At 49.8% G+C, this 109,809-nt stretch overlaps 1 protein-coding gene across 2 annotated transcripts; it reads right to left on the bottom strand.

Moving 5' to 3' along the window:
- Positions 1 to 11,946: 11,946 nt before the first annotated feature.
- Positions 11,947 to 108,249, bottom strand: IDH3B (isocitrate dehydrogenase (NAD(+)) 3 non-catalytic subunit beta). Of its 2 annotated transcripts, none has more exons than XM_063925453.1 (12): positions 108,142 to 108,248; positions 106,092 to 106,151; positions 105,614 to 105,712; positions 105,264 to 105,384; positions 105,039 to 105,099; positions 94,782 to 94,914; positions 94,565 to 94,698; positions 91,434 to 91,536; positions 90,214 to 90,360; positions 79,738 to 79,832; positions 79,306 to 79,366; positions 11,947 to 12,189 (listed from the first exon to the last, which is right to left on the bottom strand). In XM_063925453.1, the coding sequence occupies exons 1-12, from the start codon at positions 108,175 to 108,177 to the stop codon at positions 12,112 to 12,114; spliced, it is 1,128 nt and encodes a 375-aa protein (XP_063781523.1). In that variant the 5' UTR covers positions 108,178 to 108,248; the 3' UTR covers positions 11,947 to 12,111. The 2 variants fall into 2 exon arrangements, with proteins under 2 accessions (XP_063781523.1, XP_063781515.1); XM_063925445.1 differs by lacking the exon at positions 11,947 to 12,189 and adding an exon at positions 77,155 to 77,551 and having other exon boundaries at positions 108,142 to 108,249.
- Positions 108,250 to 109,809: the final 1,560 nt, after the last annotated feature.

The following is a 109,809-nucleotide window of genomic DNA, read 5'->3' as shown; positions in this document are numbered from 1 at the left end:
TAGATCCCTTTCCTCCTCAGTAGTTTCCAGTATAGTGCCATTAATACTATATTTATCCTTTGTCACCTGAGATAGTGACTCCTAGATCCCTTTCCTTCTCAGTAGTTTCCAGTATAGTGCCATTATTACTATATTTATCCTTTATGTCACCTGAGATAGTGACTCCTAGATCCCTTTCCTTCTCAGTAGTTTCCAGTATAGCGCCATTAATACTATATTTATCCTTTATGTCACCTGAAATAGTGATTCCTAGATCCCTTTCCTCCTCAGTAGTTTCCAGTATAGTGCCATTAATACTATATTTATCCTTTGTCACCTGAGATAGTGACTCCTAGATCCCTTTCCTTCTCAGTAGTTTCCAGTATAGTGCCATTATTACTATATTTATCCTTTATGTCACCTGAGATAGTGACTCCTAGATCCCTTTCCTTCTCAGTAGTTTCCAGTATAGCGCCATTAATACTATATTTATCCTTTATGTCACCTGAAATAGTGATTCCTAGATCCCTTTCCTCCTCAGTAGTTTCCAGTATATCGCCATTAATACTATATTTATCCTTTATGTCACCTGAAATAGTGACTCCTAGATCCCTTTCCTCCACAGTAGTTCCCAGTATAATTCCATTAATACTATACTTATCCTTTATGTCACCTGAAATAGTGACTCCTAGATCCCTTTCCTCCTCAGTAGTTTCCAGTATAGTGCCATTAATACTATATTTATCCTTTATGTCACATGAAATAGTGACTCCTAGATCCCTTTCCTCCTCAGTAGTTTCCAGTATAGTGCCATTAATACTATATTTATCCTTTATGTCACCTGAAATAGTGACTCCTAGATCCCTTTCCTCCTCAGTAGTTCCCAGTATAGCGCCATTAATACTATATTTATCCTTTGTCACCTGAAATAGTGACTCCTAGATCCCTTTCCTCCTCAGTAGTTTCCAGTATAGTGCCATTAATACTATATTTATCCTTTATGTCACATGAAATAGTGACTCCTATATCCCTTTCCTCCTCAGTAGTTTCCAGTACAGTGCCATTAATACTATATTTATCCTTTATGTCACCTGAGATAGTGACTCCTAGATCCCTTTCCTCCTCAGTAGTTTCCAGTACAGTGCCATTAATACTATATTTATCCTTTATGTCACCTGAGATAGTGACTCCTAGATCCCTTTCCTTCTCAGTAGTTTCCAGTATAGTGCCATTTTATACTATCTCAAGATTGTTGTGGCTGAACCACTGGGCCAACCGGTCTACTTCCCGTCTATAGGCCAATTCGTCCCCGTCCTTGATGAGGCCGATGACTGTGGTGTCATCGGTGAATTTGATGATCTTTACTGATTGCGCCTCTGAGGTGCAGTCATTTGTGTACAGAGAGAAGCGCAGGGGTGAGAGGACACAGCCCTGACGGGCCCCTCTACTAATGGACTGCGCTTGAGAGATGAAGTCCCCCGCTTTCACCACCTGTGTCCTGTCTGTCAGGAAGTCTACTATCCAGTAACAGGTAGGTTCTGGGACCCCTAGGCGAAGTAATTTGAGGTGGAGGATGCTGGGGACACAGTCGTCACCATATTCCTGCCTCTAAGAGTCACACTGAACCATCTTATGATATTCACATAGATAACATGGCCCATTATCATACATTCCCCAAAAAGGATTGAAAATAACCTGATTTCATAATAATTCAGCCGCTAAATTATTCCCAATAGGGTATTTAAACTGTAACAACAGTATAGAGAATTCTAGCAGAAATAAGAGACAGACTGGAATTGGGTACACAGTTGAGTTTTTAATACACGAAAATAGTTTTTCTTTTCACTCACCTTATTTGTTTTTAACCAATATTTTGCTGCTTAGAAACATGATACAATTAAATCATTTTATACTGAATTAATAAAAGGTACATTTTAAATAGACCTCCTACTTAGAGCGCCAGAATCGGACATCTTTTGCTTTCCTCTGGTTTTCCATGTATACTCAGCAGATCTAATTCGGATTGGTATGTTTTAGGGCACATTTTTTGGGGGAGTAATCCCCCCTTAGTCCTGATTAGATGTGATTGCTTAAATGTATTTTTGTTACTTGCTGTATATGCGACATGTATTTTTATTCTTTTTTGCATGTATTGCTGGAACGGTTGTCATGGATCGTGATTCCCTCCCTGCATTTCCTTTCTGTACCCCTTTCCTTTTTCCGTGGTTAACGGAATAAAACCTTAACAAACATTAGTGATGACAAAAAAAAGCACTGGCCAAAGTACAGATCCCTGGGGTACTCCACTGGTAACATTTCCCTCCTGTGAATGCACTCCATTTACTACAACTCTCTGTTTCCTATCCTGCAACCAAGATCTTTTCCATTCAACCATCTTGAGATATTCAACAACTTGTTTTAATAGTGTTTCTATCAATTTCCCTACTACTGATGTAAGGCTCACTGGTCTGTAGTTACTTGCATCTTCCTTGCTTCCACTTTTGTGCAGTGGGACTACGTTTGCTCTTTTCCAGCCCTCTGGAATTACTCCTGTAGCTAGTGACTGGTTGAAAAATTTGGTTAATGGTGCTACCAGCACCCCTTTAAGCTCTTTTAGTGTCTGTGGATGTATCCCATCTGGCCCCATTGATTTCTCCAGTTTTGAGAGTTGTGGTAGGACTATCTCCTCTGTAAATGTACTTTCATTTACCTTATTTTTATGAATGTCCTTGCAATTTAATTGTGGCCCCTTCTCTTCTCATTCTACAGTGAATACCGAGCAAAAATAATTATTTAGATTTGCTATTACATTGTCCCCCTCCACCAAATTCTCACTCTGTCTCTAGCTTTATTCCCCCTCCGTTTTATTTTCTCCTTTCACTTGTATAGTTAAAAAAAGTTTTGCCCATTTTACCCACTGACTGGGTCATTTTCTCCTCAGCTTGTGCCTTTGCACACCTGATTATCTTCTTAGGGGTAAATTTACTAAGATGGAAGTTCTGTTTAAGATGGGATGTTGCCCATAGCAACCAATCAAATTCCAGGTATTATATTCTTGAAGGTGCTAGGTAAATGACAAGTAGAATCTGAGTGGTTGCTATGGGCAACATCCCATCTTAAATAGAACTCCCATCTTAGTAAATTTACTCCAGTCTCCTTCCTTTGGATACACCTCTTTGTCCTCATTATTTTGAGTTGGTTTATATTTCCTAAAGGCCATCTTTTTTGTTTTCACACTAGTTGATACCACTTTAGTGAACCACACTGGCTTCCATTTCCTTGTGCTTTTCCTAACCCTTCTGATACGTAGGCCTGTTGCCTTTAGTACTGCACTTTTTATTTTTTCCCACCTCTCCTGCACTCCTTCCAAGTTCCTCTACTAGGGCAATTAATTACTAACATGTCTCACCATCTCTGCAAAGTCAGCCTTCCTGAAATCCAACACCTTTGTTTTTGTAGTGCTGGGGTGTGGGGTGATGTCTGTAGCACAGGGAGGGGCTCTATGTGCACTATATAGACAAAAGTATTTTGCCACACCTTCTGAATTATTGAATTCAGGAATTTCAGTCAGACCCGTTAACACCAAGCGCCTAGCCACGCCGTCTCCATTTGCAACTAATTGTGATACAAAACAGGTCGTTCTGAAGAGCTCAGTGACTTCCAGCATGGTTCTGTGATAGGACGCCACCTGTGCAATAAGAAGGTTCCTGATATTCATCCCTGCTGGATATTCCACGTTCACCTGTAAGTGATATTATTATACGGGGGAAGCGTTTAGGAACAACAGCAACTCAGCCACGAAGCGGAAGATCACGTAAAATCACAGAGCGGGGTCAGCGACTGCTAAGGTGCATGGTGCATAAAAGTCACCAACGCTCTGCTGATTCCACAGCTGTAGAACTTCCACCGGCATTAATGTAATCACAAACGCTGTGCGGCGGGAGCTTAATGGAATGAGTTTCCATGGCCGAGCAGCTGCATGCAAGCCTCACATCACCAATGCCAAGCGTTGGATGGAGTGGTGTAAAGCACACCGGCACTGGACTGTGGAGCAGTGGACACGTGGTCTGTGGAGTGGTGTAAAGCACACAGACACTGGACTGTGGAGCAGTGGATACGTGTTCTGTGGAGTGGTGTAAAGCACACCGACACTGGACTGTGGAGCAGTGGACACGTGTTCTGTGGAGTGGTGTAAAGCACACAGACACTGGACTGTGGAGCAGTGGACACGTGTTCTGTGGAGTGGTGTAAAGCACACCGACACTGGACTGTGGAGCAGTAGACACGTGTTCTGTAGAGTGGTGTAGAGCACACAGACACTGGACTGTGGAGCAGTGGACACGTGTTCTGTAGAGTGGTGTAAAGCACACCGGCACTGGACTGTGGAGCAGTGGACACGTGTTCTGTGGAGTGGTGTAAAGCACACAGACACTGGACTGTGGAGCAGTGGACACGTGTTCTGTGGAGTGGTGTAAAGCACACCGGCACTGGACTGTGGAGCAGTGGACACGTGTTCTGTGGAGTGGTGTAAAGCACACAGACACTGGACTGTGGAGCAGTGGACACGTGTTCTGTGGAGTGGTGTAAAGCACACAGACACTGGACTGTGGAGCAGTGGACACGTGTTCTGTGGAGTGGTGTAAAGCACACCGGCACTGGACTGTGGAGCAGTGGACACGTGTTCTGTGGAGTGGTGTAAAGCACACAGACACTGGACTGTGGAGCAGTGGACACGTGTTCTGTGGAGTGGTGTAAAGCACACAGACACTGGACTGTGGAGCAGTGGACACGTGTTCTGTGGAGTGGTGTAAAGCACACCGGCACTGGACTGTGGAGCAGTGGACACGTGTTCTGTGGAGTGGTGTAAAGCACACAGACTCTGGACTGTGGAGCAGTGGACACGTGGTCTGTGGAGTGGTGTAAAGCACACAGACTCTGGACTGTGGAGCAGTGGACACGTGTTCTGTGGAGTGGTGTAAAGCACACAGACTCTGGACTGTGGAGCAGTGGACACGTGTTCTGTGGAGTGGTGTAAAGCACACCGGCACTGGACTGTGGAGCAGTGGACACGTGTTCTGTGGAGTGGTGTAAAGCACACAGACTCTGGACTGTGGAGCAGTGGACACGTGTTCTGTGGAGTGGTGTAAAGCACACAGACTCTGGACTGTGGAGCAGTGGACACGTTTTCTGTGGAGCGGTGTAATGCACACCAGCACTGGACTGTGGAGCAGTGGACACGTGGTCTGTGGAGTGGTGTAAAGCACGCCGGCACTGGACTGTGGAGCAGTGGACACGTGTTCTGTGGAGTGGTGTAAAGCACGCCGGCACTGGACTGTGGAGCAGTGGACACGTGTTCTGTGGAGTGATGTAAAGCACACAGACACTGGACTGTGGAGCAGTGGACATGTGTTCTGTGGAGTGATGTAAAGCACACAGACACTGGACTGTGGAGCAGTGGACACGTGTTCTGTGGAGTGGTGTAAAGCACGCCGGCACTGGACTGTGGAGCAGTGGACACGTGTTCTGTGGAGTGATGTAAAGCACACAGACACTGGACTGTGGAGCAGTGGACACGTGTTCTGTGGAGTGATGTAAAGCACACAGACACTGGACTGTGGAGCAGTGGACACGTGTTCTGTGGAGTGGTGTAAAGCACGCCGACACTGGACTGTGGAGCAGTGGACACGTGTTCTGTGGAGTGGTGTAATGTACACCAGCACTGGACTGTGGAGCAGTGGACACGTGTTCTGTGGAGTGATGTAAAGCACACAGACACTGGACTGTGGAGCAGTGGACACGTGTTCTGTGGAGTGATGTAAAGCACACAGACACTGGACTGTGGAGCAGTGGACACGTGTTCTGTGGAGTGGTGTAAAGCACGCCGACACTGGACTGTGGAGCAGTGGACACGTGTTCTGTGGAGTGGTGTAATGTACACCAGCACTGGACTGTGGAGCAGTGGACACGTGTTCTGTGGAGTGATGTAAAGCACACAGACACTGGACTGTGGAGCGGTGGACACGTGTTCTGTGGAGTGGTGTAAAGCACGCCGACACTGGACTGTGGAGCAGTGGACACGTGTTCTGTGGAGTGGTGTAATGTACACCAGCACTGGACTGTGGAGCAGTGGACACATGTTCTGTGGGGTGGTGTAAAGCACACAGACTCTGGACTGTGGAGCAGTGGACATGTGTTCTGTGGAGTGGTGTAAAGCACACAGACTCTGGACTGTGGAGCAGTGGACACGTGTTCTGTGGAGCGGTGTAATGCACACCAGCACTGGACTGTGGAGCAGTGGACACGTGGGGGTAAATTTACTAAGCTCCCGATTTTGACCGAGATGCCGTTTTTTCATCAAAGTGTCATCTCGGTAATTTACTAAGCACTAATCACGGCAGTGATGAGGGCATTCGTAATTTTTTGCAAGTTCAGGTAAAAAATTACGAATGAATACACCATCGGTCAAAACGCGGCTGTTTAAGTATGAATCTCGGTCATTTACTAAGAAGTGCAAAGCAAAAAAAGAACAAACACTGCCGTGAAAAATTACAACTCGTAAAAAAGTGCTAAAAAAAAACAGACCTTTTTTTTTTTATTCGTGATTGGATAGGCATGCACGGATCCATGAGATCCGTGCATGTATATCAGTGGGAAGGGGTGGGAAAGTGCTTATTTTTACAAAAAAAATTGCGTGGGGTCCCCCCTCCTAAGCATAACCAGCCTCGGGCTCTTTGAGCCGATCCTGGTTGCAGAAATATGGGAAAAAAAATGACAGGGGTTCCCCCATATTTAAGCAACCAGCATCGGGCTCTGCGCCTGGTCCTGGTCCCAAAAATACGGGGGACAAAAAGAGTAGGGGTCCCCCGTATTTTTAAAACCAGCACCGGGCTCCACTAGCTGGACAGATAATGCCACAGCCGGGGGTCACTTTTATATAGTGCCCTGCGGCCGTGGCATCAAAAATCCAACTAGTCACCCCTGGCCGGGGTACCCTGGGGGAGTGGGGACCCCTTCAATCAAGGGGTCCCCCCCCCCAGCCACCCAAGGGCCAGGGGTGAAGCCCGAGGCTGCCCCCCCCCCATCCAATGGGCTGCGGATGGGAGGGCTGATAGCCTTTGTTGTAAAAGAAAAGATATTGTTTTTAGTAGCAGTACTACAAGGCCCAGCAAGCCTCCCCCGCATGCTGGTACTTGGAGAACCACAAGTACCAGCATGCGACGGGAAAACGGGCCCGCTGGTACCTGTAGTACTACTACTAAAAAAATACCCAAAAAAAGACAAGACACACACACCGTGAAAGTATAATTTTATTACATACATACACACATACATACATACTTACCTTAAGTTCCCACGCAGGTCGGTCCTCTTGTCCAGTAGAATCCAAGGGGTACCTGTTGAATAAATTATACTCACGAGATCCAGGGGTCCAGGCTCCTCGGGAAATCCAGGGTTAATCCACGTACTTGTTAAAAATAAAAAAACGGTATCCCGACCACGAACTGAAAGGGGACCCATGTTTGCACATGGGTCACCTTCCCACGAATGCCAGAAACCCACTTTGACTTCTGTCTAAGTGGGTTTCTTCAGCCAATCAGGGAGTGCCACGTTGTAGCACTCTCCTGATCAGCTGTGTGGTCTTGTCCTCACTGACAGGCAGCACACGGCAGTGTTACAATGTAGCGCCTATGCGCTACATTGTAACCAATGCTGGGAACTTTCTGCTCAGCGGTGACGTCACTTTAGGTCAACCGCAGGGCAGAAAGTTCCCATCATTGGTTACAATGTAGCGCATAGGCGCTACATTGTAACACTGCCGTGTGCCACCTGTCAGTGAGGACAGCAGCACACAGCTGATCAGGAGAGTGCTACAACGTGGCGCTCCCTGATTGGCTGAAGAAACCCACTTAGACATCAGTCAGAGTGGGTTTCTGGCATTCGTGGAAAGGAGTCCCATGTGCAAACATGGGTCCCCTTTCAGTTCGTGGTCCGGATACCGTTTTTTTATTTTTAACAAGTACGTGGATTAACCCTGGATTTGCCGAGGAGCCTGGACCCCTGGATCTCGTGAGTATAATTTATTCAACAGGTACCCTTGGATTCTACTGGACAAGAGGACCGACCTGCGTGGGGCCATAGGTAAGTATGTATGTATGTGTGTATGTATGTAATAAAATTATACTTTCACGGTGTGTGTGTCTTGTCTTTTTTTGGGTATTTTTTTAGTAGTAGTACTACAGGTACCAGCGGGCCCGTTTTTCCGCCGCATGCTGGTACTTGTGGTTCTCCAAGTACCAGCATGCGGGGGAGGCTTGCTGGGACTTGTAGTACTGCTACTAAAAACAATATCTTTTATTTTACAACAAAGGCTATCAGCCCTCCCATCCGCAGCCCATTGGATGGGGGGGGACAGCCTCGGGCTTCACCCCTGGCCCTTGGGTGGCTGGGGGGGGGGACCCCTTGATTGAAGGGGTCCCCACTCCCCCAGGGTACCCCGGCCAGGGGTGACTAGTTGGATTTTTGATGCCACGGCCGCAGGGCACTATATAAAAGTGACCCCCGGCTGTGGCATTATCTGTCCAGCTAGTGGAGCCCGGTGCTGGTTTTAAAAATACGGGGGACCCCTACTCTTTTTGTCCCCCGTATTTTTGGGACCAGGACCAGGCGCAGAGCCCGATGCTGGTTGCTTAAATATGGGGGAACCCCTGTCATTTTTTCCCCCATATTTTTGCAACCAGGATCGGCTCAAAGAGCCCGAGGCTGGTTATGCTTAGGAGGGGGGACCCCACGCATTTTTATTTTTTATTTTACATTGTTTAATTAAATTAAAAAAAAATAAGAACCCCAGCACGGATCACACAGATCCGGCCGAGATTGATTGTAAAAAAAAACGGCAGGGTTTTGCTAATCACTGCCGTAAAATTAGGTAAAAAAACACGAATGACATCGACATCGGAAGAAAAGAAAAACCCGAATACGACAGCTTAGTAAATCCATCGTAATCAATTCAAAAAGTTGCAGTTTTACACTGTCGATGTCATTCGTGATTGAACTTTGACCTTTTTTCGGAAATTACGAATCTTAGTAAATTTACCCCGTGGTCTGTGGAGTGGTGTAAAGCACGCCGGCACTGGACTGTGGAGCAGTGGACACGTGTTCTGTGGAGTGGTGTAAAGCACGCCGGCACTGGACTGTGGAGCAGTGGACACGTGTTCTGTGGAGTGATGTAAAGCACACAGACACTGGACTGTGGAGCAGTGGACACGTGTTCTGTGGAGCGGTGTAAAGCACACAGACACTGGACTGTGGAGCAGTGGGCACGTGTTCTGTGGAGCGGTGTAAAGCACACCAGCACTGGACTGTGGAGCAGTGGACACGTGTTCTGTGGAGTGATGTAAAGCACACAGACACTGGACTGTGGAGCAGTGGACACGTGTTCTGTGGAGTGGTGTAAAGCACGCTGACACTGGACTGTGGAGCAGTGGACACGTGTTCTGTGGAGTGGTGTAATGTACACCAGCACTGGACTGTGGAGCAGTGGACACGTGTTCTGTGGAGTGATGTAAAGCACACAGACACTGGACTGTGGAGCGGTGGACACGTGTTCTGTGGAGTGGTGTAAAGCACGCCGACACTGGACTGTGGAGCAGTGGACACGTGTTCTGTGGAGTGGTGTAATGTACACCAGCACTGGACTGTGGAGCAGTGGACACGTGTTCTGTGGAGTGGTGTAATGTACACCAGCACTGGACTGTGGAGCAGTGGACACGTGTCTGTGGAGTGGTGTAATGAACACCAGCACTGGACTGTGGAGCAGAGGACACGTGTTCTGTGGAGTGGTGTAAAGCACACAGACACTGGACTGTGGAGTAGTGGTCACGTGTTCTGTGGAGTGGTGTAAAGCACACAGACACTGGACTGTGGAGCAGTGGACACGTGTTCTGTGGAGTGGTGTAATGCACACAGACACTGGACTGTGGAGCAGTGGACACGTGTTCTGTGGAGTGGTGTAAAGCACACCGACACTGGACTGTGGAGTAGTGGTCACGTGTTCTGTGGAGTGGTGTAAAGCACACAGACACTGGACTGTGGAGTAGTGGTCACGTGTTCTGTGGAGTGGTGTAAAGCACACAGACACTGGACTGTGGAGCAGTGGACACGTGTTCTGTGGAGTGGTGTAATGCACACAGACACTGGACTGTGGAGCAGTGGACACGTGTTCTGTGGAGTGGTGTAAAGTACACAGACACTGGACTGTGGAGCAGTGGACACGTGTTCTGTGGAGTGGTGTAATGTACACAGACACTGGACTGTGGAGCAGTGGACACGTGTTCTGTGGAGTGGTGTAAAGCACGCCGACACTGGACTGTGGAGCAGTGGACACGTGTTCTGTGGAGTGGTGTAATGTACACCAGCACTGGACTGTGGAGCAGTGGACACGTGTTCTGTGGAGTGGTGTAATGAACACCAGCACTGGACTGTGGAGCAGAGGACACGTGTTCTGTGGAGTGGTGTAATGTACACCAGCACTGGACTGTGGAGCAGTGGACACGTGTTCTGTGGAGTGGTGTAATGTACACCAGCACTGGACTGTGGAGCAGAGGACACGTGTTCTGTGGAGTGGTGTAATGTACACCAGCACTGGACTGTGGAGCAGAGGACACGTGTTCTGTGGAGTGGTGTAATGTACACCAGCACTGGACTGAGGAGCAGTGGACACGTGTTCTGTGGAGTGGTGTAAAGCACACCGACACTAGACTGTGGAGCAGTGGACACGTGTTCTGTGGAGTGGTGTAAAGCACGCCGACACTGGACTGTGGAGCAGTGGACACGTGTTCTGTGGAGTGGTGTAATGAACACCAGCACTGGACTGTGGAGCAGAGGACACGTGTTCTGTGGAGTGGTGTAATGTACACCAGCACTGGACTGTGGAGCAGTGGACACGTGTTCTGTGGAGTGGTGTAATGTACACCAGCACTGGACTGAGGAGCAGTGGACACGTGTTCTGTGGAGTGGTGTAAAGCACACTGACACTGGACTGTGGAGCAGTGGACACGTGTTCTGTGGAGCGGTGTAAAGCACGCCGACACTGGACTGTGGACACGTGTTCTGTGGAGTGATGTAAAGCACACCGACACTGGACTGTGGAGCAGTGGACACGTGTTCTGTGGAGCGGTGTAAAGCACGCCGACACTGGACTGTGGACACGTGTTCTGTGGAGTGATGTAAAGCACACCGACACTGGACTGTGGAGCAGTGGATACGTGGTCTGTGGAGTGGTGTAAAGCACACAGATACTGGACTGTGGAGCAGTGGACACGTGTTCTGTGGAGCGGTATAAAGCACGCCGACACTGGACTGTGGACACGTGTTCTGTGGAGTGATGTAAAGCACACCGACACTGGACTGTGGAGCAGTGGATACGTGGTCTGTGGAGTGGTGTAAAGCACACAGATACTGGACTGTGGAACAGTGGAAACATGTCCTGTGGAGTGATGAATCACGCTTCTCTGTTTGGCAGTCAGATGGGCGGGTCTGGGTTTGGCGGATGCCGGGAGAACGTTACCTGCCTGACTACATTATGCCAGCTGTGAAGTTTGGTGGAGGAGGGATAATGGTATGAGGCTGTGTCTTTCAGGGTTTGGCTTAGGCCCCTTATCTCCAGGGAAGGACAATCTTAATGCTTCAGCAAACCAAGACATTTTGGACAATGCTAAGCTTCCAACTTTGTGGCAACAGTTTGGGGAAGACCCTTTTCTATTCCAACATGACTGCGCCCCAGTGCACAAAGCAAGGACTATACAGACACGGTTTGAGGAGTTCGGTGTGGAAGAACTGGACTGGATTACACAGAGCCCTAACCTCAACCCCATCGAGCACCTTTGGGATGACCTGGGACGGAGATCGCAATCCAGGCCTACTCGTCCTCGCGCTGGATAGTGAGATATACAATTAGCAGTGACACCATTACTGTTTCTGTCCATGCATCTGGTACATTTATTCGGCATAAATAACACACTGATATATCAGCCCACTAGCTGGGAATACATAGCCTGCATTAGCCACGGTGGGTACAAGTGGGGATATAGCCGGCACTAGGCGGTGTCGCACAGCTGGTAAGGAAGGTGATTGCTAGGAACTGAGGTTGGAGATAACAGCCTGCGTGTAATCCAGAGACGTGGCGTAACCTCCCATATCCGTTGTACGAACCTGCGGGATACAAGAAACCATCAGCCCCTGGCCTAATAATTACAGGAGGAAACTCAATACGGTAGCCCAACATCGCCGATTTATCTGCGCACCGGTACAGCATGCAAGGCAGAATCAGCAATGCCAGAGGCTGCGCTGCAGCGGAACGCACACCGCGCTTAGCTGACTTCCCTCCATAGTGTTCTAGAGCCCAGTACCTTGTATAATACAATGGGGGAACCCGGTCCCATCTCACTATCAGATCTGACCGAGCCCAGTACGTTGTATAATAAAGTGTGGGAACCCGGTCCCATCTCACTATCAGATCTGACTTCCCTCCATAGTGTTCTAGAGCCCAGTACCTTCTATAATACAATGGGGGAACCAGGTCCCATCTCACTATCACATCTGACTTTCCTCCATAGTGTTCTAGAGCCCAGTACCTTCTATTATACAGTGGGGGAACCCGGTCCCATCTCACTATCACATCTGACTTCCCTCCATAGTGTTCTAGAGCCCAGTACCTTCTACAATACAATGGGGGAACCAGGTCCCATCTCACCATCACATCTGACTTCCCTCCATAGTGTTCTAGAGCCCAGTACCTTCTATTATACAGTGGGGGAACCCGGTCCCATCTCACTATCACATCTGACTTCCCTCCATAGTGTTCTAGAGCCTAGTACCTTGTATAATACAGTGGGGGAACCCGGTCCCATCTCACTATCAGATCTGACTTCCCTCCATAGTGTACTAGAGCCCAGTACCTTCTATAATACAATGGGGGAACCCGGTCCCATCTCACTATCACATCTGACTTCCCTCCATAGTGTTCTAGAGCCCAGTACCTTCTATTATACAGTGGGGGAACTCGGTTCCATCTCACTATCACATCTGACTTCCCTCCATAGTGTTCTAGAGCCCAGTACCTTCTATTATACAGTGGGGGAACCCGGTCCCATCTCACTATCACATCTGACTTCCCTCCATAGTGTTCTAGAGCCCAGTACCTTCTATTATACAGTGGGGGAACCCAGTCCCATCTCCCTATCAGATCTGACTTCCCTCCATAGTGTTCTAGAGCCCAGTACCTTCTATAATACAATGGGGGAACCCGGTCCCATCTCACTATCAGATCTGACTTCCCTCCATAGTGTTCTATACAGTGGGGGAACCCGGTCCCATCTCACTATCAGATCTGACTTCCCTCCATAGTGTACTAGAGCCCAGTACCTTCTATAATACAATGGGGGAACCCGGTCCCATCTCACTATCAGACCTGACTTCCCTCCATAGTGTTCTAGAGCCCAGTACCTTTTATTATACAGTGGGGGAACCCGGTCCCATCTCACTATCAGATCTGACTTCCCTCCATAGTGTACTAGAGCCCAGTACCTTCTATTATACAGTGGGGGAACCCGGTCCCATCTCACTATCAGATCTGACTTCCCTCCATAGTGTTCTAGAGCCCAGTACCTTCTATTATACAATGGGGGAACCCGGTCCCATCTCACTATCAGATCTGACTTCCCTCCATAGTGTTCTAGAGCCCAGTACCTTCTATTATACAGTGGGGGAACCCGGTCCCATCTCACTATCAGATCTGACTTCCCTCCATAGTGTTCTATACAGTGGGGGAACCCGGTCCCATCTCACTACCAGATCTGACTTCCCTGCATAGTGTACTAGAGCCCAGTACCTTCTATAATACAATGGGGGAACCCGGTCCCATCTCACTATCAGATCTGACTTCCCTCCATAGTGTTCTATACAGTGGGGGAACCCGGTCCCATCTCACTATCACATCTGACTTCCCTCCATAGTGTTCTAGAGCCCAGTACCTTCTATTATACAGTGGGGGAACCCAGTCCCATCTCACTATCAGATCTGACTTCCCTCCATAGTGTTCTATACAGTGGGGGAACCCGGTCCCATCTCACTATCACATCTGACTTCCCTCCATAGTGTTCTAGAGCCCAGTACCTTCTATAATACAATGGGGGAACCCGGTCCCATCTCACTATCGCATCTGACTTCCCTCCATAGTGTTCTATACAGTGGGGGAACCCGGTCCCATCTCACTAACAGATCTGACTTCCCTCCATAGTGTTCTAGAGCCCAGTACCTTCTATTATACAGTGGGGGAACCCGGTCCCATCTCACTATCAGATCTGACTTCCCTCCATAGTGTACTAGAGCCCAGTACCTTCTATAATACAATGGGGGAACCCGGTCCCATCTCACTATCAGATCTGACTTCCCTCCATAGTGTTCTATACAGTGGGGGAACCCGGTCCCATCTCACTATCACATCTGACTTCCCTCCATAGTGTTCTAGAGCCCAGTACCTTCTATTATACAGTGGGGGAACCCAGTCCCATCTCACTATCACATCTGACTTCCCTCCATAGTGTTTTATACAGTGGGGGAACCCGGTCCCATCTCACTATCACATCTGACTTCCCTCCATAGTGTTCTAGAGCCCAGTACCTTCTATTATACAGTGGGGGAACCCGGCCCCATCTCACTATCAGATCTGCCTTCCCTCCATAGTGTTCTATGCAGTGGGGGAACCCGGTCCCATCTCACTAACAGATCTGACTTCCCTCCATAGTGTACTAGAGCCCAGTACCTTCTATAACACAATGGGGGAACCCGGTCCCATCTCACTATCAGATCTGACTTCCCTCCATAGTGTTCTAGAGCCCAGTACCTTCTATAAAACAATGGGGGAACCCGGTCCCATCTCACTATCAGATCTGACTTCCCTCCATAGTGTACTAGAGCCAGTACCTCCTATAATACAATGGGGGAACCCGGTCCCATCTCACTATCAGATCTGACTTCCCTCCATAGTGTACTAGAGCCCAGTACCTTCTATAATACAATGGGGGAACCCGGTCCCATCTCACTATCAGATCTGACTTCCCTCCATAGTGTTCTATACAGTGGGGGAACCCGGTCCCATCTCACTATCACATCTGACTTCCCTCCATAGTGTTCTAGAGCCCAGTACCTTCTATTATACAGTGGGGGAACCCAGTCCCATCTCACTATCAGATCTGACTTCCCTCCATAGTGTTTTATACAGTGGGGGAACCCGGTCCCATCTCACTATCACATCTGACTTCCCTCCATAGTGTTCTAGAGCCCAGTACCTTCTATAATACAATGGGGGAACCCGGTCCCATCTCACTATCGCATCTGACTTCCCTCCATAGTGTTCTATACAGTGGGGGAACCCGGTCCCATCTCACTAACAGATCTGACTTCCCTCCATAGAGTACTAGAGCCCAGTACCTTCTATAATACAATGGGGGAACCCGGTCCCATCTCACTATCAGATCTGACTTCCCTCCATAGTGTTCTAGAGCCCAGTACCTTTTATTATACAGTGGGGGAACCCGGTCCCATCTCACTATCAGATCTGACTTCCCTCCATAGTCTACTAGAGCCCAGTACCTTCTATTATACAGTGGGGGAACCCGGTCCCATCTCACTATCAGATCTGACTTCCCTCCATAGTGTTCTAGAGCCCAGTACCTTCTATTATACAATGGGGGAACCCGGTCCCATCTCACTATCAGATCTGACTTCCCTCCATAGTGTTCTAGAGCCCAGTACCGTCTATTATACAGTGGGGGAACCCGGTCCCATCTCACTATCAGATCTGACTTCCCTCCATAGTGTTCTATACAGTGGGGAACCCGGTCCCATCTCACTATCAGATCTGACTTCCCTGCATAGTGTACTAGAGCCCAGTACCTTCTATAATACAATGGGGGAACCCGGTCCCATCTCACTATCAGATCTGACTTCCCTCCATAGTGTTCTATACAGTGGGGGAACCCGGTCCCATCTCACTATCACATCTGACTTCCCTCCATAGTGTTCTAGAGCCCAGTACCTTCTATTATACAATGGGGGAACCCAGTCCCATCTCACTATCAGATCTGACTTCCCTCCATAGTGTTCTATACAGTGGGGGAACCCGGTCCCATCTCACTATCACATCTGACTTCCCTCCATAGTGTTCTAGAGCCCAGTACCTTCTATAATACAATGGGGGAACCCGGTCCCATCTCACTATCACATCTGACTTCCCTCCATAGTGTTCTATACAGTGGGGGAACCCGGTCCCATCTCATTAACAGATCTGACTTCCCTCCATAGTGTACTAGAGCCCAGTACCTTCTATTATACAGTGGGGGAACCCGGTCCCATCTCACTATCAGATCTGACTTCCCTCCATAGTGTTCTATACAGTGGGGGAACCCGGTCCCATCTCACTATCAGATCTGACTTCCCTGCATAGTGTACTAGAGCCCAGTACCTTCTATAATACAATGGGGAACCCGGTCCCATCTCACTATCAGATCTGACTTCCCTCCATAGTGTTCTATACAGTGGGGGAACCCGGTCCCATCTCACTATCACATCTGACTTCCCTCCATAGTGTTCTGGAGCCCAGTACCTTCTATTATACAGTGGGGGAACCCGGCCCCATCTCACTATCAGATCTGCCTTCCCTCCATAGTGTTCTAGAACCCAGTACCTTCTATAAAACAATGGGGGAACCCGGTCCCATCTCACTATCAGATCTGACTTCCCTCCATAGTGTACTAGAGCCCAGTACCTTCTATAATACAATGGGGGAACCCGGTCCCATCTCACTATCAGATCTGACTTCCCTCCATAGTGTTCTATACAGTGGGGGAACCCGGTCCCATCTCACTATCACATCTGACTTCCCTCCATAGTGTTCTAGAGCCCAGTACCTTCTATAATACAATGGGGGAACCCGGTCCCATCTCACTAACAGATCTGACTTCCCTCCATAGTGTACTAGAGCCCAGTACCTTCTATAATACAATGGGGGAACCCGGTCCCATCTCACTATCACATCTGACTTCCCTCCATAGTGTTCTAGAGCCCAGTACCTTCTATTATACAGTGGGGGAACCCGGCCCCATCTCACTATCAGATCTGCCTTCCCTCCATAGTGTTCTAGAACCCAGTACCTTCTATAATACAATGGGGGAACCCGGTCCCATCTCACTTTCGCATCTGACTTCCCTCCATAGTATTCTATACAGTGGGGGAACCCGGTCCCATCTCACTATCAGATCTGACTTCCCTCCATAGTGTACTAGAGCCCAGTACCTTCTGTAATACAATGGGGGTACCCGGTCCCATCTCACTATCAGATCTGACTTCCCTCCATAGTGTTCTATACAGTGGGGGAACCCGGTCCCATCTCACTATCACATCTGACTTCCCTCCATAGTGTTCTAGAGCCCAGTACCTTCTATAATACAATGGGGAAACCCGGTCCCATCTCACTATCACATCTGACTTCCCTCCATAGTGTTCTAGAGCCCAGTACCTTCTATTATACAGTGGGGGAACCCGGTCCCATCTCACTATCAGATCTGACTTCCCTCCATAGTGTACTAGAGCCCAGTACCTTCTATAATACAATGGGGGAACCCGGTCCCATCGATCTGACTTCCCTCCATAGTGTTCTAGAGCCCAGTACCTTCTATAATACAATGGGGGAACCCGGTCCCATCTCACTATCAGATCTGACTTCCCTCCATAGTGTACAAGAGCCCAGTACCTTCTATAATACAATGGGGGAACCCGGTCCCATCTCACTATCGCATCTGACTTCCCTCCATAGTGTTCTATACAGTGGGGGAACCCGGTCCCATCTCACTAACAGATCTGACTTCCCTCCATAGTGTACTAGAGCCCAGTACCTTCTATAATACAATGGGGGAACCAGGTCCCATCTCACTATCAGATCTGACTTCCCTCCATAGTGTTCTAGAGCCCAGTACCTTCTATAATACAATGGGGAAACCCGGTCCCATCTCACTATCACATCTGACTTCCCTCCATAGTGTTCTAGAGCCCAGTACCTTCTATTATACAGTGGGGGAACCCGGTCCCATCTCACTATCAGATCTGACTTCCCTCCATAGTGTTCTAGAGCCCAGTACCTTCTATAATACAATGGGGGAACCCGGTCCCATCTCACTATCACATCTGACTTCCCTCCATAGTGTTCTAGAGCCCAGTACCTTCTATTATACAGTGGGGGAACCCGGTCCCATCTGACTTCCCTCCATAGTGTTCTAGAGCCCAGTACCTTCTATTATACAGTGGGGGAACCCGGCCCCATCTCACTATCAGATCTGACTTCCCTCCATAGTGTTCTAGAGCCCAGTACCTTCTATTATACAGTGGGGGAACCCGTTCCCATCTCACTATCACATCTGACTTCCCTCCATAGTGTTCTAGAGCCCAGTACCTTCTATTATACAGTGGGGGAACCCGGCCTAATCTCACTATCAGATCTGCCTTCCCTCCATAGTGTTCTAGAACCCAGTATCTTCTATAATACAATGGGGGAACCCGATCCCATCTCACTATCGCATCTGACTTCCCTCCATAGTATTCTATACAGTGGGGGAACCCGGTCCCATCTCACTATCAGATCTGACTTCCCTCCATAGTGTACTAGAGCCCAGTACCTTCTATAATACAATGGGGGAACCCGGTCCCATCTCACTATCAGATCTGACTTCCCTCCATAGTGTTCTAGAGCCCAGTACCTTCTATTATACAGTGGGGGAACCCGGTCCCATCTCACTATCAGATCTGACTTCCCTCCATAGTGTACTAGAGCCCAGTACCTTCTATAATATAATGGGGGAACCTGGTCCCATCTCACTATCAGATCTGACTTCCCTCCATAGTGTTCTAGAGCCCAGTACCTTCTATTATACAGTGGGGGAACCCGGCCCCATCTCACTATCAGATCTGCCTTCCCTCCATAGTGTTCTAGAACCCAGTACCTTCTATAAAACAATGGGGGAACCCGGTCCCATCTCACTATCAGATCTGACTTCCCTCCATAGTGTACTAGAGCCCAGTACCTTCTATAATACAATGGGGGAACCCAGTCCCATCTCACTAACAGATCTGACTTCCCTCCATAGTGTACTAGAGCCCAGTACCTTCTATAATACAATGGGGGAACCCGGTCCCATCTCACTATCAGATCTGACTTCCCTCCATAGTGTTCTATACAGTGGGGGAACCCGGTCCCATCTCACTATCACATCTGACTTCCCTCCATAGTGTTCTAGAGCCCAGTACCTTCTATTATACAGTGGGGGAACCCAGTCCCATCTCACTATCAGATCTGACTTCCCTCCATAGTGTTTTATACAGTGGGGGAACCCGGTCCCATCTCACTATCACATCTGACTTCCCTCCATAGTGTTCTAGAGCCCAGTACCTTCTATAATACAATGGGGGAACCCGGTCCCATCTCACTATCAGATCTGACTTCCCTCCATAGTGTTCTAGAGCCCAGTACCTTCTATTATACAGTGGGGGAACCCGGTCCCATCTCACTATCAGATCTGACTTCCCTCCATAGTGTACTAGAGCCCAGTACCTTCTATAATATAATGGGGGAACCCGGTCCCATCTCACTATCAGATCTGACTTCCCTCCATAGTGTTCTAGAGCCCAGTACCTTCTATAATACAATGGGGGAACCCGGTCCCATCTCACTATCGCATCTGACTTCCCTCCATAGTGTTCTATACAGTGGGGGAACCCGGTCCCATCTCACTAACAGATCTGACTTCCCTCCATAGTGTACTAGAGCCCAGTACCTTCTATAACACAATGGGGGAACCCGGTCCCATCTCACTATCACATCTGACTTCCCTCCATAGTGTTCTAGAGCCCAGTACCTTCTATTATACAGTGGGGGAACCCGGTCCCATCTCACTAACAGATCTGACTTCCCTCCATAGTGTACTAGAGCCCAGTACCTTCTATAATACAATGGGGGAACCCGGTCCCATCTCACTATCAGATCTGACTTCCCTCCATAGTGTTCTAGAGCCCAGTACCTTTTATTATACAGTGGGGGAACCCGGTCCCATCTCACTATCAGATCTGACTTCCCTCCATAGTGTACAAGAGCCCAGTACCTTCTATTATACAGTGGGGGAACCCGGTCCCATCTCACTATCAGATCTGACTTCCCTCCATAGTGTTCTAGAGCCCAGTACCTTCTATTATACAATGGGGGAACCCGGTCCCATCTCACTATCAGATCTGACTTCCCTCCATAGTGTTCTAGAGCCCAGTACCTTCTATTATACAGTGGGGGAACCCGGTCCCATCTCACTATCAGATCTGACTTCCCTCCATAGTGTTCTATACAGTGGGGGAACCCGGTCCCATCTCACTATCAGATCTGACTTCCCTGCATAGTGTACTAGAGCCCAGTACCTTCTATAATACAATGGGGGAACCCGGTCCCATCTCACTATCAGATCTGACTTCCCTCCATAGTGTTCTATACAGTGGGGGAACCCGGTCCCATCTCACTATCACATCTGACTTCCCTCCATAGTGTTCTAGAGCCCAGTACCTTCTATTATACAGTGGGGGAACCCAGTCCCATCTCACTATCAGATCTGACTTCCCTCCATAGTGTTCTATACAGTGGGGGAACCCGGTCCCATCTCACTATCACATCTGACTTCCCTCCATAGTGTTCTAGAGCCCAGTACCTTCTATAATATAATGGGGGAACCCGGTCCCATCTCACTATCACATCTGACTTCCCTCCATAGTGTTCTATACAGTGGGGGAACCCGGTCCCATCTCACTAACAGATCGGACTTCCCTCCATAGTGTACTAGAGCCCAGTACCTTCTATTATACAGTGGGGGAACCCGGTCCCATCTCACTATCAGATCTGACTTCCCTCCATAGTGTTCTATACAGTGGGGGAACCCGGTCCCATCTCACTATCAGATCTGACTTCCCTGCATAGTGTACTAGAGCCCAGTACCTTCTATAATACAATGGGGAACCCGGTCCCATCTCACTATCAGATCTGACTTCCCTCCATAGTGTTCTATACAGTGGGGGAACCCGGTCCCATCTCACTATCACATCTGACTTCCCTCCATAGTGTTCTGGAGCCCAGTACCTTCTATTATACAGTGGGGGAACCCGGCCCCATCTCACTATCAGATCTGCCTTCCCTCCATAGTGTTCTAGAACCCAGTACCTTCTATAAAACAATGGGGGAACCCGGTCCCATCTCACTATCAGATCTGACTTCCCTCCATAGTGTACTAGAGCCCAGTACCTTCTATAATACAATGGGGGAACCCGGTCCCATCTCACTATCAGATCTGACTTCCCTCCATAGTGTTCTATACAGTGGGGGAACCCGGTCCCATCTCACTATCACATCTGACTTCCCTCCATAGTGTTCTAGAGCCCAGTACCTTCTATTATACAGTGGGGGAACCCGGTCCCATCTCACTATCAGATCTGACTTCCCTCCATAGTGTTCTATACAGTGGGGGAACCCGGTCCCATATCACATCTGACTTCCCTCCATAGTGTTCTAGAGCCCAGTACCTTCTATAATACAATGGGGGAACCCGGTCCCATCTCACTAACAGATCTGACTTCCCTCCATAGTGTACTAGAGCCCAGTACCTTCTATAATACAATGGGGGAACCCGGTCCCATCTCACTATCACATCTGACTTCCCTCCATAGTGTTCTAGAGCCCAGTACCTTCTATTATACAGTGGGGGAACCCGGCCCCATCTCACTATCAGATCTGCCTTCCCTCCATAGTGTTCTAGAACCCAGTACCTTCTATAATACAATGGGGGAACCCGGTCCCATCTCACTTTCGCATCTGACTTCCCTCCATAGTATTCTATACAGTGGGGGAACCCGGTCCCATCTCACTATCAGATCTGACTTCCCTCCATAGTGTACTAGAGCCCAGTACCTTCTATAATATATTGGGGGAACCCGGTTCCATCTCACTATCAGATCTGACTTCCCTCCATAGTGTTCTAGAGCCCAGTACCTTCTATAATACAATGGGGAAACCCGGTCCCATCTCACTATCACATCTGACTTCCCTCCATAGTGTTCTAGAGCCCAGTACCTTCTATTATACAGTGGGGGAACCCGGTCCCATCTCACTATCAGATCTGACTTCCCTCCATAGTGTACTAGAGCCCAGTACCTTCTATAATACAATGGGGGAACCCGGTCCCATCGATCTGACTTCCCTCCATAGTGTTCTAGAGCCCAGTACCTTCTATAATACAATGGGGGAACCCGGTCCCATCTCACTAACAGATCTGACTTCCCTCCATAGTGTACTAGAGCCCAGTACCTTCTATAATACAATGGGGGAACCCGGTCCCATCTCACTATCAGATCTGACTTCCCTCCATAGTGTTCTAGAGCCCAGTACCTTCTATAATACAATGGGGGAACCCGGTCCCATCTCACTATCAGATCTGACTTCCCTCCATAGTGTACTAGAGCCCAGTACCTTCTATAATACAATGGGGGAACCCGGTCCCATCGATCTGACTTCCCTCCATAGTGTTCTAGAGCCCAGTACCTTCTATAATACAATGGGGGAACCCGGTCCCATCTCACTATCAGATCTGACTTCCCTCCATAGTGTACAAGAGCCCAGTACCTTCTATAATACAATGGGGGAACCCGGTCCCATCTCACTATCGCATCTGACTTCCCTCCATAGTGTTCTATACAGTGGGGGAACCCGGTCCCATCTCACTAACAGATCTGACTTCCCTCCATAGTGTTCTAGAGCCCAGTACCTTCTATTATACAGTGGGGGAACCCGGTCCCATCTCACTATCAGATCTGACTTCCCTCCATAGTGTTCTAGAGCCCAGTACCTTCTATAATACAATGGGGGAACCCGGTCCCATCTCACTATCACATCTGACTTCCCTCCATAGTGTTCTAGAGCCCAGTACCTTCTATTATACAGTGGGGGAACCCGGTCCCATCTGACTTCCCTCCATAGTGTTCTAGAGCCCAGTACCTTCTATTATACAGTGGGGGAACCCGGCCCCATCTCACTATCAGATCTGACTTCCCTCCATAGTGTTCTAGAGCCCAGTACCTTCTATTATACAGTGGGGGAACCCGTTCCCATCTCACTATCACATCTGACTTCCCTCCATAGTGTTCTAGAGCCCAGTACCTTCTATTATACAGTGGGGGAACCCGGCCTAATCTCACTATCAGATCTGCCTTCCCTCCATAGTGTTCTAGAACCCAGTACCTTCTATAATACAATGGGGGAACCCGATCCCATCTCACTATCGCATCTGACTTCCCTCCATAGTATTCTATACAGTGGGGGAACCCGGTCCCATCTCACTATCAGATCTGACTTCCCTCCATAGTGTACTAGAGCCCAGTACCTTCTATAATACAATGGGGGAACCCGGTCCCATCTCACTATCAGATCTGACTTCCCTCCATAGTGTTCTAGAGCCCAGTACCTTCTATTATACAGTGGGGGAACCCGGTCCCATCTCACTATCAGATCTGACTTCCCTCCATAGTGTACTAGAGCCCAGTACCTTCTATAATATAATGGGGGAACCCGGTCCCATCTCACTATCAGATCTGACTTCCCTCCATAGTGTTCTAGAGCCCAGTACCTTCTATTATACAGTGGGGGAACCCGGCACCATCTCACTATCAGATCTGCCTTCCCTCCATAGTGTTCTAGAACCCAGTACCTTCTATAAAACAATGGGGGAACCCGGTCCCATCTCACTATCAGATCTGACTTCCCTCCATAGTGTACTAGAGCCCAGTACCTTCTATAATACAATGGGGGAACCCAGTCCCATCTCACTAACAGATCTGACTTCCCTCCATAGTGTACTAGAGCCCAGTACCTTCTATAACACAATGGGGGAACCCGGTCCCATCTCACTATCAGATCTGACTTCCCTCCATAGTGTTCTAGAGCCCAGTACCTTCTATTATACAGTGGGGGAACCCGGTCCCATCTCACTATCACATCTGACTTCCCTCCATAGTGTTCTAGAGCCCAGTACCTTCTATTATACAGTGGGGGAACCTGGCCCCATCTCACTATCAGATCTGCCTTCCCTCCATAGTGTTCTAGTACCCAGTACCTTCTATAAAACAATGGGGGAACCCGGTCCCATCTCACTATCAGATCTGACTTCCCTCCATAGTGTACTAGAGCCCAGTACCTTCTATAATACAATGGGGGAACCCGGTCCCATCTCACTATCAGATCTGACTTCCCTCCATAGTGTTCTATACAGTGGGGGAACCCGGTCCCATCTCACTATCACATCTGACTTCCCTCCATAGTGTTCTAGAGCCCAGTACCTTCTATTATACAGTGGGGGAACCCAGTCCCATCTCACTATCAGATCTGACTTCCCTCCATAGTGTTTTATACAGTGGGGGAACCCGGTCCCATCTCACTATCACATCTGACTTCCCTCCATAGTGTTCTAGAGCCCAGTACCTTCTATAATACAATGGGGGAACCCGGTCCCATCTCACTATCGCATCTGACTTCCCTCCATAGTGTTCTATACAGTGGGGGAACCCGGTCCCATCTCACTATCACATCTGACTTCCCTCCATAGTGTTCTAGAGCCCAGTACCTTCTATTATACAGTGGGGGAACCCGGTCCCATCTCACTATCAGATCTGACTTCCCTCCATAGTGTTCTAGAGCCCAGTACCTTCTATAATACAATGGGGGAACCCGGTCCCATCTCACTATCACATCTGACTTCCCTCCATAGTGTTCTAGAGCCCAGTACCTTCTATTATACAGTGGGGGAACCCGGTCCCATCTCACTTCCCTCCATAGTGTTCTAGAGCCCAGTACCTTCTATTATACAGTGGGGGAACCCGGCCCCATCTCACTATCAGATCTGACTTCCCTCCATAGTGTTCTAGAGCCCAGTACCTTCTATTATACAGTGGGGGAACCCGTTCCCATCTCACTATCACATCTGACTTCCCTCCATAGTGTTGTAGAGCACAGTACCTTCTATTATACAGTGGGGGAACCCGGCCTAATCTCACTATCAGATCTGCCTTCCCTCCATAGTGTTCTAGAACCCAGTACCTTCTATAATACAATGGGGGAACCCGATCCCATCTCACTATCGCATCTGACTTCCCTCCATAGTATTCTATACAGTGGGAGAACCCGGTCCCATCTCACTATCAGATCTGACTTCCCTCCATAGTGTACTAGAGCCCAGTACCTTCTATAATACAATGGGGGAACCCGGTCCCATCTCACTATCAGATCTGACTTCCCTCCATAGTGTTCTAGAGCCCAGTACCTTCTATTATACAGTGGGGGAACCCGGTCCCATCTCACTATCAGATCTGACTTCCCTCCATAGTGTACTAGAGCCCAGTACCTTCTATAATATAATGGGGGAACCCGGTCCCATCTCACTATCAGATCTGACTTCCCTCCATAGTGTTCTAGAGCCCAGTACCTTCTATAATACAATGGGGGAACCCGGTCCCATCTCACTATCGCATCTGACTTCCCTCCATAGTGTTCTATACAGTGGGGGAACCCGGTCCCATCTCACTAACAGATCTGACTTCCCTCCATAGTGTACTAGAGCCCAGTACCTTCTATAACACAATGGGGGAACCCGGTCCCATCTCACTATCACATCTGACTTCCCTCCATAGTGTTCTAGAGCCCAGTACCTTCTATTATACAGTGGGGGAACCCGGTCCCATCTCACTAACAGATCTGACTTCCCTCCATAGTGTACTAGAGCCCAGTACCTTCTATAATACAATGGGGGAACCCGGTCCCATCTCACTAACAGATCTGACTTCCCTCCATAGTGTTCTAGAGCCCAGTACCTTCTATTATACAGTGGGGGAACCCGGTCCCATCTCACTATCAGATCTGACTTCCCTCCATAGTGTACTAGAGCCCAGTACCTTCTATAATACAATGGGGGAACCCGGTCCCATCTCACTATCAGATCTGACTTCCCTCCATAGTGTTCTATACAGTGGGGGAACCCGGTCCCATCTCACTATCACATCTGACTTCCCTCCATAGTGTTCTAGAGCCCAGTACCTTCTATTATACAGTGGGGGAACCCAGTCCCATCTCACTATCACATCTGACTTCCCTCCATAGTGTTTTATACAGTGGGGGAACCCGGTCCCATCTCACTATCACATCTGACTTCCCTCCATAGTGTTCTAGAGCCCAGTACCTTCTATTATACAGTGGGGGAACCCGGCCCCATCTCACTATCAGATCTGCCTTCCCTCCATAGTGTTCTATGCAGTGGGGGAACCCGGTCCCATCTCACTAACAGATCTGACTTCCCTCCATAGTGTACTAGAGCCCAGTACCTTCTATAACACAATGGGGGAACCCGGTCCCATCTCACTATCAGATCTGACTTCCCTCCATAGTGTTCTAGAGCCCAGTACCTTCTATAAAACAATGGGGGAACCCGGTCCCATCTCACTATCAGATCTGACTTCCCTCCATAGTGTACTAGAGCCAGTACCTCCTATAATACAATGGGGGAACCCGGTCCCATCTCACTATCAGATCTGACTTCCCTCCATAGTGTACTAGAGCCCAGTACCTTCTATAATACAATGGGGGAACCCGGTCCCATCTCACTATCAGATCTGACTTCCCTCCATAGTGTTCTATACAGTGGGGGAACCCGGTCCCATCTCACTATCACATCTGACTTCCCTCCATAGTGTTCTAGAGCCCAGTACCTTCTATTATACAGTGGGGGAACCCAGTCCCATCTCACTATCAGATCTGACTTCCCTCCATAGTGTTTTATACAGTGGGGGAACCCGGTCCCATCTCACTATCACATCTGACTTCCCTCCATAGTGTTCTAGAGCCCAGTACCTTCTATAATACAATGGGGGAACCCGGTCCCATCTCACTATCGCATCTGACTTCCCTCCATAGTGTTCTATACAGTGGGGGAACCCGGTCCCATCTCACTAACAGATCTGACTTCCCTCCATAGAGTACTAGAGCCCAGTACCTTCTATAATACAATGGGGGAACCCGGTCCCATCTCACTATCAGATCTGACTTCCCTCCATAGTGTTCTAGAGCCCAGTACCTTTTATTATACAGTGGGGGAACCCGGTCCCATCTCACTATCAGATCTGACTTCCCTCCATAGTCTACTAGAGCCCAGTACCTTCTATTATACAGTGGGGGAACCCGGTCCCATCTCACTATCAGATCTGACTTCCCTCCATAGTGTTCTAGAGCCCAGTACCTTCTATTATACAATGGGGGAACCCGGTCCCATCTCACTATCAGATCTGACTTCCCTCCATAGTGTTCTAGAGCCCAGTACCGTCTATTATACAGTGGGGGAACCCGGTCCCATCTCACTATCAGATCTGACTTCCCTCCATAGTGTTCTATACAGTGGGGAACCCGGTCCCATCTCACTATCAGATCTGACTTCCCTGCATAGTGTACTAGAGCCCAGTACCTTCTATAATACAATGGGGGAACCCGGTCCCATCTCACTATCAGATCTGACTTCCCTCCATAGTGTTCTATACAGTGGGGGAACCCGGTCCCATCTCACTATCACATCTGACTTCCCTCCATAGTGTTCTAGAGCCCAGTACCTTCTATTATACAATGGGGGAACCCAGTCCCATCTCACTATCAGATCTGACTTCCCTCCATAGTGTTCTATACAGTGGGGGAACCCGGTCCCATCTCACTATCACATCTGACTTCCCTCCATAGTGTTCTAGAGCCCAGTACCTTCTATAATACAATGGGGGAACCCGGTCCCATCTCACTATCACATCTGACTTCCCTCCATAGTGTTCTATACAGTGGGGGAACCCGGTCCCATCTCATTAACAGATCTGACTTCCCTCCATAGTGTACTAGAGCCCAGTACCTTCTATTATACAGTGGGGGAACCCGGTCCCATCTCACTATCAGATCTGACTTCCCTCCATAGTGTTCTATACAGTGGGGGAACCCGGTCCCATCTCACTATCAGATCTGACTTCCCTGCATAGTGTACTAGAGCCCAGTACCTTCTATAATACAATGGGGAACCCGGTCCCATCTCACTATCAGATCTGACTTCCCTCCATAGTGTTCTATACAGTGGGGGAACCCGGTCCCATCTCACTATCACATCTGACTTCCCTCCATAGTGTTCTGGAGCCCAGTACCTTCTATTATACAGTGGGGGAACCCGGCCCCATCTCACTATCAGATCTGCCTTCCCTCCATAGTGTTCTAGAACCCAGTACCTTCTATAAAACAATGGGGGAACCCGGTCCCATCTCACTATCAGATCTGACTTCCCTCCATAGTGTACTAGAGCCCAGTACCTTCTATAATACAATGGGGGAACCCGGTCCCATCTCACTATCAGATCTGACTTCCCTCCATAGTGTTCTATACAGTGGGGGAACCCGGTCCCATCTCACTATCACATCTGACTTCCCTCCATAGTGTTCTAGAGCCCAGTACCTTCTATAATACAATGGGGGAACCCGGTCCCATCTCACTAACAGATCTGACTTCCCTCCATAGTGTACTAGAGCCCAGTACCTTCTATAATACAATGGGGGAACCCGGTCCCATCTCACTATCACATCTGACTTCCCTCCATAGTGTTCTAGAGCCCAGTACCTTCTATTATACAGTGGGGGAACCCGGCCCCATCTCACTATCAGATCTGCCTTCCCTCCATAGTGTTCTAGAACCCAGTACCTTCTATAATACAATGGGGGAACCCGGTCCCATCTCACTTTCGCATCTGACTTCCCTCCATAGTATTCTATACAGTGGGGGAACCCGGTCCCATCTCACTATCAGATCTGACTTCCCTCCATAGTGTACTAGAGCCCAGTACCTTCTGTAATACAATGGGGGTACCCGGTCCCATCTCACTATCAGATCTGACTTCCCTCCATAGTGTTCTATACAGTGGGGGAACCCGGTCCCATCTCACTATCACATCTGACTTCCCTCCATAGTGTTCTAGAGCCCAGTACCTTCTATAATACAATGGGGAAACCCGGTCCCATCTCACTATCACATCTGACTTCCCTCCATAGTGTTCTAGAGCCCAGTACCTTCTATTATACAGTGGGGGAACCCGGTCCCATCTCACTATCAGATCTGACTTCCCTCCATAGTGTACTAGAGCCCAGTACCTTCTATAATACAATGGGGGAACCCGGTCCCATCGATCTGACTTCCCTCCATAGTGTTCTAGAGCCCAGTACCTTCTATAATACAATGGGGGAACCCGGTCCCATCTCACTATCAGATCTGACTTCCCTCCATAGTGTACAAGAGCCCAGTACCTTCTATAATACAATGGGGGAACCCGGTCCCATCTCACTATCGCATCTGACTTCCCTCCATAGTGTTCTATACAGTGGGGGAACCCGGTCCCATCTCACTAACAGATCTGACTTCCCTCCATAGTGTACTAGAGCCCAGTACCTTCTATAATACAATGGGGGAACCAGGTCCCATCTCACTATCAGATCTGACTTCCCTCCATAGTGTTCTAGAGCCCAGTACCTTCTATAATACAATGGGGAAACCCGGTCCCATCTCACTATCACATCTGACTTCCCTCCATAGTGTTCTAGAGCCCAGTACCTTCTATTATACAGTGGGGGAACCCGGTCCCATCTCACTATCAGATCTGACTTCCCTCCATAGTGTTCTAGAGCCCAGTACCTTCTATAATACAATGGGGGAACCCGGTCCCATCTCACTATCACATCTGACTTCCCTCCATAGTGTTCTAGAGCCCAGTACCTTCTATTATACAGTGGGGGAACCCGGTCCCATCTGACTTCCCTCCATAGTGTTCTAGAGCCCAGTACCTTCTATTATACAGTGGGGGAACCCGGCCCCATCTCACTATCAGATCTGACTTCCCTCCATAGTGTTCTAGAGCCCAGTACCTTCTATTATACAGTGGGGGAACCCGTTCCCATCTCACTATCACATCTGACTTCCCTCCATAGTGTTCTAGAGCCCAGTACCTTCTATTATACAGTGGGGGAACCCGGCCTAATCTCACTATCAGATCTGCCTTCCCTCCATAGTGTTCTAGAACCCAGTATCTTCTATAATACAATGGGGGAACCCGATCCCATCTCACTATCGCATCTGACTTCCCTCCATAGTATTCTATACAGTGGGGGAACCCGGTCCCATCTCACTATCAGATCTGACTTCCCTCCATAGTGTACTAGAGCCCAGTACCTTCTATAATACAATGGGGGAACCCGGTCCCATCTCACTATCAGATCTGACTTCCCTCCATAGTGTTCTAGAGCCCAGTACCTTCTATTATACAGTGGGGGAACCCGGTCCCATCTCACTATCAGATCTGACTTCCCTCCATAGTGTACTAGAGCCCAGTACCTTCTATAATATAATGGGGGAACCTGGTCCCATCTCACTATCAGATCTGACTTCCCTCCATAGTGTTCTAGAGCCCAGTACCTTCTATTATACAGTGGGGGAACCCGGCCCCATCTCACTATCAGATCTGCCTTCCCTCCATAGTGTTCTAGAACCCAGTACCTTCTATAAAACAATGGGGGAACCCGGTCCCATCTCACTATCAGATCTGACTTCCCTCCATAGTGTACTAGAGCCCAGTACCTTCTATAATACAATGGGGGAACCCAGTCCCATCTCACTAACAGATCTGACTTCCCTCCATAGTGTACTAGAGCCCAGTACCTTCTATAATACAATGGGGGAACCCGGTCCCATCTCACTATCAGATCTGACTTCCCTCCATAGTGTTCTATACAGTGGGGGAACCCGGTCCCATCTCACTATCACATCTGACTTCCCTCCATAGTGTTCTAGAGCCCAGTACCTTCTATTATACAGTGGGGGAACCCAGTCCCATCTCACTATCAGATCTGACTTCCCTCCATAGTGTTTTATACAGTGGGGGAACCCGGTCCCATCTCACTATCACATCTGACTTCCCTCCATAGTGTTCTAGAGCCCAGTACCTTCTATAATACAATGGGGGAACCCGGTCCCATCTCACTATCAGATCTGACTTCCCTCCATAGTGTTCTAGAGCCCAGTACCTTCTATTATACAGTGGGGGAACCCGGTCCCATCTCACTATCAGATCTGACTTCCCTCCATAGTGTACTAGAGCCCAGTACCTTCTATAATATAATGGGGGAACCCGGTCCCATCTCACTATCAGATCTGACTTCCCTCCATAGTGTTCTAGAGCCCAGTACCTTCTATAATACAATGGGGGAACCCGGTCCCATCTCACTATCGCATCTGACTTCCCTCCATAGTGTTCTATACAGTGGGGGAACCCGGTCCCATCTCACTAACAGATCTGACTTCCCTCCATAGTGTACTAGAGCCCAGTACCTTCTATAACACAATGGGGGAACCCGGTCCCATCTCACTATCACATCTGACTTCCCTCCATAGTGTTCTAGAGCCCAGTACCTTCTATTATACAGTGGGGGAACCCGGTCCCATCTCACTAACAGATCTGACTTCCCTCCATAGTGTACTAGAGCCCAGTACCTTCTATAATACAATGGGGGAACCCGGTCCCATCTCACTATCAGATCTGACTTCCCTCCATAGTGTTCTAGAGCCCAGTACCTTTTATTATACAGTGGGGGAACCCGGTCCCATCTCACTATCAGATCTGACTTCCCTCCATAGTGTACAAGAGCCCAGTACCTTCTATTATACAGTGGGGGAACCCGGTCCCATCTCACTATCAGATCTGACTTCCCTCCATAGTGTTCTAGAGCCCAGTACCTTCTATTATACAATGGGGGAACCCGGTCCCATCTCACTATCAGATCTGACTTCCCTCCATAGTGTTCTAGAGCCCAGTACCTTCTATTATACAGTGGGGGAACCCGGTCCCATCTCACTATCAGATCTGACTTCCCTCCATAGTGTTCTATACAGTGGGGGAACCCGGTCCCATCTCACTATCAGATCTGACTTCCCTGCATAGTGTACTAGAGCCCAGTACCTTCTATAATACAATGGGGGAACCCGGTCCCATCTCACTATCAGATCTGACTTCCCTCCATAGTGTTCTATACAGTGGGGGAACCCGGTCCCATCTCACTATCACATCTGACTTCCCTCCATAGTGTTCTAGAGCCCAGTACCTTCTATTATACAGTGGGGGAACCCAGTCCCATCTCACTATCAGATCTGACTTCCCTCCATAGTGTTCTATACAGTGGGGGAACCCGGTCCCATCTCACTATCACATCTGACTTCCCTCCATAGTGTTCTAGAGCCCAGTACCTTCTATAATATAATGGGGGAACCCGGTCCCATCTCACTATCACATCTGACTTCCCTCCATAGTGTTCTATACAGTGGGGGAACCCGGTCCCATCTCACTAACAGATCGGACTTCCCTCCATAGTGTACTAGAGCCCAGTACCTTCTATTATACAGTGGGGGAACCCGGTCCCATCTCACTATCAGATCTGACTTCCCTCCATAGTGTTCTATACAGTGGGGGAACCCGGTCCCATCTCACTATCAGATCTGACTTCCCTGCATAGTGTACTAGAGCCCAGTACCTTCTATAATACAATGGGGAACCCGGTCCCATCTCACTATCAGATCTGACTTCCCTCCATAGTGTTCTATACAGTGGGGGAACCCGGTCCCATCTCACTATCACATCTGACTTCCCTCCATAGTGTTCTGGAGCCCAGTACCTTCTATTATACAGTGGGGGAACCCGGCCCCATCTCACTATCAGATCTGCCTTCCCTCCATAGTGTTCTAGAACCCAGTACCTTCTATAAAACAATGGGGGAACCCGGTCCCATCTCACTATCAGATCTGACTTCCCTCCATAGTGTACTAGAGCCCAGTACCTTCTATAATACAATGGGGGAACCCGGTCCCATCTCACTATCAGATCTGACTTCCCTCCATAGTGTTCTATACAGTGGGGGAACCCGGTCCCATCTCACTATCACATCTGACTTCCCTCCATAGTGTTCTAGAGCCCAGTACCTTCTATTATACAGTGGGGGAACCCGGTCCCATCTCACTATCAGATCTGACTTCCCTCCATAGTGTTCTATACAGTGAGGGAACCCGGTCCCATATCACATCTGACTTCCCTCCATAGTGTTCTAGAGCCCAGTACCTTCTATAATACAATGGGGGAACCCGGTCCCATCTCACTAACAGATCTGACTTCCCTCCATAGTGTACTAGAGCCCAGTACCTTCTATAATACAATGGGGGAACCCGGTCCCATCTCACTATCACATCTGACTTCCCTCCATAGTGTTCTAGAGCCCAGTACCTTCTATTATACAGTGGGGGAACCCGGCCCCATCTCACTATCAGATCTGCCTTCCCTCCATAGTGTTCTAGAACCCAGTACCTTCTATAATACAATGGGGGAACCCGGTCCCATCTCACTTTCGCATCTGACTTCCCTCCATAGTATTCTATACAGTGGGGGAACCCGGTCCCATCTCACTATCAGATCTGACTTCCCTCCATAGTGTACTAGAGCCCAGTACCTTCTATAATATATTGGGGGAACCCGGTTCCATCTCACTATCAGATCTGACTTCCCTCCATAGTGTTCTAGAGCCCAGTACCTTCTATAATACAATGGGGAAACCCGGTCCCATCTCACTATCACATCTGACTTCCCTCCATAGTGTTCTAGAGCCCAGTACCTTCTATTATACAGTGGGGGAACCCGGTCCCATCTCACTATCAGATCTGACTTCCCTCCATAGTGTACTAGAGCCCAGTACCTTCTATAATACAATGGGGGAACCCGGTCCCATCGATCTGACTTCCCTCCATAGTGTTCTAGAGCCCAGTACCTTCTATAATACAATGGGGGAACCCGGTCCCATCTCACTATCAGATCTGACTTCCCTCCATAGTGTACAAGAGCCCAGTACCTTCTATAATACAATGGGGGAACCCGGTCCCATCTCACTATCGCATCTGACTTCCCTCCATAGTGTTCTATACAGTGGGGGAACCCGGTCCCATCTCACTATCAGATCTGACTTCCCTCCATAGTGTACTAGAGCCCAGTACCTTCTATAATACAATGGGGGAACCCGGTCCCATCGATCTGACTTCCCTCCATAGTGTTCTAGAGCCCAGTACCTTCTATAATACAATGGGGGAACCCGGTCCCATCTCACTATCAGATCTGACTTCCCTCCATAGTGTACAAGAGCCCAGTACCTTCTATAATACAATGGGGGAACCCGGTCCCATCTCACTATCGCATCTGACTTCCCTCCATAGTGTTCTATACAGTGGGGGAACCCGGTCCCATCTCACTAACAGATCTGACTTCCCTCCATAGTGTTCTAGAGCCCAGTACCTTCTATTATACAGTGGGGGAACCCGGTCCCATCTCACTATCAGATCTGACTTCCCTCCATAGTGTTCTAGAGCCCAGTACCTTCTATAATACAATGGGGGAACCCGGTCCCATCTCACTATCACATCTGACTTCCCTCCATAGTGTTCTAGAGCCCAGTACCTTCTATTATACAGTGGGGGAACCCGGTCCCATCTGACTTCCCTCCATAGTGTTCTAGAGCCCAGTACCTTCTATTATACAGTGGGGGAACCCGGCCCCATCTCACTATCAGATCTGACTTCCCTCCATAGTGTTCTAGAGCCCAGTACCTTCTATTATACAGTGGGGGAACCCGTTCCCATCTCACTATCACATCTGACTTCCCTCCATAGTGTTCTAGAGCCCAGTACCTTCTATTATACAGTGGGGGAACCCGGCCTAATCTCACTATCAGATCTGCCTTCCCTCCATAGTGTTCTAGAACCCAGTACCTTCTATAATACAATGGGGGAACCCGATCCCATCTCACTATCGCATCTGACTTCCCTCCATAGTATTCTATACAGTGGGGGAACCCGGTCCCATCTCACTATCAGATCTGACTTCCCTCCATAGTGTACTAGAGCCCAGTACCTTCTATAATACAATGGGGGAACCCGGTCCCATCTCACTATCAGATCTGACTTCCCTCCATAGTGTTCTAGAGCCCAGTACCTTCTATTATACAGTGGGGGAACCCGGTCCCATCTCACTATCAGATCTGACTTCCCTCCATAGTGTACTAGAGCCCAGTACCTTCTATAATATAATGGGGGAACCCGGTCCCATCTCACTATCAGATCTGACTTCCCTCCATAGTGTTCTAGAGCCCAGTACCTTCTATTATACAGTGGGGGAACCCGGCACCATCTCACTATCAGATCTGCCTTCCCTCCATAGTGTTCTAGAACCCAGTACCTTCTATAAAACAATGGGGGAACCCGGTCCCATCTCACTATCAGATCTGACTTCCCTCCATAGTGTACTAGAGCCCAGTACCTTCTATAATACAATGGGGGAACCCAGTCCCATCTCACTAACAGATCTGACTTCCCTCCATAGTGTACTAGAGCCCAGTACCTTCTATAACACAATGGGGGAACCCGGTCCCATCTCACTATCAGATCTGACTTCCCTCCATAGTGTTCTAGAGCCCAGTACCTTCTATTATACAGTGGGGGAACCCGGTCCCATCTCACTATCACATCTGACTTCCCTCCATAGTGTTCTAGAGCCCAGTACCTTCTATTATACAGTGGGGGAACCTGGCCCCATCTCACTATCAGATCTGCCTTCCCTCCATAGTGTTCTAGTACCCAGTACCTTCTATAAAACAATGGGGGAACCCGGTCCCATCTCACTATCAGATCTGACTTCCCTCCATAGTGTACTAGAGCCCAGTACCTTCTATAATACAATGGGGGAACCCGGTCCCATCTCACTATCAGATCTGACTTCCCTCCATAGTGTTCTATACAGTGGGGGAACCCGGTCCCATCTCACTATCACATCTGACTTCCCTCCATAGTGTTCTAGAGCCCAGTACCTTCTATTATACAGTGGGGGAACCCAGTCCCATCTCACTATCAGATCTGACTTCCCTCCATAGTGTTTTATACAGTGGGGGAACCCGGTCCCATCTCACTATCACATCTGACTTCCCTCCATAGTGTTCTAGAGCCCAGTACCTTCTATAATACAATGGAGGAACCCGGTCCCATCTCACTATCGCATCTGACTTCCCTCCATAGTGTTCTATACAGTGGGGGAACCCGGTCCCATCTCACTATCACATCTGACTTCCCTCCATAGTGTTCTAGAGCCCAGTACCTTCTATTATACAGTGGGGGAACCCGGTCCCATCTCACTATCAGATCTGACTTCCCTCCATAGTGTTCTAGAGCCCAGTACCTTCTATAATACAATGGGGGAACCCGGTCCCATCTCACTATCACATCTGACTTCCCTCCATAGTGTTCTAGAGCCCAGTACCTTCTATTATACAGTGGGGGAACCCGGTCCCATCTCACTTCCCTCCATAGTGTTCTAGAGCCCAGTACCTTCTATTATACAGTGGGGGAACCCGGCCCCATCTCACTATCAGATCTGACTTCCCTCCATAGTGTTCTAGAGCCCAGTACCTTCTATTATACAGTGGGGGAACCCGTTCCCATCTCACTATCACATCTGACTTCCCTCCATAGTGTTGTAGAGCACAGTACCTTCTATTATACAGTGGGGGAACCCGGCCTAATCTCACTATCAGATCTGCCTTCCCTCCATAGTGTTCTAGAACCCAGTACCTTCTATAATACAATGGGGGAACCCGATCCCATCTCACTATCGCATCTGACTTCCCTCCATAGTATTCTATACAGTGGGAGAACCCGGTCCCATCTCACTATCAGATCTGACTTCCCTCCATAGTGTACTAGAGCCCAGTACCTTCTATAATACAATGGGGGAACCCGGTCCCATCTCACTATCAGATCTGACTTCCCTCCATAGTGTTCTAGAGCCCAGTACCTTCTATTATACAGTGGGGGAACCCGGTCCCATCTCACTATCAGATCTGACTTCCCTCCATAGTGTACTAGAGCCCAGTACCTTCTATAATATAATGGGGGAACCCGGTCCCATCTCACTATCAGATCTGACTTCCCTCCATAGTGTTCTAGAGCCCAGTACCTTCTATAATACAATGGGGGAACCCGGTCCCATCTCACTATCGCATCTGACTTCCCTCCATAGTGTTCTATACAGTGGGGGAACCCGGTCCCATCTCACTAACAGATCTGACTTCCCTCCATAGTGTACTAGAGCCCAGTACCTTCTATAACACAATGGGGGAACCCGGTCCCATCTCACTATCACATCTGACTTCCCTCCATAGTGTTCTAGAGCCCAGTACCTTCTATTATACAGTGGGGGAACCCGGTCCCATCTCACTAACAGATCTGACTTCCCTCCATAGTGTACTAGAGCCCAGTACCTTCTATAATACAATGGGGGAACCCGGTCCCATCTCACTATCAGATCTGACTTCCCTCCATAGTGTTCTAGAGCCCAGTACCTTTTATTATACAGTGGGGGAACCCGGTCCCATCTCACTTCCCTCCATAGTGTTCTAGAGCCCAGTACTTTCTATTATACAGTGGGGGAACCCGGTCCCATCTCACTATCAGATCTGACTTCCCTCCATAGTGTTTTATACAGTGGGGGAACCCGGTCCCATCTCACTATCACATCTGACTTCCCTCCATAGTGTTCTAGAGCCCAGTACCTTCTATAATACAATGGGGGAACCCGGTCCCATCTCACTATCGCATCTGACTTCCCTCCATAGTGTTCTATACAGTGGGGGAACCCGGTCCCATCTCACTATCACATCTGACTTCCCTCCATAGTGTTCTAGAGCCCAGTACCTTCTATTATACAGTGGGGGAACCCGGTCCCATCTCACTATCAGATCTGACTTCCCTCCATAGTGTTCTAGAGCCCAGTACCTTCTATAATACAATGGGGGAACCCGGTCCCATCTCACTATCACATCTGACTTCCCTCCATAGTGTTCTAGAGCCCAGTACCTTCTATTATACAGTGGGGGAACCCGGTCCCATCTCACTTCCCTCCATAGTGTTCTAGAGCCCAGTACCTTCTATTATACAGTGGGGGAACCCGGCCCCATCTCACTATCAGATCTGACTTCCCTCCATAGTGTTCTAGAGCCCAGTACCTTCTATTATACAGTGGGGGAACCCGTTCCCATCTCACTATCACATCTGACTTCCCTCCATAGTGTTGTAGAGCACAGTACCTTCTATTATACAGTGGGGGAACCCGGCCTAATCTCACTATCAGATCTGCCTTCCCTCCATAGTGTTCTAGAACCCAGTACCTTCTATAATACAATGGGGGAACCCGATCCCATCTCACTATCGCATCTGACTTCCCTCCATAGTATTCTATACAGTGGGAGAACCCGGTCCCATCTCACTATCAGATCTGACTTCCCTCCATAGTGTACTAGAGCCCAGTACCTTCTATAATACAATGGGGGAACCCGGTCCCATCTCACTATCAGATCTGACTTCCCTCCATAGTGTTCTAGAGCCCAGTACCTTCTATTATACAGTGGGGGAACCCGGTCCCATCTCACTATCAGATCTGACTTCCCTCCATAGTGTACTAGAGCCCAGTACCTTCTATAATATAATGGGGGAACCCGGTCCCATCTCACTATCAGATCTGACTTCCCTCCATAGTGTTCTATACAGTGGGGGAACCCGGTCCCATCTCACTATCAGATCTGACTTCCCTGCATAGTGTACTAGAGCCCAGTACCTTCTATAATACAATGGGGAACCCGGTCCCATCTCACTATCAGATCTGACTTCCCTCCATAGTGTTCTATACAGTGGGGGAACCCGGTCCCATCTCACTATCACATCTGACTTCCCTCCATAGTGTTCTGGAGCCCAGTACCTTCTATTATACAGTGGGGGAACCCGGCCCCATCTCACTATCAGATCTGCCTTCCCTCCATAGTGTTCTAGAACCCAGTACCTTCTATAAAACAATGGGGGAACCCGGTCCCATCTCACTATCAGATCTGACTTCCCTCCATAGTGTACTAGAGCCCAGTACCTTCTATAATACAATGGGGGAACCCGGTCCCATCTCACTATCAGATCTGACTTCCCTCCATAGTGTTCTATACAGTGGGGGAACCCGGTCCCATCTCACTATCACATCTGACTTCCCTCCATAGTGTTCTAGAGCCCAGTACCTTCTATTATACAGTGGGGGAACCCGGTCCCATCTCACTATCAGATCTGACTTCCCTCCATAGTGTTCTATACAGTGAGGGAACCCGGTCCCATATCACATCTGACTTCCCTCCATAGTGTTCTAGAGCCCAGTACCTTCTATAATACAATGGGGGAACCCGGTCCCATCTCACTAACAGATCTGACTTCCCTCCATAGTGTACTAGAGCCCAGTACCTTCTATAATACAATGGGGGAACCCGGTCCCATCTCACTATCACATCTGACTTCCCTCCATAGTGTTCTAGAGCCCAGTACCTTCTATTATACAGTGGGGGAACCCGGCCCCATCTCACTATCAGATCTGCCTTCCCTCCATAGTGTTCTAGAACCCAGTACCTTCTATAATACAATGGGGGAACCCGGTCCCATCTCACTTTCGCATCTGACTTCCCTCCATAGTATTCTATACAGTGGGGGAACCCGGTCCCATCTCACTATCAGATCTGACTTCCCTCCATAGTGTACTAGAGCCCAGTACCTTCTATAATATATTGGGGGAACCCGGTTCCATCTCACTATCAGATCTGACTTCCCTCCATAGTGTTCTAGAGCCCAGTACCTTCTATAATACAATGGGGAAACCCGGTCCCATCTCACTATCACATCTGACTTCCCTCCATAGTGTTCTAGAGCCCAGTACCTTCTATTATACAGTGGGGGAACCCGGTCCCATCTCACTATCAGATCTGACTTCCCTCCATAGTGTACTAGAGCCCAGTACCTTCTATAATACAATGGGGGAACCCGGTCCCATCGATCTGACTTCCCTCCATAGTGTTCTAGAGCCCAGTACCTTCTATAATACAATGGGGGAACCCGGTCCCATCTCACTATCAGATCTGACTTCCCTCCATAGTGTACAAGAGCCCAGTACCTTCTATAATACAATGGGGGAACCCGGTCCCATCTCACTATCGCATCTGACTTCCCTCCATAGTGTTCTATACAGTGGGGGAACCCGGTCCCATCTCACTATCAGATCTGACTTCCCTCCATAGTGTACTAGAGCCCAGTACCTTCTATAATACAATGGGGGAACCCGGTCCCATCGATCTGACTTCCCTCCATAGTGTTCTAGAGCCCAGTACCTTCTATAATACAATGGGGGAACCCGGTCCCATCTCACTATCAGATCTGACTTCCCTCCATAGTGTACAAGAGCCCAGTACCTTCTATAATACAATGGGGGAACCCGGTCCCATCTCACTATCGCATCTGACTTCCCTCCATAGTGTTCTATACAGTGGGGGAACCCGGTCCCATCTCACTAACAGATCTGACTTCCCTCCATAGTGTTCTAGAGCCCAGTACCTTCTATTATACAGTGGGGGAACCCGGTCCCATCTCACTATCAGATCTGACTTCCCTCCATAGTGTTCTAGAGCCCAGTACCTTCTATAATACAATGGGGGAACCCGGTCCCATCTCACTATCACATCTGACTTCCCTCCATAGTGTTCTAGAGCCCAGTACCTTCTATTATACAGTGGGGGAACCCGGTCCCATCTGACTTCCCTCCATAGTGTTCTAGAGCCCAGTACCTTCTATTATACAGTGGGGGAACCCGGCCCCATCTCACTATCAGATCTGACTTCCCTCCATAGTGTTCTAGAGCCCAGTACCTTCTATTATACAGTGGGGGAACCCGTTCCCATCTCACTATCACATCTGACTTCCCTCCATAGTGTTCTAGAGCCCAGTACCTTCTATTATACAGTGGGGGAACCCGGCCTAATCTCACTATCAGATCTGCCTTCCCTCCATAGTGTTCTAGAACCCAGTACCTTCTATAATACAATGGGGGAACCCGATCCCATCTCACTATCGCATCTGACTTCCCTCCATAGTATTCTATACAGTGGGGGAACCCGGTCCCATCTCACTATCAGATCTGACTTCCCTCCATAGTGTACTAGAGCCCAGTACCTTCTATAATACAATGGGGGAACCCGGTCCCATCTCACTATCAGATCTGACTTCCCTCCATAGTGTTCTAGAGCCCAGTACCTTCTATTATACAGTGGGGGAACCCGGTCCCATCTCACTATCAGATCTGACTTCCCTCCATAGTGTACTAGAGCCCAGTACCTTCTATAATATAATGGGGGAACCCGGTCCCATCTCACTATCAGATCTGACTTCCCTCCATAGTGTTCTAGAGCCCAGTACCTTCTATTATACAGTGGGGGAACCCGGCACCATCTCACTATCAGATCTGCCTTCCCTCCATAGTGTTCTAGAACCCAGTACCTTCTATAAAACAATGGGGGAACCCGGTCCCATCTCACTATCAGATCTGACTTCCCTCCATAGTGTACTAGAGCCCAGTACCTTCTATAATACAATGGGGGAACCCAGTCCCATCTCACTAACAGATCTGACTTCCCTCCATAGTGTACTAGAGCCCAGTACCTTCTATAACACAATGGGGGAACCCGGTCCCATCTCACTATCAGATCTGACTTCCCTCCATAGTGTTCTAGAGCCCAGTACCTTCTATTATACAGTGGGGGAACCCGGTCCCATCTCACTATCACATCTGACTTCCCTCCATAGTGTTCTAGAGCCCAGTACCTTCTATTATACAGTGGGGGAACCTGGCCCCATCTCACTATCAGATCTGCCTTCCCTCCATAGTGTTCTAGTACCCAGTACCTTCTATAAAACAATGGGGGAACCCGGTCCCATCTCACTATCAGATCTGACTTCCCTCCATAGTGTACTAGAGCCCAGTACCTTCTATAATACAATGGGGGAACCCGGTCCCATCTCACTATCAGATCTGACTTCCCTCCATAGTGTTCTATACAGTGGGGGAACCCGGTCCCATCTCACTATCACATCTGACTTCCCTCCATAGTGTTCTAGAGCCCAGTACCTTCTATTATACAGTGGGGGAACCCAGTCCCATCTCACTATCAGATCTGACTTCCCTCCATAGTGTTTTATACAGTGGGGGAACCCGGTCCCATCTCACTATCACATCTGACTTCCCTCCATAGTGTTCTAGAGCCCAGTACCTTCTATAATACAATGGGGGAACCCGGTCCCATCTCACTATCGCATCTGACTTCCCTCCATAGTGTTCTATACAGTGGGGGAACCCGGTCCCATCTCACTATCACATCTGACTTCCCTCCATAGTGTTCTAGAGCCCAGTACCTTCTATTATACAGTGGGGGAACCCGGTCCCATCTCACTATCAGATCTGACTTCCCTCCATAGTGTTCTAGAGCCCAGTACCTTCTATAATACAATGGGGGAACCCGGTCCCATCTCACTATCACATCTGACTTCCCTCCATAGTGTTCTAGAGCCCAGTACCTTCTATTATACAGTGGGGGAACCCGGTCCCATCTCACTTCCCTCCATAGTGTTCTAGAGCCCAGTACCTTCTATTATACAGTGGGGGAACCCGGCCCCATCTCACTATCAGATCTGACTTCCCTCCATAGTGTTCTAGAGCCCAGTACCTTCTATTATACAGTGGGGGAACCCGTTCCCATCTCACTATCACATCTGACTTCCCTCCATAGTGTTGTAGAGCACAGTACCTTCTATTATACAGTGGGGGAACCCGGCCTAATCTCACTATCAGATCTGCCTTCCCTCCATAGTGTTCTAGAACCCAGTACCTTCTATAATACAATGGGGGAACCCGATCCCATCTCACTATCGCATCTGACTTCCCTCCATAGTATTCTATACAGTGGGAGAACCCGGTCCCATCTCACTATCAGATCTGACTTCCCTCCATAGTGTACTAGAGCCCAGTACCTTCTATAATACAATGGGGGAACCCGGTCCCATCTCACTATCAGATCTGACTTCCCTCCATAGTGTTCTAGAGCCCAGTACCTTCTATTATACAGTGGGGGAACCCGGTCCCATCTCACTATCAGATCTGACTTCCCTCCATAGTGTACTAGAGCCCAGTACCTTCTATAATATAATGGGGGAACCCGGTCCCATCTCACTATCAGATCTGACTTCCCTCCATAGTGTTCTAGAGCCCAGTACCTTCTATAATACAATGGGGGAACCCGGTCCCATCTCACTATCGCATCTGACTTCCCTCCATAGTGTTCTATACAGTGGGGGAACCCGGTCCCATCTCACTAACAGATCTGACTTCCCTCCATAGTGTACTAGAGCCCAGTACCTTCTATAACACAATGGGGGAACCCGGTCCCATCTCACTATCACATCTGACTTCCCTCCATAGTGTTCTAGAGCCCAGTACCTTCTATTATACAGTGGGGGAACCCGGTCCCATCTCACTAACAGATCTGACTTCCCTCCATAGTGTACTAGAGCCCAGTACCTTCTATAATACAATGGGGGAACCCGGTCCCATCTCACTATCAGATCTGACTTCCCTCCATAGTGTTCTAGAGCCCAGTACCTTTTATTATACAGTGGGGGAACCCGGTCCCATCTCACTTCCCTCCATAGTGTTCTAGAGCCCAGTACTTTCTATTATACAGTGGGGGAACCCGGTCCCATCTCACTATCAGATCTGACTTCCCTCCATAGTGTTTTATACAGTGGGGGAACCCGGTCCCATCTCACTATCACATCTGACTTCCCTCCATAGTGTTCTAGAGCCCAGTACCTTCTATAATACAATGGGGGAACCCGGTCCCATCTCACTATCGCATCTGACTTCCCTCCATAGTGTTCTATACAGTGGGGGAACCCGGTCCCATCTCACTATCACATCTGACTTCCCTCCATAGTGTTCTAGAGCCCAGTACCTTCTATTATACAGTGGGGGAACCCGGTCCCATCTCACTATCAGATCTGACTTCCCTCCATAGTGTTCTAGAGCCCAGTACCTTCTATAATACAATGGGGGAACCCGGTCCCATCTCACTATCACATCTGACTTCCCTCCATAGTGTTCTAGAGCCCAGTACCTTCTATTATACAGTGGGGGAACCCGGTCCCATCTCACTTCCCTCCATAGTGTTCTAGAGCCCAGTACCTTCTATTATACAGTGGGGGAACCCGGCCCCATCTCACTATCAGATCTGACTTCCCTCCATAGTGTTCTAGAGCCCAGTACCTTCTATTATACAGTGGGGGAACCCGTTCCCATCTCACTATCACATCTGACTTCCCTCCATAGTGTTGTAGAGCACAGTACCTTCTATTATACAGTGGGGGAACCCGGCCTAATCTCACTATCAGATCTGCCTTCCCTCCATAGTGTTCTAGAACCCAGTACCTTCTATAATACAATGGGGGAACCCGATCCCATCTCACTATCGCATCTGACTTCCCTCCATAGTATTCTATACAGTGGGAGAACCCGGTCCCATCTCACTATCAGATCTGACTTCCCTCCATAGTGTACTAGAGCCCAGTACCTTCTATAATACAATGGGGGAACCCGGTCCCATCTCACTATCAGATCTGACTTCCCTCCATAGTGTTCTAGAGCCCAGTACCTTCTATTATACAGTGGGGGAACCCGGTCCCATCTCACTATCAGATCTGACTTCCCTCCATAGTGTACTAGAGCCCAGTACCTTCTATAATATAATGGGGGAACCCGGTCCCATCTCACTATCAGATCTGACTTCCCTCCATAGTGTTCTAGAGCCCAGTACCTTCTATAATACAATGGGGGAACCCGGTCCCATCTCACTATCGCATCTGACTTCCCTCCATAGTGTTCTATACAGTGGGGGAACCCGGTCCCATCTCACTAACAGATCTGACTTCCCTCCATAGTGTACTAGAGCCCAGTACCTTCTATAACACAATGGGGGAACCCGGTCCCATCTCACTATCACATCTGACTTCCCTCCATAGTGTTCTAGAGCCCAGTACCTTCTATTATACAGTGGGGGAACCCGGTCCCATCTCACTAACAGATCTGACTTCCCTCCATAGTGTACTAGAGCCCAGTACCTTCTATAATACAATGGGGGAACCCGGTCCCATCTCACTATCAGATCTGACTTCCCTCCATAGTGTTCTAGAGCCCAGTACCTTTTATTATACAGTGGGGGAACCCGGTCCCATCTCACTTCCCTCCATAGTGTTCTAGAGCCCAGTACTTTCTATTATACAGTGGGGGAACCCGGTCCCATCTCACTATCAGATCTGACTTCCCTCCATAGTGTTCTATACAGTGGGGGAACCCGGTCCCATCTCACTATCACATCTGACTTCCCTCCATAGTGTTCTAGAGCCCAGTACCTTCTATTATACAGTGGGGGAACCCAGTCCCATCTCACTATCGCATCTGACTTCCCTCCATAGTGTTCTATACAGTGGGGGAACCCGGTCCCATCTCACTATCACATCTGACTTCCCTCCATAGTGTTCTAGAGCCCAGTACCTTCTATAATACAATGGGGGAACCCGGTCCCATCTCACTATCACATCTGACTTCCCTCCATAGTGTTCTATACAGTGGGGGAACCCGGTCCCATCTCACTATCAGATCTGACTTCCCTGCATAGTGTACTAGAGCCCAGTACCTTCTATAATACAATGGGGAACCCGGTCCCATCTCACTATCAGATCTGACTTCCCTCCATAGTGTTCTATACAGTGGGGGAACCCGGTCCCATCTCACTATCACATCTGACTTCCCTCCATAGTGTTCTGGAGCCCAGTACCTTCTATTATACAGTGGGGGAACCCGGCCCCATCTCACTATCAGATCTGCCTTCCCTCCATAGTGTTCTAGAACCCAGTACCTTCTATAAAACAATGGGGGAACCCGGTCCCATCTCACTATCAGATCTGACTTCCCTCCATAGTGTACTAGAGCCCAGTACCTTCTATAATACAATGGGGGAACCCGGTCCCATCTCACTATCAGATCTGACTTCCCTCCATAGTGTTCTATACAGTGGGGGAACCCGGTCCCATCTCACTATCACATCTGACTTCCCTCCATAGTGTTCTAGAGCCCAGTACCTTCTATTATACAGTGGGGGAACCCGGTCCCATCTCACTATCAGATCTGACTTCCCTCCATAGTGTTCTATACAGTGGGGGAACCCGGTCCCATATCACATCTGACTTCCCTCCATAGTGTTCTAGAGCCCAGTACCTTCTATAATACAATGGGGGAACCCGGTCCCATCTCACTAACAGATCTGACTTCCCTCCATAGTGTACTAGAGCCCAGTACCTTCTATAATACAATGGGGGAACCCGGTCCCATCTCACTATCACATCTGACTTCCCTCCATAGTGTTCTAGAGCCCAGTACCTTCTATTATACAGTGGGGGAACCCGGCCCCATCTCACTATCAGATCTGCCTTCCCTCCATAGTGTTCTAGAACCCAGTACCTTCTATAATACAATGGGGGAACCCGGTCCCATCTCACTTTCGCATCTGACTTCCCTCCATAGTATTCTATACAGTGGGGGAACCCGGTCCCATCTCACTATCAGATCTGACTTCCCTCCATAGTGTACTAGAGCCCAGTACCTTCTATAATACAATGGGGGTACCCGGTCCCATCTCACTATCAGATCTGACTTCCCTCCATAGTGTTCTATACAGTGGGGGAACCCGGTCCCATCTCACTATCACATCTGACTTCCCTCCATAGTGTACTAGAGCCCAGTACCTTCTATAATATATTGGGGGAACCCGGTTCCATCTCACTATCAGATCTGACTTCCCTCCATAGTGTTCTAGAGCCCAGTACCTTCTATAATACAATGGGGAAACCCGGTCCCATCTCACTATCACATCTGACTTCCCTCCATAGTGTTCTAGAGCCCAGTACCTTCTATTATACAGTGGGGGTACCCGGTCCCATCTCACTATCAGATCTGACTTCCCTCCATAGTGTACTAGAGCCCAGTACCTTCTATAATATAATGGGGGAACCCGGTCCCATCTCACTATCAGATCTGACTTCCCTCCATAGTGTTCTAGAGCCCAGTACCTTCTATTATACAGTGGGGGAACCCGGCCCCATCTCACTATCAGATCTGCCTTCCCTCCATAGTGTTCTAGAACCCAGTACCTTCTATAAAACAATGGGGGAACCCGGTCCCATCTCACTATCACATCTGACTTCCCTCTATAGTGTTCTAGAGCCCAGTACCTTCTATTATACAGTGGGGGAACCCGGTCCCATCTCACTAACAGATCTGACTTCCCTCCATAGTGTACTAGAGCCCAGTACCTTCTATAATACAATGGGGGAACCCGGTCCCATCTCACTATCAGATCTGACTTCCCTCCATAGTGTTCTAGAGCCCAGTACCTTTTATTATACAGTGGGGGAACCCGGTCCCATCTCACTATCAGATCTGACTTCCCTCCATAGTGTTCTAGAGCCCAGTACCTTCTATTATACAATGGGGGAACCCGGTCCCATCTCACTATCAGATCTGACTTCCCTCCATAGTGTTCTAGAGCCCAGTACCTTCTATTATACAGTGGGGGAACCCGGTCCCATCTCACTATCAGATCTGACTTCCCTCCATAGTGTTCTATACAGTGGGGGAACCCGGTCCCATCTCACTATCAGATCTGACTTCCCTGCATAGTGTACTAGAGCCCAGTACCTTCTATAATACAATGGGGGAACCCGGTCCCATCTCACTATCAGATCTGACTTCCCTCCATAGTGTTCTATACAGTGGGGGAACCCGGTCCCATCTCACTATCACATCTGACTTCCCTCCATAGTGTTCTAGAGCCCAGTACCTTCTATTATACAGTGGGGGAACCCAGTCCCATCTCACTATCAGATCTGACTTCCCTCCATAGTGTTCTATACAGTGGGGGAACCCGGTCCCATCTCACTATCACATCTGACTTCCCTCCATAGTGTTCTAGAGCCCAGTACCTTCTATAATACAATGGGGGAACCCGGTCCCATCTCACTATCACATCTGACTTCCCTCCATAGTGTTCTATACAGTGGGGGAACCCGGTCCCATCTCACTAACAGATCTGACTTCCCTCCATAGTGTACTAGAGCCCAGTACCTTCTATTATACAGTGGGGGAACCCGGTCCCATCTCACTATCAGATCTGACTTCCCTCCATAGTGTTCTATACAGTGGGGGAACCCGGTCCCATCTCACTATCAGATCTGACTTCCCTGCATAGTGTACTAGAGCCCAGTACCTTCTATAATACAATGGGGAACCCGGTCCCATCTCACTATCAGATCTGACTTCCCTCCATAGTGTTCTATACAGTGGGGGAACCCGGTCCCATCTCACTATCACATCTGACTTCCCTCCATAGTGTTCTGGAGCCCAGTACCTTCTATTATACAGTGGGGGAACCCGGCCCCATCTCACTATCAGATCTGCCTTCCCTCCATAGTGTTCTAGAACCCAGTACCTTCTATAAAACAATGGGGGAACCCGGTCCCATCTCACTATCAGATCTGACTTCCCTCCATAGTGTACTAGAGCCCAGTACCTTCTATAATACAATGGGGGAACCCGGTCCCATCTCACTATCAGATCTGACTTCCCTCCATAGTGTTCTATACAGTGGGGGAACCCGGTCCCATCTCACTATCACATCTGACTTCCCTCCATAGTGTTCTAGAGCCCAGTACCTTCTATTATACAGTGGGGGAACCCGGTCCCATCTCACTATCAGATCTGACTTCCCTCCATAGTGTTCTATACAGTGGGGGAACCCGGTCCCATCTCACTATCAGATCTGACTTCCCTCCAAAGTGTTCTATACAGTGGGGGAACCCGGTCCCATATCACATCTGACTTCCCTCCATAGTGTTCTAGAGCCCAGTACCTTCTATAATACAATGGGGGAACCCGGTCCCATCTCACTAACAGATCTGACTTCCCTCCATAGTGTACTAGAGCCCAGTACCTTCTATAATACAATGGGGGAACCCGGTCCCATCTCACTATCACATCTGACTTCCCTCCATAGTGTTCTAGAGCCCAGTACCTTCTATTATACAGTGGGGGAACCCGGCCCCATCTCACTATCAGATCTGCCTTCCCTCCATAGTGTTCTAGAACCCAGTACCTTCTATAATACAATGGGGGAACCCGGTCCCATCTCACTTTCGCATCTGACTTCCCTCCATAGTATTCTATACAGTGGGGGAACCCGGTCCCATCTCACTATCAGATCTGACTTCCCTCCATAGTGTACTAGAGCCCAGTACCTTCTATAATACAATGGGGGTACCCGGTCCCATCTCACTATCAGATCTGACTTCCCTCCATAGTGTTCTATACAGTGGGGGAACCCGGTCCCATCTCACTATCAGATCTGACTTCCCTCCATAGTGTACTAGAGCCCAGTACCTTCTATAATACAATGGGGGAACCCGGTCCTATCGATCTGACTTCCCTCCATAGTGTTCTAGAGCCCAGTACCTTCTATAATACAATGGGGGAACCCGGTCCCATCTCACTATCACATCTGACTTCCCTCCATAGTGTTCTAGAGCCCAGTACCTTCTATAATATAATGGGGGAACCCGGTCCCATCTCACTATCAGATCTGACTTCCCTCCATAGTGTACTAGAGCCCAGTACCTTCTATAATACAATGGGGGAACCCGGTCCCATCTCACTATCGCATCTGACTTCCCTCCATAGTGTTCTATACAGTGGGGGAACCCGGTCCCATCTCACTAACAGATCTGACTTCCCTCCATAGTGTACTAGAGCCCAGTACCTTCTATTATACAGTGGGGGAACCCGGTCCCATCTGACTTCCCTCCATAGTGTTCTAGAGCCCAGTACCTTCTATTATACAGTGGGGGAACCCGGCCCCATCTCACTATCAGATCTGACTTCCCTCCATAGTGTTCTAGAGCCCAGTACCTTCTATTATACAGTGTGGGAACCCGTTCCCATCTCACTATCACATCTGACTTCCCTCCATAGTGTTCTAGAGCCCAGTACCTTCTATTATACAGTGGGGGAACCCGGCCTAATCTCACTATCAGATCTGCCTTCCCTCCATAGTGTTCTAGAGCCCAGTACCTTCTATTATACAATGGGGGAACCCGGTCCCATCTCACTATCAGATCTGACTTCCCTCCATAGTGTTCTAGAGCCCAGTACCTTCTATTATACAGTGGGGGAACCCGGTCCCATCTCACTATCAGATCTGACTTCCCTCCATAGTGTTCTATACAGTGGGGGAACCCGGTCCCATCTCACTATCAGATCTGACTTCCCTGCATAGTGTACTAGAGCCCAGTACCTTCTATAATACAATGGGGGAACCCGGTCCCATCTCACTATCAGATCTGACTTCCCTCCATAGTGTTCTATACAGTGGGGGAACCCGGTCCCATCTCACTATCACATCTGACTTCCCTCCATAGTGTTCTAGAGCCCAGTACCTTCTATTATACAGTGGGGGAACCCAGTCCCATCTCACTATCAGATCTGACTTCCCTCCATAGTGTTCTATACAGTGGGGGAACCCGGTCCCATCTCACTATCACATCTGACTTCCCTCCATAGTGTTCTAGAGCCCAGTACCTTCTATTATACAGTGGGGGAACCCGGTCCCATCTCACTATCAGATCTGACTTCCCTCCATAGTGTTCTAGAGCCCAGTACCTTCTATTATACAGTGTGGGAACCCGTTCCCATCTCACTATCACATCTGACTTCCCTCCATAGTGTTCTAGAGCCCAGTACCTTCTATTATACAGTGGGGGAACCCGGCCTAATCTCACTATCAGATCTGCCTTCCCTCCATAGTGTTCTAGAGCCCAGTACCTTCTATTATACAATGGGGGAACCCGGTCCCATCTCACTATCAGATCTGACTTCCCTCCATAGTGTTCTAGAGCCCAGTACCTTCTATTATACAGTGGGGGAACCCGGTCCCATCTCACTATCAGATCTGACTTCCCTCCATAGTGTTCTATACAGTGGGGGAACCCGGTCCCATCTCACTATCAGATCTGACTTCCCTGCATAGTGTACTAGAGCCCAGTACCTTCTATAATACAATGGGGGAACCCGGTCCCATCTCACTATCAGATCTGACTTCCCTCCATAGTGTTCTATACAGTGGGGGAACCCGGTCCCATCTCACTATCACATCTGACTTCCCTCCATAGTGTTCTAGAGCCCAGTACCTTCTATTATACAGTGGGGGAACCCAGTCCCATCTCACTATCAGATCTGACTTCCCTCCATAGTGTTCTATACAGTGGGGGAACCCGGTCCCATCTCACTATCACATCTGACTTCCCTCCATAGTGTTCTAGAGCCCAGTACCTTCTATAATACAATGGGGGAACCCGGTCCCATCTCACTATCACATCTGACTTCCCTCCATAGTGTTCTATACAGTGGGGGAACCCGGTCCCATCTCACTAACAGATCTGACTTCCCTCCATAGTGTACTAGAGCCCAGTACCTTCTATTATACAGTGGGGGAACCCGGTCCCATCTCACTATCAGATCTGACTTCCCTCCATAGTGTTCTATACAGTGGGGGAACCCGGTCCCATCTCACTATCAGATCTGACTTCCCTGCATAGTGTACTAGAGCCCAGTACCTTCTATAATACAATGGGGAACCCGGTCCCATCTCACTATCAGATCTGACTTCCCTCCATAGTGTTCTATACAGTGGGGGAACCCGGTCCCATCTCACTATCACATCTGACTTCCCTCCATAGTGTTCTGGAGCCCAGTACCTTCTATTATACAGTGGGGGAACCCGGCCCCATCTCACTATCAGATCTGCCTTCCCTCCATAGTGTTCTAGAACCCAGTACCTTCTATAAAACAATGGGGGAACCCGGTCCCATCTCACTATCAGATCTGACTTCCCTCCATAGTGTACTAGAGCCCAGTACCTTCTATAATACAATGGGGGAACCCGGTCCCATCTCACTATCAGATCTGACTTCCCTCCATAGTGTTCTATACAGTGGGGGAACCCGGTCCCATCTCACTATCACATCTGACTTCCCTCCATAGTGTTCTAGAGCCCAGTACCTTCTATTATACAGTGGGGGAACCCGGTCCCATCTCACTATCAGATCTGACTTCCCTCCATAGTGTTCTATACAGTGGGGGAACCCGGTCCCATATCACATCTGACTTCCCTCCATAGTGTTCTAGAGCCCAGTACCTTCTATAATACAATGGGGGAACCCGGTCCCATCTCACTAACAGATCTGACTTCCCTCCATAGTGTACTAGAGCCCAGTACCTTCTATAATACAATGGGGGAACCCGGTCCCATCTCACTATCACATCTGACTTCCCTCCATAGTGTTCTAGAGCCCAGTACCTTCTATTATACAGTGGGGGAACCCGGCCCCATCTCACTATCAGATCTGCCTTCCCTCCATAGTGTTCTAGAACCCAGTACCTTCTATAATACAATGGGGGAACCCGGTCCCATCTCACTTTCGCATCTGACTTCCCTCCATAGTATTCTATACAGTGGGGGAACCCGGTCCCATCTCACTATCAGATCTGACTTCCCTCCATAGTGTTCTATACAGTGGGGGAACCCGGTCCCATCTCACTATCACATCTGACTTCCCTCCATAGTGTACTAGAGCCCAGTACCTTCTATAATATATTGGGGGAACCCGGTTCCATCTCACTATCAGATCTGACTTCCCTCCATAGTGTTCTAGAGCCCAGTACCTTCTATAATACAATGGGGAAACCCGGTCCCATCTCACTATCACATCTGACTTCCCTCCATAGTGTTCTAGAGCCCAGTACCTTCTATTATACAGTGGGGGAACCCGGTCCCATCTCACTATCAGATCTGACTTCCCTCCATAGTGTACTAGAGCCCAGTACCTTCTATAATACAATGGGGGAACCCGGTCCTATCGATCTGACTTCCCTCCATAGTGTTCTAGAGCCCAGTACCTTCTATAATACAATGGGGGAACCCGGTCCCATCTCACTATCACATCTGACTTCCCTCCATAGTGTTCTAGAGCCCAGTACCTTCTATAATATAATGGGGGAACCCGGTCCCATCTCACTATCAGATCTGACTTCCCTCCATAGTGTACTAGAGCCCAGTACCTTCTATAATACAATGGGGGAACCCGGTCCCATCTCACTATCGCATCTGACTTCCCTCCATAGTGTTCTATACAGTGGGGGAACCCGGTCCCATCTCACTAACAGATCTGACTTCCCTCCATAGTGTACTAGAGCCCAGTACCTTCTATTATACAGTGGGGGAACCCGGTCCCATCTGACTTCCCTCCATAGTGTTCTAGAGCCCAGTACCTTCTATTATACAGTGGGGGAACCCAGCCCCATCTCACTATCAGATCTGACTTCCCTCCATAGTGTTCTAGAGCCCAGTACCTTCTATTATACAGTGTGGGAACCCGTTCCCATCTCACTATCACATCTGACTTCCCTCCATAGTGTTCTAGAGCCCAGTACCTTCTATTATACAGTGGGGGAACCCGGCCTAATCTCACTATCAGATCTGCCTTCCCTCCATAGTGTTCTAGAACCCAGTACCTTCTATAATACAATGGGGGAACCCGATCCCATCTCACTATCGCATCTGACTTCCCTCCATAGTATTCTATACAGTGGGGGAACCCGGTCCCATCTCACTATCAGATCTGACTTCCCTCCATAGTGTACTAGAGCCCAGTACCTTCTATAATACAATGGGGGAACCCGGTCCCATCTCACTATCAGATCTGACTTCCCTCCATAGTGTTCTAGAGCCCAGTACCTTCTATTATACAGTGGGGGAACCCGGTCCCATCTCACTATCAGATCTGACTTCCCTCCATAGTGTACTAGAGCCCAGTACCTTCTATAATATAATGGGGGAACCCGGTCCCATCTCACTATCAGATCTGACTTCCCTCCATAGTGTTCTAGAGCCCAGTACCTTCTATTATACAGTGGGGGAACCCGGCCCCATCTCACTATCAGATCTGCCTTCCCTCCATAGTGTTCTAGAACCCAGTACCTTCTATAAAACAATGGGGGAACCCGGTCCCATCTCACTATCAGATCTGACTTCCCTCCATAGTGTACTAGAGCCCAGTACCTTCTATAATACAATGGGGGAACCCAGTCCCATCTCACTAACAGATCTGACTTCCCTCCATAGTGTACTAGAGCCCAGTACCTTCTATAACACAATGGGGGAACCCGGTCCCATCTCACTATCAGATCTGACTTCCCTCCATAGTGTTCTAGAGCCCAGTACCTTCTATTATACAGTGGGGGAACCCGGTCCCATCTCACTATCACATCTGACTTCCCTCCATAGTGTTCTAGAGCCCAGTACCTTCTATTATACAGTGGGGGAACCTGGCCCCATCTCACTATCAGATCTGCCTTCCCTCCATAGTGTTCTAGAACCCAGTACCTTCTATAACACAATGGGGGAACCCGGTCCCATCTCACTATCAGATCTGACTTCCCTCCATAGTGTACTAGAGCCCAGTACCTTCTATAATACAATGGGGGAACCCAGTCCCATCTCACTATCAGATCTGACTTCCCTCCATAGTGTACTAGAGCCCAGTACCTTCTATAATACAATGGGGGAACCCGGTCCCATCTCACTATCAGATCTGACTTCCCTCCATAGTGTTCTATACAGTGGGGGAACCCGGTCCCATCTCACTATCACATCTGACTTCCCTCCATAGTGTTCTAGAGCCCAGTACCTTCTATTATACAGTGGGGGAACCCAGTCCCATCTCACTATCAGATCTGACTTCCCTCCATAGTGTTTTATACAGTGGGGGAACCCGGTCCCATCTCACTATCACATCTGACTTCCCTCCATAGTGTTCTAGAGCCCAGTACCTTCTATAATACAATGGGGGAACCCGGTCCCATCTCACTATCGCATCTGACTTCACTCCATAGTGTTCTATACAGTGGGGGAACCCGGTCCCATCTCACTATCACATCTGACTTCCCTCCATAGTGTTCTAGAGCCCAGTACCTTCTATTATACAGTGGGGGAACCCGGTCCCATCTCACTATCAGATCTGACTTCCCTCCATAGTGTTCTAGAGCCCAGTACCTTCTATAATACAATGGGGGAACCCGGTCCCATCTCACTATCACATCTGACTTCCCTCCATAGTGTTCTAGAGCCCAGTACCTTCTATTATACAGTGGGGGAACCCGGTCCCATCTCACTTTCCTCCATAGTGTTCTAGAGCCCAGTACCTTCTATTATACAGTGGGGGAACCCGTTCCCATCTCACTATCACATCTGACTTCCCTCCATAGTGTTGTAGAGCACAGTACCTTCTATTATACAGTGGGGGAACCCGGCCTAATCTCACTATCAGATCTGCCTTCCCTCCATAGTGTTCTAGAACCCAGTACCTTCTATAATACAATGGGGGAACCCGATCCCATCTCACTATCGCATCTGACTTCCCTCCATAGTATTCTATACAGTGGGAGAACCCGGTCCCATCTCACTATCAGATCTGACTTCCCTCCATAGTGTACTAGAGCCCAGTACCTTCTATAATACAATGGGGGAACCCGGTCCCATCTCACTATCAGATCTGACTTCCCTCCATAGTGTTCTAGAGCCCAGTACCTTCTATTATACAGTGGGGGAACCCGGTCCCATCTCACTATCAGATCTGACTTCCCTCCATAGTGTACTAGAGCCCAGTACCTTCTATAATATAATGGGGGAACCCGGTCCCATCTCACTATCAGATCTGACTTCCCTCCATAGTGTTCTAGAGCCCAGTACCTTCTATAATACAATGGGGGAACCCGGTCCCATCTCACTATCGCATCTGACTTCCCTCCATAGTGTTCTATACAGTGGGGGAACCCGGTCCCATCTCACTAACAGATCTGACTTCCCTCCATAGTGTACTAGAGCCCAGTACCTTCTATAACACAATGGGGGAACCCGGTCCCATCTCACTATCACATCTGACTTCCCTCCATAGTGTTCTAGAGCCCAGTACCTTCTATTATACAGTGGGGGAACCCGGCCCCATCTCACTATCAGATTTGCCTTCCCTCCATAGTGTTCTAGAACCCAGTACCTTCTATAAAACAATGGGGGAACCCGGTCCCATCTCACCATCAGATCTGACTTCCCTCCATAGTGTACTAGAGCCCAGTACCTTCTATAATACAATGGGGGAACCCGGTCCCATCTCACTATCAGATCTGACTTCCCTCCATAGTGTACTAGAGCCCAGTACCTTCTATAATACAATGGGGGAACCCGGTCCCATCTCACTATCAGATCTGACTTCCCTCCATAGTGTTCTATACAGTGGGGGAACCCGGTCCCATCTCACTATCACATCTGACTTCCCTCCATAGTGTTCTAGAGCCCAGTACCTTCTATTATACAGTGGGGGAACCCAGTCCCATCTCACTATCAGATCTGACTTCCCTCCATAGTGTTTTATACAGTGGGGAAACCCGGTCCCATCTCACTATCACATCTGACTTCCCTCCATAGTGTTCTAGAGCCCAGTACCATCTATAATACAATGGGGGAACCCGGTCCCATCTCACTATCGCATCTGACTTCCCTCCATAGTGTTCTATACAGTGGGGGAACCCGGTCCCATCTCACTAACAGATCTGACTTCCCTCCATAGTGTACTAGAGCCCAGTACCTTCTATAATACAATGGGGGAACCCGGTCCCATCTCACTATCAGATCTGACTTCCCTCCATAGTGTTCTAGAGCCCAGTACCTTCTATTATACAGTGGGGGAACCCGGTCCCATCTCACTATCAGATCTGCCTTCCCTCCATAGTGTTCTAGAACCCAGTACCTTCTATAATACAATGGGGGAACCCGGTCCCATCTCACTATCGCATCTGACTTCCCTCCATAGTGTTCTATACAGTGGGGGAACCCGGTCCCATCTCACTATCACATCTGACTTCCCTCCATAGTGTTCTAGAGCCCAGTACCTTCTATTATACAGTGGGGGAACCCGGTCCCATCTCACTATCAGATCTGACTTCCCTCCATAGTGTTCTATACAGTGGGGGAACCCGGTCCCATCTCACTATCACATCTGACTTCCCTCCATAGTGTTCTAGAGCCCAGTACCTTCTATAATACAATGGGGGAACCCGGTCCCATCTCACTATCAGATCTGACTTTCCTCCATAGTGTTCTAGAGCCCAGTACCTTCTATAATACAATGGGGGAACCCGGTCCCATCTCACTATCGCATCTGACTTCCCTCCATAGTGTTCTAGAGCCCAGTACCTTCTATTATACAGTGGGGGAACCCGGTCCCATCTCACTAACAGATCTGACTTCCCTCCATAGTGTACTAGAGCCCAGTACCTTCTATAATACAATGGGGGAACCCGGTCCCATCTCACTATCAGATCTGACTTCCCTCCATAGTGTTCTATACAGTGGGGGAACCCGGTCCCATCTCACTATCACATCTGACTTCCCTCCATAGTGTTCTAGAGCCCAGTACCTTCTATTATACAGTGGGGGAACCCGGTCCCATCTCACTATCAGATCTGACTTCCCTCCATAGTGTTCTATACAGTGGGGGAACCCGGTCCCATATCACATCTGACTTCCCTCCATAGTGTTCTAGAGCCCAGTACCTTCTATAATATATTGGGGGAACCCGGTTCCATCTCACTATCAGATCTGACTTCCCTCCATAGTGTTCTAGAGCCCAGTACCTTCTATAAAACAATGGGGAAACCCGGTCCCATCTCACTATCACATCTGACTTCCCTCCATAGTGTTCTAGAGCCCAGTACCTTCTATTATACAGTGGGGGAACCCGGTCCCATCTCACTATCAGATCTGACTTCCCTCCATAGTGTACTAGAGCCCAGTACCTTCTATAATACAATGGGGGAACCCGGTCCCATCGAACTATCACATCTGACTTCCCTCCATAGTGTTCTAGAGCCCAGTACCTTCTATAATATAATGGGGGAACCCGGTCCCATCTCACTATCAGATCTGACTTCCCTCCATAGTGTACTAGAGCCCAGTACCTTCTATAATACAATGGGGGAACCCGGTCCCATCTCACTATCGCATCTGACTTCCCTCCATAGTGTTTTATACAGTGGGGGAACCCGGTCCCATCTCACTAACAGATCTGACTTCCCTCCATAGTGTACTAGAGCCCAGTACCTTCTATTATACAATGGGGGAACCAGGTCCCATCTCACTATCAGATCTGACTTCCCTCCATAGTGTTCTAGAGCCCAGTACCTTCTATAATATATTGGGGGAACCCGGTCCCATCTCACTATCAGATCTGACTTCCCTCCATAGTGTTCTAGAGCCCAGTACCTTCTATAATACAATGGGGAAACCCGGTCCCATCTCACTATCACATCTGACTTCCCTCCATAGTGTTCTAGAGCCCAGTACCTTCTATTATACAGTGGGGGAACCCGGTCCCATCTCACTATCACATCTGACTTCCCTCCATAGTGTTCTAGAGCCCAGTACCTTCTATTATACAGTGGGGGAACCCGGTCCCATCTCACTTCCCTCCATAGTGTTCTAGAGCCCAGTACCTTCTATTATACAGTGGGGGAACCCGGCCCCATCTCACTATCAGATCTGACTTCCCTCCATAGTGTTCTAGAGCCCAGTACCTTCTATTATACAGTGGGGGAACCCGTTCCCATCTCACTATCACATCTGACTTCCCTCCATAGTGTTCTAGAGCCCAGTACCTTCTATTATACAGTGGGGGAACCCGGCCTAATCTCACTATCAGATCTGCCTTCCCTCCATAGTGTTCTAGAACCCAGTACCTTCTATAATACAATGGGGGAACCCGATCCCATCTCACTATCACATCTGACTTCCCTCCATAGTATTCTATACAGTGGGGGAACCCGGTCCCATCTCACTATCAGATCTGACTTCCCTCCATAGTGTTCTAGAGCCCAGTACCTTCTATTATACAGTGGGGGAACCCGGTCCCATCTCACTATCAGATCTGACTTCCCTCCATAGTGTACTAGAGCCCAGTACCTTCTATAATATAATGGGGGAACCCGGTCCCATCTCACTATCAGATCTGACTTCCCTCCATAGTGTTCTAGAGCCCAGTACCTTCTATAATACAATGGAGAAACCCGGTCCCATCTCACTATCACATCTGACTTCCCTCCATAGTGTTCTAGAGCCCAGTACCTTCTATTATACAGTGGGGGAATCCGGTCCCATCTCACTATCAGATCTGACTTCCCTCCATAGTGTATTAGAGCATAGTACCTTCTATAATACAATGGGGGAACCCGGTCCCATCTCACTATCAGATCTGACTTCCCCCCATAGTGTTCTAGAGCCCAGTACCTTCTATAATACAATGGGGGAACCCGGTCCCATCTCACTATCACATCTGACTTCCCTCCATAGTGTTCTAGAGCCCAGTACCTTCTATTATACAGTGGGGGAACCCTGCCCCATCTCACTATCAGATCTGCCTTCCCTCCATAGTGTTCTAGAACCCAGTACCTTCTATAATACAATGGGGGAACCCGGTCCCATCTCACTATCGCATCTGAATTCCCTCCATAGTATTCTATACAGTGGGGGAACCCGGTCCCATCTCACTATCAGATCTGACTTCCCTCCATAGTGTACTAGAGCCCAGTACCTTCTATAATACAATGGGGGAACCCGGTCCCATCTCACTATCAGATCTGACTTCCCTCCATAGTGTTCTAGAGCCCAGTACCTTCTATTATACAGTGGGGGAACCCGGTCCCATCTCACTATCAGATCTGACTTCCCTCCATAGTGTACTAGAGCCCAGTACCTTCTATAATATAATGGGGGAACCCGGTCCCATCTCACTATCAGATCTGACTTCCCTCCATAGTGTTCTAGAGCCCAGTACCTTCTATAATACAATGGGGAACCCGGTCCCATCTCACTATCACATCTGACTTCCCTCCATAGTGTTCTAGAGCCCAGTACCTTCTATTATACAGTGGGGGAACCCGGTCCCATCTCACTTCCCTCCATAGTGTTCTAGAGCCCAGTACCTTCTATTATACAGTGGGGGAACCCAGTTCCATCTCACTATCAGATCTGACTTCCCTCCATAGTGTTCTAGAGCCCAGTACCTTCTATAATACAATGGGGAACCCGGTCCCATCTCACTATCACATCTGACTTCCCTCCATAGTGTTCTAGAGCCCAGTACCTTCTATTATACAGTGGGGGAACCCGGTCCCATCTCACTTCCCTCCATAGTGTTCTAGAGCCCAGTACTTTCTATTATACAGTGGGGGAACCCGGCCCCATCTCACTATCAGATCTGACTTCCCTCCATAGTGTTCTAGAGCCCAGTACCTTCTATAATACAATGGGGGAACCCGGTCCCATCTCACTATCACATCTGACTTCCCTCCATAGTGTTCTAGAGCCCAGTATCTTCTATTATACAGTGTGGGAACCCGGTCCCATCTCACTATCACATCTGACTTCCCTTCATAGTGTTCTAGAGCCCAGTACCTTCTATTATACAGTGGGGGAACCCGGTCCCATCTCACTATCAGATCTGACTTTCCTCCATAGTGTACTAGAGCCCAGTACCTTCTATAATACAATGGGGGAACCCGGTCCCATCTCACTATCAGATCTGACTTCCCTCCATAGTGTTCTAGAGCCCAGTACCTTCTATAATACAATGGGGGAACCCGGTCCCATCTCACTATCACATCTGACTTCCCTCCATAGTGTTCTAGAGCCCAGTACCTTCTATTATACAGTGGGGGAACCCGGTCCCATCTCACTTCCCTCCATAGTGTTCTAGAGCCCAGTACCTTCTATTATACAGTGGGGGAACCCAGTTCCATCTCACTATCAGATCTGACTTCCCTCCATAGTGTTCTAGAGCCCAGTACCTTCTATAATACAATGGGGGAACCCGGTCCCATCTCACTATCACATCTGACTTCCCTCCATAGTGTTCTAGAGCCCAGTACCTTCTATTATACAGTGGGGGAACCCGGTCCCATCTCACTTCCCTCCATAGTGTTCTAGAGCCCAGTACCTTCTATTATACAGTGGGGGAACCCGGCCCCATCTCACTATCAGATCTGACTTCCCTCCATAGTGTTCTAGAGCCCAGTACCTTCTATAATACAATGGGGGAACCCGGTCCCATCTCACTATCACATCTGACTTCCCTCCATAGTGTTCTAGAGCCCAGTACCTTCTATTATACAGTGTGGGAACCCGGTCCCATCTCCCTATCACATCTGACTTCCCTCCATAGTGTTCTAGAGCCCAGTACCTTCTATAATACAATGGGGGAACCCGGTCCCATCTCACTTTTAGATCTGACTTCCCTCCATAGTGTTCTAGAGCCCAGTACCTTCTATAATACAATGGGGGAACCCGGTCCCATCTCCCTATCAGATCTGACTTCCCTCCATAGTGTTCTAGAGCCCAGTAGCTTCTATTATACAATGGGGGAACCCAGTTCCATCTCACTATTAGTTTTGAGCATTGAGGGGAAATGTTTTATCTTTAAAATGGTTTCTATGTTTCTGGACATGGACATTTTATAGTTCCTGTCAGGATATTCCACTAGTAAGTGCTGACTCAGAAATGTCATCATCTGTCCGCAGAGTCCTGCTGGAGAAAAGTGCTAAATACGTACAATTATTCTTACTATTTATCACTATTCCCCGGGGACCAGGACAAGTGTGTCATACAGTACGTGAAACGCCGGGTACACAGGGGCGTTCTAGTCCTGACAGGAGGAGGAGGTGCCCCAGGGTAACCTCTCACCAATGATGACTGATTTTCTCTTTATATAGAGGACTACTCCTATCTACACATTATATTATCACCAGTTACCAGCCCACCATAATAACAGAACAGTAATGTCAGCGCCGCAGCTGTGTGAACCTGAATGTACTTCTCAACAACTTTGTCCCTGGCTTGTTTGGAGAGCTCCTTGGTCTTCATGGTGTGATGCCTCTAGCTTAGTGGTGTTGCAGCCTCTGGGGCCTTTCCGAAAAGATGTGTTTATACTGACAGATCATGTGACACTTAGATTGCACACAGGTGGACTTCATTTCACTAATTGTGACTTCTGAAGGTAATTGGTTGCACCAGAACTTTTAAGGGGCTTCATAGCAAAGGGGTTGACTACATATGCACATGCCAATTTTCAGATTTTTATTGATAAAAAATATTCTTTTATATAAATTTTTCTCATTTCACATCACCAACTCAGACTATTTTGTGCAGATCCATCACATAAAATTCAGATAAAAAAAAGAAATAAAATGACAGGTTGTAATGTAACAAAACAGGTAAAAAGCCAAGGGGGGTGAATACTCTATCAAGGCGCTGTATATCTGTGTACCAGCTATCACTGGCACAGGTGACACAATTACCTAAAGCCAAATCCTGCTCCCGATTACATCGCGTCATCATTACTACAGCCACAATCACAAAGGAAAGACGGTCGTGTGACCGGTATCAGTGTATTGCTAGCAAGATATTATATGTCACATCAATAGTGCGTACCATTGCCCACATACTGGGCAGTGCTCATCCACACGTTGGGTTTCATAGCCGTCCGCATGATCAGCATGCAAATACACGGGTCATCTTTGGTCCAGAGGATGCGTCTCAAAACAAAGGGTTATTTACAACTCTTCAGAGCCCACAATACCGGTGACGCACCTCACGCAATGCGAGCTCCCCGCCACCACCTCGTTACACTCATAAAGCCACACCTGGATGGGACCAAGCTGGGTTATGAGTCCAGGTTGAGGGTCCCGACGGTCAAAATACCGACAGTCAAACACACATTTTTCATTGTTTTTTTTGGCGTGTTTGTGGACATAGGTTGACATAGACACCATATAAGTGTACCGTATCCCCTCGCATGGCTCGCTGCGCTCAAAATGATTTGGGCATGGTTATATTCCCCCTTCAGGTCCACTGGGATGATAAAGTATGAAGAAGTTGGTTTCAATGAAAAAAAATCATGAAAAACTCACGCTGACTTTTTGACCTGTTGACATTTTAAATGTCGGTATTTTGACCTTGTCGGGATTTTGCCCGTTGGTCAATGGTTGTCGGTATTTTGATTGTAGGTAAATTGAGCGCATCCTCAGGTTTATGTGGTCCATTCAGAAGTGGAGGTGACTCTGCAACCCCGGGTCCATCCTGTGCGAGAGGTGTTTCCTCCTCACATCCTCGCCGGTGGCTTCTGCGTGCTGGCTCGCTATTGGATGAAATAACATTTGGGGCTGCCGCATGAGCTGACACAACATTTTAGGCCTCTGCGAGGATTATATGAGTGGTCGCTGCACCCTGAGAAGCAGAAACACGGATATGAGAGCGGGCGCACACTCTCTCCCGGGACATGCGAGCGGGTAGTACAATTTGGCGGTGACACCAGGAGGATTGTGCAGCTGCTGTTATACCTGTAGCGGGGTCAGAGCATCAGTGCAATTCATACCACGGTGATGGACAGCGCCGGTACCCGCTTTGTGAAGGCATGGGCACATTATTGTAAGTGACCCCGCTCCATGGTCACGGACAGAGCGACCCATCACTCTTACTCATCCGTGTGACATTACCCCTTTATCCTTCTCTCAGTGGAGGTAAGGGAACATGGGGAAGGCACAGGCTACACCCAGGGCTGGTAGAGGGGGAGCTACAGGCTACATATTGGGGGTGGTAAGGGAGCTGCACCAGACTTCACATAGGGCGAGGCTGATAGAGAAGATTGTCCAGGCCTAGACATTGGGGCATAAAGCCGCACGGGCTTACTGAGCTGTTATACACTGCGCGGTGGGTTACAGTCACCTCCATGCTGGTATCCTCTGCACAGTACCATATTATCTCACGCTGAGAGCACTCAGATATGCCCCGACACTGGGCGAAGGTGACTGGCGTCTGTAATACTACAGCCAATGCAGGAGTCAGGAATTCCTTTCCTGTTATAATAGGATACAAGTTTGGGAAGGTCAACAACAAAAAACGTTGCAAAGAGCGACTCGGATCCATTCTCAGGTTCCCCTGGGAAGGAGATGACACAGGTGACTGCACCTTTAGGTGAAGACACGGAGGCTGCGGTGCTAGGGGCACAGGGAGAGGTGATCGCTAGCCTTCTGCCCAAAGTAACCACCCTGGAGGCAAGAGCAAGCAATGGAGACTGGATCGGCACCAGGCCAGTACAGCTGAATCTATAGACCCTGCACCAGGATCTTACAGGAGTCTCTGTCCCAACATGAAGATCTTGGGCAATAGCCGCAATGCTTTATGGGTTATTGCTAATGGATGACCATCATCTGGAAAACATTTCCCAAGCGACGTTGGGTGGTTGGGATATTTTAAGCTGGATATAACCCTTCTGGCTTGGAAGCTTCTTGGGGCTGAACATGAATATTAAAGTTGTATTCCCAGCCTCTTCTTTCTCCTTTAGAGTCAGAGGTGTACACCGTGGCGTCAGCTGGAGGAGCCGCGGGAGCGATAATATGCAAATGCCAGTGTCCGCCTTCCCCTTGTGTTTGCTAAATGACCCCCCCCCCCTCCGTTCACCTGGTGAGAAGGGAATAATCCTCCATGTGCACTTATGTCTCCAGGTGACGGAACACCTCAGTGAGCGCCGGTCCCTCCTCCACAGTCTGTGGTGCTGCTGCGCAGGTTATTACAGACACCGGTAACAGCTCCCGGGGGCATTACGTGACGCATACAGTGAGTGCATTGTCCGCCAGTCCTGCCCACATTACAGAGACACGGCACTGTGCAGTCACTTCCATGGGTGCCTGGAAACCGGAGATGGCGGGTCCTACAGCCCATGTATGTCCCATGCCGGTAACGCTTGGGGGTGTGCTCCTGTGGAATTGCGCAGTGGATTTCTGGAGGGCACTGTCCAGGCTGATAGGAGACTCTCCTGGATATTAGGGTCACTGGTAAGGCGGAGGGAAGACGGGCTTCAGGGACATCTGAATGGCGGATGGAAGGGCGGCTTTGTCGTGTGGACTTGTCCGGTTGCACATCAGAGGTGCGTCCTGATACACCAAATAAAGGTTTTATTTCTCCCTTACAAGGTCGGCTGTGACGACGATCTCCAGAGAGCGGATCCTCGATAACTTACAGATGTGTACAGGGAGAGACTGCGTTCTGTATACACTTATCTCCAGCGGAGATACTGCCGGTGGCTTCTCCGTGTTCTGTACCGATCACACCAGACTATACCTCATTGCTGGCTCTGGTCAGAATACCGAGGGTGCGCACTACTTGCTCTGATAGTGCCGTATATGGACACAATAGTAGTGTCAGTGTGTGAGGGGCATTTAAAGGGCATGCTACTGTGACAATATCAAGCTAGGTGGCGATAGAGAGCCACAGATTCTGTGTTGGGCTGGAAGGCACCGCCCACACAGGGGAGGAAAAGGGGGCAGAATGTAATAGGGTGCCAGTGTAATTGTGACCTTGTAATGAGAGTTTCATTATAAGGTGCGCGCTTGTCAGAAGCCTGCACAGATCAGCGAGGTCCGTGCATGCTTCTGTCTGTAAAACTCAATAATTTTTTTTTGAAAAAACAAACAAAAAAACAACCCCCCCCCAAAAAAAAAAAAAAAATCCTAGCCAGCCCTGGTTCTAACAAAATACAGGGAAAATTTGCATAGGGCACCCCTGTTTTTTATGAACCAGCACTGGACCCTTTGAGCCGGCCTTGGTTCTAAAAATACAGGGTAGAAAACAAATAGCGGTCCCCCATGCTTCTAGAACCCGCACCGGGCTCCCCCATGCTTCTAGAACCCGCACCGGGCTCCCCCTTATTTCTACAATCTGCACCGGGCTGCCCCATACTGCTACAACCTGCACCGGGCTGCCCCATACTTCTAGAACCCGCATCGGGCTCCCCCATACTTCTAGAACCCGCACCGGGCTCCCCCTTATTTCTAGAACCCACACCGGGCTCCACCAGCTAGGGATGTAATGTCACAGACAGGGAACACACACTGACAGGGTCCCGTGGCCAAAGCATTCATCCTGAGGCTCCGACTATCCCAGCACTCCTGGGCAGGGGGTGCCGAGTTGAATGAAATTCAAGTGAAAATGAGAATATTGTCTTTTACAGGAGGACTACAGGTCCCAGCAAGCCTCCCCCCACTTGCTGGTCCTTGGAGAGCGCATGTATGTATTACAGTTACTCTGTCACGGTGCGTCTTGTGTTTATTCTAATATTCTTTTACAGGGGGACTACAGGTACCAGTGATCCCTTAATGCCCCGTATGCTGGTACTGGTAGCTCTCCAAGTACCAGCATGTGGGGGAGGCTTGCTGGCATCTGTAGTCCTCCTGCAAAAGACAATATTAATTCCAACTTTCAATTGAATTACTCTCAGCTCGGCACCAACCGCACAGGGAAGCCAGGGACAGCCCATAGCTTTGACCCAGGCCCTGGGTGCCCTGAGGGGGGGCCCAACATCCCCAGGAACCCCCGGCCTGTGCCGACTAGTTAGGGGGGATAGATGCTGTGGGCATGGGACCCCATCGAGTGCATCACCTGGCTAGTGGAGCCCGGTGCTGGTTCTAATAATACGGGGGACCCCCGTTGTTGTGTTCCCTGTATTTGTAGAACCAAGGCCAGCACCAAGAGCCCAGCGATGGTTCATTAAATACATAGGAACCCTATACATTCCCATTTCTGGAGCCCAGCGATGGTTCATTAAATACAGGGGAACCCTACACATATTTCCCCTGTGTTTCTGGAGCCCAGCGATGGTTAATTAAATACAGGGGAACCCTACACATATTTCTCCTGTGATTCTGGAGTCCGGGGCTGGTTCATTAAATACAGAGGAACCCTACACATATTTCCCCTGTGTTTCTGGAGCCCAGCGATGGTTCATTAAATACAGGGAAACCTACACATATTTCCCCTGTGTTTCTGGAGCCCAGCGATGGTTAATTAAATACAGGGGAACCCTACACATATTTCTCCTGTGATTCTGGAGTCCGGGGCTGGTTCATTAAATACAGAGGAACCCTACACATATTTCCCCTGTGTTTCTGGAGCCCAGCGATGGTTCATTAAATACAGAGGAACCCTACACATATTTCCCCTGTGTTTTTGGAGCCCGGGCAGGTTCATTAAATACAGAGGAACCCTACACATATTTCCTCTGTGTTTCTGGAGCCCAGCGATGGTTCATTAAATACAGAGGAACCCTACACATATTTCCCCTGTGTTTCTGGAGCCCAGCGATGGTTCATTAAATACAGGGGAACCCTACACATATTTCCCCTGTGATTCTGGAGCCCAGCGATGTTCATTAAATACAGAGGAACCCTACACACTTCCCGTTTCTGGAGCCCAGCGATGGTTCATTAAATACAGGGGAACCCTACACATATTTCCCCTGTGTTTCTGGAGCCCAGCGATGGTTAATTAAATACAGGGGAACCCTACACATATTTCCCTGTGATTCTGGAGCTGGTTCATTAAATACAGAGGAACCCTACACATATTTCCCCTGTGTTTCTGGAGCCCAGCGATGGGTCATTAAATACAGAGGAACCCTACACATATTTCCCCTGTGTTTCTGGAGCCCAGCGATGTTCATTAAACACAGAGGAACCCTACACATATTTCCCCTGTGATTCTGGAGCCCGGGGATGGTTCATTAAATACAGGGGAACCCTACACATATTTCCCCTGTGATTCTGGAGCCCAGCGATGTTCATTGAATACAGAGGAACCCTACACATTTCCCGTGTCTGGAGCCCAGTGATGGTTCATTAAATAAAGGGGAACCCTACACATATTTCCCCTGTGATTCGAGAGCCCGGGCTGGTTCATTAAATACAGAGGAACCCTACACATTTCCCCTGTGATTCTGGAGCCCGGGGATGGTTCATTAAATACAGGGGAACCATACACATATTTCCCCTGTGATTCTGGAGTCCGGGGCTGGTTCATTAAATACAGAGGAACCCTACACATATTTCCCCTGTGTTTCTGGAGCCCAGCGATGGTTCATTAAATACAGGGGAACCCTACACATATTTCCCGTGTCTGGAGCCCAGTGATGGTTCATTAAATACAGAGGAACCCTACACATATTTCCCCTGTGATTCGGGAGCCCAGCGATGGTTCATTAAATACAGAGGAACCCTACACATTTCCCCTGTGTTTCTGGAGCCCAGCGATGGTTCATTAAATACAGGGGAACCCTACACATTTCCCCTGTGATTCTGGAGCCCGGGGATGGTTCATTAAATACAGAGGAACCCTACACATATTTCCCCTGTGTTTCTGGAGCCCGGGGATGGTTCATTAAATACAGGGGAACCCTACACATATTTCCCCTGTGTTTATGGAGCCCGGTGATGGTTCATTAAATACAGAGGAACCCTACACATATTTCCCCTGTGTTTCTGGAGCCCGGGGATGGTTCATTAAATACAGGGGAACCCTACACATATTTCCCCTGTGTTTATGGAGCCCGGTGATAGTTCATTAAATACAGAGGAACCCTACACATATTTCCCCTGTGTTTCTGTAGCCCGGGCTGGTTCATTAAATACAGAGGAACCCTACACATATTTCCCCTGTGATTCGGGAGCCCGGGGATGGTTAATTAAATACAGAGGAAACCTACACATATTTCCCCTGTGTTTATGGAGCCCGGGCTGGTTCATTAAATACAGAGGAACCCTACACATATTCTTCCTGTGTTTCTGGAGCCCAGCGATAGTTTATTAAATACAGGGGAACCCTACACATATTTCCCCTGTGTTTTTGGAGCCCGGGCAGGTTCATTAAATACAGGGGAACCCTACACATATTTCCCCTGTGATTCGGGAGCCCGGGGATGGTTAATTAAATACAGAGGAAACCTACACATATTTCCCCTGTGTTTATGGAGCCCGGGCTGGTTCATTAAATACAGAGGAACCCTACACATATTCCCCCTGTGTTTCTGGAGCCCAGCGATGGTTCATTAAATACAGGTGAACCCTACACATATTTACCCTGTGTTTTTGGAGCCCGGTGATAGTTCATTAAATACAGAGGAACCCTACACATATTTCCCCTGTGTTTCTGTAGCCCGGGCTGGATCATTAAATACAGAGGAACCCTACACATATTTCCCCTGTGATTCGGGAGCCCGGGGATGGTTAATTAAATACAGAGGAAACCTACACATATTTCCCCTGTGTTTATGGAGCCCGGGCTGGTTCATTAAATACAGAGGAACCCTACACATATTCTTCCTGTGTTTCTGGAGCCCAGCGATAGTTTATTAAATACAGGGGAACCCTACACATATTTCCCCTGTGATTCGGGAGCCCGGTGATGGTTCATTAAATACAGAGGAACCCTACACATATTTCCCCTGTGTTTATGGAGCCCGGTGATAGTTCATTAAATACAGAGGAACCCTACACATATTTCCCCTGTGTTTCTGTAGCCCGGGCTGGTTCATTAAATACAGAGGAACCCTACACATATTCTTCCTGTGTTTCTGGAGCCCAGCGATAGTTTATTAAATACAGGGGAACCCTACACATATTTCCCCTGTGTTTTTGGAGCCCGGGCAGGTTCATTAAATACAGAGGAACCCTACACATATTTCCTCTGTGTTTCTGGAGCCCAGCGATGGTTCATTAAATACAGGGGAACCCTACACATATTTCCCCTGTGATTCGGGAGCCCGGGGATGGTTAATTAAATACAGAGGAAACCTACACATATTTCCCCTGTGTTTATGGAGCCCGGGCTGGTTCATTAAATACAGAGGAACCCTACACATATTCCCCCTGTGTTTCTGGAGCCCAGCGATGGTTCATTAAATACAGGTGAACCCTACACATATTTCCCCTGTGTTTTTGGAGCCCGGGCAGGTTCATTAAATACAGAGGAACCCTACACATATTTCCTCTGTGTTTCTGGAGCCCAGCGATGGTTCATTAAATATAGGGGAACCCTACACATATTTCCCCTGTGTTTCTGGAGCCCAGTGATGGTTCATTAAATACAGAGGAACCCTACACTTTTCCCCTGTGTTTCTGGAGCCCAGCGATGGTTAATTAAATACAGGGGTACCCTACACATATTTCTCCTGTGATTCTGGAGTCCGGGGCTGGTTCATTAAATACAGAGGAACCCTACACATATTTCCCCTGTGTTTCTGGAGCCCAGCGATGGTTCATTAAATACAGAGGAACCCTACACATATTTCCCCTGTGTTTTTGGAGCCCGGGCAGGTTCATTAAATACAGAGGAACCCTACACATATTTCCTCTGTGTTTCTGGAGCCCAGCGATGGTTCATTAAATACAGAGGAACCCTACACATATTTCCCCTGTGTTTCTGGAGCCCAGCGATGGTTCATTAAATACAGGGGAACCCTACACATATTTCCCCTGTGATTCTGGAGCCCAGCGATGTTCATTAAATACAGAGGAACCCTACACATTTCCCGTTTCTGGAGCCCAGCGATGGTTCATTAAATACAGGGGAACCCTACACATATTTCCCCTGTGTTTCTGGAGCCCAGCGATGGTTAATTAAATACAGGGGAACCCTACACATATTTCCCTGTGATTCTGGAGCTGGTTCATTAAATACAGAGGAACCCTACACATATTTCCCCTGTGTTTCTGGAGCCCAGCGATGGGTCATTAAATACAGAGGAACCCTACACATATTTCCCCTGTGTTTCTGGAGCCCAGCGATGTTCATTAAACACAGAGGAACCCTACACATTTCCCCTGTGATTCTGGAGCCCGGGGATGGTTCATTAAATACAGGGGAACCCTACACATATTTCCCCTGTGATTCTGGAGCCCAGCGATGTTCATTGAATACAGAGGAACCCTACACATTTCCCGTGTCTGGAGCCCAATGATGGTTCATTAAATAAAGGGGAACCCTACACATATTTCCCCTGTGATTCGAGAGCCCGGGCTGGTTCATTAAATACAGAGGAACCCTACACATTTCCCCTGTGATTCTGGAGCCCGGGGATGGTTCATTAAATACAGGGGAACCCTACACATATTTCCCCTGTGATTCTGGAGTCCGGGGCTGGTTCATTAAATACAGAGGAACCCTACACATATTTCCCCTGTGTTTCTGGAGCCCAGCGATGGTTCATTAAATACAGGGGAACCCTACACATATTTCCCGTGTCTGGAGCCCAGTGATGGTTCATTAAATACAGAGGAACCCTACACATATTTCCCCTGTGATTCGGGAGCCCAGCGATGGTTCATTAAATACAGAGGAACCCTACACATTTCCCCTGTGTTTCTGGAGCCCAGCGATGGTTCATTAAATACAGGGGAACCCTACACATTTCCCCTGTGATTCTGGAGCCCGGGGATGGTTCATTAAATACAGAGGAACCCTACACATATTTCCCCTGTGTTTCTGGAGCCCGGGGATGGTTCATTAAATACAGGGGAACCCTACACATATTTCCCCTGTGTTTATGGAGCCCGGTGATGGTTCATTAAATACAGAGGAACCCTACACATATTTCCCCTGTGTTTCTGGAGCCCGGGGATGGTTCATTAAATACAGGGGAACCCTACACATATTTCCCCTGTGTTTATGGAGCCCGGTGATAGTTCATTAAATACAGAGGAACCCTACACATATTTCCCCTGTGTTTCTGTAGCCCGGGCTGGTTCATTAAATACAGAGGAACCCTACACATATTTCCCCTGTGATTCGGGAGCCCGGGGATGGTTAATTAAATACAGAGGAAACCTACACATATTTCCCCTGTGTTTATGGAGCCCGGGCTGGTTCATTAAATACAGAGGAACCCTACACATATTCTTCCTGTGTTTCTGGAGCCCAGCGATAGTTTATTAAATACAGGGGAACCCTACACATATTTCCCCTGTGTTTTTGGAGCCCGGGCAGGTTCATTAAATACAGAGGAACCCTACACATATTTTCTCTGTGTTTCTGGAGCCCAGCGATGGTTCATTAAATACAGGGGAACCCTACACATATTTCCCCTGTGATTCGGGAGCCCGGGGATGGTTAATTAAATACAGAGGAAACCTACACATATTTCCCCTGTGTTTATGGAGCCCGGGCTGGTTCATTAAATACAGAGGAACCCTACACATATTCCCCCTGTGTTTCTGGAGCCCAGCGATGGTTCATTAAATACAGGTGAACCCTACACATACCGTATATACTCGAGTATAAGCCGACTTTTTCAGCACAGTTTTCTATGCTGAAAAAGCCCCCCTCGGCTTATACTCGAGTCAACGGCTGCAGCAGACGCCGTGGGCTGTGTGGGCGTCCGCTGCAGCCGGCTCCAGGGACAGACACTAGAGGTCATTATTGACCTCTAGTGTCTGTGCGGCGTTGCTATGGGAGAGACGTCATGACGTCTCTCCCATAGAGATGATCGGGTGCCGGGAAGCGGGCGCCGGCGCGGGCGGCCAGACGGAGCGGCGACCGGACGGAGCGGGGATCCAGATGGAGCGGCGGCCAGACGGAGCGGGGATCCAGATGGAGCGGCGGCCAGACGGAGCGGATGAACAGATGGAGCGGCGGCCAGACGGAGCGGAGCAGCGCAGCAGCAGAAGAAGCGGTCGGGAAGCAGGAGCGGGGCAGTGGTAAGTATTGTTTTAGTGTGTGTTTATGTTTGTAAGCTGCAAAGGGGGCACAGTAACAGGGGGCAAACAAAGGGGGCACAACAACTACTGGGGGCAAAGAAAGGGGGCACAACAACTACTGGGGGCAAAGAAAGGGGGCACAACAACTACTGGGGGCAAAGAAAGGGGGCACCACAACTACTGGGGCAAAGAAAGAGGGGTCATAACTACTGTGGGCAATGAAAGAGGGGGCACAATACTGGGGGCAAAGAAGGGGCATAACTACTGGGGGCAAAGCAACGGGGGCATGTTTTTATCTCACTGGGGGTATATGTGGCACTGGGGGCACAACCCTAGAAACAAACATTACCCCCTGGCAACAAGCATAACACCTACCGCATAAAATCCCTGGCAACGAGCATGACACCCTGAGCATGAAAACCCCTGGCACCGTGCATTTCCCACCCTAGGCTTATACTAGAGTCAGTAATTTTTCCCAGTTTTTTGTGGTAAAATTAGGTGCCTCGGCTTATATTCGGGTCGACTTATACTCGAGTATATACGGTATTTACCCTGTGTTTTTGGAGCCCGGTGATAGTTCATTAAATACAGAGGAACCCTACACATATTTCCCCTGTGTTTCTGTAGCCCGGGCTGGATCATTAAATACAGAGGAACCCTACACATATTTCCCCTGTGATTCGGGAGCCCGGGGATGGTTAATTAAATACAGAGGAAACCTACACATATTTCCCCTGTGTTTATGGAGCCCGGGCTGGTTCATTCAATACAGAGGAACCCTACACATATTCTTCCTGTGTTTCTGGAGCCCAGCGATAGTTTATTAAATACAGGGGAACCCTACACATATTTCCCCTGTGATTCGGGAGCCCGGGGATGGTTAATTAAATACAGAGGAAACCTACACATATTTCCCCTGTGTTTATGGAGCCCGGTGATGGTTCATTAAATACAGAGGAACCCTACACATATTTCCCCTGTGTTTCTGGAGCCCGGGGATGGTTCATTAAATACAGGGGAACCCTACACATATTTCCCCTGTGTTTATGGAGCCCGGTGATAGTTCATTAAATACAGAGGAACCCTACACATATTTCCCCTGTGTTTCTGTAGCCCGGGCTGGTTCATTAAATACAGAGGAACCCTACACATATTCTTCCTGTGTTTCTGGAGCCCAGCGATAGTTTATTAAATACAGGGGAACCCTACACATATTTCCCCTGTGTTTTTGGAGCCCGGGCAGGTTCATTAAATACAGAGGAACCCTACACATATTTCCTCTGTGTTTCTGGAGCCCAGCGATGGTTCATTAAATACAGGGGAACCCTACACATATTTCCCCTGTGATTCGGGAGCCCGGGGATGGTTAATTAAATACAGAGGAAACCTACACATATTTCCCCTGTGTTTATGGAGCCCGGGCTGGTTCATTAAATACAGAGGAACCCTACACATATTCCCCCTGTGTTTCTGGAGCCCAGCGATGGTTCATTAAATACAGGTGAACCCTACACATATTTCCCCTGTGTTTTTGGAGCCCGGGCAGGTTCATTAAATACAGAGGAACCCTACACATATTTCCTCTGTGTTTCTGGAGCCCAGCGATGGTTCATTAAATATAGGGGAACCCTACACATATTTCCCCTGTGTTTCTGGAGCCCAGTGATGGTTCATTAAATACAGAGGAACCCTACACTTTTCCCCTGTGTTTCTGGAGCCCAGCGATGGTTCATTAAATACAGGGGAACCCTACACATATTTCCCCTGTGATTCTGGAGCCCGGGGATGGTTCATTAAATACAGAGGAACCCTACACATATTTCCCCTGTGTTTCTGGAGCCCGGGGCTGGTTCATTAAATACAGGGGAACCCTACACATATTTCTCCTGTGTTTCTGGAGCCCGGGGATGGTTCATTAAATACAGGGGAACCCTACACATATTTCCCCTGTGTTTCTGGAGCCCGGTGATGGTTCATTAAATACAGAGGAACCCTACACATATTTCCCCTGTGTTTATGGAGCCCGGGCTGGTTCATTAAATACAGAGGAACCCTACACATATTTCCCTGTGTTTCTGGAGCCCAGCGATGGTTCATTAAATACAGGGGAACCCAACACATCTTCCCCCTGTGTTTCTGGAGCCCAGCGATGGTTCATTAAATACAGGGGAACCCTACACATATTTCCCCTGTGATTCTGGAGCCCGGGCTTAATATGTTTTTGGGCAGGTTATGCCATTTATTTTTCTTTCTGATTTTTAAACTAATTTTCTTTTAACTTCTATACACTGCAGTATTCATTCATTTAAACCTGAATAAGTTGCGTGTGGCCGGTGATTGAGCCCCTAACACTATAGAATCTATACACAATGATAATGTGACAGGACCCAGAAACAATGAATGTTATGGAACGATGGCTCCCTGGGAAGTGATGCCGACACTGGCTTACCCCCTGACACAGACTGGCGCCGTCGGCTACTCATGACACTGGGGTAGCGGCACTGGGATGGAGCTGCAGCAGGGCAGGAACACTCTGATTCTGTGTGACATCGCGCTGACATATAAATTACCGGAGAGGGAACTAAACATTATCATTTTCTTTTCCAGCAGACATGAAACATGAAGGAGGAAAGTAACTAAGGTTGAAAAAAGACAATTGTCCATTGAGTTCAACCTATCTGCGGTCTCCTATGCAGTCTTGTTATAGGACTAGTTATTTTTATGTTAGGACTTGTTATATTAACTATAATGCGTGCCTATGCACCATAACCCTGAATATCTTTATCCAATAGGAATTTATCTAACCCATTCTTAAAGGTGATGACTGAGTCCGCAGTTACTACTCTCTCAGGCAGGGAATTCCAAACACGTATTGTCCTTACTGTGAAGAAACCTTTTCACCTCAATGTGCGGAAACTCCTCTCCTCTAACCAAAGCGAGTGACCACGTGTCCTCTGTGCTAATCTTATAGAAAACAGGTCCCTCCCAAGCTCTGTGTATTGACCCCTTATATATTTGTAGAGGTTGATCATGTCCCCTCTTAGTCTCCTCTTTTCCAATGTAAACATGCCTAGCCTTGCAAGCCTTTCCTCGTATTCCAGCGCCTCCATGCCCTTGATTAGTTTGGTCGCCCGCCTCTGAACCTTTTCTAGCTCGAGGATATCCTTTTTGTAATATGGTGCCCAAAATTGCACACAGTATTCAAGATGTGGCCTCACAAGCGATTTATATAATGGGAGTACAACACTCTCGTCCCTAGCATCAATTCCCCGTTTTATGCATGCTAATATCTTATTAGCCTTCTTTGCTGCACTTCTACTTTGGGTACTGCTGCTTAGTTTGCTATCTATGTGAACCCCTAAGTCCTTTTCCAGTACAGAATCCCCTAATATTACCCCATTTAGTATGTAGGTATAATTTTTGGTCTTGCCCCCGCAGTGCATTACCTTACACTTGTCTGTGTTGAATCTCATTCTCCATTTTGCTGCCCATGTTTCCAGTTTAGTTAAGTCGTTCTGAAGAGACTCAGCATCCCCCTCCGTATTTATAACCTTACACAATTTGGTATCGTCTGTGAAAATTGATACCATGCTCTCTAGACCTACTGTTAGGTCGTTGATGAAAATGTTGAACAAAAGTGGTCCAAGTACAGACCCTTGTGGCACACCACTTAGTACTTTAGTGCAATTTGTAAATGAACCATTAACCACAACGCGCTGCTCCCTATTGTCTAACCAATTACTAAACCAAGTGCATATTGTGCTCCCTAGCCCTATTTCTTGTAGCTTGTAGATAAGTCTCATGTGTGGTACAGTGTCAAAAGCTTTGGCAAAGTCTAAAGATTACATCCACCTCTTTACCCTGATCTAGGTTTGCGCTTACGGTTTCATAAAAGCCAAGTAAGTTGGTCTGACATGATCTGTCCTTCACGAATCCATGTTGATTCCTTTTAATGACCTTATTTGCTTCAAGGAACTTCTGAATACTATCTCTTAGAATACCTTCCAATACTTTCCCCACTATAGATGTAAGACTAACTGGTCTATAATTACCTGGTTCAGCTTTACTTCCCTTTTTGAATATCGGCACTACCTCCGCTATACGCCAGTCTTTGGGAACCATACCCGATTTAACCGAATTCATGAAGATCAAAAATAGAGGTCTTGCTAGTTCAGCGTGCAGTCTTGTAATGTGTTACAGTTTAATACCCTTGCCGCGATCATCGCTGGTACAACAATCACAGTACGGAATATACTACACACATTGCCATCCTATATATATATTATGTACATTATATGTGGATGGAAATATACAGACGAAGTCTGCGGCATGGGACACCGCACCACAAGGCACCAGGACACCTATGAGTCTGGCTATGGGGATGTATAGGAGCCGGGATGTGAGGCAGCAGCTCCGGTCAGGCACTCTCGGTCAGACGTACAAGGCAGAGCAGCGTGGAAGAGAAGCAGCATGGATGGATGGGGCTAGTTAGAGTAACGGGCATGCAAACTGTCAATCACAGCCTTGATGAAGTCCGTGGTGGTGGAATATCCGCCCATGTCCCGCGTTCGAACCTACAGGGTGAGGTGGCAGCACAGACAGAATGGGGGAAAAACAAAACTGAAAAGAGGTGACGGAAAAAAAAAAAAAAAAAAAAAAAAGAGATACAGCAAGTCTGGAATCTGCTCCCTCCAACAGGCTCACAACGCAAAGGAACGTCCCCCCCACTGCTGTCACCCACCCCAACGTCCGGAAATGTTACGCCCACTTCAGCACCCGAGCTGTTACACCCACTCCAACATCCGAGCTATTAAGCCCACTCCAACTTCCACCCCAACATCCGAGCTGTTACACCCCTCACTCACCCACTCCAGCGTCCGAGCTGTTACACCCACTCCAACGTCCGAGCTGTTACACCCACTCCAACGTCCGAGCTGTTTTACGCCCACTCCAACATCCGAGCTATTACACCCCTCACTCACCCACTCCAGCGTCCGAGTTGTTACACCCACTCCACATCCCACCCAGCGTCCGACCTGTTACACCCACTCCACATCTTACACTAACATCTGAGCTATTACTCCCACTCCACAGTCAGAACTGTTACCCCCACTCCACATCTCACGCCAATGTCCAAGGTGTTACAGTACAGTCACTCGCCTCCCAATCTATTCTCTCCCCACCTACATATCACTCCAACGTCCAGACTGTTACACTGAAGTAATCAGGGAGAGGGTGGAGAGAGGTCAGGAAGCAGGTATGAAGCAGAGATGGGGGAGAGAGTGGACAGGAAACCGGTATCAGGCAGAATAGGAGAGCGGGGTCGGGAATCAGTCATGCATCAGGCAGTGACAGGAGAGCGGGGTCGGGAGGCGGTCATGTATCAGGCAGTAACAGGAGAGCGGGGTCGGCATGTATCAGGCAGTAACAGGAGAGCAGGGTCAGGAAGCGGTCATGTATTAGGCAGAGATGGGAGAGCAGGTTCGGGAAGCGGTCATGTATCAGGCAGTGACAGGAGAGCGGGGTCGGGAGGCGATCATGTATCAGGCAGTGACAGGAGAGCGGGGTCAGGAAGCGGTCATGTATCAGGCAGTAACAGGAGAACGGGGTCAGGAAGCGGTCATGTATCAGGCAGTGACAGGAGAGCGGGGTCGGGAAGCGGTCATGTATCATGCAGTGACAGGAGAGCAGGGTCAGGAAGCGGTCATGTATTAGGCAGTGACAGGAGAGCGGGGTCGGAGGGTGGTCATGTATCAGGCAGTGACAGGAGAGCGGGGTCAGGAAGCGGTCATGTATCAGGCAGAGACGGGAGAGCGGGGTCAGGAAGCGGTCATGTATCAGGCAGTGACTGGAGAGCGGGGTCGGGAAGCGGTCATGTATCATGCAGTGACAGGAGAGCAGGGTCAGGAAGCGGTCATGTATCAGGCAGTGACAGGAGAGCGGGGTCGGGAAGCGGTCATGTATCATGCAGTGACAGGAGAGCAGGGTCAGGAAGCGGTCATGTATCAGGCAGTGACAGGAGAGCGGGGTCGGAGGGCGGTCATGTATCAGGCAGTGACAGGAGAGCGGGGTCAGGAAGCGGTCATGTATCAGGCAGTGACTGGAGAGCAGTCCGGTATCAGGCAGAGTAGGGTTAGGAAGCGGCTAGCCACCGGGCAGAGATGGGTTATGGTGAGTAGTCTGTAGGTAAGCAGGGCTATTAGAGTGGAGCCACCAGACTGTAATTTTGCCCCAGCGCAGAAAAGATCAGTACTGAGCGTATATGTAATCACAATGGAGCTATGCATCTGTTATAATCTTACGTCAGTCATGCAGAACAGTCACTCACCTTTCCCTGTTTAATCACCTTCTTCACTGCATCTGAGATGAGATTGGAGTGATACTCGAGGCTGGAAGCGAGGGGAGGAATATATAACAGAATGTCAGCTGAAACGCGTCACGTCACACATCCTACCACTTACAGTACATGAGCTATGTACACAATATAATGTGTATTAATCACAACTATATTACTCTGTCCACTACGTGTCCCCAGACAACACGTTACATGCCAATAACACATGTCCATTCCAGAAATGCCACATTACACCCTCATCATTGTCAGAACGGCTGTCACATGACGCCGAGAGGAAGAGACCACGTCTGCCTCTGTCACATGACATCAGTATGCATTCACCAACCTGGCAGTCACATGACTAGAGGGACCTGGCACGGTCATGTGACACATTGAATGGTGTTCTTGACCTGACGTATCACTTACTTGAGGTGACGCAACATGTTTGAGGCGGACAGCAACATGGCGGTTGGATTAGCGATGTTCCTGCCCACAGCCTGGGCAAAGGGATGACGGGCGCCCTGTGGGGAGAACACACAATCACACATTGCAGTATAATGACCACACGGGAGCAGAACCACCATGGGGGAGATTCATGGGTGATGGCAGGTCAGATGCTGGGGATACCAAGGGATATCAGGGAGGTAATCTGCAGGCAGCAGGACTCCTGGGGAGGGATCTGGTGACAGAGGGACCCCAGCGAGGAGACATCACCGTGTATCAGGGGGGTAATCTGCAGGCAGCAGGACTCCTGGGGAGGGATCTGGGGACAGAGGACTCCTGAGGAGGGATCTGGGGACAGAGGGACCCCAGCGAGGAGACATCACTGTGTATCAGGGAGGTAATCTGCAGGCAGCAGGACTCCTGGGGAGGGATCTGGGACAGAGGGACCCCAGCGAGGAGACATCACTGTGCATCAGGGGGTAATCTGCAGGCAGCAGGACTCCTGGGGAGGGATCTGGGGACAGAGGGACCCCAGCGAGGAGACATCACTGTGTATCAGGGGGGTAATCTGCAGGCAGCAGGACTCCTGGGGAGGGATACTGCCCTCTCCTGGCTACTGATTACTTCCTCCCACTCCCACCTACAAGATTTTTCACGCGCTGCTCCCTTCTCTGGAATTTTCTACCTCTTCCCCTCAGACTCTCCACCTTTCTACAGAACTTCAAACGGGCTCTCAAGACCCACTTCTTACCCAAACCCAGCCAAATCTCACCCTAACCCTCTGTTCCACGCCCTCTATGTCACCCCTGTCTGTCTACTCCTCCCCTTGGAACAGGGGTGGGGAACCTCCGGCCCGCGGGCCGTATACGTCCCGCGAAGCCGTTTGCTCCGGCCCACCCGCTTCTGTCAGTGAGACACGCTGCCGCTCAGTCCGGCGGCAGCGTGTCTCAGCTGTCAGGACAGGGAGAAGAGCGCGGCGATGTTGGATGATGGCGGCGGCGTGTAGGACTTCAAACTAGCCGCCGCTTCGTGAGCCAATCAGAGCTCGCGGACCGGCAGCCAATCAGGAGCCGCGGCTGCTGGCCCGCGAGCTCTGATTGGCTCTCGCACCGGCGGCTGGTTTGAAGTCCTACACGCCGCCGCCACCCGACATAGCCGCGCTCTCCTCCCTGTCAGCAAGCAACGGTAAGCAGCACGGGAGGGGGGGGGGGGGGGGCGGCATCTGTATACCTGGCGCTGTGGGGGGCATCTGTATACCTGGCGCTGTGGGGGGCATCTGTATACCTGGCGCTGTGGGGGGCATCTGTATAGCTGGCACTGTGGGGGGCATCTGTATAGCTGGCACTGTGGGGGGCATCTGTATAGCTGGCACTGTGGGGGCATCTGTATAGCTGGCACTGTGGGGGCATCTGTATAGCTGGCACTGTGGGGGTATCTGTGTACCTGGCACTGTGGGGGCATCTGTATAGCTGGCGCTGTGGGGGGCATCTGTATACCTTGCGCTGTGGGGGGCATCTGTATACCTGGCGCTGTGGGGGGCATCTGTATACCTGGCACTGTGGGGGCATATGTATACCTGGCACGGTGAGGGACATTTGTATACCTGGCACGGTGAGGGACATTTGTATACCTGGCACGGTGAGGGACATTTGTATACCTGGCACTGTGAGGGGCATTTGTATACCTGGCACTGTGGGGGCAATTGTGGATCTGGCACTGCACTATTGGGGGCATATGTGTATCACGTCCCATTTTAACTGGCCATACCCATTTTTTTTGGCGCGCACACACAGTACCTCTAAGGGGCAGACCTACTGGGGGGCAGGGTAATTATTTTCAATTGAGAATTTTTGTATGGCCCCCGAAGGATTTTATAAATATCCAAATGGCCCTCGCTAGAAAAAAGGTTCCCCACCCATGCCTTAGAATGTAAGCTCTCACGAGCAGGGCCCTCTTCCCTCATGTGCCTTTCCTTCTCTTACGTAAACCATCTGCTTTTCAATACTCCCTCAGTTTCTGCCGATGATACTTATGCGAGTGCCGTCTGCTGTCGCAGCTATGTGTATATCCCCTGTACCTGTCATATATTGTCTTGTACTGTAAGTCGCTGGTTTCCTGTGTGTGTATATCCCCTGTACCCGTCATATATTGTCTTGTACTGTAAGTCGCTGGTTTCCTGTGTGTATATCCGCTGTACCTGTCATATAGTGTCTTGTACTGTAAGTCGCTGGTTTCCTGTGTGTATATCCCCTGTACCTGTCATATATTGTCTTGTACTGTAAGTCGCTGGTTTCCTGTGTGTATATCCCCTGTACCTGTCATATATTGTCTTGTACTGTAATTCGCTGGTTTCCTGTGTGTGTGTATCCCCTGTACCTGTCCTATATTGTCTTGTACTGTAAGTCGCTGGTTTCCTGTGTGTGTATATCCCCTGTACCTGTCCTATATTGTCTTGTACTGTAAGTCGCTGGTTTCCTGTGTGTGTATATCCCCTGTACCTGTCACATAGTGTCTTGTACTGTAAGTCGCTGGTTTCCTGTGTGTGTATATCCCCTGTACCTGTCATATAGTGTCTTGTACTGTAAGTCGCTGGTTTCCTGTGTGTATATCCCCTGTACCTGTCATATAGTGTCTTGTACTGTAAGTCGCTGGTTTCCTGTGTGTGTATATCCCCTGTACTTACCATATATTGTCTTGTACTGTAAGTCGCTGGTTTCCTGTGTGTGTATATCCCCTGTACCTGTCATATAGTGTCTTGTACTGTAAGTCGCTGGTTTCCTGTGTGTGTATATCCCCTGTACCTGTCATATAGTGTCTTGTACTGTAAGTTGCTGGTTTCCTGTGTGTATATCCCCTGTACCTGTCATATATTGTCTTGTACTGTAAGTCGCTGTTTTCCTGTGTGTGTATATCCCCTGTACCTGTCATATAGTGTCTTGTACTGTAAGTCGCTGGTTTCCTGTGTGTGTATATCCCCTGTACCTGTCATATAGTGTCTTGTACTGTAAGTTGCTGGTTTCCTGTGTGTATATCCCCTGTACCTGTCATATATTGTCTTGTACTGTAAGTCGCTGTTTTCCTGTGTGTGTATATCCCCTGTACCTGTCATATATTGTCTTGTACTGTAAGTCGCTGGTTTCCTGTGTGTGTATATCCCCTGTACCTGTTATATATTGTCTTGTACTGTAAGTCGCTGGTTTCCTGTATGTGTATCCCCTGTACCTGTCATATATTGTCTTGTACTGTAAGTCGCTGGTTTCCTGTATGTGTATCCCCTGTACCTGTCATATATTGTCTTGTACTGTAAGTCGCTGGTTTCCTGTGTGTGTATATCCCCTGTACCTGTCCTATATTGTCTTGTTCTGTAAGTCGCTGTTTTCCTGTGTGTGTATATCCCCTGTACCTGTCCTATATTGTCTTGTACTGTAAGTCGCTGTTTTCCTGTGTGTGTATATCCCCTGTACCTGTCATATATTGTCTTGTACTGTAAGTCGCTGGTTTCCTGTGTGTATATCCCCTGTACCTGTCATATATTGTCTTGTTCTGTAAGTCGCTGTTTTCCTGTGTGTATATCCCCTGTACCTGTCATATATTGTCTTGTACTGTAAGTCGCTGGTTTCCTGTGTGTATATCCCCTGTACCTGTCATATAGTGTCTTGTACTGTAAGTCGCTGTTTTCCTGTGTGTGTATATCCCCTGTACCTGTCATACATTGTCTTGTTCTGTAAGTCGCTGGTTTCCTGTGTGTGTATATCCCCTGTACCTGTCATATAGTGTCTTGTACTGTAAGTCGCTGGTTTCCTGTGTGTGTATATCCCCTGTACCTGTCATATATTGTCTTGTACTGTAAGTCGCTGGTTTCCTGTGTGTGTATATCCCCTGTACCTGTCATATATTGTCTTGTACTGTAAGTCGCTGTTTTCCTGTGTGTGTATATCCCCTGTACTTACCATATATTGTCTTGTACTGTAAGTCGCTGTTTTCCTGTGTGTGTATATCCCCTGTACCTGTCATATAGTGTCTTGTACTGTAAGTCGCTGGTTTCCTGTGTGTGTATATCCCCTGTACCTGTCATATAGTGTCTTGTACTGTAAGTTGCTGGTTTCCTGTGTGTATATCCCCTGTACCTGTCATATATTGTCTTGTACTGTAAGTCGCTGGTTTCCTGTGTGTGTATATCCCCTGTACCTGTTATATATTGTCTTGTACTGTAAGTCGCTGGTTTCCTGTGTGTGTATATCCCCTGTACCTGTCATATATTGTCTTGTACTGTAAGTCGCTGTTTTCCTTTTTTCCCTGTGTGTGTATGTACTCTGTAATTGGGCGCTGCGGTTCCCATGCGGCGCCATATAAAATAGGATATTGGTACCTACCGGTAAATCCTTTTCTCTTAGTCCGTAGAGGATGCTGGGGACTCCGTAAGGACCATGGGGTATAGACGGATCCGCAGGAGCTTGGGCACACTATAAAGACTTAAACTGTGTGTGAACTGGCTCCTCCCTCTATGCCCCTCCTCCAGACCTCAGTTAGAAACTGTGCCCAGGAGAGATGGACATTTCGAGTAAAGAATTTATAAACACGGTGAGTGTCCTACCAGCTCACACCACGAACACACCGCAGAACGTGGCATTCAATAGAAAACCAGCCAACGGCATAAAAAATACACAGCCACATGCTGAGAGAATATGTAACACAACCTGTGTGTCAACACAACCAATAATAAGACACCGCATGCCATGGCATGAACCTCGCCAGCAACAGCCTGACAGAGAAGAAACACCACTATAGTGTAACCAAAACAATAACTGCAGACACAGTACGCACTGGGACGGGCGCCCAGCATCCTCTACGGACTAGGAGAAAAGGATTTACTGGTAGGTACCAAAATCCTATTTTCTCATACGTCCTAGAGGATGCTGGGGACTCCGTAAGGACCATGGGGATTATACCAAAGCTCCAAAACGGGCGGGAGAGTGCGGATGACTCTGCAGCACCGACTGAGCAAACATGAGGTCCTCCTCAGCCAGTGTATCAAACTTGTAGAAATTTGCAAAAGTGTTTGAACCCGACCAAGTATCCACTTGGCAAAGTGGAACCGCCGAGACTCCTCGGGCATCCGCCCAAGAAGAGGCCATCTCCCCAGTAGAACGGGCCTCCACCGACCACGGTGACGGCAATCCAGCCGTAGAATGAACATGCCAAATATCATCACAGATCCAGCGTGTAACAGACTGCAGAACGCAATCTCCCAAACCATGCTGGGAACATACCAGACAAACAGAGCCTCTGTTCCTCCAATCTGAGCCAAACTGGCGACCTAAATATTAGTGATGAGCGGATTCGGTTTTACTCGGTTCTCAAAACCGAATCTTATTGGCTATCCAAAACACGTGACATCAGTGAGCCAATAAGATTCGGTTTTGAGAACCGAGTAAAACCGAATCCGCTCATCACTACTAAATATTCAAATCCCTGTCTACATTGAGAGAATTTGAATCAGCTAAAGCCTAAGAAACCACTGGCATAAAAATATGCCAAATTCTGCGAAACCCAGAAACCACTTTTGGCAGAACTACCAACCGAGTCCTCAATTCCTCTCTATCCACATGAAAGATCAAACAAGGCTCTTGTGCGACAAAACCACCACTTCCGACACCCGCCATGCGGATGTCAAAGCCAAGAGCATGACCACCTTCCAAGAGAGAAATATTTGTAAAGAAATTATTAGGCCACACTGCACTGAAATGAAGCCCCACTTTAGGCTTGCCTTCACACCGGTTCGTAACGTATGGATAAGAACGACCTAGCTGAAAGCCTTCCATAGGAGCCTTCCTGGCTACACACCAAAACACATAGTTACGCCAACTACGGAGGTAAAGCTCAGCTCTTACTTCTTTCTTAGCCTGAAAAATTGAGGAAATGACGTCACTGGAAACACCCTTTCGGCTTAGGGTATGGCATTCAACCGCCACGACGTCAGACACAGCCGCGGTCAGTCTTGCCACGCGGCCTGATCTTGCTGAAACAGATCCTCACGTAGAGAAAGAGGGCAGGAATCTTCTATGCATTAATCATGAAAAACTGGAAAGCAAACCCTCCTTGGCGAGACCGGATCCGAGAGGATCGCCTGAACCTTTTTTCATCTCACATTTATCACCGTCAGAAAAAGTAAAAGCGGAGAGGCCACATAGACCGACTAAAAAAAACCACGGCGTCACGAGGGTGTCCACAGCTATAGCTTGAGCGTCCCTTGACCTGGAACAATATCCCTGAGACCTCTCTTTGAAGCGAGACGCCAACTTATCCAAGTGCGACATTCCTCACGTCTGGGAAAACCTCTCGTGGATAACTGAATTTCTCCCGGATGGAGATCGCGTCAGCAGAGGAAATCAATTTCTCCGTCGTTCACCTCCGGAACGAAGACCGCTAATATAGCGTTTACCAGATTTTTCCACCCAACGGCAAAACTGTGCATCTTCTGCCATTGCCGCTTTGCTCCTTGTTCCGCCATAGCGGTTTACCTACACCACTGCTGACAAGTCGTCTAGCAGAACATATAGATTACGTTTGTCGAAACTAACTCTTAATTCAAGAAAGTTTATAGCAGACAAGCTTTCCAACTTGACCTTATCCCCTGGAAACACGTCCCTTACAAGTACTGCTCCCCTGTCTCGGAGATCTGTATGCACGGACCCCAGGATCTACACCCGGAACCCGACCCTTCATCCCTCTAGAAGGAGAGAACCGAGCCGACACCACAGGAGCGATGTCCCGGCCGTTAGGATTATATTCAGGAGCATGCCCAACCGGTTTAGCAACGGAACACATTGATGAAGTGTCAGAGTAAAGCTGATCCAACTCTGGATCGTCAGACCTCCTTTCACATGGAAAAACACCGAACCTTAACCGGTCAGTATCTACTCTGAAACCCACCTCCGACATCTGTGTCGTTGGAAACTACAGACAATCCCTGTGTCGAAGAACAGTCAGAGAGAAACAACGATTTGCACCTTTATACAGGGACCACCGGACAATGTTCTGATCCCAACGCACTTCTGTACGGCGTTGTGTACTATCTTCCCTTCCAGAACGGAATGGCAAGAACTATTAGAAAAACAGTAAAGGGAACAACCATAACTCCAAATGTTCCCCTTTGGATTCTAGAAATAACTCACAGGTCCCAGTCTATTTCTGGACCAACCGAAGCATAGTAGACAAGTGCCCGACGGAGCGGGGACCAGCCCGATAGACTCAGCGACAAGTGGTGGATGTGGAGGAAACAGACACGACATCCATTTCTGCGAACCTAACAAGGCTGCAGAACTCTTACCTTTTCACCTCCCCCTGACTACACAGAACAGGAAAAAAAATCAGGATTTTGGTACTTACAGATAAATCCCTTTCTCCGATTCCACAGGGGCCACTGGAGCGTAGTTACCCAACAGCAGCGGCCATCAAGAACGAGGGGGCGGAGCCAACTCCCGCTCTGTTCGGCGGGCTCAGGCTCTCCGCTCCCCGGCCGCACACCGCTCCCCGGCCGCAGCATACAGGCGGCCGGGGATGCACTGAGACAGCAGCGGTCACCAAGAACTAGGAGGGCGGAGCGGAGAAAGCCCGCCGAACAGAGCGGGAGTTAGCTCCGCCCTCCTAGTTCTTGGTGACCGCTGCTGTCTCAGTGCATCCCCCGGCCGCCTGTATGCTGCGGCCGGGAAGCGGTGTGCGGCCGGGGAGCAGAGAGCCTGAGCCCGCCGAACAGAGCGGGAGTTAGCTCCGCCCCCTCGTTCTTGATGGCCGCTGCTGTTAGGTAACTACGCTCCAGTGGCCCCTAGTGGATGAAGGAGAAAAGGACTGTATCGAACCGGTTAAAACGACCACATCCCACAAAGGAATGCGTCACCAACCGTGGTGAAAGAGGCTAACACACGAAGTTAGACTTACCAGAGGAATCCGCCGAGATTGACTGACCATAAGCCACCAAACAGCTGTATACCTCCCACCAGCATCTCCCGGAGACATCCTCTGCATTTTTTGGTCACACCTCTGTCACGTGGCAGCCTGCTGTAATATTATAAGGTAGAACAAACATAGACAAGCCTACCCACACTGGGTAGGGTAATTCTATCGGACGCCTACCCGAATACAACACTCCCTCAAGTGCATACAGCGTAACAAGGTCAAAGTATAGAAATAAAATTTCACTTAGCTGCCGGCGTATGATCTCTTGTGACCGGGCTCTGCGTCGGCCAGGAGTTGACTGACATAATTTACACTCCGCGATGTGAAGAGAATAATATTCGGACTCCTTTAGAGGATCGAAACCAACTCGTCATGGCCAATCTAGAGCTTAATCAACAGAGCGACCCGTACATGATAAGAATACCATTATTTCAGCATTCATGTATATACATCACGTAATACACAATAAAACACATATCCTAACCATGCATATATAAACCTATATCTACATATATACACATATAGATATAACCTATACGCAAGTGGATTGTCCAGACCTGTCAGGTCCCTAGTGACGGTAAAGTGTTGTGAATGTGTATGACCATGTACTGACGTGCCCCCGATGTGGATCTACCAGGAACGTTATGGTCGACAGAAACTTAGTAAATGTCGACCGCAAGGAATAGTAAGCGGGCAAAAAATAATTCCAGAACCCGAGGGATCTGAGGGAAGGATACAAACACAATATTGATAACCCCCCCCCCCACATATACCAATATATATATATATATATATATATATATATATATATATATACACACACACACACACACACACACATATACATATAATATATATATATATATATATATATATATATATATATATATATATATATACACACACACACACACACACGTACAACGTAATAACCGCTTGATAATTTTTTTACCCAGGAAATACCATTGATGCCGACAGGGCATCCCCAAACAACTGTATCTCCCCTATCGTGTTTGCTGTTTTAAACACACGAAACACCAATTTTTTAGTACTTAATTTCCCGAGTCAAACACCACCATGCGCTGGCGAAGCCGACAGTTATTCCCACAGCAGCTTGTGACAAAGCCCTGACACCTGCCGACATATGTCGACTAACCAATAGTGGGTACAAACAGGGAAACATTGAATTCATGTAATATAAGAGTGATTATGCGTCCATTATCAACCATAAAGCTATATGACCCCCATATAGCTTTAAAACACTGTGCCCCCCCTCCATCTTACTGACTAGCAAGTCCTGGCGGGTATTTGAAGAAAAATGGCGCTGACTCCTGTATGAGGGCTAAGCTCCGCCCCTTCCCGGCGCGCTTAAGCCCGCTCAACTAAATAAATACATATATATGTTAATGAGCTGGGGAACCTATATACATATAGGGAGTAAGCCCCCGTCTGTCTAATAAGCAGCCCAGGGCGCCCCCCCTGCGCCCCGCACCCACAGAAGCCGTTTGTGTGTGGGAGCCACGTTCCCCCGCCCGGGATAATACACTAGATGCTGCCCAGCACCCTGCAGGCCGATGGCGTGTGGGAGCGGGGAGTGCAACACTACCGCTGCTGCTCCCTCCCGTTTGTGGCGTACTGGCGGGGCGGGCACCGAAGGATGTCCCCCCGCCAGTGAACTTCATAGTAAATATATTTAAATATATACATATATATACTGCCCAGGGCGCTCCCCCCCCCCCCCCCCAGCGCCCTGCAGGCCGATTGTGTGTGTGTGTGGGAGCAGGGAGCGCAGCGATACCACTGTTGCTCCCCCCTGCGGCACACTGGCGGGGTGAACATACTCGGTGCCCGGGCACCTAAATATGTCCCCCCGCCAGCTCCTAGACCCTCAGCAACATGCCCCCAGGGCGCTCCCCCCAGCGCCCTGCACCCTCCAGAGACGTTGGTGTGTGGGAGCATGGAGCGCAGCACTAACGCTGCTGTTACCTCCGTCACTGAAGTCTTCTTTCTTCTATATACTCACCCGGCTTCTTACTTCTGGCTTCTGTGAGGGGGATGACGGCGCGGCCCCGGGAACAAGCAGCTAGGCGCACCAAGTGATCGAACCCTCTGGAGCTAATGGTGTCCAGTAGCCGAGAAGCAGAGCCTTTAAACTAAGAAGAAGTAGGTCCTGCTTCTCCCCCCTCACTCCCATCAAGCAGGGAGCCTGTAGCCAGCAGGTCTCCCTGAAAATAATAAACCTAACAAAGTCTTTCAGAGAAACTCAGGAGAGCTCCCCTAGTGTGTGACCCATCACTCCTGGGCACAAAGTCTAACTGAGGTCTGGAGGAGGGGCATAGAGGGAGGAGCCAGTTTAAGTCTTTATAGTGTGCCCAAGCTCCTGCGGATCTGTCTATACCCCATGGTCCTTACGGAGTCCCCAGCATCCTCTAGGACGTATGAGAAATAAAGATTAATAATAACAACACCGAAATACACCAACCAGCCGATGCCGCTACTCACAGTCTCAAACACGGCGTACTCCGCGCTGTAGCTCTCTCCGGGCACCACGCCCGCTCCACCAACCAGACCAGCCGCCAGGTTATCAATGATATTGCCATACAAATTTGGCATCACCAACACATCAAACTGGTATGGGTTCTGTACCAGCTGCGGGAGCAAGAGACAGGCGTCAGTCCCACTGTACGGGGAATAATCACACAGGCTAGACAGAGTGGTATGAGACAGTCCCACTGTACAGGGACAGACAGGATACAATATAGACAGAGGGGTATGAGACAGTCCCACTGTACAGGGACAGACAGGATACAATATAGACAGAGGGGTATGAGACAGTCCCACTGTACAGGGACAGACAGGATACAATATAGACAGAGGGGTATGAGACAGTCCCACTGTACAGGGACAGACAGGATACAATATAGACAGAGGGGTATGAGACAGTCCCACTGTACAGGGACAGACAGGATACAATATAGACAGAGGGGTATGAGACAGTCCCACTGTACAGGGACAGACAGGATACAATATAGACAGAGGGGTATGAGACAGTCCCACTGTACAGGGACAGACAGGATACAATATAGACAGAGGGGTATGAGACAGTCCCACTGTACAGGGAATAATCACACAGGCTAGACAGAGTGGTATGAGACAGTCCCACTGTACAGGGAATAATCACACAGGCTAGACAGAGTGGTATGAGACAGTCCCACTGTACAGAGACAGACAGGATGCAATATAGACAGAGGGGTATGAGACAGTCCGGTGACAGATAGAAGAGGGAGACAATGTATGGGGTGGGTACTGCAGATTCCTCAGAATTTCCTCAGTAAGTCTCTCCCTTATGTACTAAGAAGGTCTCTATGTTTGGATCAGTATTGCAGTCCCCCTGGGAGTCTATGGGGCTTCAGTACGGGAGAATATAACAAGCTCTTGAGGCTATGGCTACAATTCTATAATCTGCACCCTCTGCGGTAAGCACTGCTCCCATGTGTGCGGCCGGACAGTAACTCTGCGGGGTCAGGACCCCACAATATGGCGACACTGCATGATCTGCCGCGATACACAGCTACAAGAAATGATACTTATTGTGCGTTTTCTGCTGGCGTAATAACAATGCTTCATGGAATATGCCCCTCCCACTGTCGGGTGATAGTAGCAGTAGAGAGCCACGTGGCTCGGGGTGACCCGCAGAGCGTGTGTGGTGCACAGAGCCTCACCTGCATGCAGCAGTTATCAATGATCATCGTGTCAAACTGGATCCGGGGATATAACTCCGACACCTCCTTACAGCACTGCAAGAAAAGGCCGTCCCCCAGCTTCCTGCAGGACAGAACATCATCATCATATCAGCATTATCCTCCGTATAATCGGCTGTAAGCATTATCCTCCGTATAACCGGCTGTAAGCATTATCCTCCGTATAACCGGCTGTAAGCATTATCCCCCGTATAACCGGCTGTAAGCATTATCCCCCGTATAACCGGCTGTAAGCATTATCCCCCGTATAACCGGCTATAAGCATTATCCCCCGTATAACCGGCTATAAGCATTATCCCCCGTATAACCGGCTATAAGCATTATCCCCCGTATAACCGGCTATAAGCATTATCCCCCGTATAACCGGCTATAAGCATTATCCCCCGTATAACCGGCTGTAAGCATTATCCCCAGTATAACCAGCTGTAAGCATTATCCTCCGTATAACCGGCTATAAGCATTATCCCCCATATAACCGGCTATAAGCATTATCCCCCGTATAACCGGCTATAAGCATTATCCCCCGTATAACCGGCTGTAAGCATTATCCCCCGTATAACCAGCTGTAAGCATTATCCTCCGTATAACCGGCTGTAAGCATTATCCTCCGTATAACCGGCTGTAAGCATTATCCTCCGTATAACCAGCTGTAAGCATTATCCTCCGTATAACCGGCTGTAAGCATTATCCTCCGTATAACCGGCTGTAAGCATTATCCTCCGTATAACCGGCTGTAAGCATTATCCTCCGTATAACCGGCTATAAGCATTATCCCCCGTATAACCGGCTATAAGCATTATCCTCCGTATAACCGGCTGTAAGCATTATCCTCCGTATAACCGGCCACAGAGCATTATCCTCCGTATAACCGGCCACAGAGCATTATCCTCCGTATAACCGGCCACAGAGCATTATCCTCCGTATAACCGGCCACAGAGCATTATCCTCCGTATAACCGGCTGTAAGCATTATCCTCCGTATAACCGGCCACAGAGCATTATCCTCCATATAACCGGCTGTAAGCATTATCCTCCGTATAACCGGCTGTAAGCATTATCCTCCGTATAACCGGCTGTAAGCATTATCCCCCATATAACCGGCTATAAGCATTATCCCCCGTATAACCGGCTGTAAGCATTATCCTCCGTATAACCGGCCACAGAGCATTATCCTCCGTATAACCGGCCACAGAGCATTATCCCCCGTATAACCGGCCACAGAGCATTATCCCCCGTATAACCGGCCACAGAGCATTATCCTCCGTATAACCGGCCACAGAGCATTATCCTCCGTATAACCGGCCACAGAGCATTATCCTCCGTATAACCGGCCACAGAGCATTATCCTCCGTATAACCGGCTATAAGCATTATCCTCCGTATAACCGGCCACAGAGCATTATCCTCCGTATAACCGGCCACAGAGCATTATCCCCCGTATAACCGGCCACAGAGCATTATCCCCCGTATAACCGGCCACAGAGCATTATCCTCCGTATAACCGGCCACAGAGCATTATCCTCCGTATAACCGGCCACAGAGCATTATCCTCCGTATAACCGGCCACAGAGCATTATCCTCCGTATAACCGGCCACAGAGCATTATCCTCCGTATAACCGGCCACAGAGCATTATCCTCCGTATAACCGGCTGTAAGCATTATCCTCCGTATAACCGGCCACAGAGCATTATCCTCCGTATAACCGGCCACAGAGCATTATCCTCCGTATAACCGGCCACAGAGCATTATCCTCCGTATAACCGGCCACAGAGCATTATCCTCCGTATAACCGGCCACAGAGCATTATCCTCCGTATAACCGGCCACAGAGCATTATCCTCCGTATAACCGGCCACAGAGCATTATCCCCCGTATAACCGGCCACAGAGCATTATCCTCCGTATAACCGGCCACAGAGCATTATCCTCCGTATAACCGGCCACAGAGCATTATCCTCCGTATAACCGGCCACAGAGCATTATCCTCCGTATAACCGGCCACAGAGCATTATCCTCCGTATAACCGGCTATAAGCATTATCCTCCGTATAACCGGCCACAGAGCATTATCCTCCGTATAACCGGCTATAAGCATTATCCTCCGTATAACCGGCCACAGAGCATTATCCTCCGTATAACCGGCCACAGAGCATTATCCTCCGTATAACCGGCCACAGAGCATTATCCTCCGTATAACCGGCCACAGAGCATTATCCTCCGTATAACCGGCCACAGAGCATTATCCTCCGTATAACCGGCCACAGAGCATTATCCCCCGTATAACCGGCCACAGAGCATTATCCTCCGTATAACCGGCCACAGAGCATTATCCCCCGTATAACCGGCAACAGAGCATTATCCTCTGTATAACCGGCCACAGAGCATTATCCTCCGTATAACCGGCCACAGAGCATTATCCTCCGTATAACCGGCCACAGAGCATTATCCTCCCTATAACCGGCCACAGAGCATTATCCTCCCTATAACCGGCCACAGAGCATTATCCTCCGTATAACCGGCCACAGAGCATTATCCTCCCTATAACCGGCCACAGAGCATTATCCTCCGTATAACCGGCCACAGAGCATTATCCTCCGTATAACCGGCTATAAGCGTTATCCTCCGTATAACCGGCCACAGAGCATTATCCTCCGTATAACCGGCCACAGAGCATTATCCTCCGTATAACCGGCCACAGAGCATTATCCTCCGTATAACCGGCCACAGAGCATTATCCCCCGTATAACCGGCCACAGAGCATTATCCCCCGTATAACCGGCCACAGAGCATTATCCCCCGTATAACCGGCCACAGAGCATTATCCTCCGTATAACCGGCCACAGAGCATTATCCTCCGTATAACCGGCTATAAGCGTTATCCTCCGTATAACCGGCCACAGAGCATTATCCTCCGTATAACCGGCTATAAGCGTTATCCTCCGTATAACCGGCCACAGAGCATTATCCTCCGTATAACCGGCTATAAGCATTATCCCCCGTATAACCGGCTGTAAGCATTATCCTCCGTATAACCGGCTATAAGCGTTATCCACCGTATCACACACACACGCCGCTGGCCACACACACATTACTTACATGATATTTGCCTTGTGCACCGCAGTCACCTTGGATCGGCCCTTCTTAGTAGCATAATCAAAGGCAAACTTGGCGATCCGGTTAGACTTCACCCTGGTGATGATCTTCAGGCACTCGATGACGCCGCTGACACTCTGTAAGGTATGGAGGGAAGGGTTACACTGCTGCGCACGTCGGCAGATGGCGGCACATACGGAAGGTTCTACAGCCGACGCACCTCGTGCTCCAGAGAGCTGTACTCCCCCTCCGTCTGCTCCCGGATGATCACCAAGTCCAGGTTGTTGTGTCGGGTCTTGTAACCAGGAAGGCTATTTACATGGACCACATTGGCAAACAAGTCCAGCTTACGTCTGCAAGAAGATGGAGACAGGAGGACAGCTTTCTACATGAAGACTTTACTGCCTTGTCCTTACTGGCGTACATAGAACAGGGACCTTTACACAAGGCCACACTGATAAGCTTATACGTACAAGGTTCTGATGGTAAACACTGTCCAGGCGACATGGAAGCCCCACCACTCTCCCTCAAACATCTGGGGCCAGAACCATGACCTCCCTCCTTCCCTACTATGATAGTGTGGATGGACCATGATCACAGCTCAGGGAACTGATAATCCAGGAAAAAGGACCAGTGGATAAACACAGTATTCATATGGGACACTCAGCCACCCTGTGAGTGAGCACTCTAGTGAGGGAGCGTGATTTAGGCTTGAGGTCTACTTCCACAAGTCCACAGTTGCTACTGAGCTCCAAAGAGTTCCGTTCTGATCTCCAGAGAGAAAGTATTTATCATGGGGCTGTCCATGTAGGTAAAAATGCAGGTACAGATAGGGATCCCTCACGACTGTCTGCGCTCTGCCCATGAGGAAATCAGCGTGGTCAGGGGAGACGAGGAGTGGATGGCGGCCATGAGGGCGTAAGCGTGGTCAGGGGAGACGAGGAGTGGATGGCGGCCATGAGGGCGTAAGCGTGGTCAGGGGAGACGGGGAGTGGATGGCGGCCATGAGGGCGTAAGCGTGGTCAGGGGAGACGGGGAGTGGATGGCGGCCATGAGGGCGTAAGCGTGGTCAGGGGAGACGGGGAGTGGATGGCGGCCATGAGGAAGTAAGCGTGGCCAGGGGAGACGGGGAGTGGATGGGGGCCATGAGGAAGTAAGCGTGGTCAGGGGAGACGGGGAGTGGATGGCGGCCATGAGGAAGTAAGCGTGGTCAGGGGAGACGGGGAGTGGATGGCGGCCATGAGGACGTAAGCGTGGTCAGGGGAGACGGGGAGTGGATGGCGGCCATGAGGAAGTAAGCGTGGTCAGGGGAGACGGGGAGTGGATGGCGGCCATGAGGAAATAAGCGTGGTCAGGGGAGACGGGGAGTGGATGGCGGCCATGAGGAAATCAGCGTGGTCAGGGGAGAGGATGGTGGCCATGAGGAAATAAGCGTGGTCAGGGGAGACGGGGAGTGGCCATAAGGAAATAAGCGTGGTCAGGGGAGACGGGGAGTGGATGGCGGCCATGAGGAAATAAGCGTGGTCAGGGGAGAGGATGGTGGCCATGAGGAAATAAGCGTGGTCAGGGGAGACGGGGAGTGGCCATGAGGAAATAAGCGTGGTCAGGGGAGACGGGGAGTGGATGGCGGCCATGAGGAAGTAAGCGTGGTCAGGGGAGACGGTGGAGTGGATGGCGGCCATGAGGAAGTAAGCGTGGTCAGGGGAGACGGGGAGTGGATGGCGGCCATGAGGAAGTAAGCGTGGTCAGGGGAGAGGATGGTGGCCATGAGGAAATAAGCGTGGTCAGGGGAGACGGGGAGTGGCCATGAGGAAATAAGCGTGGTCAGGGGAGACGGGGAGTGGATGGCGGCCATGAGGAAATAAGCGTGGTCAGGGGAGAAGATGGCGGCCATGAGGAAATAAGCGTGGTCAGGGGAGAAGATGGCGGCCATGAGGAAGTAAGCGTGGTCAGGGGAGACGGTGGAGTGGATGGCGGCCATGAGGAAGTAAGCGTGGTCAGGGGAGACGGTGGAGTGGATGGCGGCCATGAGGAAGTAAGCGTGGTCAGGGGAGACGGTGGAGTGGATGGCGGCCATGAGGAAGTAAGCGTGGTCAGGGGAGACGGTGGAGTGGATGGCGGCCATGAGGAAGTAAGCGTGGTCAGGGGAGACGGTGGAGTGGATGGCGGCCATGAGGAAGTAAGCGTGGTCAGGGGAGACGGTGGAGTGGATGGCGGCCATGAGGAAGTAAGCGTGGTCAGGGGAGACGGTGGAGTGGATGGCGGCCATGAGGAAGTAAGCGTGGTCAGGGGAGACGGTGGAGTGGATGGCGGCCATGAGGAAGTAAGCGTGGTCAGGGGAGACGGTGGAGTGGATGGCGGCCATGAGGAAGTAAGCGTGGTCAGGGGAGACGGAGTGGATGGCGGCCATGAGGAAGTAAGCGTGGTCAGGGGAGACGGTGGAGTGGATGGCGGCCATGAGGAAGTAAGCGTGGTCAGGGGAGACGGTGGAGTGGATGGCGGCCATGAGGAAGTAAGCGTGGTCAGGGGAGACGGTGGAGTGGATGGCGGCCATGAGGAAGTAAGCGTGGTCAGGCGAGACGGGGAGTGGATGGCGGCCATGAGGAAATAAGCGTGGTCAGGGGAGAGGATGGTGGCCATGAGGAAATAAGCGTGGTCAGGGGAGACGGGGAGTGGATGGTGGCCATGAGGAAATAAGCGTGGTCAGGGGAGAGGATGGTGGCTATGAGGAAATAAGCGATTTCAGGGGAGACGGGGAGTGGCCATGAGGAAATAAGCGTGTTCAGGGGAGACGGGGAGTGGCCATGAGGAAATAAGCGTGTTCAGGGGAGACGGGGAGTGGATGGCGGCCATGAGGAAATAAGCGTGGTCAGGGGAGAGGATGGTGGCCATGAGGAAATAAGCGTGGTCAGGGGAGACGGAAAGTGGATGGTGGCCATGAGGAAATAAGCGTGGTCAGGGGAGAGGATGGTGGCCATGAGGAAATAAGCGTGGTCAGGGGAGACGGGGAGTGGATGGCGGCCATGAGGAAGTAAGCGTGGTCAGGGGAGACGGTGGAGTGGATGGCGGCCATGAGGAAGTAAGCGTGGTCAGGGGAGACGGTGGAGTGGATGGCGGCCATGAGGAAGTAAGCGTGGTCAGGGGAGACGGTGGAGTGGATGGCGGCCATGAGGAAGTAAGCGTGGTCAGGGGAGACGGTGGAGTGGATGGCGGCCATGAGGAAGTAAGCGTGGTCAGGGGAGACGGTGGAGTGGATGGCGGCCATGAGGAAGTAAGCGTGGTCAGGGGAGACGGTGGAGTGGATGGCGGCCATGAGGAAGTAAGCGTGGTCAGGGGAGACGGTGGAGTGGATGGCGGCCATGAGGAAGTAAGCGTGGTCAGGGGAGACGGTGGAGTGGATGGCGGCCATGAGAAAGTAAGCGTGGTCAGGGGAGACGGGGAGTGGATGGCGGCCATGAGGAGATAAGCGTGGTCAGGGGAGAGGATGGTGGCCATGAGGAAATAAGCGTGGTCAGGGGAGACGGGGAGTGGATGACGGCCATGAGGAAATAAGCGTGCTCAGGGGAGAGGATGGTGGCCATGAGGAAGTAAGCATGGTCAGGGGAGACGGGGAGTAGATTGCGGCCATGAGGAAGTAAGCGTGGTCAGGGGAGACGGGGAGTGGATGGCGGCCATGAGGAAAATAAGATTTTACTTACCGATAAATCTATTTCTCGTAGTCCGTAGTGGATGCTGGGGACTCCGTCAGGACCATGGGGATTAGCGGCTCCGCAGGAGACAGGGCACAAAAATAAAGCTTTAGGATCAGGTGGTGTGCACTGGCTCCTCCCCCTATGACCCTCCTCCAAGCCTCAGTTAGGATACTGTGCCCGGACGAGCGTACACAATAAGGAAGGATTTTGAATCCCGGGTAAGACTCATACCAGCCACACCAATCACACCGTACAACTTGTGATCTGAACCCAGTTAACAGTATGACAACGTAGGAGCCTCTGAACAGACGGCTCACAACAAGAACAACCCGATTTTTTTGTAACAATAACTATGTACAAGTATTGCAGACAATCCGCACTTGGGATGGGCGCCCAGCATCCACTACGGACTACGAGAAATAGATTTATCGGTAAGTAAAATCTTATTTTCTCTAAACGTCCTAGTGGATGCTGGGGACTCCGTCAGGACCATGGGGATTATACCAAAGCTCCCAAACGGGCGGGAGAGTGCGGATGACTCTGCAGCACCGAATGAGAGAACTCCAGGTCCTCTTTAGCCAGGGTATCAAATTTGTAGAATTTTACAAACGTGTTCTCCCCCGACCACGTAGCTGCTCGGCAGAGTTGTAATGCCGAGACCCCTCGGGCAGCCGCCCAGGATGAGCCCACCTTCCTTGTGGAATGGGCCTTGACAGATTTAGGCTGTGGCAGGCCTGCCACAGAATGTGCAAGTTGAATTGTGCTACAAATCCAACGAGCAATCGTCTGCTTAGAAGCAGGAGCACCCAGCTTGTTGGGTGCATACAGTATAAACAGCGAGTCAGATTTTCTGACTCCAGCCGTCCTTGAAATATATATTTTCAATGCCCTGACAACGTCCAGCAACTTGGAATCCTCCAAATCGCTAGTAGCCGCAGGCACCACAATAGGCTGGTTCAGGTGAAACGCTGACACCACCTTAGGCAGAAAATGAGGACGCGTCCGCAGTTCTGCCCTGTCCGAATGGAAAATCAGATATGGGCTTTTATACGATAAAGCCGCCAATTCTGACACTCTCCTGGCTGAAGCCAGGGCCAGTAGCATGGTTACTTTCCATGTAAGATATTTCAAATCCGCCGATTTGAGTGGCTCAAACCAATGGGATTTGAGAAAATCCAAAACTACATTAAGGTCCCACGGAGCCACTGGGGGCACAATCGGGGGCTGTATATGTAGTACTCCTTTTACAAAAGTCTGGACTTCAGGAACTGAAGCCAATTCTTTCTGGAAGAAAATCGACAGGGCCGAAATTTGAACCTTAATGGACCCCAACTTGAGGCCCATAGACAATCCTGTTTGCAGGAAATGTAGGAATCGACCCAATTGAAATTCCTCCGTGGGGGCCTTCCTGGCCTCGCACCACGCAACATATTTTCTCCAAATGCGGTGATAATGTTGTGCAGTCACCTCCTTCCTGGCTTTAACCAGTGTAGGGATGACCTCTTCCGGAATGCCTTTTTCCCTTAGAATTCGGCGTTCAACCGCCACGCCGTCAAACGCAGCCGCGGTAAGTCTTGGAATAGACACGGTCCCTGCTGAATCAGGTTCCGTCTTAGAGGTAGAGGCCACGGATTTTCCGTGAGCATCTCCTGAAGTTCCGGGTACCAAGTTCTTCTTGGCCAATCCGGAGCCACGAGTATCGTTCTTACTCCCCTTTGCCGTATAATTCTCAGTACTTTGGGTATGAGAGGCAGAGGAGGAAACACATACACTGACTGGAACACCCACGGTGTTACCAGAGCGTCCACAGCTATTGCCTGAGGGTCTCTTGACCTGGCGCAATACCTGTCCAGTTTTTTGTTGAGGCGAGACGCCATCATATCCACCTTTGGTTTTTCCCAACGGTTCACAATCATGTGGAAGACTTCTGGATGAAGTCCCCACTCTCCCGGGTGTACATCGTGTCTGCTGAGGAAGTCTGCTTCCCAGTTGTCCACTCCCGGAATGAACACTGCTGACAGTGCTATCACATGATCTTCCGCCCAGCGAAGAATCCTTGCAGCTTCTGCCATTGCTCTCCTGCTTCTTGTGCCGCCCTGTCTGTTTACGTGGGCGACTGCCGTGATGTTGTCCGACTGGATCAACACCGGCCGACCCTGAAGCAGGGGTTTTGCCAGGCTTAGAGCATTGTAAATCGCTCTTAGCTCCAGTATATTTATGTGAAGAGACATCTCCAGGCTTGACCATACTCCCTGGAAGTTTCTTCCCTGTGTGACCGCTCCCCAGCCTCTCAGACTGGCATCCGTGGTCACCAGGACCCAGTCCTGTATGCCGAATCTGCGGCCTTGTAACAGATGAGCACTCTGTAACCACCACAGAAGAGACACCCTTGTCCGTGGCGATAAGGTTATCCGCTGATGCATCTGCAGATGCGATCCGGACCATTTGTCCAGCAGATCCCACTGAAAAGTTCGTGCGTGGAATCTGCCGAATGGGATTGCTTCGTAAGAAGCCACCATCTTTCCCAGGACTCTTGTGCATTGATGCACAGACACTTTTCCTGGTTTTAGGAGGTTCCTGACAAGTTCGGATAACTCCCTGGCTTTCTCCTCCGGAAGAAACACCTTTTTCTGAACCGTGTCCAGAATCATTCCCAGGAACAGCAGACGTGTTGTCGGGGTCAACTGAGATTTTGGGAAATTCAGAATCCACCCGTGTTGTTGCAGCACTACTTGGGTTAGTGCTACTCCGTCCTCCAGCTGTTCTCTGGACCTTGCCCTTATCAGGAGATCGTCCAAGTAAGGGATAATTAATACGCCTTTTCTTCGCAGAAGAAACATCATTTCGGCCATTACCTTGGTAAAGACCCGAGGTGCCGTGGACAATCCAAACGGCAGCGTCTGAAACTGATAATGACAGTTTTGCACCACGAACCTGAGGTACCCTTGATGTGAAGGGCAAATTGGGACATGCAGGTAAGCATCCTTGATGTCCAGGGACACCATAAAGTCCCCTTCTTCCAGATTCGCTATCACTGCTCTGAGTGACTCCATCTTGAACTTGAATTTTTGTATGTACAGGTTCAAAGATTTCAGATTTAGAATAGGTCTTACCGAGCCGTCCGGCTTCGGTACCACAAATAGTGTGGAATAATACCCCTTTCCCTGTTGTAGGAGGGGTACCTTGACTATCACCTGCTGAGAATACAGCTTGTGAATGGCTTCCAATACCGTCGCCCTGTCTGAGGGAGACGTTGGCAGAGCAGACTTTAGGAACCGGCGAGGGGGAGACTTCTCGAATTCCAACCTGTAACCCTGAGATATTATCTGCAGGATCCAGGGGTCCACCTGTGAGCAAGCCCACTGCGCGCTGAAATTCTTGAGTCGACCCCCCACCGCCCCTGAGTCCGCTTGCACAGCCCCAGCGTCATGCTGAGGGCTTTGTAGAAGCCGGGGAGGGCTTCTGTTCCTGGGAAGGAGCTGCTTGCTGCCCTCTCTTACCCTTTCCTCTGCCTCGGGGCAGATATGACTGTCCTTTTGCCCGCTTGTTCTTATAGGACCGAAAGGACTGCGGCTGAAAAGACGGTGTCTTTTTCTGTTGGGAGGGGGTCTGAGGTAAAAAGGTGGATTTCCCGGCCGTTGCCACCAGATCCGATAGACCGACGCCAAATAATTCCTCCCCTTTATACGGCAATACTTCCATATGCCGTTTGGAATCCGCATCACCTGACCACTGTCGTGTCCATAAACTTCTTCTGGCAGATATGGACATCGCACTTACTCTCGATGCCAGAGTGCAAATATCCCTCTGAGCATCTCGCATATAAAGAAAAGCATCCTTTAATTGCTCTAAAGTCTGTAAAATACTGTCCCTATCCAGGGTATCAATATTTTCAGTCAGGGAATCCGACCAGATCACCCCAGCACTGCACATCCAGGCTGAGGCGATGGCTGGTCGCAGTATAACACCAGTATGTGTGTATATACTTTTTAGGGTAGTTTCCAGCCTCCTATCAGCTGGATCCTTGAGGGCGGCCGTATCAGGAGACGGTAACGCCACTTGTTTTGATAAGCGTGTGAGCGCCTTATCCACCTTAGGGGGTGTTTCCCAGTGCGCCCTAACCTTTGGCGGGAAAGGGTATAATGCCAATAACTTTTTTGAAATTAGCACTTTTCTATCTGGGTTAACCCACGCTTCATCACATACATCATTCAATTCCTCTGATTCAGGAAAAACTACAGGTAGTTTTTTCACCCCCCACATAATACCCCTTTTTGTGGTACTTGCAGTATCAGAGATATGCAAAGCCTCCTTCATTGCCGTGATCATATAACGTGTGGCCCTACTTGAAAATACGTTTGTTTCTTCACCGTCGACACTAGATTCAGTGTCCGTGTCTGGGTCTGTGTCGACCGACTGAGGTAAAGGGCGTTTTACAGCCCCTGACGGTGTCTGAGACGCCTGGGCAGGTACCAACTGGTTTTCCGGCCGTCTCATGTCGTCAACTGATTTTTGTAATGTGCTGACATTATCACGTAATTCCATAAACAAAGCCATCCATTCCGGTGTCGACTCCCTGGGGTGTGACATCACCATTATCGGCAATTGCTCTGCCTCCACACCAACATCGTCCTCATACATGTCGACACACACGTACCGACACACAGCAGACACACAGGGAATGCTCTATTGAAGACAGGACCCCACTAGCCCTTTGGGGAGACAGAGGGAGAGTTTGCCAGCACACACCCAAGCGCTATAATATATATGGGAACAACCTTATATAAGTGTTGTATCCTTATAGCAGCTTAAATATATAAAATATCGCCAAAAAAAGTGCCCCCCCTCTCTGTTTTACCCTGTTTCTGTAGTGCAGGGGAGAGTCCTGGGAGCCTTCCTCACAGCGGAGCTGAGCAGGAAAATGGCGCTGTGTGCTAAGGAGAATAAGCCCCGCCCCCTATTCCGGCGGGCTTTTCTCCCGGAGTTTGAGATATCTGGCAGGGGTTAAATACATCCATATAGCCTCAAGGGCTATATGTGATGTATTTTTTAGCCATAAAAAGTATTATACATTGCTGCCCAGGGCGCCCCCAGCAGCGCCCTGCACCCTCCGTGACCTAATGGTGTGAAGTGTGTGACAACAATGGCGCACAGCTGCAGTGCTGTGCGCTACCTTCATGAAGACTGAAAAGCCTTCTGCCGCCGGTTTCTGGACCTTCAATCTTCAGCATCTGCAAGGGGGGTCGGCGGCGCGGCTCCGGGACGAACCCCAGGGTGAGACCTGTGTTCCGACTCCCTCTGGAGCTAATGGTGTCCAGTAGCCTAAGAAGCCAATCCATCCTGCACGCAGGTGAGTTGAACTTCTCTCCCCTAAGTCCCTCGATGCAGTGAGCCTGTTGCCAGCAGGACTCACTGAAAATAAAAAACCTAAAACTTTTTCTAAGCAGCTCCTTAAGAGAGCCACCTAGATTGCACCCTGCTCGGACGGGCACAAAAACCTAACTGAGGCTTGGAGGAGGGTCATAGGGGGAGGAGCCAGTGCACACCACCTGATCCTAAAGCTTTATTTTTGTGCCCTGTCTCCTGCGGAGCCGCTAATCCCCATGGTCCTGACGGAGTCCCCAGCATCCACTAGGACGTTTAGAGAAATAGGCGTGGTCAGGGGAGACGGGGAGTGGATGGTGGCCATGAGGATATAAGCGTGGTCAGGGGACGGGGAGTGGATGGTGGCCATGAGGAAATAAGCGTGGTCAGGGGCGACAGGGAGTGGATGGTGGCCATGAGGAAATAAGCGTGGTCAGGGGCGACGGGGAGTGGATGGTGGCCATGAGGAAATAAGCGTGGTCAGGGGCGACAGGGAGTGGATGGTGGCCTTGAGGAAATAAGCGTGGTCAGGGGCGACGGGGAGTGGATGGTGGCCATGAGGAAATAAGCGTGGTCAGGGGACGAGGAGTGAATGGTGGGATGAGGGCTCAGAGTGCCCTGTGACACTTAAGCTGGATACACGCTATGACATTATCTGTCCAATCTTTCTGGATGAACCAAAATCTGGTAATGAATGGGCGAGAATGACAACAGACCATCTGAGTAACCAATTTATCCGAATGACCATTTTTGACCATTTTCCGGCTTTTCAGAGCAAATGGTTGATTGTGATTGTGGCTCTATCCAGAGAGATTAGACAGATAATATTAGAGCGTGTATCCAGCTTTAGAGCATCAGTAGGAACCTAAACCCTGGTAAACCATCCTACGCCCGCCTGTGCCCCCCTCCTGCAGTATCTGTAGCCTATGCTAACGCCAGTCTCTGCCCCCACCAGCAGAAGAAGACAGAACTCTGCAGGTTTGCCCTACAACCCACTGGAGCCCATCGCTATCTGCATCCTATATAAGCCCCTCTGAGGGGTTGGGGGTAGAGGATCCTGGTATCTCCGGTGGATTCTGGCTACGGACAGTCCTGAATGACCTAATACACGTAGAGGGTGCAATGACTCTCACATGTCTGCATAAAAGTCGCCATGTCCAGGCAGCGGGTGTAGAGTAAGAACAGATGATGGGACACGCAGCTAGTGAGAGCTCAGGATAATGTCCGATAGACCGGAACACACTATACAGACCCACAAGCATGACTTGTGCTCAGTGCGCCCTCTGGTGGTGGGGGGTATGAAGTGCTTCACTCACTGCCTCCCCTCAGGACAGAACTCGCACTACCCGGACACGTCTAGCGGTGTCAGAGAGCAGCCGCCAGTATACCCACAGGAGGCTGCGCGCAGGCGGGTGCCATACCTGAGTCTCATCTCATAGGACGCCAGCTCTCCTTTAAACTCCATGGGGGTGTGAATCTTCCCTGCAGGGAAACAGCAAACCTATTAGGAGAATGGCCACAGTCACTGTGTAATTACTAGATACAATACAGTCACAAACATACACAAAGGAGTACCGGTACCTCCTCACCGGCTTATTACGGACCGCACCGGAACTGTGATTTATAGAGCAGCTGTGACCTATTACCTTTAATGGCCACTTTATTGGCCTGCATGGACTCCAGGACCTGCTCCAGCCTCTGCGGAGACGCCATGTTCTGCACTTCGCTCAGATGATGCTCATCAAACTCCACTGGGACATCGGCTGCCTGCGGGGACACGGAACCAGCGTGACACAGGGAAAGTGGCCGGGGACCTAGCTGTGGTGGCGGCACGTGTAACAGAGCGGAGCGCGCGTCATACCGTGCGAGAGATCCTGGCCCTGATCCCGGCAATGAGGAGGGTCCAGCGAGGCAGGAGGTACCACCCTGAGCGGGGGCAGCATGCTCCCCACCTCACACCACACAGAACTTACCTGCCCTCATCTGTCAGGCTCACCTTGAACACTTCCTTCACCGAGTGCATGAGCTCCGGCCCCACTCCATCGCCCGGTATCATGGTCACATGGAACGCCCCCTCCGCCCTCACAGAGTCGCTCTGTAACGTGACGCAGGAGATGAGGCACCGGACACAGTAACACACAGCCAGGACTATAACACACAGGGGGGTTATCGGAGTCACCCAGCACGCGTTTGTGATATATTGGTATATAACGGATATTTATATTTTATCGTTTGCAATGTCGTGGGATTACCATGGTAACCATTTACTTATGTGAGCATACAATAAGGTGTATAGCCCCTCCTACACTGCAGTCACGTGACCACATGGGAGATTAGTGACTGACTGGCTCCTACAGAAATACCTTGTGGCATCAGCTCTATGGGGTCCGCAGTAATAGGATATGATATGACTGGCCCCATTCAGTCCCTACAAGCACAACGCACTATACACACTCAGCCCGTCCCCCCCTCACCTGGTTGAGCGGAGCAGAGGACACAGCTCTCCTGAGAGGACACCATGGAGAGAAACATTTCTACAGAGAAAGAAATTCTGTATTGTACATGACCATCAGAATAGACCACCCTCTCACTGACCCCAATAACACCCACACCCTCCTTCACTGACCCCAATAACCTCCTCATCCCCTCACTGACCCCAATAACACCCACACCCTCCTTCACTGACCCCAATAACCTCCTCATCCCCTCACTGACCCCAATAACACCCACACCCTCCTTCACTGACCCCAATAACCTCCTCATCCCCTCACTGACCCCAATAACCCACCACCCCATCCTCCTCCACTGACCCCAATAACACCCCCTCGCCTTCACTGGCCCCAATAACACCCTCACCCTCCTTCACTAACCCCAATAACCTCCTCATCCCCTCACTGACCCCAATAACCCACCACCCCATCCTCCTCCACTGACCCCAATAACACCCCCACCCTCCTTCACTGACCCCAATAACACCCCCTCTCTCCTCCACTGACCCCAATAACACCCCCACCCTCCTCCACTGACCCCAATAACACCCCCACCCTCCTCCACTGACCCCAATAACAGCCCCACCCTCCTCCACTGACCCCAATAACAGCCCCACCCTCCTCCACTGACCCCAATAACAGCCCCACCCTCCTCCACTGACCCCAATAACAGCCCCACCCTCCTCCACTGACCCCAATAACAGCCCCACCCTCCTCCACTGACCCCAATAACAGCCCCACCCTCCTCCACTGACCCCAATAACAGCCCCACCCTCCTCCACTGACCCCAATAACAGCCCCACCCTCCTCCACTGACCCCAATAACAGCCCCACCCTCCTCCACTGACCCCAATAACAGCCCCACCCTCCTCCACTGACCCCAATAACAGCCCCACCCTCCTCCACTGACCCCAATAACAGCCCCACCCTCCTCCACTGACCCCAATAACAGCCCCACCCTCCTCCACTGACCCCAATAACAGCCCCACCCTCCTCCACTGACCCCAATAACAGCCCCACCCTCCTTCACTGACCCCAATAACACCCCCTCTCTCCTTCACTGACCCCAACACCCCTACCCTCCTTCACTGACCCCAATAACACCCCCTCTCTCCTTCACTGACCCCAATAACACCCCCACCCTCCTTCACTGACCCCAACACCCCCTCTCTCCTTCACTGACCCCAATAACACCCCCACCCTCCTTCACTGACCCCAATAACACCCCCACCCTCCACTGACCCCAATAACACCCCCTCTCTCCTTCACTGACCCCAATAACACCCCCTCTCTCCTTCACTGACCCCAATAACAGCCCCACCCTCCTTCACTGACCCCAATAACAGCCCCACCCTCCTTCACTGACCCCAGTAACACCCCCACCCTCCTTCACTGACCCCAATAACAGCCCCACCCTCCTTCACTGACCCCAATAACACCCCCACCCTCCTTCACTGACCCCAATAACACCCCCACCCTCCTTCACTGACCCCAACAACACCCCCTCTCTCCTTCACTGACCCCAATAACACCCCCTCTCTCCTTCACTGACCCCAATAACACCCCCACCCTCCTTCACTGACCCCAATAACAGCCCCACCCTCCTCCACTGACCCCAATAACAGCCCCACCCTCCTCCACTGACCCCAATAACAACCCCACCCTCCTCCACTGACCCCAATAACAGCCCCACCCTCCTTCACTGACCCCAATAACAGCCCCACCCTCCTTCACTGACCCCAATAACAGCCCCACCCTCCTCCACTGACCCCAATAACAGCCCCACCCTCCTCCACTGACCCCAATAACAACCCCACCCTCCTTCACTGACCCCAATAACAGCCCCACCCTCCTTCACTGCCCCCAATAACACCCCCTCGCTTCACTGCCCCCAATAACACCCCCTCGCTTCACTGCCCCCAATAACACCCCCACCCCCTCCACTGACCCCAATAATACCACCATCCTGCCTCACTGCCCCCAATAACACCCCCTCCCCCTGCCAGTGACTGGCGCCGCCACACCCCCGTGTTACCTGTCCGGCCCGGAACAGGTGAGTGACCGCCGCCATGGTGACAGCAGAGTGCACCGGAAGTAGCTGCCAGCGGGGGCTGTGACCCGGATGTGATGTGTGCGGGGAGCGGGCGGTTGTGGGTACGATTGTGTCTAGATTGTGACATGGACCCAGGGGGTTATGGGAAAGGTCCTCTGCACGAAGAGAATCTAGACGCTACGCTGTGGGTACACGCTACATAGTGCTTTATCAGAGTGGTGTCACCCCTCTCCCCTATAGAGTGTCAGCTCTCCGGCCCAGCCTGCCTCTGTTCCTCCCTGTCACCCCTCTCCCCTATAGAGTGTCAGCTCTCCGGCCCAGCCTGCCTCTGCCCCCACTGTCACTCCTCTCCCCTATAGAGTGTCAGCTCTCCGGCCCAGCCCGCCTCTGCCTGTGATGTCACTCCCTGTCACCCCTCTCCCCTATAGAGTGTCAGCTCTCCGGCCCAGCCCGCCTCTGCCTGTGATGTCACTCCCTGTCACCCCTCTCCCCTATAGAGTGTCAGCTCTCCGGCCCAGCCCGCCTCTGTTCCTCCCTGTCACCCCTCTCCCCTAGAGTGTCAGCTCTCCGGCCCAGCCCGCCTCTGCCTGTAATGTCACTCCCTGTCACCCCTCACCCCTAGAGTGTGAGCTCTCCGGCCCAGCCCGCCTCTGTTCCTCACTGTCACCCCTCTCCCCTAGAGTGTCAGCTCTCCGGCCCAGCCCGCCTCTGTTCCTCCCTGTCACCCCTCTCCCCTATAGAGTGTCAGCTCTCCGGCCCAGCCTGCCTCTGTTCCTCCCTGTCACCCCTCTCCCCTATAGAGTGTCAGCTCTCCGGCCCAGCCTGCCTCTTCCTCCCTGTCACCCCTCTCCCCTATAGAGTGTCAGCTCTCCGGCCCAGCCTGCCTCTGCCCCCACTGTCACTCCTCTCCCCTATAGAGTGTCAGCTCTCCGGCCCAGCCCGCCTCTGCCTGTGATGTCACTCCCTGTCACCCCTCTCCCCTATAGAGTGTCAGCTCTCCGGCCCAGCCCGCCTCTGCCTGTGATGTCACTCCCTGTCACCCCTCTCCCCTATAGAGTGTCAGCTCTCCGGCCCAGCCCGCCTCTGTTCCTCCCTGTCACCCCTCTCCCCTAGAGTGTCAGCTCTCCGGCCCAGCCCGCCTCTGCCAGTAATGTCACTCCCTGTCACCCCTCACCCCTAGAGTGTGAGCTCTCCGGCCCAGCCCGCCTCTGTTCCTCACTGTCACCCCTCTCCCCTAGAGTGTCAGCTCTCCGGCCCAGCCCGCCTCTGTTCCTCCCTGTCACCCCTCTCCCCTATAGAGTGTCAGCTCTCCGGCCCAGCCTGCCTCTGTTCCTCCCTGTCACCCCTCTCCCCTATAGAGTGTCAGCTCTCCGGCCCAGCCTGCCTCTTCCTCCCTGTCACCCCTCTCCCCTATAGAGTGTCAGCCCTCCGGCCCAGCCTGCCTCTGCCCCCACTGTCACTCCTCTCCCCTATAGAGTGTCAGCTCTCCGGCCCAGCCCGCCTCTGCCTGTGATGTCACTCCATGTCACCCCTCTCCCCTATAGAGTGTCAGCTCTCCGGCCCAGCCCGCCTCTGTTCCTCCCTGTCACCCCTCTCCCCTAGAGTGTCAGCTCTCCGGCCCAGCCCGCCTCTGCCTGTAATGTCACTCCC

The sequence above is a fragment of the Pseudophryne corroboree genome, chromosome 1, assembly GCF_028390025.1.
Source record: "Pseudophryne corroboree isolate aPseCor3 chromosome 1, aPseCor3.hap2, whole genome shotgun sequence".
Classification (NCBI taxonomy): Eukaryota; Metazoa; Chordata; class Amphibia; order Anura; family Myobatrachidae; genus Pseudophryne; species Pseudophryne corroboree.
Note: the sequence above shows the minus strand (reverse complement) of the source record. Positions and strands in the feature narration are given on the sequence as shown.

Coding starts and splice junctions, on each gene's coding strand:
- IDH3B (XM_063925445.1), bottom strand. CDS start 108,177: ATGGCGGCGGTCACTCACCTGTTCCGGGCCGGACAG. Junction 105,100..105,263: donor CAATAAAGTGGCCATTAAAG/GTAATAGGTCAC, acceptor GTTTCCCTGCAG/GGAAGATTCACACCCCCATG. Junction 94,699..94,781: donor ACAGCTCTCTGGAGCACGAG/GTGCGTCGGCTG, acceptor CATACCTTACAG/AGTGTCAGCGGCGTCATCGA.